Source organism: Phyllobates terribilis, unplaced genomic scaffold (genome assembly GCF_046119375.1).
Source record: "Phyllobates terribilis strain yellow unplaced genomic scaffold, ASM4611937v1 Scaffold_1__5_contigs__length_1240528914, whole genome shotgun sequence".
NCBI lineage: Eukaryota > Metazoa > Chordata > Amphibia > Anura > Dendrobatidae > Phyllobates > Phyllobates terribilis.
Window position 1 is genome coordinate 859368611 of NW_027362761.1, and position 144179 is coordinate 859512789.

The 144179-nt window shown below is 44.6% G+C and overlaps 2 protein-coding genes and 1 long non-coding RNA gene across 3 annotated transcripts; 1 reads left to right on the forward strand and 2 right to left on the reverse strand.

Moving 5' to 3' along the window:
• Positions 1–47003: 47003 nt before the first annotated feature.
• LOC141153795 (uncharacterized) lies at positions 47004–63565 on the forward strand. Its single transcript, XR_012247356.1, has 3 exons — positions 47004–47212; positions 58741–58938; positions 63082–63565. It is a non-coding gene; the product is annotated as an uncharacterized lncRNA (long non-coding RNA).
• On the reverse strand, positions 47739–56350 carry LAMTOR3 (late endosomal/lysosomal adaptor, MAPK and MTOR activator 3). The gene is made up of 7 exons (XM_073638939.1): positions 56266–56350; positions 54749–54783; positions 52322–52356; positions 52002–52060; positions 50590–50723; positions 49567–49630; positions 47739–48109 (listed from the first exon to the last, which is right to left on the reverse strand). The coding sequence occupies exons 2-7, from the start codon at positions 54755–54757 to the stop codon at positions 48036–48038; spliced, it is 375 nt and encodes a 124-aa protein (XP_073495040.1). The 5' UTR covers positions 54758–54783; positions 56266–56350; the 3' UTR covers positions 47739–48035.
• Positions 63566–74261: 10696 nt separating the features above from the next.
• On the reverse strand, positions 74262–118982 carry DNAJB14 (DnaJ heat shock protein family (Hsp40) member B14). The gene is made up of 8 exons (XM_073638969.1): positions 118724–118982; positions 99700–99865; positions 85443–85588; positions 83535–83720; positions 82871–82962; positions 82669–82778; positions 77488–77654; positions 74262–74585 (listed from the first exon to the last, which is right to left on the reverse strand). The coding sequence occupies exons 1-8, from the start codon at positions 118854–118856 to the stop codon at positions 74461–74463; spliced, it is 1125 nt and encodes a 374-aa protein (XP_073495070.1). The 5' UTR covers positions 118857–118982; the 3' UTR covers positions 74262–74460.
• Between the last annotated feature and the right edge of the window lie 25197 nt (positions 118983–144179).

Genomic DNA, 144179 nt, shown 5'->3' on the forward strand with positions numbered 1-144179 from the left:
TCCCCAAGTGCAGTTGCAAAAACCATCAAGCGCTTCAAAGAAACTGGCTCACATGAGGACTGCCCCAGGAAAGGAAGACCAAGAGTCACCTCTGCTTCTGAGGATAAGTTTATCCGAGTCACCAGCCTCAGAAATCGCAGGTTAACAGCAGCTCAGATTAGAGACCAGGTCAATGCCACACAGAGTTCTAGCAGCAGACACATCTCTTCAACAACTGTTAAGAGGAGACTTTGTGCAGCAGGCCTTCATGGTAAAATATCTGCTAGGAAACCACTGCTAAGGACAGGCAACAAGCAGAAGAGACTTGTTTTGGCTAAAGAACACAAGGAATGGACATTAGACCAGTGGAAATCTGTGCTTTGGTCTGATGAGTCCAAATTTGAGATCTTTGATTCCAACCACCGTGTCTTTGTGCGATGCAGAAAAGGTGAACGGATGGACTCTACATGCCTGGTTCCCACCGTGAAGCATGGAGGAGGAGGTGTGATGGTGTGGGGGTGCTTTGCTGGTGACACTGTTGGGGATTTATTCAAAATTGAAGGCATGCTGAACCAGCATGGCTACCACAGCATCTTGCAGCGGCATGCTATTCCATCCGCTTTGCGTTTAGTAGGACCATCATTTATTTTTCAACAGGGCAATGACCCCAAACACACCTCCAGGCTGTGTAAGGACTATTTGACCAAGAAGGAGAGTGATGGGGTGCTACGCCAGATGACCTGAACCCAATCGAGATGGTTTAGGGTGAGCTGGACCGCAGAGTGAAGGCAAAAGGGCCAACAAGTGCTAAGCATCTCTGGGAACTCCTTCAAGATTGTTGGAAGACGATTTCCGGTGACTACCTCTTGAAGCTCATCAAGAGAATGCCAAGAGTGTGCAAAGCAGTCATCAAAGCAAAAGGTGGCTACTTTGAGGAACCTAGAATATAAGACATATTTTCAGTTGTTTCACACTTTTTTGTTAAGTATATTATTCCACATGTGTTAATTCATAGTTTTGATGCCTTCAGTGTGAATGTACAATTTCCATAGTCAAGAAAATACAGAAAAATCTTTAAATGAGAAGGTGTGTCCAAACTTTTGGTCTGTACTGTATTTTAAAGGAATTTTGTTGAATCTACTTTAAGAAAATTGAATTTGCAGTTATCTTTTGATTGTCTATTTATTCTTTGTAGGTTTCCATGGTGTTGATAAAAGCTTAAAATACAGAATTGTCAGCTTATAGAACTTCCCTGGAGGAGTCCTAAATGGAGGCTGTTTATGGAAACCTGTGCTCCATCAATGCGCTGTGGTACAGACTTTCACATTCTGTGCACAGTTTTGACAGCTTGAGTGTTCACTAGTGATGAGCGAGTGTATTCGTTACTATTCGCTATTCGCACGGATAGTACGGTATTCGGGTTACTCGTTATATTGTGAGTATTTGTGTACTCGCCTCGCTATATTCGGATGTCCCGCCCTGCAGTTTTGGCGCCTTCTTTGCCGCCACTAGCCATGCTGGGCTTCTTAAACAATCACAGTAATGCCGCAGACATCTTGGTTGTGGCATTACTGTGATTGGCTGGCTGCCCAGCGTCATAGGGTCTATTTAAGCCCTGCCGCTGCCATTTTGTGCACATTGCATCTAGAGCCTGCATTCTATAAGCATAGGGAGAGATCGCTGAGCTGCTAGGGAGAGTGTTTAGGCCTCTTGATAAAACAAAAGCCATTTAACGGGCAACCAGCAGTGTATACTAGTTCTCTGGTTAAAGGAGCCGCTCACTAGCTCCATAATTCCACCAAAAAATAGCTCTTTTCAGAGATGAAGACACACAACAGAGTACAGGGAGGGAGAGATTGTGTATTAGGTAGGGAGTGTATTAGGTAGTGTTCTTCCAGTGTCCATCTTAAAACAGCTCTTGTCAGAGGCAAAGCAATATTTTTTCCGCACACACAGAAGTAGCATATTGTGCTGCCTTTTTTCTTTAAGCACTGGTGTATTTTCCCTGCTGTTTCAGGGGTCAGAGCCTGGCTTATGCTGTCCACATTAGTCCTCTTAAAAAGGCGTTTGGTGCCCTACACAAAGCAGTAGTCCAAACATTTCCTACTGCCTGCTACCAAGCATGCACCAGCCCATTTTAAACACTATTTTGGGGTGTCAGCCTGCCTTCTGTCCATATTAGTCCACTTAAAAAATCATTGAGTGCCCTGCACAAAGCAGTAGTCCAGACATTTCCTACTGCCTGCTACAAAGCACGCACCAGGCCATTTTAACCACTGTTTTGGAAGCCACCATCCCAAGGGCCACAAATCACAAATAGTAGTTAGGCTGGAGTAGGAATATTGTCCTGGTTTGTCCACTGCACAATTTGCATAGGGTTTGTAAAAATTATCCCTATAAGTTGAGTCATGGTTGACGAAGGAAGGAAAAGGGTTCCTATGGGAAGGGGGTGATGTTAACAGCAGTAGCATGAATCTGCATTTTTGGTGAATTTAGGTTGGCTTGCTGTCATCTGGAGGGATTACAAACTATGGAGATCTCCAGTCCTTGTTGAATTTAATCAGAGTAAGTCTGTCTGCATTTTACATGGAGAGGCGTGTGCGCCTATCAGTGATGATTGCCCCAGCGGAACTGAAAACACTCTCTGACACCACACTAGCAGCCGGGCAGGCCAGCACCTCCAAGGCATATAAGGAGAGGTCGGGCCAAGTATTCAGCTTAGACACCCAATAATTAAAGGGAACTGAAGCGTCAGAAAGGACGCACTTATGGTCACTTAAGTACCCCTTGACCATGTTCTGCAACTTATCCCTCCTTGGCATTGTTACAGGCACAGATAGCCTTTACTGTTGTGCTGGTTTATTGAAAATTTCCCAATTTGTGCACATTTTCCCCCCACCTCTGTTGGAGCTGGTGTTCTTTTCTCTCCCCATTATCCCTTGGTGTTGAAAAGAGCCGGTACCTCTGCCACCAGCATTGTCTGAGGGTGATGTTTTCAGCAACTGATCTACAACGGCCCTCTTGAACAATTCAATTGTAAAACTCTTTCTTGACTCCACAAGGAGAGAAGGGAATTTCTCCTTGTACCATGGATCGAGAAAGGTGGCCAACCAGTATAGGTCGCTCTTGTCACCTGCACCTTAAAAACATCTCCAGAATCCGACCTTTTTTCACCTTTGAAACTGCTAAAACTCTTGCTGTCAGTCTTATTCACTCTCATCTGGGCTACTGCAACTCTCTTCTGATCGGTCTCCCTCTTACCAAACTTTCTTCACTTCAATCCATCCTGAATGCGGCAGCCAGGGTCATATTTCTGTCCAGCCGCTTCACCGATGCCTCCATCTTGTGCCAGTCATTACACTGGTTGCCCATTTGCTACAGGATCCAATATAAACTCATCACTCTCACCCACAAAGCTCTCCACAGTTCTGCACCGCCTTATATCTCCTTTCCCATTTCTGTCTATCGCCCTACACGTGCCCTCCGTTCTACAAATGACCTAAGACTAACATCCCCCATAATCCGAACCTCGCACCTCCATCTCCAAGACTTCTCTCGTGGTGCACCAGTTCTCTGGAATGCTCTACCCCAGACGATCCGACTGATGCCTAGCCACCAGGTCTTCAAGCGCGCTTTAAAAACCCATATTTTTAAACAAGCCTACCACCTCAAATACTCAGTAACCTAACTTTCCTCTGTTCCCTCCTTCTAAATATTATTCTTAATCTGCACCCTACTATTCATCTGTCTCCACACCCTCCATGCACACGATAACTACACTTGATACTTGATTATTGCACTTAAACATACTGGCTGATGACCGGATCATGCAGTCTTATATGAAAATCCCTACTTATTATAATTGCCTGACCTGAAATAACAAGCACTTTTCACCTATTGTGTCCACCCATTTCCTTGTTGAATGTAAGCTTGCGAGCAAAAACCTCAGTCCTAATGTAACTGTTTAAACTGTCTTACCTTGTACTGAATTTATTGTATGTACATGTCTCTGCTTTATTGTAAAGTTCTGCAGAATATGTTTGCACTATGTAAATACAAAATATTATTATTATTATTACTGTTGGATAAAATGTGTATCACGCGAGGGTCTTGCCACAGACACTTATACATGAACGGTGCCATGTGGGCCAGCTGCAAAAAGGCAAATGTTCTGAGTCCCCATCAGTAGAAACAGTACCCATCCTCTCCTCACGCTGACTCGCCTCCTCCTCCTCCACCTCCTCCTCTCCAGCCCATCCAGGCTGGACAGACATGAAGTTTGGGTTGGGGGTCCCCTCTGTAGCATTACAAGTCCCCTCGGTAGCACAGAAAAACAAGTCCCCTCCCTCCTCATCTTATTCCTCATCACCCAATGTTGCCTTAGAATATTGGCTGGGCTGAGTAGTGTCACCCATTGGGAAATCTGGCTCCATACCAACATGCTGGGCACTCAAACCTTCCTCTTTGAGATTATGCAGTGATTATTTAAAGAGACGCAGCAGCGGGATGGTTACGCTGATAATAGCCTGATCACCGCTCACAAGGTTGGTGCAGTACTCAAAGTTCTCAAATGTCAGCGATCCACACCCACTCGACAGTTGTTATGTGTGGTGGCTGACTCTCAGTCTGACCGGCATGCTGAAGCTGGTATTCAGCTACTGCCCTCTGCTGTTCACTAATCCTCGCCAACATATGATAGATGTTGCACCGCGTGGGCAGGTCGCAAATGAGTCGGTGACTTGGCAAATTCAAGCGCTTTTGCAGTGCTGTAAAAGCAGCAAAAGCAGTAGAGGAATGGCGAAAATGGGCGCTAATACGGCGCACCTTGTCAAGTAGGTACGGCAAGTCACGTAAAGTTTTCAGAAATTTCTGAACAACTAGGTTCAGCACGTGAGCCAGGCATGGCACGTGTACCAGCTTGCCGATCTTTAAAGCCGCCACCAGGTTAGGCCCATTATCGCAGACGACCAGACCGGGTTGGAGGTGCAGCTGGGAGAGCCACTGATTGGTCTGTTGTTTTAAAACTTGCCACAGCTCTGTTGCAGTGTGTGCTTTCTGACCTAAACAGATCAGCTTCAGCAGAGCGTCTTGCCACTTTGCCGATGCGCTACTGCATAGGTCCCAGCTTGGCAGTGATAGGGAGGGTAATTCAGCAGAGGATGAGGAGCAAGAGAAGGGGAGAGAGGAAGTGGAATATGAAGAGGTGGAAACCCTGACAGAAGTTGGGCCCGCTATTCGTAGCGTGGGTGGGATGTGTGATGTTCCAGTTTGCGCCTTTGTCCCACCCTCCATCAGGTTACCCCAGTGTGCCATGACAGAAATGTATCGCCCCTGTACACAACAATTTGTCCAGGTGTCTGTTGTTAGGTGGACCTTCTGGGTTACGGAGTTGGTGAGAGCACGGTTCACATTGTTTAACACGTGCTTGTGTAACGCAGGGACAGCACACCGGGCAAAATAGTGGCGGCTGGGAACACTGTATCGTGGGGCAGCCACAGTCAAGAGATCACGGAAGACTGTGTTCCCCCAAGCCCACCAAACAGATCCTCGGAGTGGCCAAGCTTGGGTCATATGTCTCCTGTGGCTGATAATGGCGGGAGGAAGGAGAACCAGCTTCAGGATTAGAAGGGCCAGCCTTCTGTGTATCCACAGTAGACTGTGTGGTCGTGGAAGATTTGTTGCTGCTTGACAAATTTGTAGAGGCCTTGTCTGCTATCCAAGACAGAATCTGCTCTCGCTCTTCTGGCTTCCACACACGTTTACGTTCCAGACCGGGAAATTTTTGCAGGAACATAGTGGATGCATCAAGCTTCTTCTGACCTGACACAGACTGAGTGCCTTCTCACGCACCACTGACACCACCTCCACGTCCCTTAACAACAGGCTTTTTTGGCATTTTGGGTTTTGTTGACAGATTTTCAGATGTTGATAGCACAAGCCAAGCTAGCTGTCACAAGCACAGCCAAAATAGTGAGTCACAGGGCTAATTTTTACAAATCCTATGCACATTGTGCATTGGACAAACCAGGACAGTATTCCTACTCCAACCTAACTACTATTTGTGATTGGAGACCCCTGGGATGGGGGCTACCTGCGTCAACCATGACTCAGCCCATAGGGCTAATTTTCACAAACCCTATGCACATTGTGCAGTGGACAAATCTGGAATGTACAGTAGTCCTACCAAACTAATATTTGTCATTATAGGCCCTTGTCACAGGTTGTGCCACATTGTGATTGAGATAGGGGATACATATTCAATAGAAATTTACACTGACTGTTGATGACCGACTGATGGTGTGGCACCCCAGGGGTCTGGTCTCCACAGTAATAGCAATGTTATGTCTGAGAGCAGGTGGGAGGTCTCTTGGTCAGGAATCCTATGCATGCCACACCTCCTGCCCAGTCCTGGGAGGGGAAGAACTTCCCCTATATAAAGCTGGGGCTGAGGCAGGGTTAGTGAGTAGAGTAGAGAGAAGAAGAGGAGCAGCATAGGAAAGAAAGATCAGGAGCTCAGTGGGAGCAGTGCTAAAAGGAATCAGGGGCTGGCAGCTGAAGAGCTCGCCCTGATTGAAGAGTTACCACCGGACCCGGAGTCCGAGGCTGTGGGGATTAACCCAGACCCAGCAGCAGAAACCGCCCGGCAGGGGATTTCAGGTCCTCTGGCCAAGAAACCCGAAGGCACGGTCACACGCGTGGGACCAGCACCGCCGTCGTGGAGCGGAAGCCACTAGAAGGCCCCGAGTCACCGGCCATACGGGTGAGCACCACACGGTACACTCAGGGACGTGGGCTACCTTTACCCGCCTCTAGCAAGGAAGCCAGAAGAGTACAATTAGTTGGGGAGGCCTACAACTCCGCCTGGCCAAGGGGGATCCCATCTGCTCAAGGACTGACCAGGCCCCGACCGCTAGCCAGTACTCCGGGAGGGTCTATCTTTGTCACCAGTAAAGACCCTGAACTACACCGCATCGTCTCTGAGTGGTTCCTACTACCCCCATCATCCACGTCGGCTGCCCTGAGGCCATACCCCTCCCGTTAGGGGTTATACCATCCACGCTGCACCATCCTTCCACCGGCCTCAGCGGTCTGCCCTGCAGCGGCAGCTCCATAGCTGCATTCAACGGGTGGCGTAGTCGTCCTACATCTACTGTTAATATACCGCCACTTAGTCTGACTCCCTGGGCACGGACCGGGTCATCGCCACGAGACTACTACCCCTATCCGATCCGGCTCCGGGTAGGCTCCCGCGTGCGCAACGCTGCGCGACTCAGGCCCAGGGGCGCGTCAGCTTTTGGCGTAGTCGGCAGGATTCCGTGCCCGCAACCACCGGGTACTGCGTGCCTGAAAAAGAGACTTTTAAACTAACCTGTGGTGAAGATTCCCGCCATCCGGCGCCATCTTCAGCCTTCTTCCCGCCATCCGCGAAGATTCCCGCCATCCGGCGCCATTCTCAGCCTTCTTCCCGCCTTCCGTGGAGTTTTCCCGCCGTTGGACGCCATCTTGAAGACGCCGCGCGGGAAGAAGAGGGGCGTGGACTCCAAAAGCGCGCGAGAACTGAAGCCCCGCCTCACGTCCAGACGTCGCGTAAGGTCCTGGAAGGAGCCCACAGACGCTGACGTCACAGGAGCGCGACGGAAGGTCCTCAACCCTGACGATCCACTGCAGAGCCGCGGCCTACGGAAGAGGATCATCGCAAGGTAGGCCACGGTCCACTAGGGGGGAGGAAGATGTCGGATACGGAGGAGAGCTTCACTGCCTCAACCCCCGCCAGCGCCAGCGCTGCTGCAGTCATGCCTTTTACCATGCCCTATATCCCGGGAGCAGCCTGGCTACCCCAATACTCAGGGGAGTCACATACCCTGAATGACTTTAGAGAAAAGCTGGATAGCCTCTTCCAGGTGTACCCCCTCACAGAAGAGCAAAAAGTGAGCATCCTGGTGGCCCAACTAACCGGGGCAGCCCAAAGGGAGGTAAAGTCCTGGCCACCTGGGAGGAGGACTGTCGCGGGGATACTAACCCGGCTGAGGGACACCTTTGATACCCGCACCTCAGCCGAGATTAAGCTTAAATTCTATGGGTGCAAGCAGCGAGCACATGAGAGTATAAGGGACTATGCACTAAACCTACAAGAGGCCCTGAGAGCCATTAAGCAGACCGACCCCGACAGCGTGGGAAACGAGGACAGGCTGTTGACCGAACAATTTATAGAGGGACTATATTGCAATGTCCACCGAACCCAGTTGCGGGCCATAGCCTTACAGGATCCTCATCTGGACTTTGCACAGTTCAAGGACAGAGCCATCCGGGTGCTCCGAGAACCGGCACCGGGTGGCGTTGTGACCCACAGGCGCCCAGCTATCACTTACCACCAGGAGGCGGCGCCCTTGTCGGCAGGGCCTGTGGGGGCTGATGCGCAGGCTTTGAACAATGACCCGGCTCCAGACCTGCACCATCAGGTCCAAGAGCTAGCTAAAAGCGTTGCTGCGCTAACCCGAACTGTGCAGTCTTTACAGGTTTCCACTCCAGGGAAGATCCAGCTGGCATCCGGACCGGAGGACATCCCGTGGCGTCGACCAAGGAGGACCCCACCGGCCAGAGGAAGACCCAGCGACCGATACAACGAGGACGGACAACCTATCTGCCGCCGCTGCAATCAACCCGGACATATGGCAAGGTACTGTCCTTTAAACTGGCACAACCTGGGGTAGAGGGCCAACCCCCAGGAAAAAGATCACCAGGCCCATCGAGCTGGCGCGACAAATATGTGGGAGGACGTCCAGTCTTGCCTGTGGTACTGGATGGCATTCCTATGAGTGCCCTACTGGACACCGGGTCACAGGTCACCACCATCCCGTACGTGCTCTTCAAGCAGTACTGGAATGACTCGGATATAACCCGCTACCCTGACGACGACTTGAGTATCATTGCCAGCAATGGTCAACCCGTGCCGCAGATCGGATTTAAAGAGATGACAATTAAAATCGGTAGAGTCAAACTGGCAGCACAGGGACTGATCATTGTGGACATTGACAAGCGCGAGAGTCACCCAAAGATAACTCTAGGAACTAATGTGATTGAAAATTGTCTTGCAGAGGTGATTTTCATTTTACAGCAGGTTGCCAAGAACGCCAGCTCCGGCCAGCAGCGAGTGCTCCAGAAAGAGATCCGGGCACTGATGCGACGGCAACAAGTGGAACTCTCCGGCGGTGAGATTGGTAGCGTAAGAATGTGTGACCCTTTCCCTATTGCCATACCCCCGAAAAGTGAAATGATGATTTGGTGCCGGGCAGCTATTGGTCTGAGAGGTAGAGATTACCAGGCCATGGTAGAGCCAGTCTACTCAGACAGTAGGCCCACCATTTTGACAGCCCGGGGGGTAGTTGATGTACGCCATGGGAGGGTACCCGTTCGCATAATAAATATTGGGAAAAGGGAAGTATACCTGCCCCGGTATGCTACGCTAGCCAAATTATATACTATCAACCAAAATTCTATACAGTCTGTGGAACCCTTGCCTCCATCTCATCCGGAGGAAGGTAACGGCTCTGAGAAAATAATGGAGGATTGGTGTCAGCAACTACATTTGGGTACTGACTCCACTCCCTCCCACCAGAAACAGGGAGTCTACCGGGTGGTTCAAGAGTACGAGAGAGTGTTTAGTAAACACCCGTTAGACTTCGGGCGAGTCAAGGGGGTAGAACACCACATCCCCACGGGAGACCATCCTCCCATAAAAGAGAGGTATCGGCCCGTACCCCCTGCACACTACCAACATGCCAAGGGGATGCTTAGAGACATGAAGGAGGCTGGGGTAATCGGGGATAGCTGTAGCCCCTGGGCAGCTCCACTAGTCTTGGTCAAAAAGAAAGACAACACCATGAGAATGTGTGTAGATTACCAGAAAATTAACCGTATCACACACAAGGATGCGTACCCCTTACCAAGAATAGAGGAGTCTTTGGCTGCTTTAAAATCTGCTAACTTCTTCTCCACCTTGGATCTCACTAGCGGGTACTGGCAGGTTCCTGTAGCAGAGGCGGATCGGGAGAAGACCGCATTCACCACCCCGATGGGACTTAGCGAGTTTACCTGCATGCCGTTTGGACTCTGCAACGCACCAGGAACCTTCCAGCGATTGATGGAGTGCTGTCTGGGACACCGGAACTTTGAGACGGTCCTGTTATACCTGGACGATGTCATCGTCTACTCCAAGACCTACGAGGACCACCTGAAGCACCTGGCGGAAGTGTTTGAAGCTCTGGCAAGTTACGGCCTAAAGGTGAAACCTTCCAAGTGTCACCTCCTGAAGCCAAAGGTGCAGTACCTGGGACACGTGGTGAGTGCTGACGGAGTGGCTCCCGACCCTGATAAGATCACCGCAATTAAGGAATGGCCAAGCCCCTCCAGCGTAAAGGAAATGAGGCAGTTCCTCGGGTTGGTAGGCTACTACCGAAGGTTCATTCCCGGTTTCACCAAAAAGGCAGCTCCTATGCAGGACCTCCTGATAGGCCAGTCCAGGAAGGCCAAGAACCAGAAGCCGCCCTTCAGATGGGAGAAGTTGGAAGAAGAGTCCTTCCGCCAGCTGAAGATGGCCCTCACGGGGGATGAAATCCTGGTGTACCCTGATTATAGCCAGCCCTTTATCCTCTACACCGACGCCAGTAACATCGGGCTAGGAGCCGTACTATCCCAGATCCAGCAGGGGAAAGAACGGGTAATTGCTTACGCCAGCCGAAAACTGCGACCCACCGAAAGAAACCCTGAGAATTACAGCTCATTTAAGCTAGAGTTCCTGGCAGTGGTGTGGGCAGTCACCGAACGCTTTAAGCACTACCTCGCTTCTTCCCGGTTCACCGTGTACACGGATAACAACCCGTTGACACACCTGGACACTGCAAGACTCGGTGCCCTAGAGCAGAGATGGATGGCCCGCTTGTCCAACTATGAGTTTACAATCAAATACCGGGCAGGATGCTCCAATACCAACGCAGACGCCCTGTCCAGGATGCCAAACCTACCGGACGTAGGGGAAGATTCAGAGGAACTGGAAGAAGTTGAGCTCCCCGCGTTCCACCGTCATGGGACTATCCAGTATTCCCACCGTGTAAGAAGTAAGCAAACCGCTACGTTCAACCCCTTACCTCATTACAACTGGGTGGAGACGCAAGACAGTGACCCTGCCGTCCGTCTGGTAAAGGAGATGCTGACTCGGCCAGATGCACGCCTTGACCCAGACGCTCCGGAGGAAGCCAAGCAACTGTGGGCTGAGAAGAGTCGACTGTTCCTTTACAAGGGAAAGTTGTGCCGCAGAATGGTTAACTCCCGGACGCATGAACTAATCTGGCAAGTAGTGGTGCCAAGAAGAGACGCAGCTATGGTGATGGAGGCATACCACGACGGAGCTGGGCATTTCGGATGGAAGAAGCTGGAGTTTCTGCTGCGCGGGCGGTTCCATTGGGTAGGCATGAGAGGAACCATCGAGAGGTGGTGCAGAGATTGTGGCCCATGCAACTTAAGAAGGAGGGACCGTGCCAGCCAGAAGACTCCCCTGCGGTCCATCATCACCAGACAGCCGTTGGAACTGGTAGCCTTGGATCATGTAAAACTGACCCCAAGCAGAAGTGGCTACGTCTACGCGTTAACCATCGTGGATCACTACTCCCGGTTCTTGGTTGTCGTCCCCGTCAAGGACTTAACGGCTCACACAGCAGCTAGAGCCTTCCAGCAGCACTTCTGCCGTCCGCATGGATACCCGGAGCAGGTGCTGACGGACCAGGGGCCTGCCTTTGAAGCGGAGGTCTTCCAGGAGTTCTGCACCCTGTATGGATGCCGGAAGATAAGAACAACACCCTATCACCCGCAAACTAATGGACTTTGTGAGAAAATGAACCAGGTGGTGATAGATCTCCTGAAAACATTGCCCCTGGAGGAACGCAGTCTGTGGCCTGAGAAGCTGCCCGACCTGGTGGACCTATACAACCACATCCCTGTAGGTTCCACCAACTGTACCCCGGCTTACCTAATGAGGGCAAGACCTGGTAAGCTTCCTGTTGATCTGGAGATGGGAGTCCTGACACCCGAGGACACTTCACCAGAAGCCAACTGGGACACAGAGAGGCAGCAGCAATACCGAAAAGTACAGGAGAGCGTGGAGCGTAGTCTCTGTCAAGCTAGGGAAAGACAAGAGAAAACTTACAACCAGTATGCTCCCGCTGTTCCCCTGGTGCCCGGAGAGCAGGTCTTGAAGAGGAAAAGACGGCTCCACAAGTTGGACGACCAATGGGAGAAGGACCCGTACACCGTACTGCCCTCAAGCCACGACAACCCGAAGATCTGTACAATCAGTAAAGACGGAGGGGAAACCACAGCCATTGTATCCCGGGATCACCTAAAGAAGTGTCCCGAACAGCTACGGAACCCTGAAGAGGAACAAGAGGACCCTCGACCCGTAGAGGAAAGGGAAGATATGGTTAGTACTGTGCTCGGAGACTTCCCTCGGTCTTGGACTCAAGTCAATGGTGCTGTTGTGGTACCCGTCCTCACGTTCCTCCAACCAGCATCCCAAGTGCCTACGGAGACACAGGTAGAACTGGAAGAACAGCCGGTCCAGGAGGCAGAAGGCCCCACACAAGCAGACCAGGAAAATCAACCCTCTCCTTATAGTGAGCCTGCCATACCCCTAGTGAGTCAAAGAGTCCGTAGACGGCTGCCCAGTTTACCCTTGACAGCTCCTATACCCTGTAGCTCAGGACCAATCAACCAGCTCCGTAGGTCCACTAGGGTCACTAGAGGCCAGCTGCCCATACGGTGGAGGATCTAAATGTTCAAGCTATTTTATTAATGTTTACCTGTTTATTGTTGCTTGTGTATAATTATGTGTTTCTAGTTATTTATAGGAGTCTTTGGTGGATTTACCGGGAATCCTTTGTGCATATAGTTGGAGCGTAACCCAGGACGGACTGAAAGACTGTTAAGGACTCGGGGCAGGACAGACCCCTACCTGGTTACGTCTCCCTGTGTTGGTGAAATGGACACCCTTGTTTTCCTCAAAAGTTACACCCGGTTGCGGACACGTCGTGACCACCTTATGTGTTGTCTCTATTAGAATGTTATTGTTTGCACCTTGTTATGTTTACAAAAGTATGTTTAGTCCCGGAGTACTAACTTTCACTAGGGGGGAATGTGGCACCCCAGGGGTCTGGTCTCCACAGTAATAGCAATGTTATGTCTGAGAGCAGGTGGGAGGTCTCTTGGTCAGGAATCCTATGCATGCCACACCTCCTGCCCAGTCCTGGGAGGGGAAGAACTTCCCCTATATAAAGCTGGGGCTGAGGCAGGGTTAGTGAGTAGAGTAGAGAGAAGAAGAGGAGCAGCATAGGAAAGAAAGATCAGGAGCTCAGTGGGAGCAGTGCTAAAAGGAATCAGGGGCTGGCAGCTGAAGAGCTCGCCCTGATTGAAGAGTTACCACCGGACCCGGAGTCCGAGGCTGTGGGGATTAACCCAGACCCAGCAGCAGAAACCGCCCGGCAGGGGATTTCAGGTCCTCTGGCCAAGAAACCCGAAGGCACGGTCACACGCGTGGGACCAGCACCGCCGTCGTGGAGCGGAAGCCACTAGAAGGCCCCGAGTCACCGGCCATACGGGTGAGTACCACACGGTACACTCAGGGACGTGGGCTACCTTTACCCGCCTCTAGCAAGGAAGCCAGAAGAGTACAATTAGTTGGGGAGGCCTACAACTCCGCCTGGCCAAGGGGGATCCCATCTGCTCAAGGACTGACCAGGCCCCGACCGCTAGCCAGTACTCCGGGAGGGTCTATCTTTGTCACCAGTAAAGACCCTGAACTACACCGCATCGTCTCTGAGTGGTTGCTACTACCCCCATCATCCACGTCGGCTGCCCTGAGGCCATACCCCTCCCGTTGGGGGTTATACCATCCACGCTGCACCATCCTTCCACCGGCCTCAGCGGTCTGCCCTGCAGCGGCAGCTCCATAGCTGCATTCAACGGGTGGCGTAGTCGTCCTACATCTACTGTTAATATACCGCCACTTAGTCTGACTCCCTGGGCACGGACCGGGTCATCGCCACGAGACTACTACCCCTATCCGATCCGGCTCCGGGTAGGCTCCCGCGTGCGCAACGCTGCGCGACTCAGGCCCAGGGGCGCGTCAATGGCCCTCTGAAAACTTGAATTGAGGGCCACAACTACTACAGTACTCGATCGCAGATAATGTTTGTCAAGGGAGGCCCTTGTCATGGAATCTTCCTGCACCTATGACACAACTCCCAGCCCCAAGAGTAATTTTTGGAAATACGATGCACATTCTGCACTGGACCAAGTAGTACAGTATCAAGAAGTCTTCTCTTGCTATATAATCTGTGGAATATTGAAAATCAAAATCTCTAAGCCATTTGGAGAAGCTTCTCCAACCCATCCTAGAAGGGGGGCACCGTATATACTTTGTCCATTGACTTGCACAAGTGATGTATTTGAGTTCGTCATTCAGTTGACTAGTGCAGATTTATTTTTCCGGATCACAGAGTTCAGCCATACCTGAGGTTCGTAGGCCGCACTCACTGCTACCTTCTAGTACGCCATGTCTCTTTGCCATTTTCTCTGTAGTCTCTGCCCTTAAATTAGTTAAGTAATAGTGAGGGCCTACAATATGAATAAGTGAGGGCACTCTCAAATGTACACAAGAGGGACCTCCAAAATTTCTAGAGGAGGGCACTTCAAAATGTATGTTACAGGGCCACACGAGGGCTAACACAAAACTCAGCTTTCCTGCCTACTGCAGGCCCTGTGAACATTTGAATTTAGGGCCGCAGTATCACATGATGGTGGAAGAGGAGGAGGATGGGGTCAAGCCCAATGCTAAAATGGGCACATTGTAAACTGGTATGGAATATGTATTCCACTATCTGAGTGTCAATGATGGAGGGACCGCCCAAATGTCTAAGTAACAGCTGTCCCTCCAAAACGCATGTTACAGAGCTACCTGAGGCCTCTCAAGTCAAAGATCAACATACCTACTGGTGCATTCTATCTGTGCTTGTAAAGTGCTGGGGAATAGCGAATTAAAAATGATGTATGACAGAGGGACCTACAAAATGTATAAGTCAGGGCCCTCCCAATTGTAAAAGGCTAAAAAAAGCCACAACAGTATGTGTGAACAAACGCTAAAAGGGATATTTTTTGGTTTCTCTGTTTATTTGGCCTTATAAACAAGTGATTATGCAGGAGAAACTGTTTCTTAACCTTTTTGGCCTGTTAAATGCAATTTAGGTAAGGTTTGGTAGTTGTTCTTGTGTGTCTGTAAAAGTGGCGTAATACTGCGACAAACTTATTCCCAGAAACCATATGTGAGTCAGAAATGCATGCAGGCATATTCTCCAGGCTCTTCCCATTCTGTTTCATCACTTTCCCATCCATTTCAGCCTTTTCCTCAGGCCCCCAGACCCCTTTGTAGGGTCCAGCAGAAAATTACTCGCATTTCCCATTGACTTACATTGTACTCGCTACTCCGAACGAATACGCGATTATTACAAAGTACTCGTTACGAGTATAGCGATTACGAATATTACGGTACTCGCTCATCACTAGTGTTCACTGTGCAGGATAATCTTTGGAAAAGTAATTATGATTCATAACATTATTGGGGAATTGCTATTGATGTCATTTTTAAGTTGTCATTCAGTAAACCATGGGGCAGATTTATTGTCCGATGAACAAAAGTAGATTTTAATCAAGAGATCATGAAAACTAAAGTAGTTCCACAAATGGATGTGTTTATAAAAAGTGCTGTGATAAATTTATCAAGGTGCCTCTGCTGTATCCTGTGTAACTAGCTAAGCCCGACCCTGTAGAGATGCTACAGCTGATGGCCATGCATACATAACTTCTGGCAAGGGGTAGAGGCATAAGAGAATACATTGTACTGATGCCACATGACTGGGTATGGATAGAAATTACCCCTTCATCTTCCCTCTTCAATACCACTTCACTCCGTCTCCCCAATTAAAACACTGACACTTTTTTCCTTTGGATAATTTTCACCACAGCGGCCACTTATTATAACATTATAACATTATATTAAGAACAATACCATGTAAACCTAAAGAGGTTGTCCACTACTACACTGTGTGCAGAATTATTAGGCAAGTTGTATTTTAGAGGATTATTTTTATTATTGATCAACAACTATGTTCTCAATCAACCCAAAAGACTCATAAATATCCAACCTTAATATTTTTGGAAGTTGGAGTGGGTTTTTTTTTAGATTTGGCTATCTTAGGAGGATATCTGTTTGTGCAGGTAACTATTACTGTGCAGAATTATTAGGCAACTTAATAAAAAACAAATATAATCCCATCTCACTTGTTTATTTTCACCAGGTAAACCAATATCAGTGCACAAAATTTAGAAATAAACATTTCTGACATGCAAAAACAAAAAAAATTAGTGATCAATATAGCCACCTTTCTTTATGATGACACTCAACAGCCTCCATCCATAGATTCTGTCAGTTGCTTGATCTGTTTTCGATCAACATTGCATGCAGCAGCCACCACAGCCTCCCAGACACTGTTCCGAGAGGTGTACTGTTTTCCCTTCCTGTAGATCTCACATTTTATGATGGACCACAGGTTCTCTATGGAGTTCAGATCAGGTGAACAAGGGGGCCATGTCATTATTTTTTCTTCTTTGAGACCTTTACTGGCCAGCCATGCTGTGGAGTAGTTGGATGCATGTGATGGAGCATTGTCCTGCATGAAAATCATGTTTTTCTTGAACGATACCGACTTCTTCCTGTACCACTGCTTGAAGAAGTTGTCTTCCAGAAACTGGCAGTAGGCCTGGGAGTTGAGCTTCACTCCATCCTCAACCCGAAAAGGTCCCACAAGTTCATCTTTGATGACACCAGCCCATACCAGTACCCCACCTCCACCTTGCTGGCGTCTGAGTCGGAGTGGCGCTCTCTGCCCTTTACTGATCCAACCTCTGGCCCATCCATCTGGCCCATCAAGAGTCACTCTCATTTCATCAGTCCATAAAACCTTTGAAAAATCAGTCTTAAGATATTTCTTGGCCCATTCATGACGTTTAATCTTATGTTTCTTGTTCAAAGGTGGTCGTTTTTCAGCCTTCCTTACCTTGGCCATGTCCCCTAGTATCGCACACCTTGTGCTTTTTGATACTCCAGTAACGTTACAGCTCTGAAATATGGCAAAACTGGTGGAGAATGGCATCTTGGCAGCTTCACGCTTGATTTTCCTCAATTCATGGGCAGTTATTTTGCGCCTCTTTTGGCCAACACGCTTCTTGCGACCCTGTTGGCTATTTGCCATGAAATGCTTGATTGTTCGGTGATCACGATTCAAAAGTTTGGAAATTTCACAACTGCTGCATCCCTCTGCAAGACATCTCACAATTTTGGACTTTTCAGAGCCCGTTAAATCTCTCTTCTGACCCATTTTGCCAAAGAAAAGGAAGTTGCCTAATAATTAAGCACACCTTATATAGGGTGTTTGTTACGGATCCAGCTGGTGGAACCTCTGTGCTGCGGTGCAAGGAGGGACCTGAGGGGCGTAACTAGGTATCAACTCGGACCGACCAAGATCGTACGGCGGCTCAATCGACTCTGTAACCAGGGAAGGACCGAGCAGAGGGACCAGGTGCTATTCTGGGGACCGACCTTGTATGAGAGCAGGTGACTCCCACGGGTCAGAAGGCAGGGACTGACCGGTACAGCAGATGAGCACGGCAGGCAGGCTGACGGGTGATTTGGGCAGACGGACTGGCAGACACGGCAGGTAACAAGCAGGAGCCTCCAGGTAGGCTGGCTGGTAGGCACGGCAGGTAACAAGCAGGTGCTTCTAGGTAAGCAGGCGGGCAATCCCATGGACAGACTGGCAGACTGGACTGTAGACAGACTGTCGGGCTGGAGAGTAGACAAGCTGGCAGACTGGACTTGTAGTCTAGCCGGCGGTCTGGACTTGTAGTCTGGCCGGCGGGCTGGACTTGTAGTATGGCCGGCGGGCTGGACTTGTAGTCTGGCCGGCGGGCTGGACTTGTAGTCTGGCCGGCGAGCTGGACTTGTAGTCAGGCCGGCGGGCTGGACTTGTAGTCAGGCCGGCGGGCTGCACTTGTAGTCAGGTCGGCGGGCTGGACTTGTAGTCAGGCCGGCGGGCTGGACTGGTAGTCAGGCCGGCGGGCTGGACTTGTAGTCAGGCCGGCGGGCTGGACTGGTAGTCAGGCTAGCGGGCTGGAATGCTAGTCAGACTAGCAGCGGGACCTGAGGGCTGAAGCAGAGTAAAACGCACAAAGCTACAACCTTGCACGGGCACCTCCATTTTGGAGGAGGTGCCTTTTATATGAAAGGTCCTCCGGCCATTGGCCGGGGACTCCTTAGGACGGCGCGCACGGCCCCTTTAAGAGGGAGGGAGCGAGCGCGCGCCCTAAGAACAGTGCCCGGGAAGCTGCACGTGCTAGCAGCAACAGAAGCAGGAGCGCCGGAGGACGCTGGGCAGGGAGCGAGGCGGTAAGTGGGACAGCGTTCCTGCCTATCAGGGGGCAGAGACGCCGATACTACAGTGTTGATGTCATTAGTCAACACCCCTCCTCATTACAGAGATGCACATCACCAGATTTACTTAATTGGTAGTTGGCTCTCAAGCCTATGCAGCTTGGAGTAGGACAACATGTATAAAAAGTATCATGTGATCAAAATACTCATTTGCCTAATAATTCTGCACACAGTGTATAGAGAATGCCCCCTTCTATTTAAAAGGTGGAAATAAGATTTTTTATAAGTACCTTGTGTTGTGATTCTTGCCTGTGAGCAGCGATATTGCAGACCACTCACCAGGTATCATGTGATCCCGGCTGCAGCCAGGCGTGACCCATTGACGCCCTCCCCCCTGATTGATGGGCTATGGGTGGGGTTTCCCCGCGTGTCACAGCCCAGCATCCACCGCGCTTTCCCTCTCCTCTGCATTCATTGGAAAAGCGCGAGGTGGATGCTGGACTGTGACATGCGGTGAAATCCCGCCCACAGCCCATCAATCAGGGGGGAGCGCGTCACTGGGTCACGCCCAGCTGCAGCCGGAACTTGACTTGACATCAGCGGATGTCAGAGCCGGCTGCAGCCGGGTCACATGATGCCTGGTTAGCAGTCAGCGATAGCGCCATTCACAGGCAAAAATCACAACACAAAGTAATTACAAAAAATCTTATTTCCACCTTTTAAATCGACGGGGGCATTCTCTATAGTAGTGGACAACCTCTTTAAAGAAAGAAGGTGGGAGGGTTTCTTGGAGCTAAAACATCTGGCACCATCTAATAAAATTAGTAACCGACCATTTTACCCTCAGCCGTGAAACCTTAGCTCGAGTGCACCATACTACCACAGTCTGGGATAACTTATCAAACCATAAGCTCCCAGGGTAAAACCCCGTCCAGAGCCCAACAAATGCCAGATCAACCCTTTCTCCATATTATACTGAGAGTGAATTATCCAATATAATTCCTTCCACCACCAATAATACACCAACTCCCAGGACCCCTCCCCCCCTCCCACCAACAACCACTGTGACAATTTTTTTTAATAAATATGTATACATATATAACTATAAGAACATACAGCTCCTACCAATCCCTGCTTCACCTAAGGGAAGGAGGGTGGGTCACTCTCAGCTTCACTGACCCAAGATGGCCCCTCTTTCCTGCATTTTTCCCCTAAATACTGCTCATCCTCCACCCCCTTTTTCTAAACACCAATGACCACCCTATAGACCCCCTGCATTATTTCAAATTGACCCTCTCATTCAATCTCAGTCATGAGGGGCTTTCACCTAATTCCATTTGCCTCCAGCCCCTTTCTGGAAGAGACTGATATAGCTGCTTCTTTGTGAGAATTCACTCCTTTCTCTACCCATTTATTTCACTGAAGGAGGAGGGTATCTGCTGCTTCACCGATCTTGTGAGCTCATCATGAGTCAAACCATTGAAGTACAAGCTCAGTGGTTGGACACCTAATCTGAGCACACAGATTATCATTACAGTGAATGCTGAGACCTCATGCAATGCCTGGGGCTGGCTGGCAAATTTTAGCCTGGGGAGCAAGCACACAGCAGTGGCCTATAAGTAGCGGTCCTTCCTTAACATGTTTATTTCCAGCAGCTTCATAGGCTATATTCACACAACCATATTGTCTGTCTGAGAGCTGCCCATGGAAAAACCGACAGCACATGGACCAGTTCAGATGAGCGTTTGTAGTGGTAAGACACAGTACATATTATGCTTATGCATGACCATTTTTAAATTGGATATACAATATTAGAGATGTAGTAAAACAAGGTATGCTGTGCTTTTCTACACTCCTAAAAATCATATCAGCAGAGTAAAGGTGGCCACACATAAGCCCAGATCTGCCACATAGATACCTGAGAATTATTAATTTGTGTATTTTTTCAAACAAACTTGATCAAGCAAATCATCTTTGTAAAATTCCATTCCATATCATAGTATACTAGCTATTGAACCCGTTCTACGCCCTGGTGGCGAGCATTTTTATTGGTATATGGTCCCCTATCCTAGTCCATGCTCGCCCATTCTGGTCCCCCATGCAGGTATTTGTGCCCCCACCCTGGTCGCCCATCCTGATATATGCTCCCCCATCCTGTTATATGCTGCCCCATCCTGTTATGTGCTACCTCATCCTGGTCCCCCATCCTGGTATATGCTCCCCCATCCTGGTCCCCCATCCTGGTATTTGCGTCCTCATCCTGGTCAATGCTCCCACATCCTGAATCACTTTGGGGAGACAACTACGGTTGGATGCAGAGTTGGATTCCCCCCAAGGTATCTGCGGTGACGTGAAGGGCCATCTGCTAGCCTGTCAGACTGAAACTGCGTTCCTGTGACAAGCCCAGCATTCCCTCCTTGGTCTCGCAGCTAAGTGGCTGATCGGACAATCAGACAGCCTCTTCAGAGATCAGTTAATGGCCGGTAAGTTCTGAGCTGAGGCCCCAAAATAGGGATCCCAGTGGCAACGTGCACGCAGACTATAGAGAGAGTTTGGCACCATAGATTCTCAGTTAGAGACATTGTTTGCTAATAGGGTTGTGTGAACCTTAGCTAGATACTCCCCTCAGTGGGTGAGCTTGTGTATAGATAGTGTAACAGTATTGTAATCGTAGTAAGTTGTTAAGTTTATGAACTTTTGCGCTGCACCCCTGCAGGGGCCGCCTCTTGCACCCATCTAATTACATCCTTGCTTCGGATAACACTTGGTTACCGCATTAGGTGGAACCACCGGTCAGGCAAATTATAGTTCATCTTTTAGTACATCCTGGTCCTGTCAGTTGTGCAGCGCAGGGGTCCTAGCTGTGCTGAGCTAGGTATGTGTGAAGTTTATTTGTGTTCCTTTCTTACGTTGCCAGGGCAACCCAGTTTCTGTTCTTAGTAAAAAGGTGGTTCCCTAACAAATTGTCTGCTAGTATCCTTTGTCCTTGGGCCGCTGTATTCTGAGAGCGACCTCCCCGGTACACGGTCTACACTGGTATGTGTTTCCCCCATCCTGGTATGTGCTTCTCCCAACCTGGTATGTGCTTCTCCCAACCTGGTATGTGCTTCTCCCAACCTGGTATGTGCTCTCCCATCCTGTTCTGCGCAGCCCCCATCCTATTCTGTGCTTCCCCCATCCTGTTCTGTGCTTCCCCGTCCTGCTCTGTGCTTCTCCCATCCTGTTATGTGCTCCCACCATCCTGTTATTTGCTTCCCCCATCCTGTTATGTGCTTCCCCCATCCTGGTATGTGCTTCTCCCATCCTGGTATGTGCTTCCCCCATCCTGGTATGTATTCCCCCATCCTGTTATGTGCTCCCCCATTCTGTTATGTGCTCCCCCCCATCCTGTTATGTGCTTCCCCCCATCCTGTTATGTGCTTCCCCCATCCTGGTATGTGCTTTCCCTATCCTGGTATATGCTCCCCCAATCCTGTTATATGCTCCCCCATACTCCATCAATTAAGTAAAAAAAACACTCCTACTCACCTTTCCATCACTCCCCTGCAGTGCGTCGCCTGTGTTATTTTACTAAAATGGCGCCAGAATCAGCGCCTGCATAGCACGATATCCGGCGCCATTTTAGTGAAGACACATTTGCAGAGTGTATTCAACAAAATGGCGCCGGCGTATGCACATGTGCATACCGTGCTGTCTGGAGCCATTTTGTTGAAGACACACTGCAAATGTGTCTGCACTAAAATGGCGCCGGATATCGCGCTATGTGCAGGCGCCGATTCCGACGCCACACTCCTCCCCGGCCTCCGGCCCGAACAGATGCGCGACACTCTTCCCAGGCAGGTATGTGCTTATGGAGCCAGAGATCGTGGTATGCGTTAAGTGGCTACACATACCGCGATCTCTGGCGCCACACTCCTCCCTGTAACCTGCAACGGCTGGATGCATTCTTCTATCTGTGGCCAGACTGCGCAGGCGTATTGCACAGGCTCAGTCCACATATGCTTCGGACAGACGGACACATCCAACGTTATATTATAGATGATGTCACATTATTGTAGCAGTCACTAATTATCCTGTGTGCACCATCTGATGTCTGTGCACACAGTGTACATATTATACCACATACAGAACAATATACATAGGAGAATATATGGCTGCTATATAGAGACCAGCAACTTAATTTGCAGGACCCTGATCTAGTGGTCAGATGAATATTCAGTGGCTACTCGATAAGAGCCCTATGACCGCCTCCTACCGGACACCATTCTTTTTGTCTTTCTTTGATTTGTAGGCAGGCACAATGTCTTGCATGTGTCACTCCACAAAGATGACACCACTCAAGGTCTACAAATCAAAAGAGGAGTCAGAGATGCCAGCAGGTAGGAGGAGGCTCGCAGGGCCCTGGTCTGGTGGCCATGGACTACTGACATGACTGACCAGTGTCCTGTGAATCAATTTGCACATCTGTACTGGTATATGATATAGCATGACTATACATACGTATCAGATATTATATACAGGATATCATGTGACAGATATATATTACATTATAACTACAGACATCAGATATTACACCATATTATGTTGTGTATATTATGTGATGTTTTATCTGATAGCACTCGGCCCAATGTTATTCTATGGGCCGGCTCAGATCTGTGATTATTTTCCCATGCTGATGCAGCATGCTGCGATTGGCAGCAAGACTTGGCTCACACTCACCCATACAAGTCTATGGATGCGTGTGAAACATCGGACTGCACTTGGATGTCATCCCAATGCAGTGCAATTACCATGGACGCTGGCAATGGAGGAGATGGAGAAATTACTTTCTTCGTCTGCTCTGCACCTACAGAGTATGGAAGCACAGTGCACTGACACTCGGCTCACTCTCGCAGCAGATGCTATACGCTAGTGTGACCCCAGCCTAGCACTGGATGTCTGTATCACAGGATATTACATCCAGTATACAGCATAATATGTGATGGTATATGATATACTGTGATACAGACATCAGATATTATACCAGCCATCAATTATCTTGTATATAATATGGGATGTCTTTGCATATAGTATACCACATACAGGATAATATGTAACTAGTGCATATTACACTATGACTACAGACATCAGATATTACACCACTCACATATTATCCTGTATATACCATCTGATGTCTGTGCACAAAGTATATCACATCCAGTATACAGGATAATATGTGATGGTATTTGACATACTTTGATACAGACATAAGATGGTATATACTGGATAATATATGATGGCATATGTCAGGGGTGGGCAATTAATTTACCCGAATGGCCACATGAGAGAACGTGACTGTTGTGGAGGGTCGAACCAATAGATTGAAGTTAATTCTGCTCAATATTAATATTAACAAAAATTAATATATTTTTATATTATAATTAATAAAATATTAATTATATCACTTAATATTGAGCAGAATTAAGTATGTTGACATCCCCTTAAATACCGTATGAACGCACACACATAGCCCCCTTTGTTTAGTATGAGCCCCACATAGCCCCTTATACACAGTATAAGCCCATTATACACTGTGTGACCCCACATAGCCCTTACATACAATGAGTCCTCACATAACCTCCTAAATACAGTATGAGACCTCACATAACCTCCAATACACATTATGAGCCCTCGCATAGTCCCCTACATACAGTGTGAACCCCACACAGCCTCCTATATACAGTATGCACCCCCACATAGGCTCCTATATACAGCGTGAGGCCCCACAGAGCCTCCTATATACAGTGTGAGGCCCCATATAGCCTCCTATATACAATGTGGAGACCTACATCGCCTCCTATATACAGTGGGACCCCCCACATAGCCTCTCTATATACAGTATGAGCCCCCGCATAGCCTCTGTATACTGTATGCCCTCACATAGCTTCCTATATACAGTATGAGCCCACACATAACCTCCTATATACAGTATGAGCTCTCACACAGCCTTCTTTATGCAGACACACATCCCAAACACATATAAAAGAAAAAAAACAACACCATCTCACTTCGCTGTTGTTCCCCCAGTTTTGATTCTGCACTTAAAAAAGGAAAAGCAGTTTTTTACATGCGTTTTTTTTAGGCTCCACATAGAAGACAAGAGAAAAAAAAAAACACCAAAACTGTACAGTTTAGCAGCGTCTCTAGACCACAGAAGGCGCAGTTCTCATGAAATCACATCCACTTTGCTTGGATAGGTAAACACAGCAGAATGTATGTGCAAAAAAGCAGCAGAAAATATGCAACATTTATGCTACATGGGAACAAGGTCTAAATTTTTAAGTAAATGTGATTGCATGAAATCTCCGCCCTCTGTGCATGTAAATACGCTGCTGTACTCTGCGGTTTTGGTGCATTTTTCTCTATAGGCTTCTTCTGAAAAAAAAAATGCATGAAAAAAAAGCTGATGCATTTTTAAGTGCATAATCAAAGCTTTTCTGTACTATTAAAAAAGTGCTAAAAACTGTGCTTTATATCTGCCACAAAATCGCATGAAATAAGGGGAACACGCATAAAAGAAACGCAGCAAACACACAACAATCAGGGAAGATTGTTATTGCATCGTTTGGTGAGGACACCTGCAGAAAAAAAGCTGTAGAAAGAACGCAGCATTTGCGCTACGTGTAAACACGGACTCAGCACTACAGTTTTATTACATTTTTTATGGGTTTAATAGAGAAATATCAATCACGCCTTTTTTTATGCCATTTACTGATTCCCATAAATAATTTCATGGCTGTGTTGTGCGGGTTATCACAATTACAGGAACACCAAATATGTCAGTGTTATTTGCTGATTTGTGATGTTTTTTATTTAAATTTTAAAAAATGCATTACAAATGACAATATTTTTTTCATTATCAAGTGTTTTTCATTATTTTTTAGTAATTTTATCTCTAGAATACAAATACATACATTGTACTCAGCAGTGTATTTCTATCAGTATAATCTGTCTGTTGAGTCAGAGCCTGCAATAGAGATGAAGTATACTAAATTCTCCTCATGACCTCACCAGAGCTTGTAGCTCAGTAGCTTAGGCTCCTGCCTGTAATGTTAAGGTTATGGGTTCAGGACCTGGGGAGACTCACAAAATTAGAGAAAATTATGTTTTTGTAATTGCTTCTTTTTATTTTTACTACTTTTATAGCAATCTTTTTCTTCACCTTAGTATACAGGGAACATAGAAATACATTATTATATACAGTGCTGGCCAAAAGTATTGGCACCCCTGCAATTCTGTCAGATAATACTCAGTTTCTCTTCATTTAATTTGCTTGCAAGGGAAAAACACAAAAGAGAATGAAGCAAAAATCAAATCATTGATCATTTCACACAAAACTCCAAAAAAGGGCCGGACAAAAGTATTGGCACCCTCATCCTAATACTTGGTTGCACAACCTTTAGCCAAAATAACTGTGAACAACCGCTTCCTGTAACCATCAATGAGTTTGTTACAATGCTCTGCTGGAATTGTAGACCATTCTTCTTTGGCAAACTGCTCCAGGTCCCTGATATTTGAAGGGTGTCTTCTCCAAACTGCCATTTTGAGATCTCTCCACAGGTGTTCTATGGGATTTAGGTCTGGACTCATTGCTGGCCACCTTAGAAGTCTCCAGTGCTTTCTCTAAAACCATTTTATAGTGCTTTTGGAAGTGTGTTTTGGGTCATTGTACTGCTGGAAGACCCATGACCTCTGAAGGAGACCCAGCTTTCTCACACTGGGCCCTACATTATGCTGCAAAATTTGTTGGTAGTCTTCAGACTTCATAATGCCATGCACACGGTCAAGCAGTCCAGTGCCAGAGGCAGCAGAGCAACCCCAAAACATCAGGGAACCTCCGCCATGTTTGACTGTAGGGACCGTGTTCTTTTCTTTGAATGCCTCTTTTTTTTCCTGTACACTCTATGTTGATGCTTTTTCCCAAAAAGCTCTACTTTTGTCTCATCTGACCAGAGAACATTCTTCCAAAACGTTTTAGGCTTTCTCAGGTAAGTTTTGGCAAACTCCAGCCTGGCTTTTTTATGTCTCGGGGTAAGAAGTGGGGTCTTCCTGGGTATCCTACCATACAGTCCCTTTTCATTCAGACGTCGACGGATAGTACGGGTTGACACTGTTGTACCCTCGGACTGCAGGGCAGCTTGAACTTGTTTGAATGTTAGTTGAGGTTCTTTATCCACCATCCGCACAATCTTGCGTTGAAATCTCTCGTCAATTTTTCTTTTCCGTCCACATCTAGGGAGGTTAGCCACAGTGCCATGGGCTTTAAACTTCTTGATGACACTGCGCACGGAAAGCACAGGAACATTCAGGTCTTTGGAGATGGACTTGTAGCCTTGAGATTGCTCATGCTTCCTCACAATTTGGTTTCTCAAGTCCTCAGACAGTTCTTTGGTCTTCTTTCTTTTCTCCATGCTCAATGTGGTACACACAATGACACAGGACAGAGGTTGAGTCAACTTTAATCCATGTTAACTGGCTGCAAATGTGATTTAGTTATTGCCAACACCTGTTAGGTGCCACAGGTAAGTTACAGGTGCTGTTAATTACACGAATTAGAGAAGCATCACATGATTTTTCAAAGGGTGCCAATACTTTTGTCCACCCCCTTTTTTAGATTTGGTGTGGAATTATATCCAATTTGGCTTTAGGACAATTCTTTTTGTGTTTTTTTCATTGAAGACAAATTAAATGAAGAGAATAATACCAAAGAATTTGTGATTGCAATCATTTTCAGGAAGAAACTGAGTATTATCTGACAGAATCGCAGGGGTGCCAATACTTTTGGCCAGCACTGTATACAATGGATCTCTATGGACATGTATAATCTGATTCTGGGTTCACTGCCTGCAATACAGGTCAAGATTGCCAAATTCTCCTATGTGACTCATTATAAGTTGTGGCTCATTGGTAGAGCGGCAGCTTGTGAACATGGAGATGTGAGTGTAAGACCAGATCACTGGAGAAGCAGTGAATATATGTGGCGCTCCTGAGGGTTCAGTTTCCACAGGGGTACTGCACCTCAGCTCGAGGTGTGGTATCTCCTCTTCCAGGTAAGGATGGAGCATTTCTCAGGACCCTACTTCACCACTCAACACTACACCACTCCTGTCCTGTAGGGGGCCTAAATGCACCAGGGTGCTGCCCCGGGCCGGGATAGAGGAGATGGGGGGAACCAAAGATAGGGGGAACCATGTAGTGGGTGAGGGTGGAGGAAACACTTTTAGGAAACACTTATTCTTTCATATTTAATCTACGGCCATCTTAAGTTCAAGGTCTTTGATTGTGGTCTTCTGTCGGGGTCCAGCAAGAGGCTGTAGCTGGCTGAAGATACACGGTCCTCGTACTCTGTCCTTGAGACAAGGAGCGGGTCAGAGTTAACTGCTGTCTCTACCCGGTCAAGGTCCTGACCTAAGAAGGCCTGGAGGGGAGCAGAGGAGATTGGCTCCACGAGCAAAAGGATCCCAGGAGATACGGACGGAGCAGCCTATGCCACATGTACTCTTTATTCTGGCTTAGTCAGAGGGATTCCTGCTGCAAAAGGGGTGACCGGCCCCCGATATCTGACTTTGTTACTTCACGTCTCAGTCGGAAAAGCCCGGAGGCTTAGTGGATCCCAGGGGGATATGGATGGAGCGGCTTACGCCACCTGTATCAATTAAACTGCGTTTATCCAGTGGGACCCGGCCTTACACCACGTTCATACCACGCACAGTCAGGAGAAGACTTAGTGGTAGAACTAACCAAGGAGAGGAACACACACCAGAGGGGTCTCGACAGGTGCTCCTGATCTACCTAGAAAGTGCTGAACCCCCTTCCTGGTGGCCACAGTACGCCGTGTGTAGCACAGGGAAGCTTGGCGACTAAAGTTCATCTGAAAGTGAGTAAAAACCCTGGATGACTTCACACACCGCTTCAGCCTGTTATTTTCTGCGCGGCACTGCACCCATCATCACCTTCATCTCACTGCCCTGAGGCCTGCTCCGCCTGTGGGGAGCCGTCCCATCTTAGCTGCCCGTAACACCGGCCTCAGTGGACCGAAGCAGCGCTGGTGTCCATCACCGGAAACTGCAGGTGGTGTAGTCAAAATACCACTCTCACTTAAAAGCCCAATTTTTTATGAGGCAGCCCTGGGCACGGAACGGGTCTAGGCCACGACTGCATCCCCCTCCCCTACAACCGACCCTGCTCCGAATAACCCCATCTCCCAGGGAGGGCATCTCATATCTAACTTAATTTATGCACTGAGTAGAGAAGTGGCCCTGCCCCAAAAAGGAGGAGTTACGGAGCGATGAAAACATTGGAGAGAGGTGAGTATCAGAAGCCAGGACAAAAGCGCTGACGTTTCGGGAGAGTCCCACTGAATCCGGGATAGTTGTGAGCTACCAGAATATAGGTGGGGAATTCATGACTGGTATATAATATACTGTGACCACAGACATCTGATGGTATATAGCAATGTGTATTTTTTAAAACATCTGATTTCTGTATCACAATAGATCATACACCAATCTGTATACTAGATGTGGTATATTATGTACACAGATATACAATGCAGTGTACTGATCACACCTGGACCGGCCTACAGGACCTAGCATATTACATATTGGGCCATATAGTACAATCTGTCATGTGCTGTAGGTTCAAGTGTGATCAGTCAATACCAGATCCTGTATAGTGATGTCTGTGGGCCTCTCTGCTGGGACTCAGTGTGATTTATTGCTCCAGACTGAACTTTCTACATTGACAGGGCGACCTTAATCTGCATTGAAGTTCAGACTCCTGCAAAAACTAACACTGAGCACCAGCAGAGCGACCACGGACAGGACAAAAAACAAATCCGTGTGGGCTTATGAGGAGATGAGCAGCTTCCTGCTACCTCCTCACTGCAGACCTCTTAATGTCACACTTATCCCCTGAGGTCTCCGATTCACAGGCTCCTCTCCGACAGAATGAATCAGCTGCAGGCGCGCTGTGACGTCACTTCTGCAGACGCTGCACACATACCATGCAGTTGGCATGTCTGTATCACTGTGATGTGGCTAGGACAGCAGCTACAGTGCAGTTCCCCGGCAGCCCCCCTGAGTAGCTTCTTGGGAACCAGAGCGGGGGGACATCCCTCCCCCCCAGCCCAGTGCAGTCTTAGTCTGATGAAGCTAGTAAAAAGTCCAAGTCCAATGCAATAGCATGTATCCTTAGATGAAAGGCCCAAAAGAATAGGGGTATACTATTAGACCAGTGATCACCATGCATAAAAAATCATTAGCTAATATTAATAGAAAAATATATATCAATTTTATTAGGAAAAATACATACACATCAACGACACAAAATCCATTAAAACACAAGTAAAAACTCAGTGGAATCCCTTACTGAGTGAGAGCCCATCCACTACAAAGACCACCCTGCAAAAATAAATCATCATAAATAAGATAGGTAAAAGTTTTATATGAAAGCCGGCTGGAATAAAACTATCTCTGATAATCAATACCCCACCTGGGCAGAAATATAATATGGTAAAAGGAATCCTCTAATCTTGTTGTACATGAATAAAGAGTGTGATATTAACCCCTTAATAACATCTGACGTACTAATACGCGTCTGTGCCCTGGGACTTAAGAGCCAGACCCGTATTAGTACGTCATGGCGATCGCGCGCGCACACAGGCTGTGCGGGCGCGATCGCCGCCGGGTGTCAGCTGATTGTCATAGCTGACACCCGGTACTATGTGCAGGGAGCGGTCACGCACCGCTCCCAGCACATTAACCCCCGCGATGCTGCGATCGAAGTCGATCGAAGTCGATCGCGGCATTGCGGGGGCAAGGGGAGGTGATCGCCGATACTCACCTCCTCTTCCGGCTTCCAGCGCAGTCTGCAAAGGCTTCCCGGGTGTTGCCATGACGACCCGATGTCGTCATGACAACATCCGGGTCACCAGAGAGCAGGAAGATTGCTTGGACATGCGCAGTGCATCTCCAAGCAATCTTCACACTGTGCACTTCTGACAGCCTTCATGGCATAGGGATGGTGCTCCATTCCTGTGCCATGCAGGCGATCAGAAAAAAAAAAGTGAAAGTCCCAGAGTGGGACAAAGTAATAAAGTGTATAAACTGTGTGAAAGTGGAAAAAAAAAAAAAAAAAAAATGTGCAAAAATATTATAAAAAAATAATACACCAAAAATAAAAATATAATGTACCCATCAATAAATATTATTATAAAAAAAATAAAAAAAAAACAATAAAAGTACACATATTTGGTATCGCCGCGTCCGGAACAACCTGACCTATAAAACTGTCCCACTAGTTAACCCCTTCAGTGAACACGGTAAAAAAAAAAAACCAAGCAAAAAACAATGCTTTATCACCATACCGCCAAACAAAAAGTGGAATAACACGCGATCAAAAAGACGCATATAAATAAAAATGATACCGCTGAAAACGTCATCTCGTCCCGCAAAAAACAAGCCGCCATATAGCTCCATCAGCCGAAAAATAAAAAAGTTATAGCTCTCAGAATAAAGCGATACTAAAAAATATTTTTTTCTATAAAATAGCTTTTATTGTGTATAAGCGCCAAAACATAGAAAAATTATACAAATGTGGTACCGCTGTAAACGTACTGACCCGAAGAGTAAAGCTGCCTCATCAATTTTACCACACGCGGAACAGAATAAAAAAAAAAAAAAAAAAACAATTCCTGAATTGTTGGTTTTTGTTTATTCTGCCTCCCAAAAATCGGAATAGAAAGCGATCAAAAAATGTCACGTGCCTGAAAATGGCACCAATAACAACGTCAAGTCATCCCGCAAAAAACGAGCCGTCACATGACTGTCTGCCAAAATTTGGAAAAATTATAGCTCTCAAAATATGGCGATGCAAAAACTAGATTTTACAAAAAATGCGTCTTTTAGTGTGTGACAGCTGTCAGTCATAAAAACCCCATATGATTCTGGCATTGCTGTAATCACACCGACCCGAAGAATAAAGTCGTCTAATCACTTATACCGCACAAGGAACGGCGTCAAAAATAAACTCTTGAGTTAGGATTGGGCTAGGGTTAGGGCTGGGTTTGGGGCTAGGGTTGTGCTGGGGCTAGGGTTGTGCTGGGGCTAGGGTTGTGCTGGGGCTAGGGTTGTGCTGGGGCTAGGGTTGTGCTAGGGTTAGGGCTGGGGTTGGGATTTTTTTCAAAAGTAAGAAAAAAAGATGACGATATGGCGACTAGTGTTGAGAGCAAGTGCTCGCTACTTGAGTTTGCATCGGGTGCTCTGGTATGCATTTAGTATCGTGGGTATTTGAGTGACATGCTCGAGTCTCTGCCCCATATGCTTCGCGGCCAAAAAACTTTACGGGGATTGCCTGCCATGCACGAGCGATCCCCGCATGTTTTTTTTTGGGTGTCTAATAACCGTGAAACATGCGGAGCAGGGACTCGAGCATGTCACTCGAGCACACGCTGTACATGGTGCATACCTGAGTACCCGATGCAAACTCAAGTAGCGAGCACTTGCGCTCAAGAATAATGAAAACTTATTCAATATGATGACCTAATGTAAACAAATAATGTGCCGTACCTCTGGGTTCAAAATGTTCACTATACACCTTAATAAAATCTTTGAGGGGTATAGTTTCCAAAATGGGGACACTTGTGGGGGAGCTCCACTGTTTAGGCACATCACGGGCTCTCCAAACGCGACATGGTGTCCGCTAACAAATTGAATGGAAAATCGGCTCAAATTGTTAGCGGACACCACATTGCGTTTGGAGAGCCCCTCTGTGCCCAAACTTTGGAGCTCCCCCACAAGTGACCCCATTTTGGAAACTAGACCCCCCAAGGCACCTTTCTAGATGCATAGTGAGCACTTGGAACCCCCAGGTGCTTCACAAATTGATTCGTAAAAATGAAAAAGTGAAAAAAAAAACACTTTTTCATTTTTATGAATCAATTTGTGAAGCACCTGGGGTTCCAAGTGCTCACTATGAATCTAGATAGGTGCCTTGGGGGGTCTAGTTTCCAAAATGGGGTCACTTGTGGGGGAGCTCCAATGTTTGGGCACACAGGGACTCTCTAAATGCAACATGGTATCCGCTAACAAATTAAATGGAAAATCGGCTCAAATTGTTAGCGGACACCACATTGCGTTTGGAGAGCCCCTCTGTGCCCAAACTTTGGAGCTCCCCCACAAGTGACCCCATTTTGGAAACTAGACCCCCCAAGGCACCTTTCTAGATGCATAGTGAGCACTTGGAACCCCCAGGTGCTTCACAAATTGATTCGTAAAAATGAAAAAGTGAAAAAAAAAACACTTTTTCATTTTTATGAATCAATTTGTGAAGCACCTGGGGTTCCAAGTGCTCACTATGAATCTAGATAGGTGCCTTGGGGGGTCTAGTTTCCAAAATGGGGTCACTTGTGGGGGAGCTCCAATGTTTGGGCACACAGGGACTCTCCAAATGCAACATGATATCCGCTAACAAATTGTCGGCTCAAATTGTTAGCGGATATCATGTTGCATTTGGAGAGTCCCTGTGTGCCCAAACATTGGAGCTCCTCCACAAGTGACCCCATTTTGGAAACTAGACCCCCCAAGGCACCTATCTAGATGCATAGTGAGCACTTGGAACCCCTAGGTGCTTCACAAATTAATTCGTAAAAATGAAAAAGTGTTTTTTTTTTCACTTTTTCATTATTACGAATCAATTTGTGAAGCACCTGGGGGTTCCAAGTGCTCACTATGCATCTAGAAAGGTGCCTTGGGGGGTCTAGTTTCCAAAATGGGGTCACTTGTGGGGGAGCTCCAAAGTTTGGGCACAGAGGGGCTCTCCAAACGCAATGTGGCGTCCGCTAACAATTTGAGCCGATTTTCCATTCAATTTGTTAGCGGATACCATGTTGCATTTAGAGAGTCCCTGTGTGCCCAAACATTGGAGCTCCCCCACAAGTGACCCCATTTTGGAAACTAGACCCCCCAAGGCACCTATCTAGATGCATAGTGAGCACTTGGAACCCCTAGGTGCTTCACAAATTGATTCGTAAAAATGAAAAAGTGTTTTTTTTTTCACTTTTTCATTATTACGAATCAATTTGTGAAGCACCTGGGGGTTCCAAGTGCTCACTATGCATCTAGAAAGGTGACTTGGGGGGTCTAGTTTCCAAAATGGGGTCACTTGTGGGGGAGCTCCAAAGTTTGGGCACAGAGAAGCTCTCCAAACGCAATGTGGTGTCCGCTAACAATTTGAGCCGATTTTCCATTCAATTTGTTAGCGGATACCATGTTGCATTTAGAGAGTCCCTGTGTGCCCAAACATTGGAGCTCTCCCACAAGTGACCCCATTTTGGAAACTAGACCCCCCAAGGCACCTATCTAGATGCATAGTGAGCAGTTGGAACCCCCAGGTGCTTCACAAATTGATTCATAAAAATGAAAAAGTGTTTTTTTTTTCACTTTTTCATTGTTACGAATCAATTTGTGAAGCACCTGGGGGTTCCAAGTGCTCACTATGCATCTAGATAGGTGCCTTGGGGGGTCTAGTTTCCAAAATGGGGTCACTTGTGGGGGAGCTCCAATGTTTGGGCACACAGCAGCTCTCCAAACGCAACATGGTGTCGCTAACAATTTGAGCCAATTTTGCGTTAAATTTGTTAGCGGACACCATGTTGCATTTAGAGAGCCGCTGTGTGCCCAAATATTGGAGCTCCCCCACAAGTGACCCCATTTTGGAAACTAGACCACCCAAGGCACCTATCTAGATGCATAGTGAGCACTTGGAACCCTCAGGTGCTTCACAAATTGATTCATACAAATGAAAAAGTGTTTTTTTTTTCACTTTTTCATTGTTACGAATCAATTTGTGAAGCACCTGGGGGTTCCAAGTGCTCACTATGCATCTAGATAGGTGCCTTGGGGGGTCTAGTTTCCAAAATGGGGTCACTTGTGGGGGAGCTCCAATGTTTGGGCACACAGGGACTCTCTAAATGCAACATGGTGTCCTCTAACAAATTTAACGGAAAATCGGCTCAAATTGTTAGCGACACCATGTTGCGTTTGGAGATCCGCTGTGTGCCCAAACATTAGAGCTCCCCCACAAGTGACCCCATTTTGGAAACTAGACCCCCCAAGGCACCTATCTAGATGCATTGTGAGCACTTGGAACACTCAGGTGCTTCACAAATTGATTCATAAAAATGAAAAAGTGTTTTTTTTTTCACTTTTTCATTGTTACGAATCAATTTGTGAAGCACCTGGGGGTTCCAAGTGCTCACTATGCATCTAGATAGGTGCCTTGGGGGGTCTAGTTTCCAAAATGGGGTCACTTGTGGGGGAGCTCCAATGTTTGGGCACACAGGGACTCTCTAAATGCAACATGGTGTCCTCTAACAAATTTAACGGAAAATCGGCTCAAATTGTTAGCGACACCATGTTGCGTTTGGAGATCCGCTGTGTGCCCAAACATTGGAGCTCCCCCACAAGTGACCCCATTTTGGAAACTAGACCCCCCAAGGCACCTATCTAGATGCATTGTGAGCACTTGGAACACTCAGGTGCTTCACAAATTGATTCATAAAAATGAAAAAGTGTTTTTTTTTTTCACTTTTTCATTGTTACGAATCAATTTGTGAAGCACCTGGGGGTTCCAAGTGCTCACTATGCATCTAGAAAGGTGCCTTGGGGGGTCTAGTTTCCAAAATGGGGTCACTTGTGGGGGAGCTCCAAAGTTTGGGCACACATGGGCTCTCCAAACACAACATGGCGTCCGCTAATTATTCAAGCAAATTTTACAATCAAAAAGTCAAATAGCGCTCCTTCCCTTCCGAGCCCTGCCGTGCGCCCAAACAGTATTTTTTCCCCAAATATTGGGTATCTGCGTGCCCAGGGGAAATTGCACAACAAATTTTGGGGTCCATTTTTTCTTGTTACCCCTGTGAAAATAAAAAAAATTGGGTCTAAATTAACATTTTTGTGAAAAAAGTTAAATGTTCATTTTTTTCTTCCACATTCAAAAAATTCCTGTGAAGCACCTGAAGGGTTAATAAAGTTCTTGAATGTGGTTTTGAGCACCTTGAGGGGTGCAGTTTTTAGAATGGTGTCACTTTTGGGTATTTTCTGTCATAAAGACCTCTCAAAGTGACTTCAAATGTGATGTGGTCCCTAAAAAAATGGTTTTGTAAATTTTGTTGGAAAAATGAGAAATCGCTGGTCAACTTTTAACCCTTATAGCTCCCTAACAAAAAAAAATTTTGGTTCCAAAATTGTGCTGATGTAAAGTAGACATGTGGGAAATGTTATTTATTAACTCTTTTGTGTGACATATCGCTCTGATTTCAGGGCTTAAAAATTCAAATTTTGAAAATTGCAAAATTTTCAAAATTTTCGCCAAATTTCCGTTTTTTTCACAAATAAACGCAAGTGATATCGAAGAAATTTTTCCACAATCATGAAGTACAATATGTCACGAAAAAACAATCTCAGAATCAGGGGGATCCGTTGAAGCGTTCGAGAGTAATTACCTCATAAAGTGACAGTGGTCAGAATTGTAAAAATTGGCCCGGTCATTAACGTGCAAACCACCCGCGGGGCTTAAGGGGTTAAAGTCACACCCACCACAATTTTTAACAATGATTGCCCAAGAAGAGGATACCAGATGAATGTCAGCAATGACCAGTTGAAGCCTAATAAAGATACAAAAGTTACTAGACAATAGATCATATTTAGGCTTCCTGTTCAGCCATTAGATTTTAATGGTAGATTATCAATTCAAGGAAAATAACACTAGCATATCCTAAATAGGCAAAGACCTATCACCAATACCAGGGACCGGGGTGGTGTGGATGAGCTGTCAATGCCCAACGCATGTCGCCACGCACGGTGGCTTCATCAGGGGCCTATGAGGTAAGTGTTGCAATGCTGTTAGTCCTTGGATGAAAGGAATAAGCAGAGAGAAGACTAACGTCGTTCACTCTAGGGCTGAGTGATAGCTCAGTTTTTTTTGTAACGATAAGGCCACGTTCACACCTTCAGTATTTGGACAGTATTCTACACCAGTATTTGTAAGCCAAAACCAAGAGTGGAACAATCAGAGGAAAAGTATAATAGAAACACGTCACCACTTCTGTATTTTTCTCCCACTCCTGGTTTTGACTTACAAATACTGATGTAAAATACTGGCCAAATACTGAAGGTGGGGACGTGGTCTAAGCTGTGTGCTCAGTTTAGGTGTTCGTCTGCAGAGCTTATACTTTACTGGTTTGATTCATGATGAGCTTACAGGAACACAGCAGATACAGCTGTGTAAAGATACAGTCACTAATTTGATTAAACAAATAGGCAGGGACAGGGGCGTACATTGAAATCATGGGAACCCATGACAGATGTCCTAATTGCTCGCCTCCCCTCCAAACAAATAAAAATTCAGCAGGGTCACAGAAGAGCATATTTTACAACTTTGCAGCCCTTAAAAAGTAATTTTGCCCCTATTGAAGCCCCTTAGTGTTCCCACGCAATAAGATACCCTTTTCATGGCCACCATAAAGTATGATGCCAACAATTGTGCGCCTAAACACAGTAAGATACCCCCACAGTAAATTCCTCTACACACATGGTATGATGACCCCACAGTACCCCACCCCCCAAAGTATGATACCCTCACAATGTCCCCACCACAGTATGATGGCCCACATTGTCCCCTACACATAGTATGATGGCCCCTGACACAGCCCTCCACACATTATGATGACCTGCACACAGTATAGTGGCCCTCCATACAGTATAGTGGCCCCCACAACCCTCCACACAGTCTGATGGTCCCCAAACAACTCTGCACACTATATAATGGCCTGCAAACATTATAATGGCCCCCACTAGCTCTCCAAACAGTATAATGGCCCCACACAGCCATCCAAACAGTATGGTGGCCCCCACTCAGCCCTCCAAACAGTATGATGGCCCCCACATAGTCTCCATAGCATGATAAGCCCCCAAGCAGCCCTCCAAATAATATGATGGCCCCCCCAAATAGTATAATGGCTGCCACATAGCCCTTCAAATTGTATGATCACACCCCACATAGCCCTCCAAATAGTATGGTGGCCCTCACATAGCCCTCAAAATAGTATGCTGGCACCCCACATAGCCCTCCAAGTAGTATGATGCCCCCCAAGTAGCCTTCCATATAGTTTGATGGCCCACACAAAAAATAAATCTCTCTCCCAGTTCCCCTGCTGCTTCGGTCTCTGCAGCGTGTGGTCTGACAGTTCTGCACTGCTCGGCACAGCGCTCGCAATGTAGTGATGTCATTGTGCCTGCTAGGCTGAAACTTAAGACGCACAGGGAGAATGATGGAAGAAAGAGCTCACGGCTCCCTCTTCCATCATTGCTTTCAACTGTATCTGCCTCCAGGATAGTGGCTGCATGGAGGCAGACTACAGGAATAAACATACAAAGAAGCAGCTAGATCCCTGCCAGAAGCTGTGTATGTGCGACCATCAACTGCTGCATCTCTACTACCTCTGTATTTAAGGGTTAACTACATTGCACTTAAATCCTGAGGTGATGACTGTATCAACATCATTGCTGAACCCTATGATTGGCTGCTGCCATAATGTGCGCTGTTGTCATGATGCTTCTGCTATAATCGGCCACCAAAGACCAGGGACAGAGACAGTGGAGAGACATTGCCGAACCTAGGAAGGATGAGGAGGACAGCTTCATTTATCATTTTTATAGCAGCCAAGCATTTGGAATAGAAAAAATAATCTTCTAATATCCTTTAAAGTCTGAGGTGGGTGTCTGCTGGGTCACGCACCCAAGTTTTAGAATAGTAGTTCATTGTCTATTGATGTTTTTCCATCACTTCTCATTGACTGCAATGTAAATCGCAATGCACATGTAGCAAAAGATTCATTGAACCCCCATTCTTACAATCATTGGGGTCTTAGTATCACACATCCACCATTAAAATAGTAATGAATACTGGCAGCATACCACATTAATCGGACTTAATTGACTTTAATGGTTGCAGCAATACCACATGTATACAGTAACAATAAAAAAACATGAAAATTCATATCACCCCATCTTTTCCAATAAAATAAAGACATATATATGTATATACATATATATATGTATATATATATATATATATATATATATATATACGGTGCACACAACTATAAATATTTTTATATATATATATATATATAATTTATTTATTTTTTGTCTTACAACTGTAATGTAATATTTAGCTAAATCACTTTCTCCTATGAACCCCAGCCATTGACTGGGCTTCACAGGGGTACCAATATGGCAGCCATGGGGATAGTGATCTGTCCCCTGGCTGCCATGACATCCCATCAGCACTCCACAACCACATTCTTTGGTGACCAATGGACGCCACTGTCACTGGAAAAATAAAAGACTGTTATTAGTCTTGAAATATGATGGCAGAAAAAAATAATTTTTTAAAGTGTTTGTGTTTTATGCGCAATAACAGTAGAACTTAAATAAACTTTATTAAGTTGGAATCACCATAATTGTCATGACCCAGATAATAAATACACAAGAGTCCAAGGCCTCACCGGACTGATTTTCAATGTTTTATTGTGCACAACATATAAGCAGCCCACCCCCAGACCTCGATTTCCATAGATATCAAGTTGAATACATCATTGACCAGAGATTAACATTATCTTGAGATTTGTAATGTATATTGTAAAGTGAATGATGAAAAAAAAAAGAATAAATGACAGAATTGCAACTTTTTTTTTAGATTTCCCTCAAGAAGTTATTTAAATGTAAATGAAATCAATGCATTAAATATACAGTGTCCCAAATTATGACTTAAAAATACAATTTGTCCCAGAAGAAGTAAGTCTTTTATAACTATGTCAATGAAGATATAAAAAAGTCATGCCTTTTGATGTTCTACAATGAAAAAAAAACAAAACAAAATAAAAATTAGAATAGGGTCCAAAATAGTCTGCTCACTAAATAGTAAAGAAAAACCTCCACAATGGTAGGTATGACTTGTTTTAAAAAACACATAAATGTATGTGTTAATCTACCTGAGCCTCTCTTGAGTCCCTGCTGGTCTTCTGTTTTCAGGACCCCTTTGGCTCTTTTGGGCAGCGGATTTTTTTCTCCTGAAGAGTTTATGGTGTGTTTTCTCTTCTTGGCACTTTTTTTCCTCTCTTCATGCACTTGATTCATCTTCAGATTGGAAGACATCTTCTCAGCTGGCCTTGAGCTTGTCCTTCTCTTCTTCCTCTTTTGGCTGCTGTTCTTCGATGTCTTATTATCTTCATTTGATGAGATCAATGTGGCATTTGTCCTCTTCTTTCCCTTCCTCGGTCGTCCTCTGTCTTCATTCATCTCCATATTTTTGCTACTCAGTTCAGGGTTGGCAGATATCTCCTCCACCGTCGCAAGTCAACTCCAACTGTCACTCTCAACTGTCAACTTCCATTCAAATATTATATACACACTTGGCCTGGCCGCACGGCTGGCCATGTGACCAGTAACTGACCAATAGCTTTCTTTAGTATATTCTATATAAGCATATACAGTACAGACCAAAAGTTTGGACACACCTTCTCATTTAAAGATTTTTCTGTATTTTCATGACTATGAAAATTGTACATTCACACTGAAGGCATCAAAACTATGAATTAACGCATGTGGAATTATATACTTAACAAAAAAGTGTGAAACAACTGAAAATATGTCTTATATTCTAGGTTCTTCAAAGTAGCCACCTTTTGCTTTGATGACTGCTTTGCACACTCTTGGCATTCTCTTGATGAGCTTCAAGAGGTAGTCACCGGAAATGGTCTTCCAACAATCTTGAAGGAGTTCCCAGAGATGCTTAGCACTTGTTGGCCCTTTTGCCTTCACTCTGCGGTCCAGCTCACCCCAAACCATCTCGATTGGGTTCAGGTCTGGTGACTGTGGAGGCCAGGTCATCTGGCGTAGCACCCCATCACTCTCCTTCTTGGTCATATAGCCCTAACACAGCCTGGAGGTGTGTTTGGGGTCATTGTCCTGTTGAAAAATAAATGATGGTCCAACTAAACGCAAACCGGATGAAATAGCATGCCGCTGCAAGATGCTGTGGGAGCCATGCTGGTTCAGTATGCCTTCAATTTTGAATAAATCCCCAACAGTGTCACCAGCAAAGCACCCCCACACCATCACACCTCCTCCTCCATGCTTCACGGTGGGAACCAGGCATGTAGAGTCCATCCGTTCACCTTTTCTGCGTCGCACAAAGACACGGTGGTTAGAACCAAAGATCTCAAATTTGGACTCATCAGACCAAAGCACAGATTTCCACTGGTCTAATGTCTATTCTTTGTGTTCTTTAGCCCAAACAAGTCTCTTCTGCTTGTTGCCTGTCCTTAGCAGTGGTTTCCTAGCAGCTATTTTACCATGAAGGCCTGCTGCACAAAGTCTCCTCTTAACAGTTGTTGTAGAGATGTGTCTGCTGCTAGAACTCTGTGTGGCATTGACCTGGTCTCTAATCTGAGCTGCTGTTAACCTGCGATTTCTGAGGCTGGTGACTCAGATAAACTTATCCTCAGAAGCAGAGGTGACTCTTGGTCTTCCTTTCCTGGGGCGGTCCTCATGTGAGCCAGTTTCTTTGTAGCGCTTGATGGTTTTTGCAACTGCACTTGGGGACACTTTCAAAGTTTTGCCAATTTATCGGACTGACTGACCTTCATTTCTTAAAAGTAATGATGGCCACTCGTTTTTCTTTACTTAGCTGCTTTTTTCTTTCCATAATACAAATTCTAACAGGCTATTCAGTAGGACTGTCAGCTGTGTATCCACCAGACTTCTGCACAACACAACTGATGGTCCCAACCCCATTTATAAGGCAAGAAATCCCACTTATTAAACCTGACAGGGCACACCTGTGAAGTGAAAACCATTTCCGATGACTACCTCTTGAAGCTCATCAAGAGAATGCCAAGAGCGTGCAAAGCAGTCATCAAAGCAAAAGGTGGCTACTTTGAAGAACCTAGAATATAAGACATATTTTCAGTTGTTTCACACTTTTTTGTTAAGTATATAATTCCACATGTGTTAATTCATAGTTTTGATGCCTTCAGTGTGAATGTACAATTTTCATAGTCATGAAAATACAGAAAAATCTTTAAATGAGAAGGTGTGTCCAAACTTTTGGTCTGTACTGTATATGATCATTTTTATACATGGCTTGTATTGAATATGTTCCATATAAATGACAGTCGCTTTTTAATTCACTCTTATGAAGATTTGCAGTATCTGTCAGATGCTCCTTATTACATTGCCCTATTTGTAGCAAAAGGACATGATGAGAAAGTGTCAGTTTGTATTCTGTAAGTGAGAAACACCTGACACAAATCTAAATGCCATATGGTAAATGCCATTGAACTTGTTTCTTAGAGATGAAATCTGTGGTTAAACTAAGTATTTTTAAATAATAAAACTGTGCAATATATAGACCTGTAAACCATCAGACTTTATTAAAGTGGTTTCAAACCATTTTAGAACTTGAGCCAAATTACTACTAGGTCCTTGCTCCTTGTCACATAATATTCACTGCACAGTAGGCCCCAAGAGTTGCATGTATAGCAGCATGCTGCACGATTTTGTCCAGTAAAATATTGAATGTTCCAGTGGACACTAGACAAACCTCAGTGTCCGATATACAGGGGGTCCGGCGCTTCCGTTATCTTCATCTTTTCTTTTTTTTATCATAGAACAAAAATATGGAAATCACAACATAGTGGGCAAAAAAAAGTATTTAGTCAGCCTGGTGCAGGGCTACAATTTTGTTTCTAGTGTACTTCGACAGCTCTTTGGTCTTCACCATAGTGGAGTTTGGAGTGTGACTGTTTGAGGTTGCAGACAGGTGTCTTTTATACTGATAACAAGTTCAAACAGGGGCCAGTACTACAGGTAATGAGTGGAGGGCAGAGAAGCCAGTACTACAGGTAATGAGTGGAGGACAGAGGAGCCAGTACTACAGGTAATGAGTGGAGGACAGAGGAGCCAGTACTACAGGTAATGAGTGGAGGACAGAGGAGCCTCTTAAAGAAGAAGTTACAGGTCTGTGAGAGGCAGAAATCTTGCTTGTTTGTAATTGACCAAATACTTATTTTCCACCAAAATCGAAAAAAAAATTCTTTCCAAATCAGACAATGTGATTTTCAGGATTTGTTTTCTCATTTTGTCTCTCATAGTTGAGTTCTACCTATGATGTCAATTACAGGCCTCTCTCATCTTTTTAAGTGGGAGAACTTGCACAATTGGTGGCTGACTAAATACTTTTTTCCCCACTGTAGTGTAGATGTGAACAGAGCCTAAAAAGCAGTAAAATCTCGCTCAGGCAGATTTGAGCCTGGATACTTACCATAAAGGATGGGGACATGGCAGCTATGGAAACCATAGTGGAAATAAACTTCTCTTGCTTGCCATAATGCTATCATAGTTCATAGATAAAGCCCACACTCAATGTGGACAGATTTATACAGAGGCCATTATAAATACTTGTACAATTCATTTTCATTAGTATCAGCTGCACTCAACCACAATAATATAATTTATCAAATGTGAAAAACAGTGTAGAAATATGTAATCATTCAACGCATTTTAGACCTAAATCCAAATCGTGGTCATTAACTTGAAAAAAGTTGTAGTGTACGTGGCTAAATTCTCTATAATGGTTTAGAGCCCAATGATTTCTATATATACACCTATTGGATGAGGCGTGCACTAGCTAATATTTAAACTGTTAATTCCCCAAATCACAATGTTGTCTCATATTAGTGTACACATATATTTATTTAGTTGTACCAGTATAACTCATGATTAAATCTGAGCTGTTTTGCACTTATTACACCCCAAAATATGTTCCTCCAGGCTGTATTTACCTTCAAATTGCATTTCGATCTGTGCTTCTGTAGTTCTCCTGCTCTGGTCCATCATGCAGAGTGCAGGGTCTCTCAGCTGGTTTTCTTCTATCATAGCTCTGCGGTGCCTCCAGCTCTGACAGAAGATAATCCTCTGCCATATGCATCAACAAAGTGGCATTTGAAGTTTCACTGATTTGTCCGCGTCAGAGAAAGGAGTTGGCAGCAGAGTGTTGCTGGGAATTGTAGTTATAGTAGTGTACGAATAGGATAGAAACATTATATTGAGCTTAGTCTGTATATTAACAATAAGTATGCACTACGATTTGTGAAAAATAATGTGATTGTGAGAATAACCTTTTAATTCAGGCATGCGTTTTGCCCCTTTTACAGCGCCTCCAACATTTTTCTAAGGTAAAGGGGCATGGCCAACTGCCACATTACAAATATACTTTAATGACTAGAAAACTGGCATACTTTGTAGCTAAAATGTAAAACGGCCCACAGCTGGAAAATATTTTATTTTCTGGTGCACAAACAGCCCCAAAAATGTGCCAAATGTGCCAAGAGGCATGAGCCTTTTGATAAATTGGGCTTACTTTACTCCAGCAAGTTTATAGCCGGTCTTGATAAAATCCCCAAACAAGTAACAAATATAAGTCATGTTTTATACTATAAATTGCGTGTCAAACCTATGTGACCAAGACCTTTAGGATCATTCTCAATCCTAAAAATGAAGGTTCCCTAATGCTGATGTAATTCATCCGTTTGTAAGGCAGCCCAGTTCATATGAATGGGGTCCCGCTGCACCCCCTGCTCAGTGTGTACCAGGTAGATGTAATGTAGTTGAGATAAAGATACAATGTAGTGATTATCAAACGACTCCATGAGAATGCCAGAACTGATATACATGTTGGAAAGGTTATATCTCCCACTATTCATAACGATTATATTCATTTGTTATCAGTGATTAAAAAAATGTGTTTTTTGTTTTGTTTTTTTTTACAAGAGATGAAATGAGACTGGGGGTGGATAATAGCAAATGATGATGACTTGAGGGTAAGGGACAGCAAATGATAATGAATTGAGGGTGGGAGAGTAAAGAATTATGTATTGAAGGTGGGGGAGAGCAAATGATGATGAATTGAGAGTGGAGGGTAGGGGACAAGAAATGATGAATTGGGGTCGGTAGCAGCAGATATCGATACATTGAACATGGGGGAGATTAAATGATGAATGTGGGGGAGAGCAAAAGATGCTGTATTGAAGGTGGGGGACAGCGGCTGATAATGAATAGAGGGTGGGGGTGGGAGAGAGAGGACATGACATAATGAATTGGGGCGGAAGGGGGCATGTAAATATAATGAATCGGGGGATCAGGATGTACAGAGTAGGGGGTGTTGAGGATGCAGGAGTGTGACTGGTATTGAATTTGGGAATAGAGTACATGTGCTAATTAATTTATATATTTATTGGGTGGGGGAAAGTGGCTATTAATAGTTAGTGAGGGTACAGTGATAGATTGAAATTTATATTTCGAATGGTGGGTTGCATAATACCTAATTATATGTTAATGGTGGGTTCACGTGTGTATTCAGCTGCGTAGTGTAGAAGTTGGGGAAAAAGTGGGGAATGTGCTCTGGAAGCGGTGCTCTAGATAACTCTTATTATATGCAGAGATCAGTCGTAGCTGGAAGAAGTGATGGCGGTCTGCGCTGGAAGGAAAAAAAGCGAAGATGAAGGACTAGTGTGTTACCTGTACACTGACACTACACACTATGTACAAAGCTCCTGTGTATAATGGCACTGGTGATCCCTGTACACTGACACTATATACAGAGCTCCTGTGTATAATGTCACCGGTGATCACTATATTACCAGTACACTGACACTACTGTGGGGAAAATAAGTATTTGATACACTGCCAATTTTGCAAGTTTTCCCACCTACAAAGAATGGAGAGGTCTGTAATTTTTATTGATTATTACATAATTAATTAGCATTTTATTGCATGGAATAAGTATTTGATACAATAGAAAAACAGAAACCTTTGTTTGCAATTGCAGAGGTCAGACGTTTCCTGTAGTTCTTCACCACATTTGTACACACTGCAGCAGGGATTTTGGCCTACTTCTCCATACAGATCTTCTCCAGATCTTTCAGGTTTCGGGGCTGTCGCTGGACAACGTTGAGTTTCAGCTCCCTCCAAAGATTTTCTATTGGGTTCAGGTTTGGAGACTGGCTAGGAAACTCCAGAACCTTATAATGCTTCTTACGGAGCCACTCCATGGTTGCCCTGGCTGTGTGTTTCAGGTCATTGTCATGATGGAAGACCCAGCCACGACCTATCTTCAGTGCTTTTACTGAGGGAAGGAGGTTGTTGGCCAAAATTTTGCAATACATGACCCCATCCATCCTCTCTTCAATATGGTGCAGTCTTCCTGTCCCCTTTGCAGAAAAGCACCCCCAAAGTATGATGTTTCCCCCACCATGCTTCACGGTTAAGGCTATTTAGTCCCTTATTCACATTGACGTCACTGACACATGGTAAGGTTTTGATACTAGAGGTTAGGACCATCCCGCTTTGGGTACACCTTAACGCTGGTGGGATAGCTTTTACGCTTTTTTAATCAAAAATAGTGTTTACCAAGTACTCCATGTTATTTCTATGCACTATTGCTTTTACTCACAGCAGGGTATATGTGCATTTTGTTTCTGTCTCAGGTTTTGTACATTCTTTAGGAAGTATACTTTTAGGATTTGCCAATTTATTCGTATACAAAATATTAACCAAAGTTGTACAGAAAATTAAATAATCATATACGACTCTGGTTTAATGTAATACTTACTATATGGTGTGCATTAAGATGAATTATAAAATCAATGGTCATTCTTAACCTATTAAAGATAAAGGCCCTGATTCATTAAGACTGGCCTTTTGTACATCAATTTTAATAATGAGCGCCCTGGAGTAAGTTGCTGCTTAATGAATTAGGAGCAGATTTCCGCTGCCGTACGCCACCCCAAGAAATATACAGTAGCCCTGAGCTGGTGTAGATGGCTGTAGTTACTGACACTACTTTGTGGGTCCTTTCATGGTGAATTTGTCGGGTTTGCATGCTCACGACCAGTCCAAGTTCCACCCACTTTGGAAAAAGCTGGTGAAGCTGGCCAGTAATGGTCTAAGAATGCCAAAAGTTGCCAAATTTTTTCACAACTTCAAGTAGCACAAAAACTGCAATCAAGGCATTAGTTTTATTTCTTTTTTACAGTTAAATTGTATTGCAAGATTTAAAAACACTTAATGTGTCAAATGCCGTCGTTTTTATTCCAATGCTTCAGCATCGCTTATTATAACCTTCCATACGAGTCTCAAACTCACTAAGTCCCACAAATTATATGGGGATATGTCAGAAGAAAGTTAAACAGTAGGGTCACTTTAATTATACATTGACCGCAAAAGACCCTAGTTTAACGTGGCACTAACAAATCTGTGATTCTCCTCCCATGAACAGTTAGAAAATCTTGATGCCGCTGACAAAAGAGCAGCTTTCCTCCAAAAGCACCGCCCACACATCACTTTTTATTGGAACGAGCTTACTCCTTTCCACAATCAGGAGCGTCCTCAGACCAGTGTCAGACCTAGTAATGGGAGCTGAAAAACTGCATCATAAGCAGAATGAGTTCCACACACAATTACATCTGGAATATTTTTTCCGTTAATCTTGTACGTAAAATTCTTAAGGCTACAAGCCTCGGTTCCTCAAGAGACAGTGGTAAGTGCCTTATATTATATAGGCAAGCTTAATAGTTGCAGAAAACAACTTTTCACAATGGTCCTATGCTGACATCTAGTGGCGAGAGGTTTATTATTACAGATATCTCACTTTCCCCATTGCCACTGCTCTGTGCACTCTCTGAGTTGAAAGTTCACTGAAGATAGCTAGCTATTATAGTCCTAATGTGTTGGTAAGAATTTGTGGTTTGGAAGGTGGATGGCAGCTTCACTCTGATCAGTCGTCCTCCATAGTGACCATGAGGAGGACTAACCACAGGGAGAGCTAGAGAGCAAACCATTCTAGCAGTATTCTGCTTCTGGATTTTACCTGTCAGTGCAGACCAATGTAATTTTAAGCAGCTATGAAACCAGCTACAAAAATTTGCAGATGTTACTGAGACACTCACACATCATCATTGGCTCTGTGCACACAATGTCCTAGGTTTAATATCAGCTATTTAAAATTTAATGTGGTTCCAGGTAGAAAAGCAACAGAGAATACAACCGATACAAATATACGCCTCTTACTGTGTTAATACAATGTTTATTTGCAAGGAATTTGTTGGTTAATTGCCCAGTGTAACTACAACTGGATCCATCTCTGCAGTGGATAAGCTCTTTCACTTAGGGTGAATGTCAAATGTTAGGGCTGATGCACCCTAGAAATACAGCAGTTCTCCTTCATTTCTTTAGCAGAGAGGAATATTACTCAGTGCACTGGCAGAACTACAAGTAGAAAGTGTTTCATTGCTTTGGAAATGGCAACCTTTTTTTTTTTTCACACACCAAAAGTTCATGACTTAGTTTGAGGACCACGCAGATCAAGAATTCTCCACCACTTGCCGAAGCTCTTCAAACAAGGGGCCAAGTTCTTTTTCCAAACTAAGGATTAGACCTAAAAATAAAAAAAATATATATTAATAAATAGTGAAAATTGAATGCAGAAGTCCATATTTCTATGTATATTCCAGCTGTTGGCAAACTACAAGCTGCTGTAGACAATATGTGTACTCCGATTTCAGGGCAGAAAGTGGGAACCTGAAACTTTCCATCATCCGGCATAAAACTGCATCAAACGGTAGAAATGATAGTAACCTGTTATGGGAACTGCTCTTTGTCCAACTGCTTAAAGGGGATATTGAGTGAAAACAAGTTCTGTAACTTACTGATCGTGGAGGTCGTGCCGCACTGTTTGGAAGCATAAGGAACTTTAATCCTCGTTACAAAATGAAACTAATATTATGCAGATAGAACTAAAACTTGACTATGTTGAGCCAGTTGTGACATTTGTTAGTGGCTGATAACTGGTCAGTGATGACTAGCCCACTGTGTAATCCTAGTTCAGGTGAACAATATGGTAGACATAGTGCTGTATGCGTCAGAGACCAGTTATTGATGGCATTTGTTGTGCAGTGTAATTACTATTGTAGTGGGTTCCATTCAGAGCACACATGAAGCCAATACATTTTGGCTAAAGGGATTCTCCAAAGACGAGTTATCACTTATTGATTAGTGGGGGCAAATCAAGAAATTTTTATCCCCAACAGGGTACTTTTATCCTCATTAAAGTTCATCAGCAGTGCACATGCCTGATTGCAGGACCATTCGTTCTCTATGGGGCTGCCAGAAAAAGCCGAATGCAGCATTCCACAGCCTACAGGGAATGAGTAGAGCGGCGGTCAACCATCTTTCTAATGGGCATGAAAGTGCCCCCTTTTACCAATCGGTGCAGGTTGCAGTGGTCATACCTCCACCGATTAATAAGTTATCAGCTACCTTCTGCATAGGCAGTTACTTGTTTTCACCTGACAGATTTTAAGCAAATGTTTGATGTGAGGGTCAATTTAGATACGTTGCTTCCACTCAGCTGAATGATGGGCGTGCTATCCTCTGAAGAATAGGACACCCGTATTATAGTCCAGGAAAGCGAGCACAAGTTGGAAGTGGATCTGCCAGGACTAGTGTTGAGAATTGGAGACCAGAGCACTTTTTTGACGTTAAGTATAAGTTATATATTTATCTAAACACATCTAAAAATATTTTAAGGACACTTTACTAGTATTTTTTTTGTTGTTATTGCACTGACTGCACATTTTAAATTATCTTTGTGTAAAGACCACATCACACCATTACTGGATACAGAACATCTACAGTATCATTAAGGGATCAGTAGTTGTATCTCATCAACTCTGACAAGATCCAGGAACCATTTCATGTAAATTGGGACAGGGTAGATTGGATTTTCTCCTCTGCTTCCAGTTGAGATATTCTTCTTTCACAACAGACATACACTGCACATTTTATCGGGCTAGACATGTAAATACAATGTAAATAATACAGAAGAACGCCTACCTGTATTGGCATTGCTGCTAGCTATGAAGCTCACAACCAACGGCAATCTGTTAAACTGGACAACCTGAAACACAAATCAATAACTTACAGACAATAGAAATTAAGTGATACTTATAACCTCCATATTTCCATGCTGCTTAAAGGCGTTTTCTATTGTGTAAATTATGCTTTACTGTACAATGAACATGGAAAACACTTCCAATGGATCCCTATGAACCGTAATGTGAGGTATGCATGGAGAAAGTGACTTGTGGACCACAAAGAAAACACAGTGAGATCCGGTTAATATCAGTGCAATGAGGACTGAAACAGCAATTCTAAAAGGAGGATGGGTCTATTAATATGTCTATTAACACCGGCACTTTGCACACAATCCTCATAACAAATGGAATTAAAACAAAGTGTTTCATTAGGGTTTAGCTTGTTCTTGGAGCCCCGGGCACAATTTGTTTCTAATAAAACAAACCACGCTTTACTCCCCCTCCCCAGGTGCAGGGCTCCACCATAGCTCTCGGTAACGGATATGGGCAGCAGCGCTGACGTCATGTCGACAGTACACCAGCAAATCAGAGAGCTCAGTGGCTTGGCGGTGTAGACAAAACACTCCACTCAAAACAACTGAGCTCACTGACTGGCTGCCAAGCTGTTGATGTGACATCGGCACCGCAGGTAATACTGGACACATGGAGCAGCCGGAGAGGCTCAGCACCGGACCACAAGAGGGTGGCTTACACCAGACAATTTTACAATCGTTTTATAACAAACTGCACCCAGGGATCAAGATTTTCTGATTTGGGACAATCCCTTTCAGAACTTTGGAAAATATTTACAATCTACATATCTAAAGCCAACTGTATAGCAGGTCAGACAGACCTGCCCGAAAATACCTGCCCCCAAAAAAATCTAAACTAGAAGATGATACCACTTGAATCTGGTTGGGATGAGCATGTCCATCACCGCCACCGCTTGTGATAATCACACCCGATGCTCACAAAGCCGTACTGGGTCTACAGCCTTACCTACCTGATACGTGTTGTAGTAACATATGATGCTTTTGTTTTTGGAGAGTCCCAGCTTGCTTCCCTGGTCAGTGGCCAGTGCAAATGTGGATAGGAAACATGGCCTCAGAGCATGTTCAGGGGAATTCTCATTTGCAACTGATAAAGAAAACAGCAATAAGTGTTTGAATGTGAACATTTCTATAATCCAGTCTCCTACTTTTGGTTGATGAGGTACAAGCAGCCCAAAATGGCTGTACACAAATAGAGGGTCCTGGTTTGGCTTTATAGCCCAAGTCATGTGGCATGGCTCTTTACCACTCTGGAGCAAATGCATGTACCTGTATGTACATACTGGGGTCTGCATGTGTGGAGGGGGCTCAGCTTGCGCCATATACCGGCGGCTATACAGCCAACATCAGTCATCAACAGCAGCGCTTGTTCGAGTCGCTGATGTTTAACTACCTAGGTGCTGCTGTCAATCACTGGCAGTGGCAGTTAAATAGAGCAATCATAGTTTTGCAGTATATAGAAAAAGCAAAGGATCACAGGTTTTCAAGTCCTCTAAACGGACTAAAAAATAAAGTAAACTAATTGTATTAAGATTCAAATCACCCTCTTTTTCCTTTTAAAAATAATGAAAGTGGTTTCCAACTTCAGATTTTGATGCAGTTTTTGAAGCCAAAACCAAGAGTGGATTAAAAAAAAAAAAAAGAGACATCTACCATTTATTATTCATTTCTGGCTTTAGCTTCAAAAACTGCATAAAAAAAAAAATTTCAACGTGGAAACAAACCCGTCCACTACTTTTACATTGATGCCCCATGCATAGGATAGGGCATCAATGTCTGATCAACTGGGGTCCCACACCCAGCACCCCTGACGATCAGCTGTTATCAGTGCTGCCGGCCGGTAGTGCTTACTTGCAGATCTTGGCTATCTAGTTGTAGTGGCCACCGCGGAGTACTACACATCTGCCTCTTATTAAATTGAACTGAATAGGAGGTGAATGTGAAGTACCCTGCGGTGGCCACTACAACTTGATGGCTAAGCTCCGCAAGTAAGCACTTCCCGCCGGCGGCACCGATAACAGCGGATCGGCGGGAGTGCCGGGTGTGGGACCCCGGCCGACCAGACATTGATGTCCTATCCTATGGAAAGGGCATCAATGTACAAATAGTGGACAATCTATTTAATCTAAATTATCATTATGGCTGAAATTATTAGACTGAGTTCAAATATTGGCAGGAACAAATCTGCTGGTCAGATAGTTCCTTGTGGGCTCACCAGAGGTTCATCATATCCGCATCATTAATTTGGAAGTTTGAGATAACAGTTGAGGTGTGTAACCTAGCTGTAAGAGTGGGTATAAGGGCAGAGAACCACATTACAGCAGAACTGCATGCCGAGACATGCATGTCCATTTTAGTTCCTTACCTTTAATTACAGGTACCCCATCTCTGTCTGACACTACAATGGCATGAAGTCCTTCAACACTAATAAAACAACAATCAAAAGGTTATGTTAGTAACAGACATTACTTACTACACACCTCACATCAGAATGAACATTGTTAATAAGCCAACGCATGGGCATTTGTATCAGAAATAAAGGCCCCAGAGACCAGGCTGTATCGTCAGAGAGAAGGAGGGCAGGAGTTTTGTTATTCAGACCTTGGGAGTTGAGGTCTTAAATTATTAAATATAATTACATAATAGCAATCATTAGTCATACAAAAAACTATGGAAAGAAAGTACCTTGGAAGTTTTTTGTAAAGGAACCTTCTCAAGTCCTAGGAAAAGAAAAGAAAAAGCAGATGAGTATGGGTACCCATATCTAACCAAGAACAGGATGGCGAGCTTCAGAATGTTAGCCAATGCAAAGTGGAACTCCTGTTCTCCTGACAGGCAGAGGCCCTGGAGGTAACACCATCACCTATCAAGCTATTATGGCATATTCTGTGCATATACCATGAATGCTGGAGATTAAAAAACCCTTTGATACGAGAGATGAAACCTAAGCTTTCATCATTTTGGATGTTAAGATAAAAAAATGTAGTAGATAAACCACTTCCCGTTAAAGCACTTCCTAATGGAACATGCCCATTGACATTAGGACTTGCATCTTCACCCAGGAATCATGATCCCGGGGCTCCATCCAACAGTGCTCACTACCCACATCAAGCAGGGACCCAGCAGTGAAAGTGTGCACTGTCAGCACTCTGCAGCTGCTCCGTTAACTCCTTACATGCCATGGTCACTGGAGATATTAGATCCGGCTGGAGACACCATCTAATAGGCTGCCTGCCAATATAACACACACAGGCTGGACAATGAACTGCACTAATGTATTATTTATGCAATTAATGCATTGCATGTTCCCGCTGTGAAACTAATCGTTTACAAAAATGTTAAAAAACAGGATTTGTTTTCCCAATAATTTTTTTTATCAAATAAAAAACAAATTCCAAAAAAAAAAAAAAAAATTTGGCATTTTATCACAAAAATAAGGATGTTCAAGAAGACTTACATATCCCAAAATAGTACCAATAAAACACGTTATGATCCTAAGAATATGAAAACAATAAAACAGAAAAAAAAGATTTGTTTTTACAGAGGGGTGTACTCATTTGTGGGATCCCAATCCATCAGCCAAGTCAGTAGTCTCTGGCCTCTGGATAGGAGGCTCGCAAATCTCTTACTTTGGAGTGGTCCCTAACGTGGCTTTTGATTAGTCTGGCTGGTGCAACGTCATTAATGTGTCATCAGTGATTCTCCTTTCAGGGGCTGGGCTAGTCCCTGCTCTGTCAGTGTGCACAACAGTGCACTCTCGCACCAGTTCAGATCAGTAGTAACAAGCCGGCAACAGAACGCACTGTCTGTGTGTTGAAAGAATAACCGGCGTGCAGAGACCAGCATGTATTGGGATTCTCAAACGCAGCTGTAAAAAAAAAAACAGCTAGATAATGTAGTTAGGGAAGGATAGGGAATTTTTAATTCAAGTATATTAGAAAATAGATCAGATTATGGCATTAAATAGATAGGCATTTAGGATGAAAAATAAGTTGTATTTCGAATCACCACTGCATAGCCTGCCACCGGTTGAGCTATTAACAGTTAATCGGTGGTGCTGCCGGACCACCACTGAGCCAATATTGATGACATATATATCCCAAATGAAAAGTCATCAATTTCATTTGCCCAGAAAACCACTTTAAGGAGATATATATATCTAACAAAGGTTTCCGCTGAGGGGTTTCAATCAAATTTTTGGGACAAGATACGTAAACTACTGTATATGGACCAATTTTGTAAATGACTCATTATAGGGGCATCTATACCAATATGCATTAAAGGGGTTGTCCGGTCAAAACCGATAAGTCTGCAGTCACTCTGTGGGACTGCAGACTAATGAATCCTCCCAGTGCAGGCACTGCGGGGAATTTGCGGCTTCAGGCCCGGTAACAGAGGGCATGTACAAGTTATACATAGCCCCAGCCAGTGGGCGCTCTCTCGCTCCATACACTTATACTGAGCCGAGCCTGCACCCCGACCAGTGACCTGGGCGGCCAGTGGGAGTGTCCAGCTTGAGGGCGCAGCTTCATTCCATACACTCCAACCCATACCCTCCGTTATCAGGCCTGAAATCGGTGAATCCCCGCAGTGCGTGTGCTGGGAGGATTCATAAGTCTACAGTCACACAGAGTGACTGCACACTTAGGCTATGTGCCCACGTTGCGGAAATGAAGCAGAAAATTTCTGCTTCATTTCCGCATGTCCTCTCCCGGAAAAACGCATGCGGAATTCCGCACGCGTTTATCGCGCATTTTTCACGCGTTTGCGACATGCGGAATTGCCTTGCGTTTTTTCATGCATTGAATAAGGCAATTCCGCATGCGGAAACGCAAAATTAATGAACATGCTGCAGATTTTGGAACGCAGCATAAACGCTGCGGAAAAATCCGCAGCATGGGCATAGAACTTGCGGATTCTCATTGGGGACCATGGGGTGCGGATTAACAAGCGTTTTACAAGTGTTTACGCTGCGGAAAATCCGCATCAAAAACGCTTGTAATCCGCAACGTGGGCACGCAGCCTTATCGGTTTTGATCGGGTAACCCCTTTAATATGGAGTTAAGACTACAGGAATGTAAGGCGAGAACACTGCACATTCTGGTTACTTACTTCAGCCATGTTTTCTCTAAACAGTCACCAAGAACCTATAGAAAACAGAAATCACATATCACTGATGATGAAAACTGTACATGCGTTGGAATGATGGAGACTTTACATTGGCGTTCTTGTGTCTTACACACTATACTTTCAAGTACAGAGAGTGAGCATGTTACTTCTTTTAACAGATTCAGTGTTTCTGAAGCAGTTAAAAGAAGTGACATAAGACTAAACACATGCAAAGCAATGTTGTTTTGACACAGCTGCGCATTATGTTCATTTTATGGTGTGCTCTTGCATTGCTTTTATGGGTAGATTGCGCCTGAAAAAAAATGCATTTAAAAAGTTGTTGTTTGGGAGTAAAGAATTAATCACCTATCCATTGGGTAGGAATCCATATGATATTAGAAGAGATCTGACACTGAGCACAGCTACTGATCAGCTGAAATCTATACTGGCAGCAGCCAGGATGTTATCAATGTATGAAGCGGAATACTACAGCCATGTGCCTTGCTTAGCAGTGCGGTCTATTGCCATTCATCTGGAAAGTGCAGTACTCTGCAAAGGGCACTAAGATATATATGTGATTGCAGAGGTCCACCATCTGCATTGCTTATATCCCGAAATCGTCAGAACAGAAATAAGATCAGTGGGGTTGCTGGGTGTCAGATGTCCCCCGATTTCATATTCATAAACTATCCTGGAGATTGGTTATTAACCATTTAATTGCGAACAACCACTTCCAGGTGGGGCAATGTCACTGTATTAAAAGGAACATGTATCATATATAAAAAAAAAGACTAATTACTTGCAGCCATAGTGGTAATCTACAGGTAATTACCATTCTACACATATCTGGTTGGGTTGTCTTAACTGGATACTGAGCTGCAAGGAGAAGATGACGCTCTATTGTCCCTGCAGCTGCTCAGGAGCGCCGGGGCTGTGACAGTCAGCGCTCTATTCACCATCCTGCCCTGCGGGGTGCGCTCCACATATGGGGTCAGTAAAGCGAGTGATTGCGGTGTAATGAGCGCTGCCAACAGATGGCTGCGGGGACATTAGCACTGCACTTCCAGTTAGGCCACGTTCACACGTTCAGTATTTATAAGCCAAAATCAGGAGTGGAACAATCAGAGGAAAAGTATAATAGAAACACATACACCACTTCTGTATTTATCACCCACTCCTGGTTTCTGCTTCCAAATACTGACCGTGTCCTTAGTCGCATGTCTAACACATTATTTACCCGCAGATTAGTGCTCGGGCTGCAGGTAAAGATTTTTATTGTCTTGAATGAGAGCTTCCCTTTAGTGTTGGTCTATGTCCAGGTGTTCGGGGACCTGTGGCCATTGTGGTCACTACTGAATGAGCAGAGAAGAGGCAGCTTCAGCCCTGTACTGTGCAGCCATGGGCGCTGCTCCCGGCACCATTACACGTGTGCACATTACAGGCTGCTGCGGCGACCTGCACGGTACACACAAGTAACGGGCAATAACCGGGGACAGGACAGGCGCTCCCCCATTACTCACCCGCCGCTTCCTAGAGTGTCTGCTGCTCTCAGCTGACAGGAAGCACCGCTCACATGACCTGCTCACGTGACCCGCGTCTTCCAGGAGCTCGGGGCGGCCATGTTAGTTGAGGGCCGGGCTGCGGCTGATTAGTCGGTGTATGGGGGCAGGGAATGTGTGCACGGTCCGGTGTGGGGGAGAAATACGGCATATGTTCCCTCCGTTCTCTGGTACATAACGGAGCTTACATCCACCACACACCGTCTCCATAGCAGCTATTAACCCCTTCAGGAGCTGCCTGCCCCAACTTTGCCAGTGCTGCGAAGAAAGCCCTCATAAAGAAGCGTTACACTGGGTTTCCATTGCTCACCTTCTCATTAAGGATGTTTAACTTACAGGACAGAAAGCTACACACGTCCTTAATTCTAATGTATTGGGATAACTGCATTGGGGCTTATTCACACGACCGTAAAGCGGCCATGCTTTATGACCCGTGTTGTAGCCACAATCCTGGTCTTAGGTAACGGCATACATATGGCTATCAGGCTGTTCTGGGCAGGTGCCCCACAGCCAGACCCGGATTGTGGCCGCTATGCAGCCGTGTAATAAGCCTGATGGTGTACCGGCTACCTAATAGGACAGCGCGGGGCCTAGGCGCTCATACACACAGGTAATATGTCACATTAAGTGCTGCACCTACAAGCGACCCTCCACATCCGGCATTAAAGGATCTCTGTCAGCACAGGATGACTTCTCACCAAGTCCTGCCGCTCGGTGCATCATGGCAGGGCCAATCATTTCTATACACCTTCCCACCTGCTTTTTTTCCCACTATCTCCACTCTTCTGTGGCTCTATGAAGCCAGAGCTGTCAATCAAATAAGAGGGGGGGGGTGAAGATAGAGGGAAAACAAGCAGGTATGAAGGTGTATATAAATGATTGGCCCCGCCATGGACCACCGAGCACCTGTACTTAGTCTGAACAGTCATTCTGTGCTGACAGAGTCCCTTTCAATGTGACTACATTACTAATGTATACTCACTATACCTAACGTCCTCCATCCTGCTGCTGATGTCTCCATCTGTCTGATCAGCTTCCCATTCTCTTATTCACCAAAGAGGCCGCCATAGAGGCTTGCGGAGTGCTGTGGAAAGTCCGAACCGTGCCTTCACTTTCTTTCCCTTGGTGTGGGATGGATCAGTTTTGCTGATGGTGCTGTGTCCATCCTGTGGCAGAGAACAGACGAGGAGGCGTAGTTAACACTTTGCACTGCTCTCCCTGTGCCTCTCCAGCAGCAATCTTAGAGTACAGGGGAACAGGTTGGCGAGTAGATGGTGTTAGGTAAAATATATAGCCATGTTGAGGTTTGGAGGTAAGGGTCCATTTAACCACTTCAGGATGGGCCTCTTTTGAGCCTTTAAAGGGGTTGTACACTACTATGTAAAATATACCAAAGCGTTTTTATGATGAAAAGAAGCTTCTTTGTAATTACCTCCCTCTGCCTTTTCTGCCTGTGAGCGGCGCTATCGCGGGCTGCTCACAGGCATCACGTGACCCCCCCTGACGTCCCGTCTATTGAGGCGTGACTCAGTGCTGGGGTCCCCGCGGTGGCTGCTGGGTTATGGGCGGGGTTACCCCACCGCGTCACACCTAGCATCCACCACGCTTCCCAATGAATGGGGAGAGGGAGAGCGCACGGTGGATGCTGGGTGTGACATGCGGGGATAACCCTGCCCATAACCCAGCAGCCACCGGTGGAACGCAGAAGAGGGACCCTCGGCTGCAGCCTGGACTTGTCGTGACGTCAACGGATGTCAGAGCCGGCTACAGCCGGGGGTCACGTGAGGCCAGTGATGGCGCCGCTCACAGGTAGAGGGGGGTAATTACAAAGGAGCTGCTTTTCATCATAAAAACACTTTGGCATATTTTACATAGTAGTGGACAACCCCTTTTAAGACAATGCCTCAACCCAGACATAACTATTTTGTCTTCAACGTAGCTGCCTATTTTTAGTGAGATCAGTTGTATTTCTCAGTGGCTTTATTTTGTGGTACTTTACATTGAATTCATTAACTAATAAGAGAATATAAAAAAAACTGCAAATCTGCTATATACAGAACTGTGCAAAGTTTTATTATAATGTTTATAATATATGTGCAGTACTGTGCAAAAGTTTTGTTACGCTTCTAAGGCTGCGGACCGCTGTATAAATCAGACCGAAGTCAGAACGCAGTGTTTGGACTGGCCGCGGCTCACTGCATCGGAGCATGACAGCTGCATAGAAATATATGAAGCTGTCATATTCAAGTCGGAAGACCCGCCTGCCAGTCCGAGCATTGTGTTACGATCTTGGGAATGCACCCTAATACTATATATACAGTACTATGCAACAGTTTTTTTTATGGTGCTTCTAATAGTGCTACAAGGTAAGTAAATGCTACAAAGTTAGTAGTACCATCAGGGAAGTATCTGATTGCCTCCAAATTTATTCTACAGCAGGACAAAGACCACATGAAGCCTGTCACTAAGAATAATGTGATGTTATAGCCCCCCCCACCTCCCTGATCTCAACATCGATTCAGAGATTACATGAAGAAATAGAAGAATTTTCACAACCCGACATCCAAAGATCTGTGGTTCGTTTTCCAAGATATTTGGAACAGCCTCGCTGCTGGCTGACTTCAAAAACATTGTGTAAGTTTGTATCTAGAAGAAGTGACACTGTTTTGACAGCAAAGGATAGTCACACAAAATATTGATTTGTTTCAGATCTCTGTCGTTCATTCACTTTGTGTTTTGTTACTGTTATTTGTACAGCACAAATAAAGTGTTAACTGTATTCTGTGGGTGAGTTCAATTGAGGTGAAACCTATTGAGACATCTTTCTTTCATCTGAAGAGCTAATTTACCTGCCTTTTTAGTATGATAGAAATGGAATGAGTGGTACCAAAAATGCAAATTATCACCCATCTACAGAAACTGCCTGAGAGTTGAGAATGTCCATTAATTGTCTATGGACCGTGATGACAGTAAAAGTAGTGTACAGCCCTCAGCTATATATCAGCAATCTTTGGACGTCTACCTTGGCATTATTACTGGAGCCAATGATTGGCTGCAGTGGTCATGTGTTCTATACAGGAGAAATAGGAGTCTTTACTCATCTTAAAAAATTCTATTGAGAATATTTTTAAAAACATTAGAAAAAAGTGAGTAGTTCAAATTTTATATCACTGGTAATATGGTGTGAAAATACCACACGAAAAAAAAGTATACAAAAGCCAGCATGCATATGAATGTTTGAAATAATATTTGCATATCATATCCATCAATTATAAGTTATACACACTGGCTATGTATAGGGTAATCTAACAGGTAGAAGGTAATTACGTACATGCAGAAAGGAGGGTAATTCTATATGATACAATGCATCTATGAAAAGTTTACCTTTCACAAATAAGGCATCTATATATAGCAAGATCATACTTTATGAGCAGTCAAATATCCCTCATCTATAAATTGTACATACAAAAACAATGGACTGGATATGTTCAATGGGGAAAATAAGTATTTGATGCACTGCCGATTTTGCAAGTTTTCCTACCTACAAAGAATGGAGAGGTCTGTAATTTTTATGGAAGGTACACTTCACCTGCGAGAGACGGAATCTCAAAATAAAAAACAGAAAATCATATTGTATTATTTTTAAATAATTAAATTGCATTTTATTGCATGAAATAATTATTTCAGCACCTACCTACCAGCAAGAATTCTGTCTCTCACAGACCTGTTAGTTTTTCTTTAAGAAGCCCTCCTACTCTGCACTCATTACTTTCATTAATTGCACCTGTTTGAACTTGTTACCTGTATAAAAGACACCTGCCCACACACTCATTCATTCAATCACAATCCAACCTCTCCCCCGTGGCCAAGACCAAAGAGCAGTTCAAGGACACCAGGGACAAAATTGTAGACTTGCACAAGGCTGGGATGGGATACAGGACAATAGACAAGACAAGCAGCTTGGTGAGAAGGCAACTGTTGGCGCAATTATTAGAAAATGGAAGAAACACAAGATGACTGTCAATCTTCCTCGGTCTGGAACTCCATACAAGATCTCGCCTTGTGGGGTAAAGATGATTCTGAGAAAGCTCATGAATCAGCCCAGAAGTACACGGGAGGACCTGGTCAATGACCTGAAGAGAGCTGGGACCACAGTCTCAAACATTACCGTTAGTAACACACTATGTCGTCATGGATTAAAATCCTGCAGGGCATGCAAGGTCCCCTTGCTCTAGCCAGCACCTGTCCAGGCCCAATTGAAGTTCACCAATGACCATCTGGATGAGCCACAGGAGGCATGGGAAAGGGTCATGTGGTCAGATGAGACCAAAATAGAACTTTTTGGTATTAACTCCACTCGCTGTGTTTGGAGGAAGAAGAGTACAACCCCAAGAACACCATCCCAACCATGAAGCATGGTGGGGGAAACATCATAATTTGGGGGTGGTTTTCTGCAAAGAGGCCAGGACAACTGCACCATATTGAAATGTGGCTGGATGGGGTCATGAATCGCAAGATTATGGCCAACAACCTCCTTCCCTCAGTAAGAGCATTGAAGATGGGTTGTGACTGGGTCTTCCAGCATGACAATGACCAAAAACACACAGCCAGAGCAACTAAGGAGTGGCTCCGTAAGAAGCATTTCAAGGTCCTAGCCAGTCTCCAGACCTAAACCCCATAGAAAATCTTTGGAGGGAGCTGAAACTCAATGTTGCCCAGCGACAGCTCCAAAACCTGAAAGATCTGGAGAAGATCTGTACGGAGGAGTGGGCCAAAATCCCTGCAGCAGTGTGTGGAAACTTGGCCAAGAACTACAGGAAACGTCTGACCTCTGTAAATGGAAACAAAAGTTTCAATACCAAATATTAAGTTCTGTTTTTCTATTGTATCAAATACTTATTTCATGCAATAAAATGCAAATCAATTTAGTAAAAATCATACAATGTGATTTTCTGGTTTTTATTTTTAGATTCAGTCTCTCACAGTTTATAATTAAAGACCTTTGCATTCTTTGTATGTGGGAAAACGTGCAAAATCGGCAGTGTATTAACTACTTACTTTTCCCCCTGTAAGTATGCATCATAGATAAATCCATTGCAGTATATAGGATAATGTCATTGTTAGAGATCAAGTGATTAAAGCACTTGTGAACAGACAGCATTCATTTATTACAGTTACATCTTTGCAAACACTTGTGAACCAATTGCAAATGACTCTACTTAATGAGTGAATGTACACACTCAGATGTTATAGCTACCATGAACACGATTAGAACCTGTTCTTGAACCTAAATGATAATTAAGACACCTATGAACAACTTGCAAACATTCTCTGCATGGTAAGTGGTTGTACTCAAAATGTAACACCACCTTCCCAATGGGCGTTTCGCGACACTCGCTTCCTCAGAAGAAAAAATGTGATTCAGTGGAAACCTTTGATGAAACCAGTTACTGTCTCTCGGTGGGGTTCCATTTTTTTACACAAGCACAAAAGCACTGTCTACCAGTTTTATACACCTCTAAAAAGTCAGACAATGCCTAACTGAAGCCATGCAGAGTCCAAAGTGTCTCTGTTTGCCTCATCACAATGAATGGTTCTGTCTGAGTCATGTATTACGTAGATTTAGATGGAAACCCTGAAGTGTGAGCAGCGGAGAAATGTGAACTGAGCATTAAAAGCGATCAAAAATTGTGTCCCCTAAAAAAAATAAAATAAAAACTTCAACTCAACCCAAACAAAAAAAGCCAATGCTCAGGTTCATGATTATTCAAAGGAAATATAGGGGATTTTCACATTACTGATAGCATAAAGGCTCTGGAAAACCAACGTGCCTCCACCCAAACGAAATCCAGCAAAATCTGCACTATCAAATCAAAATGGCCCCAGTCTCTTCTGAGTCCCACAGTGTATCTTAACCACTATTAGTGTTCATATATTTGGCATTGTGGTAGTGAGGAGAACCCAGTTAATTTAAGGAGTTCCACATCTCCAGAAGCTGGGCAAAATGTATTTTGCACTAAGCTGGTATATTTGCAATTTTCACTCTGCAACACCAACTACGTTCTTGCTTCTGGAAAACACCTGTGGAGTCAAAATAATTCCTACATCCATACAGGAATTTCCAGGAGTGTAATTCAAGGTCACTTGAGGGGGTCTCTGATGTTCTGGCACTTCGGGGCTCCAAGGGCTTTCTCACACAACCATATAACATGGCCGAGTGCTATCCCATGTTCTCCTGCGCGGCTTACACTCTGATGGATGTTTGATAAAGTTCTGCTTAACATCACTGACTGTTACACTGATTTTGGACCACGTTACTAAAAGGAACTTCTTCACATCAAGCCACTTTGAGTGCCAGATTCTTTTCTATAAATTGAAGGATTGGGACCCTATCCGAGCACCAACCATTTCTAGTAGTGCCATACTTCTTTACTATACCATAAAGTACAATGTGTCAGGGAAAAACAAACAATCTCAGATTCACTGGGATATGTAGAAGAGTTACAGACTTATTACCACATAAAGAGACATGTCAGATTTGAAATATGTGGTGTGGATAGGAAGATGAAAACCGTATTTGACAGGGAGGGTTAATGGTATATGCTGTAGATATGTCAGAAAAGCCTACAAGGTAAAATAAAGGAATCTTAAAAACAATTTAGGTTGAAAATAATTTTATTCAGACGTTACAGAAAGCACATTAAAAAGAAAAAAACTGAAGTCTTTACTGGTACATTTCTACTAATCCCTCTCCGTATATTTCCTAAACATTTCAAGGCTTTTATTACCATGGAGGAACTGCCAGCAAAGAATGGGAAGGTGGTGATCTGCAGATCTACATAGATCGTCTGATGGAAAGCACAGCTACTCGGAAGAGATGCCAATGAGATCTGGGTAATCACATGTGACAAGAGGTACAAGTGGGAAGGACAAAAAAAAATCTATATGGGACTAAAATGTAAAATACATAAACATGTTTATGATATACAGACCAGTGTAACTTACGTGACCGCTTACACCATCTTTCTGTTGAATTTACAAGATTGGAGGAATTCTATTATCAGTAAGAAAAGTAATAGACCCCGCCAGTAAAACTGCTTGTATTTACCGTGTGTGACAAATGGACAATTACTGGGAAGTCATAGAATCATAGAATGGTAGAGTTGGAGGGGACCTCCTGGGTCATCTGGTCCAGCCCCCTGCTCAAAGCAAGATTCACTAAATCATCTCAGACAGATGTCTGTCCAGCCTCTGTTTGAAGACGTCCATTGAAGGGGAACTCACCACCTCTCGTGGCAGCCTGTTCCACTCATTAATCACCCTGTCAAAAAGTTTTTTCTAATATCTAATCTGTGTCTCCTCCCATTTAGTTTCATCCCATTGCTTCCAGTCTTTCCTTGTGCAAATGAGAATAAAGATGATCCTTCTACAATGTGACAGCCCTTGACATATTTGTAGACCGCTATTAAGTCTCCTCTCAGTCTTCTTTTTTGCAAGCTAAACATTCCCAAATCCTGCAACCGTTCCTCATAGGACATGGTTTGCAGACCAGTCACCATTCTGGTCGCTCTTCTCTGAACTTGCTCCAGTTTGTCTATGTCTTTTTTAAAATGTGGTGCCCAAAACTGTACACAGTATTCCAGATGAGGTCTGACCAAAGAGGAGTAAAGACCGATAATGACTTCACGTGATCTAGACTGTATGCTTCTGCTAATACATCCCAGAATTGTATTTGCCTTTTTTGCTGCTGCATCACACTGTTGACTCATGTTCAGTCTATGATCTATTAGTATACCTAAGTCTATACAGCAAACAACCTGTTAGATCATAGTTGATTTTTCTAAAAAAAAAAAGGTAAAGAAAATTACACAGGTTAACAAAAACAGAATTTTTTTTATAGTAAGTAATATGAAGGAGATTATGTACATTGGTGACATTTTGAACTTTGCTTCTTTCTGTGTTTCTTTTTTCCATCTTTACAAAGCCATCCTACTGAAGAGGTCAGCATGAGGGCCCTGCAGTTTGGGTGCTTGATGGTGGTCAGTGAGGCATGAGTGTGGTCTGTATATATATTATATATATATTATACATGCACAAGGTGACCACACATTAGAAGCACCTTACTTGTAGCCTATGTGCCGGAAAGCTCCCGATGTACACATCAAATGTGCCCCAATGGCCAATCTGATGATTTACAAAAATTAATTGAAGACAGAGTAAAGGTGTAAATGAACATTTTATGGCATATGAGATAATGTTTTAGGGTACATAGTATTACTGCAACCTATTCATGGTGTAAATCACAAAAAAAAAACAAGAATTCTTTTTACAATGAGCATATAATTACATGTATAAGAAAGTATATTCAAGCTCTGCAGCAAGAGAATGAATTCGATAAGCCTTCAGTAAGCCTGGCCAACATGTACATGATAACAATGGAAAATGGTCAGTTTGTACTGGATTCTTACAAAAACCACATAGAGAACTTAGCTGTAGCTCCCCTTTAAAAAGAATCTCTCTTCATAAATAAAATATTGATTTTACTGGGTTGGAGTGCGGCCTTTCTACTAATTCTGGCATTGGTTTTTCCTTTTTTCCTGCTCCTCGCCATTCCTTCGTTATGTATGTAAATCTGCAATAGGCAAAAGGTGGATTGATCAACCTCCCAATTTTTGTTGCAAGGAAGAAAATGTATGTAAATCTAGTCTTGTTAGTGGAGTAGGTGTGGTCATTAACTGTTCCTTATGGGGGAATTTTTGAGTCTCATGCCCTCCTTAGCTAAAAAGATTAAAGGCCGTATCTCAGGAATCGAGGGGCGCAGGAAGAAAAAAGCCAGAATTATAAGCACAGTGGCATTTAAGTCTAAAAACAAATTCATATTTGTAGCAAGTGACAGGTCCTCTTTAAATTCAAGTATTTTTTATTAAGATGGATTCCCATACTTTTACTGCATTTTTTGCATATTTTGTTATTCTGAATTGCAGACACTTTAAAACTGCACGCATTTACTGCAAGTTGCCACCATTTTGTAGTGCAGGTTTTTGGCTGCGCAGTTTTTAAAAGTAAACTTTTTTTTTTTTTTTTTTTAACTACTTCCAGACCGCTCTGACTTTAAACGTCTGGGTGGTCCGCATTATACTCTGCAGTGACGTTCTAAAATATCACTGCATTGTAAAGCAGCTTCACGTGATCATGCAGCTACGGGGGCAGGGATCCTGCTGTTAGACATAGCAGAGCTCCCCATAGAGAGGGCACTGATGGTTTATCATCTATGCCTTCTCTATCACTGTACACACAGCACTAGCTGTGTAGACAGTAATAGGAAGTGTTAATAGCGCTTTCTCCAGATCCAGTAGTCATGTTATAGCTGGGTTTAGGGAATGAGCAGGAGCGGCTAGGTCCTGGGAGACCCCATAAGCTCTGATATGCAACCGAGAGGCTGTATTTCCACTGGAACTGGGGCTAATAAACTAGCCCTAGTTACAGGGGAAGTTGAAAAAAAAAAAAGGAATTTCAATTTACCCTAAAGGTCTTTTAAAAGCTCATGGGAGACACAATATGGGAAATAAATGAAGAAAAAAAAAAGCAGGTGAAAAAAAAAAAAAAATTACAAAAATAGCCCCTCCTCCCCCCAAAAGTATCCAATATATGAAATAATTGTTACAGAAAAGGGAACACAAATTTAAATGCATTTCAGTGGTCCTTTGTGATTTAAAAAAAAAAAAAAGTATGACAGACATAAAAATGAAGCTCCATTTATAACGGAAGAAAAAGTGCAATATTGAATACTGGATAGATGAATATCCAACTAATACATTTTTATTTATTTTTTTAAAGCGGTTTAACCCCTTGACGACCAATGAAGTACAAGTGCATCTCACAAAATTAGAATATCATCAAAAAGTTAATTTATTTCAGTTCTTCAATACAAAAAGTGAAACTCCTATATTATATAGAGTCATTACAAACAGTGATCTATTTCAAGTGTTTATTTCTGTTAATGTTGATGATTATGGCTTACAGCCAATGAAAACACAAAAGTCATTATCTCAGTAAATTAGAATAATTAACAAAAAAACACCTGCAAAGACTTCCGATGCGTTTAAAAAGGTCCCTTAGTTTGTTTTTGTAGGCACTACAATCATGGGTAAGACTGCTGACTTGACAGATGTCCAGAAGGCAGTCATTGACACACTCCACAAGGAGGGTAAGCCACAAAAGGTCATTGCTAAAGAAGCTGGCTGTTCACAAGCATATTAATGCAAAGTTGAGTGGAAGGAAAGGTGCACGAGCAGCCGGGATAACCGCAGCCTTGAACGGAAGAAAAGGCCATTTAAAAATTTGGGGGGAGATTCACAAGACGTGGACTGCAACTTGAGTCATTGCTTCAAGAGCCACCACACACAGACGTATCCAGGACATGGGCCCCAAGTGTCGCATTCCTTGTGTCAAGCCACTCATGACCAATAGACAACGCCAGAAGCGTCTTACTCGGCCCAAGGAGAAAATGACCTGGACTGTCGCTCAGTGGTCCAAGTTACTGTTTTCAGATGAAAGTAAATTTTGAATTTCATTTGGAAATCAAGGTCCCAGAGTCTGGAGGAAGAGTGGAGAGGCCACAATCCAAGCTGCTTGAGGTCTAGTGTGAAGTTTCCACAATCAGTGATGGTTTGGGGAGCCATGTCATCTGCTGATGTAGGTCCACTATGTTTTATCAAGACCAAAGTCAGCACAGCCGTCTAACAGGAAATTTTAGAGCACTTCATGCTTCCTTCTGTCGACAAGCTTTTTGGAGATGGAAATTTCATTCTCCAGCAGGTCTTGGCACCTGTCCACACTGCCAAAAGTACCAATACCTGGTTTAAAAACAACAGTATCACTATGCTTGATTGGCCAGCAAACTCGCCTGACCTTAACCCCACAGAGAATCTATGGGGTATTGTCAAGAGGAAGATGAGAGACACCAGACCCAACAATGCAGACGAGCTGGAGGCTGCTATCAAAGCAACTTGGACTTCCATAACACCTCAGCAGTGCCACAGGCTGATCGCCTCCATGCCACACCACATCGATGCAGTAATTGATGCAAAAGGAGCCCCGACCAAGTATTGAGTGCATTTACTAAACATACATTTCAGTAGGCCAACATTTCAGATTTTAAAAACATTATTCAAGCTGGTGTTATAAAGTATTCTAATTTACTGAGATAATGACATTTGTGTTTTCAATGGCTGTAAGCCATAATCATCAACATTAACAGAAATAAACACTAGAAATAAATCACTCTGTAATGACATATTATATATATATATATATATATATATATATATATATATATATATATATATATATATATATATGAGTTTCACTTTTTGTATTGAAGAACTGAAATAAATTTACTTTTTGATGATATTCTAATTTAGTGAGATGTACTTGTGTATACCTTGGTGAAATGTCTACATAAAATCTTTATATATTGCATGATGAGCAGCATATTTTCCCCCAAGTATCAGATAAAATGACAGCTGACCTTTTTCCTCTGCACAAGAATACTAATTCTATGGAAGTGGGACAAAGTAACGTAAAATAGAGGGATGATGGCAGATCACCACATTATGAAGCTCACAACCAATCATAAAGAAAGTTCTAATACTCCTATATTCCAGCGTAACCTCTGCTAGGCCTAAAGCAGACGAGACAGAAGTTTGGAATTAACACATAGGTTTTATTCAAAGACAGTGTTCAAACATATAACCCAAGTTGTTCCTGCCAGTTTTTGTCATGGACCATGAGAGCTCTAACATGGCTGCCATAGTGAGTGCCTTTATTACTGGCTTATACAATTCAGAGTTGACAACGCCCCATATGACTAAGGTTCCTGCTCAGATGGCAATTTTCATACTTGAAAAGTACCGGAAGAATGGGATAGATCCACATATTGAACAGAGTCCATTTAAAGGGCGGTCTTGGTCTGGTTTTGCTGGACAAAATATTTCCTAAAATTTGCCAACCTCATGCAACAGAAGTGACGCCTTACTAGACACCCATTAAAGGGGTTGTCTGGTCCTTTTCTATTCGTGGCCTACCCTTAGAATAGGTCATCAATACTAGATCAGTATTAATACTAGATCAACACCTGGCACCCCCATCAATCAGCTGTTCTCAATGCTGGCGACGGTCAGATGTGATCACTTGCAGAGCTGCACAGCACAGCTCCGTCAACTGTATAGTGGCCGCGACCGGACATTAAACATCCACCACCTATCTGAATGAATAGGAGTGGATTTTCAGTACCTTGTTGTGGCCACTGTACAGATGATGGAGCTGTACCGTTCCGCTTCACAACTGATCACATCCAGCAACCACCGACAGCAGGAGCTGATCGGCAGGGGTGCTGGGTGTCACACCCCACTGATCTGGTATTGAGGACTTATCCTAAGGATAGGCCATGAATATAAAAGTATCAGACAACCCCTTTAATGTAAGGTGTCACTTATGTTGCATAGGGTTGGCAAATTTTAGGAAAATTTTTGTCCAGCAAAAATGATGCTACATGTAAGGATATTGTGCAAATGAGAGCATCCGTCACTTGTGGAATAAATAGTGGGCATGTTTTAGCTGGATGTACAATGATTACATGTGCGGATGAGTGTTGCAAAATATAATCCGAATGCTGTTCCATATTAAGACATTAAAATGCATTCAAAATCTTCAACGGCGAAAATAATGAACAGCGTAATTGGTGTACTTCCGAAATGATCAAAGTGTTGAAAAAAGGCAAAGAAAACAATGGAGCTAAACGTCAGCTCTGTCCCATTAGCTGCATACCCATGGACAGGGGGACAAGGCACAGTGAAGGTAATTAGGAATATTGGGAAGATTTATCAAAACTAGTGCAAAGGAAAAAAAAAGAAGACCATAGCTACTAGATTCCAGCTCTCATTTTCTAATGGCCCATGGCAACCAGTCAGATGCCAGCTCTCATCTGGTTGCCATGGGCCACTAGAATATTCCAGCTCTCATCTGGTTGCCGTGGGCCACTAGAAAATTCCAGCTCTCATCTGGTTACCATGGGCCACTAGAATACTCCAGCTCTCATCTGGTTGCCATGGGCCACTAGAATACTCCAGCTCTCATCTGGTTGCCATGGGCCACTAGAATACTCCAGCTCTCATCTGGTTGCCATGGGCCACTAGAATACTCCAGCTCTCATCTGGTTGCCATGGGCCACTAGAATACTCCAGCTCTCATCTGGTTGCCATGGGCCACTAGAATATTCCAGCTCTCATCTGGTTGCCATGGGCCACTAGAATATTCCAGCTCTCATCTGGTTGCCATGGGCCACTAGAATATTCCAGCTCTCATTTTCTAGTGGTCATTAGCAGCCAGTCAGATCCTAGCTCTCATTTTCTAATAGACCATGACAACCAGATTCCAGCTCTCATTCCCTAGTGGCCCATAGCAACCTATCAGATTCCAGCTCTCATTCCCTAGTGGCCCATAGCAACCTATCAGATTCCAGCTCTCATTCCCTAGTGGCCCATAGCAACCTATCAGATTCCAGCTCTCATTCCCTAGTGGCCCATAGCAACCTATCAGATTTCAGTTCTCACTTTGTAGTGGCAGTTTTGACAATAAAAAATGCAATGCTTCACTTTTCCTTTGCTCCACTTTTGGTAAATCTCCCAACTGTTTCAAGGTGCAAGACAGACCATGGGGAAATATTGCCATTTTGTTAATACACTTCCACAAAGGTCAAGATAAGACGTCAACTTCAATCATGTAATCCTGGGCATATGTAGGGTGGCTAGAAAGGCATGGTGGGACTTCTGCACACATTTATCCTCCAGATGTAATTCAATAGACGTAAATAACAAGCTTGGCACCAAGGTCACATGATTGCGCCATGTTCAGCAAAAATTACTAACCGACTTGGTCACCACCTTATGTTGTATTCCTACAGCTATAGCATTGTGTGTATACATGGTCACGCAGACTAATGGAGCAGGATCACAGATAATATTTCCTTATGGTAAGTGGAAATTACAATTTCATAATAAAACAAACTTATTTTGTATATTCAATTTTGTTAACAGGATTTGTAAAAATTGGGCTAAGCACTGGAAATGTGTTCAATTATATATATAAAAAAAAAGGAAAACATACATAATGCAGACATGTTCAACCCTCCACTGCTCCACACTTGTTTTGGTTTACTTCCCTGCAGTGATGACGTCACCAGCATCCATGTAACCGTCTCAGCCATGGTACCGCACGAGACTGCTGAGCCCTGTGACTGGCTGCAGTGATGACGTCACCTGCATCCATGTAACCGTCTCAGCCATGGTACCGCACGAGACTGCTGAGCCCTGTGACTGGCTGCAGTGATGACGTCACCTGCATCCATGTAACCGTCTCAGCCATGGTACCGCACGAGACTGCTGAGCCCTGTGACTGGCTGCAGTGATGACGTCACCTGCATCCATGTAACCGTCTCAGCCATGGTACCGCACGAGACTGCTGAGCCCTGTGACTGGCTGCAGTGATGACGTCACCTGCATCCATGTAACCGTCTCAGCCATGGTACCGCACGAGACTGCTGAGCCCTGTGACTGGCTGCAGTGATGACGTCACCAGCATCCATGTGACCGTCTCAGCCATGGTACCGCACGAGACTGCTGAGCCCTGTGACTGGCTGCAGTGATGACGTCACCTGCATCCATGTAACCGTCTCAGCCATGGTACAGCACGAGACTGCTGAGCCCTGTGACTGGCTGCAGTGATGACGTCACCTGCATCCATGTGACCGTCGCAGCCATGGTACAGCACGAGACTGCTGAGCCCTGTGACTGGCTGCAGTGATGACGTCACCTGCATCCATGTAACCGTCTCAGCCATGGTACCGCACGAGACTGCTGAGCCCTGTGACTGGCTGCAGTGATGACGTCACCTGCATCCATGTAACCGCACGAGACTGCTGAGCCCTGTGACTGGCTGCAGTGATGACGTCACCTGCATCCATGTAACCGTCTCAGCCATGGTACCGCACGAGACTGCTGAGCCCTGTGACTGGCTGCAGTGATGACGTCACCTGCATCCATGTAACCGTCTCAGCCATGGTACCGCACGAGACTGCTGAGCCCTGTGACTGGCTGCAGTGATGACGTCACCTGCATCCATGTAACCGTCTCAGCCATGGTACCGCACGAGACTGCTGAGCCCTGTGACTGGCTGCAGTGATGACGTCACCAGCATCCATGTGACCGTCTCAGCCATGGTACCGCACGAGACTGCTGAGCCCTGTGACTGGCTGCAGTGATGATGTCACCTGCATCCATGTAACCGTCTCAGCCATGGTACAGCATGAGACTGCTGAGCCCTGTGACTGGCTGCAGTGATGACGTCACCTGCATCCATGTGACCGTCGCAGCCATGGTACAGCACGAGACTGCTGAGCCCTGTGACTGGCTGCAGTGATGACGTCACCTGCATCCATGTAACCGTCTCAGCCATGGTACAGCACGAGACTGCTGAGCCCTGTGACTGGCTGCAGTGATGACGTCACCAGCATCCATGTGACCGTCTCAGCCATGGTACCGCACGAGACTGCTGAGCCCTGTGACTGGCTACAGTGATGACGTCACCTGCATCCATGTAACCGTCTCAGCCATGGTACCGCACGAGACTGCTGAGCCCTGTGACTGGCTGCAGTGATGACGTCACCAGCATCCATGTAACCGTCTCAGCCATGGTACCGCACGAGACTGCTGAGCCCTGTGACTGGCTGCAGTGATGACGTCACCTGCATCCATGTAACCGTCTCAGCCATGGTACCGCACGAGACTGCTGAGCCCTGTGACTGGCTGCAGTGATGACATCACCAGCATCCATGTGACCGTCTCAGCCATGGTACCACACGAGACTGTTGAGCCCTGTGACTGGCTGCAGTGATGACGTCACCTGCATCCATGTGACCGTCGCAGCCATGGTACTGCACGAGACTGCTGAGCCCTGTGACTGGCTGCAGTGAGGACGTCACCTGCATCCATGTAACCGTCGCAGCCAAGGTACCGCACGAGACTGCTGAGCCCTGTGACTGGCTGCAGTGATGACGTCACCAGCATCCATGTGACCGTCTCAGCCATGGTACCGCACGAGACTGCTGAGCCCTGTGACTGGCTGCAGTGATGACATCACCTGCATCCACGTGACCGTCGCAGCCAGGGTACCGCACGAGACTGCTGAGCCCTGTGACTGGCTGCAGTGAGGACGTCACCTGCATCCATGTAACAGTCGCAGCCATGGTACAGCACAAGACTGCTGAGCCCTGTGACTGGCTGCAGTGATGACGTCACCTGCATCCATGTGACCGTCGCAGCCATGGTACCGCACGAGACTGCTGAGCCCTGTGACTGGCTGCAGTGATGACGTCAATGTACCGTAAATGACAATCACTGTGGGGATGTAAAAAGATAAGCGTGGACCACCAGTGTGGAGGAGTTGCAGTGGCAGGGGACAGACTAGGTAAGCAAGGTTATTAGGTACACAGTTATTCCTTAAAAGGAACCTTCACCAGGAAAAAACGCTACTAACCTGCAGGTTAATAGCGTTATTACGCGGGGCGGCACCTGCACTTACCAGAACGCTGTGGGGAGATAGTGAACTGTATTCCCCCTGGCAGCGTTCCCGGTTAAGTCATGGGGGTGGCGCCAGTGCTTATTCAGTCACTGCTCTGAATACTCTTTGCGTATACAGAGTCACCGCTGTAACCGCGCTCCCGACACTCACTGACAGCTGGCACCAATGCATAGCCAGTGTCAGTAAGGGCCAGGTGCACATTTTCAGTCCCGGGGGCGGCGCCGGTTTAGTCACTGCTCTAAGAATAAAGAGCGGCTGTTGTAACTGTGCCCCCGGCATTATGTCCAGCTGTCCGTCAGTATCGGGGAGGCAGTTACGGCCGCCACCCCTGTGAAGGAAACTGGAATGCTGCCAGGTATAATAAAAGTTAATTTTCTCCCCGCAGCATTAAGCTAACTGCCGGCACCGGGCAACATCAGAATGCTATTAACCTGCAGATTAACCCCATATCTGCAGGTTAATAGCGTTTTTTTCAGGTGACAGGTTCCCTTTAAAGTATTATTCTCATCTTACGTTTTACAGCTAAAATAGGAATAACAGATTTCAATCTTGGATCATAATTTCCACTCACAGTGGAGACAACAAAGCAAAGCTTGATTCTCACATGTTAGATATCACTAGCACCAACAGACCCTACTGATTTAGGGTCCATCATTGGATGGGAGGCATAAGGATGCATGCAACAGTATTACTTCCAGTTATGTATGATGGAATTTGCAATGAAGGCTCCAATGCAAATACAAACAAAACCTTAGGCGATGTATCTATAGCAAGTCTGTATCAAATGGTAGAGGTTCTATTCCAAGCTGGTTCGGTACTGTGCAGATGGCATAAAGATGCTTCTCCCTTCTTGTGTTATTCAGAATCTTCAGCCGCAGTATTAAATACGATTTTTATTAAAGAGATAGGAATGTATATTTAGCTGGTTCTCTGCCACCTGTGTTCTTTCTAAAAGTACATTGAGCCCTCTAGTGATTGGAGAAAATACATTCTAGATCTAGAATTGAAGACTCGCACTCCAACTGCAAAATTCAGACATATGGACGATCATCAGGAGAGGAAAAAGCAATAACATAGTAAAAAGGTCCATATATTTGATATCAGCTAGAAGGTTAAAATGGTCTTGGAAGATAAAGAACTAATTACGTCTGAAATAAAAATACTTTTTGGTGTGAAATTCTACAGAGTTACTGGAAATGAGGAATAAAACAAAAACATATTTTACATATAAAGTGATTAACTCTTATATACAAGACAATTAATTACCATATTTACAAGATACCCATGAACACAAGAAAAGTCATGTTCGCGGCACTATATAATTTTTACACTTTAATTAGTTAACAATTAAATGGAACTTAAAAAAAATGGACTCTGTGACCTTCAAGTTGTGTCAGGAAGTTAAAAGATATGCCACATTGATGGCTGGGTGGTAACTCGCTGCTTCTTCATGATAAAATGTATAGATCTTATATTACAGGGAAGAAAGTGTGTATATTAGGCTGATGCCATGATCCATCATCCACCTCGGTAGATTGAGGTTAGTCGCTGCAGTTCTTTACAATTATCCATAGATATCGACTCTGCTTTCACTTTTAGTCTATTATCCCGGTAAACCTTTGCTGCATGTATTAAATCCGCTTCTAAAAGCAAGAACACAAAAATCATACAACGAATAACCAGGTAAGGAAAGTCATTTCAACATCTCAAAACACAAGACATCAATATTAAAAAGAATCTGCAACCAGGTTTCTTAGCATGATGTAAGGGCAGAGACCCTGATTCCAGCGATTGATCACTTACTGGGCTGCTTGCTGCAGTTTTGATAAAATCACTATTATTGGCTGCAGATTTACCAGTTCTCTAAAATGTTCAGCTCTGTATAACCCAGCCTACACCACTGATTTACATTTTTTGATCAATCACCAGTGGGTCAGGGCTATACAGAGCTCATGAATATGGAGAACTACGTAGCAGTAGGTTTACTAGTCTTCTAGTGATAAAATCCCTGTTTTATCAAACAGGAGATTATTAAAATTACAGCTAGCAGCCCAACAAGTGACATACAGCTGGAATTAGGGTCTCTGTTTCTACATTATGCCGCTCTCAGATTATGTGGCAAAAATCTAGTGACAGATTCCCTTTAAAGGGGTTGTCTAGGCAGGGACTAGTGATGACCTACTGTATACTTCGGATAGGTAATCAATATCAGATCGGTGCAGGTTAGAAATGTTGCAAATAGATTTGTAGGACCTGGTCCAGCAGTCATGTCCGTAATCTAGAACCGCTGGACAGAAGCCCTGAGAACTGCCTCCCTACCTGCCAGCATTTGCGGCTCTTCTTTTGATTAGCCAGCCTGGCGCAAAGACACATGTGCATCATGCCGCAATGATGACATCGCACCAGCCCAGCGAATTAAAAGAGGAGCTGAGGATGCCGCAGATAAGAGGTTGTCCGCAAGGCTCCCATCTGTCAGCCGTAGTTTACGGATTTACAGACCAGGTCCTGTGAGGCACTTTGCATTCTCTACTGGGGATTCCCTCATCCAACACCCCCATTCATCACCTATTGTTAGCTTTGTTGTCAGCCAAATGTAAACACTGCATGGGACTGTACAGCACACTTTGTTCAATGTAAAGCGGCCACTGCCGGATACAGCAAATCAGCCCCAATGGTCTTAAATAGGTGCTGATGTCCAGTCCATGGCTGTGGTCACTTAACATTAAACAGATGTGCTAGATAACTGACCCTCAATATGATATTAGTCTATCCAAAGGATAGATCATCAATACTAGATCTGTGAAAGCCAGATCCTGAGTACATGGCCGATGCCAAGGGCCCGTTATTTTACAGCGGGTGATCGGGAAGGAGGCACACTCTTATTTAAAGGATGTGGTGATTATAATAATAGTCAAGATGGAGCTGTAATAACTTCTTATCATTTTCACCAAGAGGAGGGTGGTTTCAATAGTGAAAACTAATATAAACAGTAAAGGAACAATATGGATATCAGGAGGAGACTTGTATTGTTCTTGTTTTTTTTATTATGTATACGCCTCTTTCCACATGTAATGCCCCATGGAATAAATGGCGCTATAATAATAAATAATATCTTCAGTATTTGATGATTTATCATTTCAGGCACTAAATATAACTGTAGATACAAGGACAACCTACCAACCTCATTTAGTCTTTTGACAATTCGGTCCTGTTCACACTGGATTTCTGCAGTGCGTTCAGTGGTTCCATCTGAATCACAAGACATGGACGGACCCCTGATAGAGCCACAGACTGCAATGATACGAGTTCAAACGAACTAAGTTTGTGTTTTTTTTCTGAAGGAGTGCGTTTGTTCAGATGGGCACAGAAACGTAGCAGAACTCTGTTCTCATTGCAGTCTATGGCCCTGTCAGAAGGTCCATCTGTCACTGCAGAAATGCAGTATGAACAGGTCCTAACTAAACAAATCGGTAAGATAAGCCTTAGATGTGCAGATTCCCAAATGTGGGCAGAGCCTGTTTATAAGAGCAACACTACATATTGTCTTGTCCATCCCATGTAAGACACCACAGTGGTCCAGCAACTTATACTGGGGTTCGCCTGGCTCTTTCTGTCAGGAATTATAGTAATGCATGCAGAGCCTTTATTCCATCAAATCTGAATGAAGAATTTCTGTGTTTATTCTGCATCACTATTTCTTTAAACTATACCTAAACTTTCAGGTAACTTTTCAGAACAAGCAGTTATGTGTATATACATGTGGACTTATGCCACTTCTGTCCATTAAATGAATTATATCCTGCATTTTCACCAGCTTTCCCCTCTGCAGGCCCTCTTCCAAATTTCCAGTTATCTTGATAATGGATGGAAACAACATAGTACACAGACAGGGATTTCTGCATTTCTTTCTCAATGTAGCAGATATTCAGAATCAGAATGGAGTCTTATACAATACTACTGAGCAGTGCAGCTGTGAATCTAGCTCTGAGATAAGCTAGAACACTTGACAGAAGCTGCATCACAATCCATTTTCTGTCTGAATCTCCTGTGTCTCTTTCTCTGTTCCTTTCTCCTCTTCTCTCTCCTCTCAATAGAATTTAATAGGAACTGTAACCCAATACTTCAGTGAATTGGTATGCCGTCTGGTCTTGAGAAAGAAAATTTCAACTGTTTTTCAAACTGAATGATGGGCTCGGAAGGCAGTGGGAGAGGAAGAAGTGGCTCATAAGTGGAGAAAGAAGATGGTTTCTTATAATTACTTGTACTATTCATTGATGCCAAGTTTGTTCAAATCACAGTGACTATTTAAAATCAGCGCACTGTCCCCCCCCACAGGGAGATATATTCTGTGTTAGTACAGATAATGGCTGGTAACATGTAGGGTTAGTTATACTTCGCTTTGAAATGACAAGTGGCTGGTCCATTTACAAAGCTCTGTAACACAGCATCCTAGAGAGACTTATCTGTGGTGAATATGTGTTGTGTCACCTATAAATATGTCCCCTTTACATGCTTTAAACAGCAAGCTATAACTGAGTCACTTACTCTGCTGTCTTTCCCGCCAGCAGTTATTCCGGACATTAGCCACATAATCTTCTTCAATGTTCTTCTCCAACTTCTTTAGTAACATCCCACTGTATTCAGACTGAAAGTCTTTGCTGACATAATAAGCTACATGAAGATTTTCTGTCACACGCTTTATGGTTTGACCCCTGTAAGGAGAGAGTCACAAACTTAAAAGACTAAAGTGACAGTGTTATCTGGTAAAGACCAAACAATCTTGTTTTACTTTATAAAGGACAGAAAATTCAAAAACATATGTTGTCTAATAAAAGTTAGTAAGCATCCCAAAATCATAGAATTTCTACACAAAACAGACTGCCAGAGGCCTTCCAGTGGGGTATTGCATTTTCTGCTACTGCAAGAATCCAAATTAAACCAGGTTGGGACAATAACAATATATTCAGTATTTTTTATCTTTTTAGACAAAGAAGTGGATCCCATAGAGAGAAGTAAATATCTACAGATACAAATGCCTTATTGCCCTCTGACATTGTTCATCTGTATAGAATCTAAAGCCCCCAAAATACAATATTAGGACTGTGCGTATATTATAGGGAACCTTATATCACAAGACCCTGCAGTCAATTACAAGGTAACAACCATACTGTGTGGAGCTAAACTATACATTTTGCTCTAATTATAAAAGTTAAAAACTTGCCTCCATGTGTGCAGCAAAACGTTTAAGAAGCACTCCTCCCCCCATCAAAATTTTCATCCTCTAATATATTGCAATCATCATATTATATAGCGCTGTGTACTTACACTTGCTCATTTTGATCTTCTGCCCAGTAAATTCTTCTCTTTCCTCTGCTCTATGTAGAGACAGGAAGTCTCTTTCCCCTGCATGAAATATTCCTCTCCAACTCCTGATCCAGCTACTCCCTCCTGCCCCCCAAACAGGGACTTTTGCAGTGACTGATGACTTATACAGGGAAAACGGACCTCCTGTTTCTACATAGAGCTTAGGAGGATTCAGCTAATCTGTTTTTTAATCACGTGAGGTCATAGACCTAATGGAAAACAGTCGCCGATTAAGGAATCCAGAAATAGTTTAAAGTAATTCAACCACTGTTCCCTAAGAAACTGTGTCTACCAGCTGCAACATGACAACCAGTGCATGACAATAAATGGTTTGATCTCACCCAATTTCCAGGAATAGATCTGTTATATCCAGGAGCATGAGGGGGATCTAGAAGAGCTCTATACATTGCCTAAACCTCCCTGTCCACTATTATGCATTACATATGTCCCACTGTTTTTGGTTTGTGCACAAACCTTATGATTTTCTAATGGATTTAGAATAGTTTGTTAATTCATACTAGCAGTTTCAATTATTTGGCATACCACCGTATATGTAAATCATTGCCACATGGGGAAATATATACCCTCTATATTTCATTACATCTGTTTTATTGCTCTTGACTTGCACTTTACGGAACCTTTATGATCTCCCCTTCAGCGCTGACCAAGATGTATAACAGCATTTGATGCAAATCAGTATGTGAGATCACTCTCTTAATGGATGCGATTCTCCTCCTGGGCTATCTGGTGCCGATCACTGAATGAATGTTTACCATTACTTACAATGGCAGCACCCTATAGGACATACCCCTCTTTTGGTTTCCAAATATAAGGTATGGTGTATTGTTAAAGAATATATGTTAGTTCATGAATCTGTTCCAATAATCCAGTATTTGTCCAGGTCTATGGTATATAACTTGCAGCTGAAATCTGGCTCCATCCTAGTGTTCATTGACTGGGATGACCACCAGGGCTGTGGAGTCGGTAAGCCAAACCTCCAACCCAGACTCCAACTCTGACTCCCCTCATACATGTTTAAGTGATCAATTTACTGTACCACAGATTCATCTCAGCTAAAAGTCTAGACCCTTAGATCAGGAATAGGACAGACATTTATAGGATATTTCATAACTTTCCCAAATTCTTCTGAAAAAATATTCCCCACAAACTGCATTAAACTACTCAATTTATTATATATTTTAGGAGTTCAGTCAGTCCATTTTATACAGACTCCACCAAAATGGACACCGACTCCAACTAAACAGCCCTGATGACCACAACTCACCTATTTAGAGAGGAACGGGCCCTTACTTTCTCCACATGTGTTCTGCTGGGGTCCTGATGACCATCTTTCCCTGGATCTATTCTAAGCCCCGCTCCAGTACATGCCTTGATGAGTCCTTGTTACAGAAACGCCCTGTGAGGTTATTTGAGGTACTAAATAACATTGGTGGCAGTCCTATACTAGGGTAATGGCCTTGTAAGAGCGCGAGCAAACACATGGGGCACGGCAGAGAGGTTTAGCCAATGCATAGACCTCTTCGGGATCCACTTCATGCTCCTGTACATCAGAGTTTTGTTCCTGGAAATTGGGTGAGATCAAACCATTTATTATCATGCACTAGTTTTCATGTTGCAACTGGTAGTCACAGTTTTTTATGGGAACACTGGTTGAATTAACCTTAAACTATTTCGGTATCTCTTAATAGGCCACGGTAGGTTTGTTTTTAATCTTGCTGCAGCTGGTAGCCACAGCACAGTTTGTTACTATGTGAATAAGCCACTGGTTGATTTACTTTGAACCCTTTCACGACATGTGCCGTACATGTATAGCACACAGCGCATCTCCCCCTTTGCTACGGGCTCCGGCGCCGAGCCCGCATCTTTCCTGGCACATGACAGCTGATCTGATCAGCTGTCATGTACCTCTAACAGCCGTGGGTGGAATCGCGATATATAAAAAGAATGAATCCGATAGTTAAACGGCGTAACAAAAAAAAAAAAAAAATCAAAAAGCCAGAATTACGGGGTTTTTTTGGTCGCTGCAATAAAAGGCGATCAAAAGATTGTACCTACCCCAAAATGGTATTAATAAAAATGTCAGCTTGGCGCGCAAAAATAAGCCCTCACCCAGCCCCAGATCCGGAAAAATGGAGACGCTACAGTTCTCAGAAAATGGCGCCATATATTTTTTTTTATTTTTTTTAACAAACAGTGGATTTTTTTTTTTATTTAAATAAGAAATAATCTATACATGTTTGGCATCTACGAACTCGTAATGAACTGGAGAATAATAATGGCAGGTCAGTTTTAGCATTTAGTGAACATGGTAAAAAAAAAAAACCTGAGGAATTGCACTTGTTTTGCAATTTCACCGCACTTGGAATTTTTTTCCCGTTTTCCAGTACACGATAAGGTAAAACCAAATGTGTCGTTCAAAAGTACAACTCGTCCCGCCGCATAAAACAAGCCCTTACATGGCCATATTGACCAAACAAAAAAAAAAGTTATGGCTCGGGGAAGACCGGGAGCATAAAATGAAAGCGCAAAAACAGAAAAGTGCCTATTTCCGTTTCTCTCAAGTAGGTTTCTTTTTTATCCCAGTATAGATTAAAAGTTGTTTTTTTTGTTGTTTTTTAATATTGCTCTCTTTGCCATTTACCTATAGTGCATCAGTACATTTCTTGGATGTTTTTTCAATTATTTGTAATACTAGCAATATTACATATGATGACAGCTTGGCATTTTATAGGACAGAATATTTAGAATTAAATCAAAAAAATAGTCTAGCAGACACAAGGTTATTTCTTAGGTTTGCCCTATATAGAGCTCTTTAATGTATGAGCCTTCATGACACATATCATATGGGTAGGTGACCACCACCAGGTTCCACCGCTATAGCCAAACCAATGTTAAAAGGGAATCTGTCACCCCCGGGCATTTATCAAACCTCTAATATGCACAAAGAGGTGATAGAAATGTGAATCTATACGTACCTGTATGCCTCATATTAGAGGTCTTATTGCTGTGAAATGCCTTTTTATTCATAAAAGTTTCTGATGTGTTCCAGTCGTGGGGACTGGAAGAAATCCTCGCCTCCTGTGTGAATTACAATGTTTCCCCTCTCCCCTGCATGTCACAGTACCCTGTGATGTGCAGTTGCAGCAGCCAAATCCAGGCACTGTGACATGCAGGGGAGGGGGGAAACATTATAATTACCTCTGGAGCCTGCAAGCATCAGAAACTTGATTGAATAAAAACACATTTCACAGCAACAAGACCTCTAATATGAGGAATTCAGGTATGTATAGATTTACATTTCTATCACCCATATTAGAGGTCAGATAAGTGCCAGGGGTGACAGATTCCCTTTAATCCAAAGGCCCCTGGATATACTGGATTAAAAGTCAACTAAAAGGTAAAAATCCAGCTCAATTGAAACATCATCTAATGGTTTGGGGAACGTCCCGACTTTCTCTCGATGTTCGGGAAAATAAGGATTAAGGAGGTTTGAATTTACACTGTAAGATAACCATGGACAAGCGTTGTTAAAAAAAGCCCATTACACAATTATCCTACAGTGTGAACAGGCTGCGGATCACAAGGAACGAGGAAAACACTTGTTCATTGGGTGAAATTATCTTTTATGCAGCATAAAGGATCATCGTTCTTGGCCGTGCATCGTCCTGTGTAAACCAAACTCACACTGCTGAGAACCATGGCAGCCTATGTGCGCTGAGCGATAGAGTGTAGATGACTCAGTGCACATCGTTTACTTTGGTCTGCCTTTGTAAACAGGCATTCAAACGACCGGTGTTCATAACTTGCCACCAGTTGGCCCGGGTAAATTGACCCTAAGGGTATGTGCACACTATCAGTAATCGCTGCGGATTGGAGGCAGCGCACTTGTGCCGTGTACAATCCGCAGCGGCCAGATGTTACAGCATAGTGGATGGGACTTCAAGAAATCCCATATCCACTATGCGTCTGTGCACCTGCGGCTCACCTGCGGACACGGACATGCGGTGCTTCTTCACAGACCGCAGCATGTCAATTTCTCTTGCGGAGACGCTATACAGTGCAAAGTATAGGAAGCGGTGAGTCCGCATGGTTCAATGAACAAATGCGGATTCACCTGTGCTGCAGCGCTTTGGACGCAGCATAGAGTATTCTGTGTTCAAAGCACTGCCAATACCGACCGTGTGCACATACCCTTACTCTACTCTCCCCATAGAAGACACAAACCATGAGCAGAGCAGAGTGGGACAACACAAAGATAAATTACCTTCACTTGGCACTGTAAATTCATATACATCAAGAAGAACAGCATCATGGTTTCTAGGAATCTAACATGTTACTTACGATCTGGGATATAGACTGTAAGGCGGATTGGAGACCAATAACTGGCTAAGCAAGGACACAAGTATTAGTACAATTATAGGCAACAGTTGAATTAGCATGGAGAAACCACCCTGCAAGAGGAAAAACAAAAGACAAGTATTACTAAATGTCATTTAGTATAGACAGTGAAGCCAGAAAGACTTGTATCAGGGAAAATGCTTACATCCCCCCTCTCATCTTCTCTTTCATGACCACTGTGATGCTGATGTTGGTGGTGGTTACATGTCCGTCCATTGGAAAATGTCCGAACATTTCCTGATGAGAGTAAGATGCGTGTGTTTATTTTCTACAGTTTACTTAAAGGAACTAAATGCCTTGTCAGCATTGCATCAATGACATGTTTCAGGGGCAGGTCTGGTCTCTGATTGGCACGGTCTCTCCTTACAATGAGCACCGACAGTGCACTCTGTTGCCGGCTTGTCATTTCTAATCAGCGCCAGTGAGGGAGCGCACTATCACTGTGCATGGAGAAGAATACTGCACAGTGACAAGGAAACTCGCACTGAGCATACATTGGAATTGACAACTGACATGCTCAGTAGAGCAGGGACTAGCCCAGAGCCTGAAATAGATAACGCTTCATTTCAGAGTGGTGCCAGAGGCCGTGACAGTGACCGCAGCCCCTGTCCTCTGATGACATCCCATTTGAGTATCGCAGCATGCACTTGGGATTCTCTAACAAAAGGGTCATCAAAATGGAAATACGTTAAATCGGGAATGGTAGAGACTTTTTAATTAAACCATATTAGAAAAACTATTAAAATAGAGAGACATTTAGGATGAAAAATCAATATTAGTTTCAGATCACCCCTTTAAGTCAAACATACCTGATGGGAAACCTCCCCCAAAGAACATGTTGAACAGATCTTCTGGAGTTATATCTGCTTCGAATCCTCGGTGGTAGTCAAACCCACCATTTCTATGGTTCCTGTGTACATGCTCCTCACTTCCAGTTAGGTCATATTGCTTGCGTTTCTCTGGATTGCTTAGTACTGCATATGCATTTCCAATCTCTGAGAAAAACAGAGCACTAAGTAATCGGAGTAGTCTACTACAAATGCACACGTTACTGTGGAGCACGTAAGAGGCAGTCCGGTACGCACATCAAATCAGAAATGGGTGCAATATAAGCCGAACTGTCAGAGGCTACACATTTACTATTACATTGTATGATTCTAGATTCCTCTGCTACATGATAACTAGACTAAATCACAGTACAACGCACTGAATAAAGGTGGCTATATGCGGCTATTCCTCCTTCCCGATATGCAGTGGTGCATCTCCTGTAAGAACAAAGGTTTCGCGCATGCTGAAGTCGAACATGCCCAATCCTTTTTCACACTTACATCAGCTCTTGAGGAGTCTGGACCCCTCCAATACACATTAAGTCAATTAGTGCGTTTGACCAACATTAATCGAATGTGTATGGCCAGCTTTAAAGGGTTTCTTCCTTTTCATGAAAAGTTAATCCCTGAAACAAACCGTGCTGTACTCCCCTTCCTAGAGTACACTGGCAAGTCTTGACACTGCACCCGGTGTCTGGCATGGACTTCGGCGCTAATGTCAAATCAACAGTGCTCCAGCCAATTGGTGAGCTCTGCGGCTCTGAGCGGGGCATTCTGTCTACACGGTAATGGCCCGGTCAGAAACACTGAGCTCACTGACCGGCTGCCATGCTGTCGACGTAACAGTGGCACAGTCAATGCCAGACACTAGGAGCAGAGGCAGAAACTCAATTCTGTACCCAGGGAGGGTGCTTAAAAATGCAAAATGGTAGATAAAGCAGTTTGTTTACTTAAAGGGCTTGTCCACTCTTCTGACTACATGACTGCAGACTTCTGAATCGTGACAGCGTGCGGTGCTCTTGCTGTCAGGATTCATCGGTATTACAGGCGAGAGAGGATGATCAAGTGACTGATTTACATACATAGGGTCACATGCTGACTAGACATGCTCAGCTTCTCTCAATTCACTTGCATTGAGAGAAGCCAGTCAGAATGTGACTGGAAGTATACAAATCGCATACTTACGGCCACGTGACCACCTGTTCTCACTGTCAGTGCAGGTGAATCCTGAGAGCGCGTGCACCGAATCATTGAGGGACTGCGGACGAACCAGAAACGGTCAACCCATTTAATTCAAACTGCAGCAACGGAAAATGGGTTTCTCAAAACCAGAAAACCCCTTTAAGAGAAGCCACTTTATGCAAATATCAGATGCAGCATCCCTGAGGCTTTATAATGTGACCACAAACCAATATGAAAAATGATCGTATAAAGATTAGTGGGGTCAGTCAATGATCAATTCAATCCCATCCATTCCTAATATAGTCACTACTGTATTCCTTGTACATGGTAAAGAAACATACAGAGCGTATGACGGGAGACAAGGACGATCTTGGCTACAAGATAATAAGCAATAGCTCACAAGATGTAATCAGTGTGTGGCTAGCATGGAAGCGGACATAATCTGCATGGCAGACGCTCGGTAAGATCACAGTGTTAGCATACGTCTATAGAGAAGGCACGAGCTTCAAGAAATACTGTGCTGCTTGATTTCTAGAAGAATGGAAAACACCCAGCTAGCCCATGAAGAACCATTTATTTTCAGATCCTGCTGTGATGGAGAATTTGATGCTTGTATGGCGGCTCTGCATTGCAGGGCTGTCGGAAAACCGATCATGTCATTAGAAGATGATGATGCACTTGCAGGCTGACAAAACCAGCCGCACTTACTCTTAAATGCATCCGTGGCTCCAGGAGCATGATTTTTATCTGGATGAAACTTAAGTGCAAGTTTCCGATACGCTTTCTTCAAGTCCTCCTCTCCTGCATCTTTACTCACTCCCAGCACCTCATAATATGTTTTACAGCACTTTATCCTGCAAAGGAAGCATAAGCAAAACACATGAAGATCCAAAGATTGACCTGCAGGCTTTTCTGATAAAAGATGGCAGCGAGGCAGTTGAAAGAGACCTACAGAACATGCTTCCCGACTCTAAGACTAGATTTACAATCACTCTCTCTAAGCAAACACTTATACCAGATTTGACATCTGCGGCGCAGTCTAAAAAGATGTGCGGTTACCAAAACAGAATGGCTTACAGCATTACAGGGGTATTCCTCAAATAGTCTGTTATTCCCCAACCTTTCCACAGGATAGAATAGGGCATAACTAACCGATCATGGGGGTCTGACCTCTGAGATCAAGACTCTGGAAGCATGGGGGTGTGTACAGCCTGGTTCCCATCCCTAATGGAGCAAAGGTGTGCATGATCGACCTCCACTCCATTAACTGTTTATAGGACTGCCAGACATGGCCAAGTATTGTATTCCATGTTCTCCAGCAATAGACAATGAACGGAGTGGTGGTCGAGTATGCGCATCTGTCCGATGACTGGAACCTGGAGCAGAGATGCACATGCTCGACCTCTGCTCCTTTCACTAGGACTGTCGTACATGTATAAATACTGTAATTCACTTTCTACAGCAGTCCCATAGGAAGTGAATGAAGCGGAGGCTGAGCATGCGCATCTCCACTCCAGTTCCCAGCAATAGGACAATCCGTAACTATCTTCTATCCCATGAGAATAATCCCTTAAAGGGTCATTGAAAATCACTTCTATGTAATCCAACAACATAACCATTGTTCCTGCTGCTCTGCATTTCCCCCTCAAGACCCCTTTTCAGTGTTCCAGTACATTCTTCTCTCCAGGTATTAAAGGGGTCTTCCACTTGTTAGGATGTTCCCTTGTCAATAGGCTGATCCTGCTGGCACACATAGCAATCAAATGTAATCTGTGCACAAATGTGGTAAATTTGTAAATTCTCTGCAGCTCCACCTCAGGAGGACTGTGGCATTACATATAACCCAGTGAAGAGTTTAGGCTATCTGTGTAATGCAGGACAGGCAAGTTCCTCTAGCACAAAAGATGTTCTTTGGACTCCAAAACAGGGAGCCTCTCTGTGCCCTGTAGTGCCCACTAGGGGATCTCAAGCAGAGGATCCTTATACCGAGCACATCATTGGAAAAACAGTCCCATTATAAAAAATATGATAAAGAAATATTATAATTACAGATAATCTTCTTGGGCCCTGATTGTTTGAATGACAAGAGCATAAAAATGTCAATGGAGCTCAAGACATGCAGGGAAACCAACAAGTGCAATGGAATGGAGCACACAATGAAATCTGTGGAGTAAAATGCCCTATTGTGCTCCTTCTTACCCGTCTGGTAATGCAAGTAAAATATGTCCCCCGAAAAAAGGCCCCATAAACTATTACCCATATTATAAATGGTGTTGTATAATAGACTAACAGAATTACATGAAAAATTAATCGAGCATTTGTTTGTGTTGGTCAGTCCACAGTCTAATGGGGCAGCCTTCACAACAGACTGCTTCACTTACATTGACAGAACACAATGTGCTCTATATTCTGGCTACCTGTGTCACTAGAACAATTATAGGAACTTATGGCGTACCACTAAATAGTAAAGGGTTATACCAAGTTTGGAAGTTATTCTCTAACCTGTGGAGAGGCAATAACTTCCCAATCTCTCCAGCATGTGCACCTTAATTCTGTATAGGATTGTCAGAGATAGCCAAGCACAGAGTAAGGTTGCTCTTCAGCACTCCCATTAAGAATAAATGGTGTGCAAATTGAAGTGGTCAGTGGGGCGCTAGAAACTGGATAAGGCGCTGGAAAAGGATAAAACAAACCTCTTTATTGAAGTATTAATGCTCACAACGCGTTTCTGCAGCGGTCTGCTGCCTTCATCAGGTGGAGTTATGGGAAAATGGTAGAAACAGGCACTTTTATACATAAAACAAAGGAACTCAATGGGAGGTGCCAAGGGAGAATTTGGTACTTAACCCCTTAATCACCATAAAAAAGACGATTACAATTTAATAACAAAGGGACTTAAAAAAGCATTACAGGTCAATAACTACACATTATAAACTTACTATGAAGATACAAGATGCAGACATTAACGGCAATGCTTTAAAAATACATGCATATATAAATGAGGGTAAATAAGCATATTACATAAAAATTGGTGAGGCATATTCGGAGTATACCCCTCAACCAGTTTTTATCCCCCCAAAAATATATAAATATTAATAATTCATCTGCACACATTATCAATCGCTAAATTCAAACCTTCCGGATATAATGTACCCAATTTAAAAATCCAAAAATTCTCTCTTCATAAGATAATTAAGCCGATTTGTTACATTATCAGGGACTTGTTCTAAAATCGTGAGTTTCAAGCTAATGGGATCTCTCTAGTGGGCAGTCAGAAAGTGCTTAGAAACACTATGCTGCACATACCCATTCTTAATATTAGAGCGATGTTTATTGAGGCGGGCCTGCATTCTTTGTATAGTTCGGCCCACGTATTGCAAACCACATCCACACTGCAACAAGTAGACCACATAGTCAGAATGACAGTCTACTTTACAGGTGATGGGGAATTGTTCACCAGTGGTTTGCGAGCAGAAGGATACTGCCCCATGATTAATGGTACTACAGCATAAACAGCCAGGAGATCTGCAAGCAAAACAACCTACTCCTTCTTGCCTTTGCCTCCCATATCTCCGTACTGAAGCTGCAGACTTCAATGTCGTGTTACTGGGCGATATGAAGGATCGTAAATTCCGATTCTTCCTATAAACAATCCTGGGTTTACATGGCAAATGTTTGGACAAAAGCGGATCCCCCAACAGGACGCACCAATAACGACTTAATAGTTCCTGTATGTACACTCTAGATTTATTGAAAGTAGTCACTAAACTCCAATCTTTATATCCTGTATTCGTATGCTCACAGTTAGGGCTAGAAAATCGAGCCAGACACTATTCCTGATTGAGCGGCTTAATTCTTTTATGTGCATCCCTAATCAATTTCTTAGGATACCCCTTCCTCAAGAATCTTTTTTCAAGGACATCAGCCTCCTTTTCAAAATCTTCATCCTGCGTACAATTTTTCCGTATACGCCAATACTGGCCATACGGAATGTTCTTAATCCACCTTGGAAGATGGCCACTGTCAAATCTGAGGTAGCTATTCACATGCACGGTTTTGAAATGGGTGGATGTGAGAACCCTCCCCAAATCATCCACTTTCAAAACTAAGTCAAGAAACTGTATGGCGTCACTTGACATGGATACAGTAAACTTAAGACCCCATGGGTTATTATCCAAAATTTCAAAGAAATCCTGGGCTGATTTTTCCATCCCTTCCCAGATAAAGAACAGATCATCGATGTAACGACGATATAATCGTATATGGCCTTGGGTTAGAGGAGAAGACGTGATGAACAAAGATTCAAAGCGTCCCATGAAGATATTTGCGTAGCTGGGAGCTACCCTCGTCCCCATTGCACAGCCCTTTATTTGCTTATAAAAATTATCTTCGAATGAGAACACATTATTATTTAATATGAATTCTATTGATTTCAAAATAAACTCTTTTTGAAAAAGGGGGATACTATCATCTTCCATTAAGTAATGGCGCACCGCTTCTGTACCTAGTTCGTGGGAGATATTACTGTAAAGAGCTGCAACGTCTGCTGTGATAAGGATACAGTTCTTCACAGATGGCAAACTTCTAACTGTGGCAATTAAAGTTGAGGAGTCTTTAAGATAGGACCCCAATTCACATACATATTTCTGAAGAAACAAGTCGATGAAGTGTGATAGATTGGACATAATGGAATTTATCCCGGATATGATGGGGCGCCCAGGCGGATTACAAGGATCCTTGTGTAATTTAGGTAAAAAATAAAAAATGGGGGTCCGGTAACTTGAGATATCCAAGAACCTTTTTTCATTCTTATTCAGAATGCCCTTTTCATAGCCTTCCTTAATCAAATAATTATAATTAACAAAGATGGAGATAGAAGGATCAATGTCCAATTTATGGCAGTATTGGTCGTCACTAAGTATCCGAAGACCCTCACACAAGTACCAAGATCTGTCCATAATCACGACTCCTCCTCCTTTAATCAGCACTTTTTATTATAATGTCATTATTGTTCTTCAAAGTCTGCATTGCTTCCCTTTCACTTTTCATCAAATTGTCTGGTTTCCTGCGCCGCTCAATCGAGCATAGATCTCTGAGGACCAATTGTTGGAAAGATTCTATATGCACACCCTTGTGGTGCATCGGGTAAAACTTAGAGCCTCCCCTGACCGCCATATGCTTATATTGATCAGTAGGGATGGTTACCTCATCAGGTGAATTGGAAAAACCTATGGAAGCATTGGGAGCTGGTAATTTCTTGCCACGTTCCTCTATTAAAAAATGTCGCTTAATAGTCAATTTACAAAAGAATTCGTTCAGATCTAAGAAAAGATCAAAACTATTTAATTCAGCATCTGGACAAAATGATAATCCTTTAGCCAATAAGGAAGTTTCACCTTCTGTAAGCATGTGACTAGAAAGATTAAATATACCACAGGATCTTAAATCACTAGTCTCCGAAATTTGTGAGCTGGATGCTACCTCACCTATAGCTTTGTTTTCTTGGCGATTAGGGATTCCGAGGTCACGGCTATTACCTGAGATCCCTCTACCTCCTCTACCTCCTCTACATCCACGTGTCCTCTTTTTCTTTTTGGGTGGCGCCCTGGTGCCACTTGAAAAAACTGAGTGATTTTTGAATCTTTCATGGTTATTGGTGGCTTAAATGGGCCAAATAATGGTGTAGCTCTCATTGCTATGTTAGCCGTATCTAACATGGGCGCAGTTAGAAACAAGGCAGAATTTTTTACCTCCAATGCTGGCGAGTCCATGGTGCATGTGGTATCCACAATGGGTTCGACCAAATTAGTATTATTAAACTCCTGATTCAAATAATTCCTGACTCATGTCTGGTCCTATTAACCTATTAAAGTCTTGCGAGGTCGGGTGAATTGTGAGACATGAGGAAACATCCACAGTGTTCGTATTACTAAATGAACATTCGTGACCTGATGCCAACCCAGCACCCTGATTTGTTAAAGGTATAATGTTGGGGAAGGAGGTAATGGAACTACTTATACATGACATAATGATGGGTTCCATTGTGTTATGTGCAACTCCATGTGTGGTGTTAAGCATAACCATGGAATTATTAATATCAGAGGCAGTGATTTTTCCTTTGTCACTGACATTACATGCAGCAACAGTGCCCTGTGACTCCGGTATTATTGACCCTATGGGGAGCACGGACACATTGTCCAACCTCATGGAATTCCCCAAACCATCATTACAGCCAAAATCCAAGGGTGGAAAAAACTGATTTGATAATGCTGCAGTCTGCATAATGCCATCACTGCCTTGCATCTTATGCTGATTTAATGGTGCACCTGATGGAATGGAGAATACAGCAGTTTTGGGTACACTTCTATTCTTACCTAGCAAGGTATTCTTATGCTTCTCGTAATTATCCCTTTGCTCTTTAGTTTTTAAGATTCCAGACGGACCAGTAGTGGGTATTTTTTGCCCACTGTGCTACCATTTTACTTGTAGTGTCACCTTCACCTACAGTGTTACGTGTTTGGGAAGAGATCCCTGGCTGAGGAAGCGCGGAGCTTTCCATTTTCTCTCTTAAATATTTATTCCCTTTTTTCTTCACAAGGTCACCTTCAAACCTCAATAATCTACTTTTAAGAACGGGATCAAATTCCTGGAAGTCCCTATGACAGGAGTATAGTTCCAAATTATTCCGTAAATCACCCATCTTGCCCATAGCCTTATCCACCAGGGTTGTTCTTTTCCTAATTAGGAGCTCCATAAGATTCATGGAGCAATCAGTGAGACAATCATCCCAATGTTTAGTGAACTCAAAGTATAAGAATACATTGCTAGGTAAGAATAGAAGTGTACCCAAAACTGCTGTATTCTCCATTCCATCAGGTGCACCATTAAATCAGCATAAGATGCAAGGCAGTGATGGCATTATGCAGACTGCAGCATTATCAAATCAGTTTGTTCCACCCTTGGATTTTGGCTGTAACGATGGTTTGGGGAATTCCATGAGGTTGGACAATGTGTCCGTGCTCCCCATAGGGTCAATAATACCGGAGTCACAGGGCACTATTGCTGCATGTAATGTCAGTGACAAAGGAAAAATCACTGCCTCTGATATTAATAATTCCATGGTTATGCTTAACACCACACCTGAAGTTGCACATAACACAATGGAACCCATCATTATGTCATGTATAAGTAGTTCCATTACCTCCTTCCCCAACATTATACCTTTAACAAATCAGGGTGCTGGGTTGGCATCAGGTCACGAATGTTCATTTAGTAATACGAACACTGTGGATGTTTCCTCATGTCTCACAATTCACCCGACCTCGCAAGACTTTAATAGGTTAATAGGACCAGACATGAGTCAGGAATTATTTGAATCAGGAGTTTAATAATACTAATTTGGTCGAACCCATTGTGGATACCACATGCACCATGGACTCGCCAGCATTGGAGGTAAAAAATTCTGCCTTGTTTCTAACTGCGCCCATGTTAGATACGGCTAACATAGCAATGAGAGCTACACCATTATTTGGCCCATTTAAGCCACCAATAACCATGAAAGATTCAAAAATCACTCAGTTTTTTCAAGTGGCACCAGGGCGCCACCCAAAAAGAAAAAGAGGACACGTGGATGTAGAGGAGGTAGAGGAGGTAGAGGGATCTCAGGTAATAGCCGTGACCTCGGAATCCCTAATCGCCAAGAAAACAAAGCTATAGGTGAGGTAGCATCCAGCTCACAAATTTCGGAGACTAGTGATTTAAGATCCTGTGGTATATTTAATCTTTCTAGTCACATGCTTACAGAAGGTGAAACTTCCTTATTGGCTAAAGGATTATCATTTTGTCCAGATGCTGAATTAAATAGTTTTGATCTTTTCTTAGATCTGAACGAATTCTTTTGTAAATTGACTATTAAGCGACATTTTTTAATAGAGGAACGTGGCAAGAAATTACCAGCTCCCAATGCTTCCATAGGTTTTTCCAATTCACCTGATGAGGTAACCATCCCTACTGATCAATATAAGCATATGGCGGTCAGGGGAGGCTCTAAGTTTTACCCGATGCACCACAAGGGTGTGCATATAGAATCTTTCCAACAATTGGTCCTCAGAGATCTATGCTCGATTGAGCGGCGCAGGAAACTAGACAATTTGATGAAAAGTGAAAGGGAAGCAATGCAGACTTTGAAGAACAATAATGACATTATAATAAAAAGTGCTGATAAAGGAGGAGGAGTCGTGATTATGGACAGATCTTGGTACTTGTGTGAGGGTCTTCGGATACTTAGTGACGACCAATACTGCCATAAATTGGACATTGATCCTTCTATCTCCATCTTTGTTAATTATAATTATTTGATTAAGGAAGGCTATGAAAAGGGCATTCTGAATAAGAATGAAAAAAGGTTCTTAGATATCTCAAGTTACCGGACCCCCATTTTTTATTTTTTACCTAAATTACACAAGGATCCTTGTAATCCGCCTGGGCGCCCCATCATATCCGGGATAAATTCCATTATGTCCAATCTATCACACTTCATCGACTTGTTTCTTCAGAAATATGTATGTGAATTGGGGTCCTATCTTAAAGACTCCTCAACTTTAATTGCCACAGTTAGAAGTTTGCCGTCTGTGAAGAACTGTATCCTTATCACAGCAGACGTTGCAGCTCTTTACAGTAATATCTCCCACGAACTAGGTACAGAAGCGGTGCGCCATTACTTAATGGAAGATGATAGTATCCCCCTTTTTCAAAAAGAGTTTATTTTGAAATCAATAGAATTCATATTAAATAATAATGTGTTCTCATTCAAAGATAATTTTTATAAGCAAATAAAGGGCTGTGCAATGGGGACGAGGGTAGCTCCCAGCTACGCAAATATCTTCATGGGACGCTTTGAATCTTTGTTAATCACGTCTTCTCCTCTAACCCAAGGCCATATACGATTATATCGTCGTTACATCGATGATCTGTTCTTTATCTGGGAAGGGATGGAAAAAAATCAGCCCAGGATTTCTTTGAAATTTTGGATAATAACCCATGGGGTCTTAAGTTTACTGTATCCATGTCAAGTGACGCCATACAGTTTCTTGACTTAGTTTTGAAATTGGATGATTTGGGGAGGGTTCTCACATCCACCCATTTCAAAACCGTGCATGTGAATAGCTACCTCAGATTTGACAGTGGCCATCTTCCAAGGTGGATTAAGAACATTCCGTATGGCCAGTATTGGCGTATACGGAAAAATTGTACGCAGGATGAAGATTTTGAAAAGGAGGCTGATGTCCTTGAAAAAAGATTCTTGAGGAAGGGGTATCCTAAGAAATTGATTAGGGATGCACATAAAAGAATTAAGCCGCTCAATCAGGAATCATGCCTGGCTCGATTTTCTAGCCCTAACTGTGAGCATACGAATACAGGATATAAAGATTGGAGTTTAGGGACTACTTTCAATAAATCTAGAGTGTACATACAGGAACTATTAAGTCGTTATTGGTGCGTCCTGTTGGGGGATCCGCTTTTGTCCAAACATTTGCCATGTAAACCCAGGATTGTTTATAGGAAGAATCGGAATTTACGATCCTTCATATCGCCCAGTAACACGACATTGAAGTCTGCAGCTTCAGTACGGAGATATGGGAGGCAAAGGCAAGAAGGAGTAGGTTGTTTTGCTTGCAGATCTCCTGGCTGTTTATGCTGTAGTACCATTAATCATGGGGCAGTATCCTTCTGCTCGCAAACCACTGGTGAACAATTCCCCATCACCTGTAAAGTAGACTGTCATTCTGACTATGTGGTCTACTTGTTGCAGTGTGGATGTGGTTTGCAATACGTGGGCCGAACTATACAAAGAATGCAGGCCCGCCTCAATAAACATCGCTCTAATATTAAGAATGGGTATGTGCAGCATAGTGTTTCTAAGCACTTTCTGACTGCCCACTAGAGAGATCCCATTAGCTTGAAACTCACGATTTTAGAACAAGTCCCTGATAATGTAACAAATCGGCTTAATTATCTTATGAAGAGAGAATTTTTGGATTTTTAAATTGGGTACATTATATCCGGAAGGTTTGAATTTAGCGATTGATAATGTGTGCAGATGAATTATTAATATTTATATATTTTTGGGGGGATAAAAACTGGTTGAGGGGTATACTCCGAATATGCCTCACCAATTTTTATGTAATATGCTTATTTACCCTCATTTATATATGCATGTATTTTTAAAGCATTGCCGTTAATGTCTGCATCTTGTATCTTCATAGTAAGTTTATAATGTGTAGTTATTGACCTGTAATGCTTTTTTAAGTCCCTTTGTTATTAAATTGTAATCGTCTTTTTTATGGTGATTAAGGGGTTAAGTACCAAATTCTCCCTTGGCACCTCCCATTGAGTTCCTTTGTTTTATGTATAAAAGTGCCTGTTTCTACCATTTTCCCATAACTCCACCTGATGAAGGCAGCAGACCGCTGCAGAAACGCATTGTGAGCATTAATACTTCAATAAAGAGGTTTGTTTTATCCTTTTCCAGCGCCTTATCCAGTTTCTAGCGCCCCACTGACCACTTCAATTTGCACACTGTTCACTTTTCCCTTGGGAGTTGTAGCTGGAGGCTGCAGAGAACTGGATACAATTTCAGCTGCAGGACCTGCGATGATGTCATCACCCATGTGACCCCACCCGGAATCACATGATTGGAAGCTCCATCTGCTAATCCAGAGGAGACACTGAAGGCATCGTGGCAGTGCCATCAGCGCCAGTAGCTGTTTAACCTGGGTTGTGCGGTCTGCACAACCCACTCAGGTGAGCAGACCACTGTATCTGCACGTATATTCTATTTCCATACAGGTTCACACAAGCACTGCGCTTCTCCACCCCACCCCCTTTTTTGTCTTAAGAATAAATGGAGCAGAGGAGTAAATGATGAACCATCACCACATTCATACAGGGGTCTTCAATTTCTCCATTCTCAGGAAGGGTGGGAATCCCAGAGGTCATACTTCCAGCAATCGGAAAGTTATCCCCTATGCTATGGATAGGGAATAACTTCCAAACTCCTTTCAACTCAGTAATACAGAATGTACTTATGCTCTCTAGTGGCAGAGGCAGGGAGTCAGAAGGTTAGGTTTTAGATCTATTGTTTATGTAGCAGGGATCCTGGCTTAAAAGGAATTTGTCAGCAGGATTTCACACCCCAACCTGTTACATACACATCTACTATCAAAAATAGAGGTCCAGTATAAAAGGTTTATGGCACTTCAAACAATATGACAAACAAGGAACTCTGCATACTAATCTGGATACAGAGTAAGAGAAGAGCTCCATAAATATTAAAATAACATTTTTAATAAACAATAAATTAAAATACAATAGTTAAAAAAGTGGAAAAATATAAACAGAGTGCCTACTAGGGTGACACACGTCCAAGCACTGAATTAATAAGTATGATAATCGAGCCTACAACTATAGTGAGAAATACTAACAACTATCCCCAAAAGAAAGTGATCTATATAAAATTGTTCAACCCAGATTATAAATACGAATCAAGAGATACCACATATAAGAATTCATAAGGTGAGCTATAATACGCGCTATCTAATATATGACCATGTGCATTGTTGTTAGTATTCCTCACTATAGTTGTAGATTCGATCATCATACTTATTGATTCAGTGCTTGGACGTGTGTCCCCCTAGTAGGCACTCTGTTTAAAAAAAATGGAAAAATATAAAAACTATTGTACTTTAATATATTTAATAAAAATATTTCATTTTAATATTTATGGATCTCTTCTCTTACTCTGTATCCAGATTAGTATACGGAGTTCCTTGTTGATTGTGATGTTATATACACATGTAGCTCTTTCAAAGACAGGTCCAGCAACACCTTTATATGGTCAGTCCATTCATCAGTTACTGAGAAATCAGCGTATGAATTGATATGCAAATGAAGCTCTATATCTGAGGCCTCTGTCACTACAGTTCTTTTCCCCGCCCAGCACCTCCTCCTCCTCATGCTTGACTAATGGCTTCTTTGCCTTCAGCACAGAGGCTGTCAGAGAAGCAGGAGGTAGAGATGATGGACTGGGAATAGAGCTGGAGTGCTCATATGAATTCAAATGCCGATTTCTCAGTAACAGAGGAAAGGTGGCCATGTAAAGGTGTTGCTGGATTGTCTTTGAAAGAGCTACATGTCCATGAAAATAGGCCAGAGGGTGAAATCCTCCCTTTAAAAATAAATAAAAATACTTGGACAACTTTGCCTCCCAAATCTAAAAATTTAAGATCCAAATTATATTTTTGGTTGCAATTACCAGCATTTTATTCACTATATTTAAGGAGCTGTCCAGTACTTTTTTCAATCGCCCCAGTGTATTTAGCATGTGCCTATAAGTGTCACTATAAGCAGACTCTGACATCCGCTGACGTCACGACAAGTTCTAGCTGCAGCCGAAGGTGACTCAGTGCTGCTTTCCATCGTGAATGATGGGCTGTGGGTGAGGTTACCCCGCTTGTCACACCCGGCATCCACCGCACGCTCTCCCTCTCCTCATTCATTGGGAAAGTGCGCGGTAGATGCTGGGTGTGACGCGCGGGGTACTCCGCCCGCAACCCAGCATAAGTCGCGGGGACCGCGTCACTGATGTCACGCCTCACTTGACGTGACATCAGCGGAAGAAAAAGCCGGCTGCCGCAGGGGGGGGGGGTCACATGATGCCTGTGAGCGGCCAGCTATAGCGCCGCTCACAGGCAAGAAGGACAACTAAAAGGTAATTACAAAAACACTTATAGGCACATGCTAAATACACTGGGCCAATTGAAAAAAGTACTGGACAACTCCTTTAAGCCCTGCTTGGGTACCTACATTTTACAAATTCTTTACATCCTGTTCATTTACTAGGCAGTCACTTGTTCAACTGCTTACCGACATGTGAAATGCATTTCACACATTGGTTGTATGTAGCTAGCTCAGGAACTGAGCCTACCCCATACAGGCCAGGTGTTGGCTATGTTCACACAAGCCAGGGGTGGGGAAACTTATTTCTGTCAAGGGCCATTTGGATATTTAGACCATCCTTCGGGAGACGTACAAATCACGAGCTAACTCCGCTCACAAACTATATCCTGACGCTGGCACTGGTGTCAGGACATAATCTTTCATTGCACGCGCGTCAGCGCTCAGTAGTGATTACTGCTCACAGAGCAAAAAGGATTAAAGGGCTGGCGGCTGTCAAAATACAGCTGCCGGCCTAAGTACTGTAGTCCCCAGGAATGCGCCAAAGGGCCAGATTAAAAGGTCATCAAGGGCTGTAACAGCCTGCGGGTCTGAGGTTCCCCACCCCTGACATAAGCTAACAAAACACTGAAAAGAATGAACATAACCATGTCTATGTAAAAAATAACTTGATGTTCATATGTTCAGGCTTTTAAGTGTCTTTTAACAGCCTCAGGTTTCCAAAGACACCAAGCTGTTAAAAGAAGGGACATGACTATTTTTCAGGCATCTTCCACTCTGAAACTCTATGCTATACAAGTTAATGGAAAGCCTCAAAAGACACCTGAATTACACCCGAGCGTCTTTTTGAGCGTTTTTCAGCCTGCTTCAAAACACGCTCTTAATTGTTGAATGGAATTTAAAAAAGTCCAGAAAACACCAGTACAAAAGACAACTGAAGACCACTGGAAAAACTGTCCAAAATTATCATGAAGCGCTAAAAAAAAAAAAAAAAAAAAAGGAAAAAGGGTTACTGAAGTCTCCCTTTCTTGAAAAACAATGTTTTTGACCACCTGGAAAAACAGCAACAACAAAAAAAAAAACGGTGTGAGAAAATACCTTTGTAGCAACGTTTGGAACTAGATCTGATCGTTGCGCTTTAAAAGGGGTTGTCCACTACTCGGAAACCCCTTCTTAGTCCCTATATCGCCTTCATAAAACACTTATGCTCCGGTGCTGTTCCAGCGGTGTTGGCACTGGCTCTCCCGGGGCTCACGTGACATTATCATGTCATGCAATTCCTGTGGCCAGCACTGGCTTCACTCCCCCTGGCCTCACTCCCCCTGGCCTCAGACTAATAAGACATCTGGAGGAAGTGGCTCAGAGCTGCAGCTGCTCTCTCACTTCCTTTGGATATCAATTACATCCGTATGAGAGGAGAGTGAGGCAGCTTGTGATTGACCACAGGGATCGGGTGACATGTCACATGGGCCATGGGAGAGCCACTTCCGACACCGATGGGACTGCGGCAGCACCGGAGGTCAGTGTTGTGTTATTATTTTATTGAGAGAAAACATAGAAATTGAGAAAGGGTCGTCAGAATAGTGGGCCCTTTTTGACCACTTAACTGCTGCTATCAATCTCTCAAAGCTGAATTTAAATGGTTCTAACAGTTGCGAGCATCTGTTCAAGCACCCATTGCTCACAGCCAAGAATCACAATACAGTCGTGGCGTGCCGAGGGCTTTTCATGGCAGTTGTGGACCTACTGATAGAGGTTGTCAGTGACAGATGCCATTTCTATGAAGCCAAGTCTGCGGTTGTGCTTTTCAGGAGTGTGTTAATTTCCCTACATATTAAATACTCAGCCTGCTCTATACACAGCATTAAAGCTGGTAAACAAGTTTAGATTTGCCATAATTGTACGGGCCTTCATAAAAGATCATGTTTACCGGAACTTGAACACCAAATTAGAAAAGAAAGAAAATGGAATTGTGCTTTTTTTTCTATATATCACCTCAGCTGGATTTCCCTCACCCCTCCAATCTCTCAGTACATTATATGGTAATGTGAATTGTGTCATTCAAAGCTACAATTCAGCTATATGAAGGCTTGATTTCTTTGCCAGATATGTTGACAGATAAATTTAAAAAGAAGGTTATGGTTCTTGAAGAAAGGCAAGAAAAAGAATGAAAAATGGCTCAGATGGGAAGGGGCTAAAAAACAGGGATAAATGGTATTAAACAGCATACCTTTTTACACCATCCACTTGGTCCTTAGTAAAACTTTTGCCACTATCACCAGTGCTACTGTCCTTTTCTGCACTGGTTTTATTTTGATCCACCCCATTCGGCATTTTTGCACATTTTGGTCCATTCTCCGTTGTTCCTTCATGCTTTTCAAGCCTTTCCAGCAGTTCTTAGAAGAAAATAATAGTAAAGGAGGAAAGTGATCACTGTTGAGTAATGAAAGCCATAAAACATATTTCATACTTGCCTTTACCTTGACTATTATAATGCAAAATAATCTAACTATTAGAAATACATTTGTACATCTTCCTTTTCCAGCCCTGTAAATACGGTAAATGGTCATTTGCTTTACAATGGTCATATTCTATACAAATCCTACCAGGCTTTGAAAAGAGCATTTTTGACTAAGCTGCAACACCAAGCAGGATGAGCTGTGAATATTATAAGGGCTCATACACACAGTACATTCAGAGGCTCAGTACAGGCCCTTTGCACTGGGATGAAAGCCCTATTACTGTACTATACAAATAGCCATGTTCAGGAAGTTTTAGAGCCCCCATACATATTGGCCTAATGTTTGCTGAACCCACCAATATCGATGAGTTCGGCCGATGGTCTAAAGTCTATGGGTTCGCCAGCCAACTGATGGTCAGGAGAGATGTCGATCGCGCATGTCCAATTTTGGACTGCCAATCGGAGATAAGCCGCCAGCCAACGTGTTAGTCTTCGGCTTTCTCATAGAGAACACAGGCGTGCTCCTGTTTATGGGAGAGTTGGCTGTCTGCCGAACGAATGGCCGCTGCTTCGTTCGGTTGACAGCCATCTAATGTGCACGGCCAGCTTAAGTCCGATTTCATATTGTGACAGTACTTTATACCAGACAGCTTTATCACACATCTCAGCACTTAAAGGGTTCGTCTGTGCAGCTTCCAGGCTGTATGCTTGGGTCCAGCCTGCTTCAGAGCGGCACAAGCTCATTATCCAAGTAACAGGCCATTGTGAAACTATAGGGTGGCTGGTAACCTCTGCAATGAGTTGTACTATACGTTATAAAGTTAAAAATCCCTCCATTCTTGAGCATGGAGAAGATTTGAAATAAGACGCAAGTTGCACAGTTTCTTGTTTTTACAAGCACTTTGAAGGTTTAACAACATAGAATTACAAACATCTATACTTTACTCTGAAAAACTTAAGTGTTTGAAAGAAAAACCTAGTTATAAAACAGAACCATGGCCAGGGACAAGGTGACAAACCCAAGGGGTATGTCCCTGCCGCATTCACCCGGTGACTGACCAAACACAGACCTGTGCAGCAGGCATAGCATGAGGCGTACTCTCTGTGGTTACCCGGGATCCAGGGCAGTAAAACATTGGGCAAAGGTTACTAAAATAAGTGAAATGACCAAAAACCCCAGCGTGTTTTAATTTACCTGGCCTAAACCCTGATGTCACACTCACAGTGCCAACTTTCATGTCTAGTGGATACTGGAGCATCCTGTACAGTGTTAAGAGATCAATTGCCTTTTCAGTTGCTAACTGATGTGAAAATAACCAGAACGCGTCTGTCAGGATACCCAACTCTCCTATGCCAAACTGCCCCTATGAAGGTTAGAATAAATGATGCTAAAGAAATACTAATCCACGTTTTGGTTTCTGGAAACTGCTCTGTAATTTTGCTAGGAGCTGATGTTCTTGCAGAGAAGCCATAATTCAGTACACACTAGATGGTGTCACTGTGTCCATGCCACTCTCAAACAGTTTCAGACATTCTGTGCCTTCGTAGCATCCCCTGTGTCACTTGCACCTGGTAGGGATCACAAACACTACTCAAATTTGCTTGCCACCTGACCTTACCAGTTGTGGGTGCAGAGCAAGATGGACTTTGGAAAAATGTTATTACCTTCACAAAAAGTCACTGTAAAGCCTGTCAGCCTCCTCCCGTATCCTCTGAGTTTAGCTCAAATTGTTGGTCTGAAGAGAATAAATTGATCAATATCTCCAATTTGGCGTTCTCAGAAAGTAAATACCCTTACAACACTTCCCTTTTTCCTGTCAAAAAGAGGGGCCACAAAGCACAGCTGGAGACCTACTAAATGGTGCATGACCTGAGGGCAATCAATGCGATCACCACCATGGACACCATCATTGTTCTCAATCCACACACTCTTGAGCACAGTTTCACCCAGTGCCACACATTTAACGGTCATTAGGGTTGAGCGAGTATGTTCTGTTCCGAGTATGCTCGGGCAGAGCTCCGAGTATTTACAGCTGCTCGGTGATAAGGTTAAATCGCTCCCGTGTGCATGATTTGCAACTGTTTGACAGCTTTATTACATGTGAGGAATGTGTAAGAAATAGACATTCTTCCCATGTAATAAAGCTGTCAAACAGTTGCAAATCATGCACACGGGAGCGATTTAACCACATCACCGAGCAGCTGTAAATACTCAGAGCTCGGCCCGAGCATACTCGGCGAAAGGGTTAATAGAACATACTCGCTCAACACTAACGGTCATCAATTTAGCTAATGCTTTCCATTCTGTTAGCATGCACCCAGGAATACTGGATTGCTTTCACCTTTGACAGGAAAAAAAGTATTGTTGGGACAGTGTTACCCCCAGGGTGCAGCTAAATCGCCAGGTTAATAGAATGATGAACTGCACAATATCTTACAATGACCCCTGTACCCCACAAAAAGCGCTCTTATGCAGTATATAGAGGACTAATTGCTCTTGCCTCACACAGTGCATGGAAGGGTCATTTTCCCTCATGACTTACCTGGGAAACAAAGATGAAGAATGGCATTCTGCAAGTCACACTCCCTTAGCAATGTCAGGCAGCTATGCACCTTCTTATGTCTTACTAGTTACTGCAGGGAGTGGATACCAGCAACCTCCACCTACGCTCAGCCCCTATATAATGATCTATCCCGTAAACCATTTACCCTCATGAAACCAGAGATTAATGTCTTTATACTTTGAGGGCAAAGACAAATTATTATCAGCCTCAAACTACACTTGTTCTTTTACCTTGTTTTGTCATTGAGTTGCTGGACATGCACAGGTGGTACTGACTTAAGACCATGAAGGAAACCATAAAGCCTTTTGACTAATACTCTGCCCATTTAGATCTAGTGACGGGAGGAGCCCCCTACTGCATAACGGTTGTGACAGCAGCAGAAGCTCTGCTCATTGACATTCTTAGGACTAATCCCTTGTGCTTAAGGTACCCCAATCAGTCATTGTGATCCTCTACCAAACACAAACTAAAGCCCCCGTCTCACATAGCGATATCGCTAGCGATATCGCTGCTGAGTCACGGTTTTGGTGACTCACCAACGACCTCACCAGCGATGTCGCTATGTGTGACACTTTGCAACGATCAGGCCCCTGCTGTGAGGTCGCTGATCGTTGCAAAGTGTCCTGGACCATTTTTTGGTCGTTGGCCTCCCGCTGGCCAGCACACATCGCTGTGTGTGACCAGCGGGACCAACGATCTGGCTGGTAACTATGGTAAACATCGGGTTACTAGGGGCACGCGCTCACTTAGTAACCCGCTGTTTACCACTCTGCTACGGTGCACGGAGGCTCCCGCGCACCGTAACAGAGTGGTATCCATGGTAAACAGCGGGTTACTAGGGGCACACGCGCACTTAGTAACCCGATGTTTACCATAGTTACCAGCCTGCTCCTGCTTGCAGCAGGCTGGTAACGGGAGCAGGACATCGTGGAACGATTCTTTCCACGATATCGCTGCTCCCCTGATCGCTGGTGAGCCTGCCTGTTTGACAGCTCACCAGCGATGTATTAGCGATGCAGCAACGATCCCTGACAGGTCGTATCGTTGTCGGGATCGCTGCTGCATCGCTTAGTGTGACGGAGCCTTAAGGCTATGTTCACACAATGTTTTTTTTCATTTTTTTTTTCTGCAGCAAAACCAGATCTCTTGCCAGGAGGTTGTTTTCTTGATTTTTCTTACTTTTTTGCTGTTTCTTTTTGGTGCATTTTTATCCACTGTCCTTTTGTCTCTTATAAGCATGTACATAAAGTTCAGTGCCAGAAAAAAAAAAAAAAAAAGTTTCTCATTCTGGTTTTGGCACAAAAAATGCTGAAAAACCTGACACCTGCGTTTTTGGTGTGTTTTTTCCCGCCCTTTACTTCCAATGGGTGAAAAAACACTGAAAGAAGTGACATGCTCTATTTTGCAAAAAAAAAAAAAAAAAAAAAAAAAAAAACCATGCAAAGCACAAAATCCTGAACAAAAAAAAAAACAAAAAAAAAAACACGTGATGTGTGCATGAGATTTCTGGAATCTCAGACTTTGCTAGTACTGTAAAATGCAGCTGAAAATTTGCATAAAAAAAAAAAAAACAATGTGTGAACATAGCCTAAACAGGTCTTCAGCTCACCTCACCATGATGTTTCTCTGCTACTATTGCAGAAGGACATCAGATAGAAAAAGCAAGTCAATTGCAAACCTGCTTATTTTCATGCCAACTAATTAAAGCAATTTAAGAACTTAAGTACACGCCTTTAATGTTTAAAATAAATAAAACATTACTACTTTACATTTTTTCAATTGCTAAGAAAACCATTTTTTGATGCCACATTCCCTTTAAATTACTACAATGGTAAATGAACCCTGCTCGGCTGTAAATCTCACAAGGGAAAGGGGTTGATATCAACATTATGTCTGCAGGGGAGACCTGGGTAAAACGAATTGTCTTCTCACACATCTCGGTGGGAAAACACAGGAGTACAAAAAGAACTTACAAATAACTTCTCGCTCTCTTGGCAGTTGTGAAAATACAGGTACATCCATAACTCATTCTGGCTACAGGCTCACAAGTTCAAGGAGATAAACCAGACAGATCTCTGATGAGAAAGCATCCATTTCTCACGATTTTACCCAAACACGTCAATAACCTGTCAAAGACCAGAGGATGCTGGTAGGATAGGAAAATGGAAAGCACTCAGCAGAGCTGGAAGTGCAGTGTCTGCCCGCCCGTCTGCACTTGCAATTAAAACTGCAATGATGAATTTCTCAAAAATGCCTCAAAAAAATACTACAAGAAAAATATGAATGTAATGAGAATTAAAATGGGCTTTACACTCATACCTTGAGTTAGGGGCTCAAATAATCTGCAATAGGTCCTATAAAGAAAGCCCATTTGGAGAAATGGCCCGTTTCTAGAGGACAATGTTTGTCAACCTTCCTCAAACAGGCGAGTTCAGCTCAAGATCATGCGCGCTGCTTGCAAGAACAGATTTAGAAACTTGTGATTGTATTGTGAAGTAAAAGTAAAAAATATATTGTGCTGCTTCCTATTCATTTGGGCATGAGAATCAGTTGCTTTAAAGGGAATCAGTCAGCAGATTTTTGCTATGTAATCTGAGGACAGCATGATGTAGGGGGATGTGTCACATGTCCAGCTGTGTGCTGTTTACGTAACCCTCCGTCACATACAATAGGCCTGACAGGCACATCTCTTTTACTTTCATTTCTCCTTCCTCACCAGATTGTGAGGAAATCCCCTCCCTCCAGATAGTCTCCTGTCTCTAGCAGCTCTGTGAAACCTCATACCACAGTTGGATTGCAGAGCTTCAGGAGGACAGATATAACTGCGCTAATCTCTCAGGCTCATTGTATGTGAACACGTCACACTCAATAAGGTTGGTATTTTATGTTTTTATTCATCACAGTTGTTTATTTAGCTTGTTTTATGAATGTATAGCACAAAGTGTAAGGATATTTTATAGAAATAAGGCAGATTTAAAAAGAAAGTGTGCTGCTCAGGCATATACAGTAGTTCCCTAACACATATTCCTTCTCTTGCTTCAGATTATCTGCTGAAATGGAGAGAAAATGTACAATTTATCAAAAAACCTTGATGTTGAGGAAGTAACAAACATGCTGTTAGATGATGCAGACCCCACACTGAATGAGGATTTAGGAGAGGAAAGTGAGATTGATTCTCATGATGAGGTGGAAGTATGTGAAGTGGATTCTGAAACAGAGCAAGATGGTGACAGTGATGAGGATGAAGATGTAGAATCTTATTATATGGGAAAAGATAAGAAAAAAAAACAATGGAACAAGAAGCCACTCCAGAAAAAACGTAGGGAACCTCAAAACATTATTACTCACCTTCCTGCAGTTATAGGAACTGCAAGTAATGCAAAAACTGCAGTTGAATGCTGGAATAGTTTATTCACAGATGACATTCTGGACTCTATTGTCACATATACCAACCAATATATAGACATTATAAAGGACAAGTTCATCTGCAACAGAACCATCAAGGCCACAGATGAAATAGAACTGCGTGCTTTTTTTGGATTATTATACCTTGCAGGAGCTTATAGGGCAAATAGACAAAGTTTGGAGGAACCTTGGAGTAAAGATGGGGATGGAGTTGAAAAATTTGGCCTTGTTATGTCCATAAACAGATTCAAGCTTCTAATTCGTTGCCTTCGGTTTGACGACAGAACTACCCGAACCGAACGTAAAACACATGACCGACTTGCTCCAATTCGTGATATATTCCAAAAATTTGTTGAAAACTGTAAAAAAAGCTATTGCCCTGGGGAGAATCTCACTATTGACGAAATGCTCCCTGGTTTTCGTGGTAGATGTGCCTTTCGTCAATATATTCCATCAAAGCCTAACAAATATGGAATAAAAATGTATGCCCTTGTTGATGCCAGTAAGACCTACACTTACAACCTGGAAGTTTATGCAGGAAAACAACCAGAAGGTCCTTACTGTGTCAGCAACAAACCCAGTGATGTTGTAAAAAGACTGGCTGAGCCCTTATTTGGATCGGGTCGCAATATAACAGCTGACAATTGGTTTTCAAATTGTGATCTGATTGATTATCTGAAAATGCAGAAGCTTTCATATGTCGGAACTGTAAGAAAAAATAAAAAAAGAATTGCCTACACAGTTTGTAAGTGTGAAAGGGAGACAACAGTACAGCAGTATGTTTTCATTCCATAATGGAAAGGTTTTGGTTTCCTATGTACCACAAGCAAAAAAAATTGTACTTCTTCTATCAACACTTCATGATGATGATGCCATCGATCCTGGGACTGAGGCACAAAAAACCCCGGAGATAATTACATTTTATAATGCAACCAAAGGGAGTGTTGATACAGCTGATCAGATGTGCTCAACTTTCAACGTCAGCAGAAACACCAAACGCTGGCCAATGGTCATATAGTTTGCTATGTTGAATTTGGGTGGTATAAATTCACAAGTCATTTACCTTGAAAACAAGCTTGAACCACTCCGTAAACGATTCTATCTGAAAAAATTGGCCCATGAACTAGTGCTTGGAGAGCTACGCAGGAGAAGTATGAAAACAATCGGTATCCCCTCTCGCCTTCAAGTTCAGCTCAAAAGATTCCGCCCAGAAGATGATAGTGAAAATTCACCACCTGCACCACCTCCCAAAAGAAGGAGATGCACCACCTGCACCACAGAAAGCGGAATCAGAAGGCTTTCTAATTATGAATGTCACAAATGTCATAATGCAATCTGCCTGACACATGCAAAAATGATGTGTAATTCTTGCTCTTTGCTCTGCAAGTGTAATTTTTCTGGGGAAACTTCAGGATCTAATTCTGATTGAATATGTGTTTAATAGTACTTAAGGTACCTTAAAATTAAGTTTGTTTCCATACATTTTCTTTGTAGAGTTTTTGGACAGAGTCGAACTGGGGACTATTTGGCGGGAGTTTTGAAATGTTTGTATTTCAGAGTTATTAGTTATGTTAAGTAAATGTTTTTTTTTTTTGCACCTGATTATGTGTAGTCTCTTTTATTACATCCCTATGAAGGTCACTGATCACTTTTAGAGCACTGAAATTGCAAACATTAGATATTATAGGTATTTTTCTAGCCTGCGCCTGACAGTCACATTGTATGTGAACTCGTTAGAACCGATATTGTATGTGATGGAGGGTTAAAACCTTCAGTCTATCACCTTGTAATTATCATTGTCTGGACTACAGCAGGGCGTGCATGCTTGTCCGACCTCACCCCCTTGTGATAAGCAGCTCATGGTTTATAGAATTTGTACATGTAGAGCCTGGTGTGGGCGGGGTAAGCTTTCTCAGCTCTGCTGCACTGCTAAATCTAAGGACTCTGATTGGGTTATAAACTAAGTGATACATCCTTGGATTCAAGGTCCCTTTGCCTACATCATGCTGCTCTCAGATAAGGTGGCAAAAACCTTCTGACAGATTCACTTTAAAATAATGATATGTATGTTCAAATTTCCAAGTGTCATGCTGATAGCAGATTGGTCAACTTTTTCTATCTCACAAAGCTATTGGTATCAATAAAAATCTGTCATCATTTGGGCAGACCATGTTGTACCCTGATACTTGTATCTGTGTGCTCCTCTGACTCCATCAGCTGATGTCTGTCCAATCAGAAACAGTCTGAATTAACTCTGTGCAGGCTTGCAGATCAACTCAAAACCTACTACTCTGACACCACACCGAAACATTAAAAAACCCTACAACACAGATGATGCAAGGTGGTTTTATTTTGTGGTGAATAGATGATCGCCAAAGCATGTGGAACTGTAGACAGGATCTCAGTAGTGTTAATTAATTAAAGCACAGAGTCCTATTACCAAGTGAGAAGCTAAGACGCTGCATACAGTACAGACACCATCACCTGAGCCAGTCTAAACTGTCAGGAACTTAGGTCACAAACTAGAAAGACTTTGGAATGTCGATGTTTAGATGAAAACACATACGATATGTACAAAACAAAAATGATACACAGATGGGACACCAACGGGCCTCACATATATCCCCCATTGGCTATAACAAGGTTGTCAGTTTTTTGTCATATTGTCAGTCATTTTACCAGAAACAAAAAAAATTAACAGCACAGTGTGCAAAACAGTGCTCCAAACAAAAAGAACTGCAAGATACAACACCTACACAATATAGGCAGAAGTGTTGACATGTCCTCCCATTCTAAAGCCAAAGAAATTAATATGGAGTTGGTTCCCCCTTTGCATCTATAACAGCTTCCACTCTTCTAAGAAGGCTTTCTACGAGTTTTTGGAGTCTACCTGAGATTTTTTTGCTCATTAAATCCATTTGTGAGGTCAGACCCTGATGTTGGACAAGAGGGCCAATCTCGTAATCTCTATCCTAGCTCATCCTAAAGGTGTTTGATGGAGTTGACGTTAGGGCTCTGTGTGGGCCAGTTAAGTTCTTCCACCCCAAACTCATCTTGCTTTCATGGACATTGCTTCAGGCAGTGGGGCATAGTCATGCTGAATCAGAAAAGGCCTTTGCTCTTGAATGAAGCATGAAAAATGTTTTGCGGCCTTAGGGTACAAGTCTGAAGTCACTATGTGAATTCTAACATCACATGCACTGCACTCTGAGGATTCTCCAGGGGCCAAGGTGCATGACTGCCAGTATACTTTCGCATACATGTGGCCACATGCCAACTAGATGTGTGCAGCCTCGCTCAATGAAAGTGTACTGAGTGAGGGCGGACATATCTAGTCAGTATATGACCAGAAGTGCGAAAATCGTATACTAGCCATCACGTTGCCACCTGCTTCCGCCACCAGAAAATCCTCACAGTGGGGACTGCAGACTTCTACTCAAAGGCCAGAAAACCTCTTTAGATTTCATTTCACTTGAACTAAAAGGTCTGTTTGCACAGACTGAGTGGCGGCACTAAATGACCACTGATCGGTAAACATTTCCAGATCGGCAGTGGTTTAATAGTCTGTTTACACAGACAGACTGCAGTAAACGATGCGCAATTAACGATATACACCAGATCGCTCAGGGTGCATAGGCTGCCATAGTTCTCAGTAGTGCGAGTTTTGTTTACACCGGATGATGCGCTATGCAAATGATCATTTCACCTGATGAACGAGTGTTTTGCTCGCTCATTGGGTGATCTACAGCCTGTTTATACTGCTATCGGGTATCATGAAATGTGCATTCTTAAGGAAGCTTGCTCACAAAAATCTTTCAATGCAAATACAGCACGAATCCCCCCCAGCGCACACACACTGTCTGCTGGGGGGATTCGCCGGTTTCTGAGTCATGTAAGGAGCAAGGCCACGCCCACTGAACGGGCTCTGGCCGCCAGTATGCAAACTGGCGAATCCTCCCAGCGCACAGTGACTGCGCTGGAGAGATTCATAAGTCTGAGAGCACACAGAGTGACTGCAGACTTATCGATTTAGACCGGACAACCCCTTTAAGGGACCTAGTCCAACCCCTGAAAAACAACCCAATAGCACTAATCCCTGCACCAAACTTTACAGTTGGCACAAAGCAATCAGGAAGGTAATCTCCTAGCATTCACCAAACCTAGATTTGTCCATCAGACTGCCAGAGAAGCATGATCCATCACTGCGCAGAACAAGTTATCACTGTTCTATACAGCACCCCATCCGAAGCTGGACATTGTGCTGGTGATGTAAGGCTTGCAGCTGCTGGCCATGGAAACCCATGATATGAAGCACTCTGATCAGTGATTGTGTTAATGTCAATGGCAGAAGAGGTTTGGAACTCTGTAGTTATTGAGTCAGTAAGGTATTGGCAATTTTCTGCACTATGTGACTCCGTACTCGGCGATCACACTGTAACTTTATGTGGCTGGCACTTCATGGCAGAGTTCCTGTGGTTTCTAAACACTTCAACTGTGAGTGGTGATATTGGAAAGTGGATCATGGAATATTTAGTAGGGAAGAAATGTCAAGAACTGACTGGTTGCAACAGTGACCTCCTATTACAGTACCACGCTCAAATTCAGTGAGCTCTTAAGAACGAGTCATTCTTTCAGAAATGTTAGTAAAAGTACCTTATACACCTGTGGCAATGGGACTGAATGAAGAATCTGAATTCAAGGATTTGGAAGTGCCCCAATACCTTGGTCTATATAGTGTATCTGAAGACCATTTGGAGACAACACTATGATAACAGGCCTTTCTACTGGACACGTATCGATGGATTAGGACTAATCGGATATTTGGCCTCTAGCATAAAAATAGTCCTACCACTTGTCAGCATTGTCTGTAAAAAGCAAATTAAACAGATTTTTAGAGTAGATATGACAGCAGCGATCTGACACTATGGGATCTGATTTACTTTTACTATAACAATTTACATGCAGAGCAGAATGTAATACACGGCCTCCATTTATATTATAGAAGAACAGGATTTCATTGTTGGTATTCTTTGTTCCCTCAGTCACATCTATTATTCTACGTTACAAAGTTCATCAGTTTTTATAAGAGTACTCCTTTATATGTGAAGTTTCACCACTGCACCACGTTTTAGCTCCCATTGTATTATTTGATCATTTGTACTTCTCTGACTTTGTGCTGAGGGACAACGCCATTAAAAAATAAAAAAAAAAAGCAGACAACAACAAGAAAAAAAAAAAAGAACACAACCTTAAAAAAAAGGTACCGGTCAGCGAAAAAAAGCCAAGCACTAATTACCTCTAACTCCCTACAGCCATAGTGGTAATCTGCAAGTAAACAGCGTTTTACACATGTTTGGCTGACTACCTAGAAGACCAGTGACGAGGAGAAAACGAAGTTATATTCTCCCGAGGAGGTTACAGTCACCCCTCACTATACAGCGCGCCATGTAATCACTCCCCGGCACCATGAGCTGCAGTGTGCGTGTGCAGAGCAGGCTGTCTGGCAAGGAGCTGGGGACATGATAACAGTGTGCTCAGTGTGTAGTGACCGCCTGCTCTCGCAGCTGCAGGGAGAACATAACTTCACTTCCTTCCGCCCCTCCAGTTAGACACCCAAACTAATTTTAAACACTATTTACCTGCAGAATGCTACTATGGCTGCTGAGATAGATAGATAGATAGATAGATAGATAGATAGATAGATAGATATACACACACATATACATATATACACACACCAAAAGTTTGGACACACCTTCTCAATTAAAGATTTTTCTGTATTTTCATGACTATGAAAGTTGTACATTCACACTGAAGGCATCAAAACTATGAATTAACACATGTGGAATTATATACTTAACAAAAAAGTGTGAAACAACTGAAAATATGTCTTATATTCTAGGTTCTTCAAAGTAGCCACCTTTTGCTTTGATGACTGATTTGCACACTCTTGGCATTCTCTTGATGAGCTTCAAGAGGTAGTCACCGGAAATGGTTTTCACAGGTGTGCCCTGTCAGGTTTAATAAGTGGGATTTCTTGCCTTATAAATGGGGTTGGGACCATCAGTTGTGTTGTGCAGAAGTCTGGTGGATATACAGCGGATAGTTCTACTGAATAGACTGTTAGCTGCTTTTTTTCTTGCCATAATACAAATTCTAAGTAAAGAAAAACGAGTGGCCATCATTACTTTAAGAAATGAAGGTCAGTCAGTCCGAAAAATTGGGAAAACTTTGAAAGTGTCCCCAAGTGCAGTTGCAAAAACCATCAAGAGCTACAAAGAAACTGGCTCACATGAGGACCGCCCCAGGAAAGGAAGACCAAGAGTCACCTCTGCTTCTGAGAAGTTTATCAAAGTCACCAGCCTCAGAAATCGCAGGTTAACAGCAGCTCAGATTAGAGACCAGGTCAACGCCACACAGAGTTCTAGCAGTAGACACATCTCTACAACAACTGTTAAGAGGAGACTTTGTGCAGCAGGCCTTCATGGTAAAATAGCTGCTAGGAAACCACGGCTAAGGACAGGCAACAAGCAGAAGAGACTTGTTTGGGCTAAAGAACACAAGGAATGGACATTAGACCAGTGGAAATCTGTGCTTTGGTCTGATGAGTCCAAATTTGAGATCTTTGGTTCCAACCACCGTGTCTTTGTGCGACGCAGAAAAGGTGAACGGATGGACTCTACATGCCTGGTTCTCACCGTGAAGCATGGAGAAGGAGGCGTGATGGTGTGGGGGTGCTTTGCTGGTGACACTGTTGGGGATTTCTCACTGGTCTATTCGGGTGCTCTGAAGAAAAGAGTAATCTCAATTGCAAAAAGAACTTCGGCACTCCATACATGAAAATATAAGAAATATATATATTTCTATTAATCATTTTTGGGATCCCTCTCCTGGAGCATTGCAGCAGGTACATGTTCACACTATTAGAAGTTTGACAGCTTTTTTTCTGACCATGTGTCCCTCCCATTCAGTCACAGGTGGTTTTAACTAGCTCTACCAGCCCATACATTGTAGGTTAAAAGCCCAAGCAAAGACATATTGTCCATACAGGCTTACAGCCCAAGAGTGGCATATCCAGTGGTAGCGTAGAGTAGTTTCCCATCATACGAAGGTGACCTTGTCGTGGTTGATGGGCACACAAATTGGCCAAATTATGCGCAAAAAACCTTCATTTTTCAAAGTGACATTAGTCTAGATACAATATTTCTTATATTTTCATGTATGGAGTGCCGAAGTTCTTTTTGCAACTGTTGGGGATTTATTCAAAATTGAAGGCATACTGAACCAGCATGGCTACCACAGCATCTTGCAGTGGCATGCTATTCCATCCGGTTTGCGCTTAGTTGGACCATCATTTATTTTTCAACAGGACAATGACCCCAAACACACCTCCAGGCTGTGTAAGGGCTATTTGACCAAGAAGGAGAGTGATGGGGTGCTACGCCAGATGACCTGGCCTCCACAGTCACCAGACCTGAACCCAATCGAGATGGTTTGGGGTGAGCTGGACCGCAGAGTGAAGGCAAAAGGGCCAACAAGTGCTAAGCATCTCTGGGAACTCCTTCAAGATGGTTGGAAGACCATTTCCGGTGACTACCACTTGAAGCTCATCAAGAGAATGCCAAGAGTGTGCAAAGCAGTCATCAAAGCAAAAGGTGGCTACTTTGAAGAACCTAGAATATAAGACATATTTTCAGTTGTTTCACACTTTTTTGTTAAGTATATAATTCCACATGTGTTAATTCATAGTTTTGATGCCTTCAGTGTGAATGTACAATTTTCATAGTCATGAAAATACAGAAAAATCTTTAAATGAGAAGGCGTGTCCAAACTTTTGGTCTGTACTAATTATAGATATATATATATATTTTTTGTTTGTTTGTTTTTTAGCTGACCTGATCCCTTTAGTTTTCCAAAAACTGAGCAACAGTGAAATATACTTCAGCCACGCTGTACACTAGACGGGTCCCCGGCAGCTTCTCCCTAAATGGACAGGTCTTTTACTACATGCAGGTATAACCAGAGATCTGTGACCTGTCACTCCAGGACAGCGGGCGGGGAGACTAGTCTGCGGCGCGGTCCCTGGTGGCTTTTAAAAGTATGTTTTTCTGTGAAATGCCGCAGCGGTTCAGCAGCAAACATACTTGGCTGTGTTCATACCGCCAGTGCCTGATACATGCTACTCGTGGTTCACTTTAATTTGTCCATCTATGTGCTGCACCTTTTTCTTCTGCTTTCAAAACAGACACATAACTAGGTATGAGCGGACCCATGGAAGTTCGGGTTCTGATGCCCGATCCGAACTTTAGTCCAAAGTTGGGTTCCGGTACTGAAACTGTACCTGATCTTGAAACAGAACCCCTTTGAAAACAATGGAGACCCGAACTTTGGAACTGGAAAAAACATCCTCTCTCTTTCTCTGCAACAGACTTCCCCCGGAACTAAAAATTTTGCAATGGACTTACAGGAGAAGTCTGTGTTTGGCATTTAGCACCAGACACTGTCTGCTACGAACCCCAAACTTTTAAGTTGGGGTTCGATTATCTCTACACATAACGGAACCCAGACACGCCCCATAATAATCAGTGGGGCCGCTCAGCTGCTTGCATACCTGATGTAATGGATAACTGTTGAAAACAAATTGCATTTGTCGGTTTCTAAAAAGCAATGTGCAAACAGACCTGTGAACAGATCGCAGCCTAGGAGTGGTGTCTTTCAAGCTAAGCATCTTCATCCTCTTTCCACATTCACTCGAGCAGACCTGATGCTCTACCGTCTGTGGACTCTGAAAACAATCACTCATTTTGGAGGTAAAAACCCTTTCATTGAGGAGCTGTCACGTGTGCTGGAAGTCACCCGAACTTCCAGGTATTACTGACTGATCCTAATCATCCTCTCACAACTTCTACAAAATAGGTCACCTTGTTATTTCACACTGGAAATACTCTCTGCTGCCCAGAAATGTACCGATATGAAAGCTGTGGTCTAGCCAATACTTAGGGGCTTGTGTCCCTGTTCCCCATGTCAATAACTATTAAAGGATTCAAAATAAATTATTTTCAGAAGTACCACAAATCATTATCATAATAAAAGTATCCTACGTGAACCGTTTTACTGGAAGGCCCAAACTGCAAGGCGGCTGCGGATAACACATGGAACGTTAGCTGGAGGCATTATGTATTGTCCATTCATCTAGAGGTGCAATGTGATAGGGACAATGTGGAGTTCACAAACTGCGCCCACCTCCGCAACCTGAAAGGCAAGAGTACTAGTAGCCACACATATGGGCACAACGGTACGGTGGTCCCTGAAATAGGTAGGGTTACCCTTTAGCATAAGGTCGCATCTGTTCCTTTGGCGTCAAACACCTTACCCTATCCTGAATCTCCTCATACCTTTCCAACCACACATTTAGCGTCTCCCACACTACCTCCTCATGCCACCCCCTTTCTGTTGGGAGTCCCTCAAGGCTCTGTCCTAGGACCCCTATTCTTCTCAATATATACCCTTGGCCTGGGACAGCTGATAGTCCCACGGCTTCCAGTACCATCTGTACGCCAATGACACACAGACCTACCTCTCTGGCCCAGATGTCACCTCTCTGCTGTCCAGAATCCAAGCGTGTCTATCAGCCATATCCTCCCTCCTTCTCCTCTCGCTTCCTCAAACTCAATGTGGACAAATCTGAACTCCTCATCTTTCCTCTATCTAGTAGTGCTCTATGGCTGGCCTGGCTGCAGGTCCTATATGTGACTGTATAGCCTCCTGTGTACGGTGGTGACAGCACTAATAGTAGTGCCCTATGGCTGGCCTGGCTGCAGGTCCTATATGTGACTGTATATCCTCCTGTGTAAGGTGGTGACAGCGCTAATAGTAGTGCCCTATGGCTGGCCTGGCTGCAGGTCCTATATGTGACTGTATATCCTCCTGTGTATGGTGGTGACTGCGCTAATAGTAGTGCCCTATGGCTGGCCTGGCTGAAGGTCCTATATGTGACTGTATATCCTCCTGTGTACGGTGGTGACAGCGCTAATAGTAGTGCTCTATGGCTGGCCTGGCTGCAGGTCCTATATGTGACTGTATATCCTCCTGTGTATGGTGGTGACTGCGCTAATAGTAGTGCCCTATGGCTGGCCTGGCTGCAGGTCCTATATGTGACTGTATATCCTGTGTATGGTGGTGACAGCGCTAATAGTAGTGCCCTATGGCTGGCCTGGCTGCAGGTCCTATATGTGACTGTATATCCTGTGTATGGTGGTGACTGCGCTAATAGTAGTGCCCTATGGCTGGCCTGGCTGAAGGTCCTATATGTGACTGTATATCCTCCTGTGTACGGTGGTGACTGCGCTAATAGTAGTGCCCTATGGCTGGCCTGGCTGCAGGTCCTATATGTGACTGTATATCCTCCTGTGTACGGTGGTGACTGCGCTAATAGTAGTGCCTTATGGCTGGCCTGGCTGCAGGTCCTATATGTGACTGTATATCCTCCTGTGCATGGTGGTGACAAAGCTAATAGGAGTGCCCTATGGCTGGCCTGGCTGCAGGTCCTATATGTGACTGTATATCCTCCTGTGCATGGTGGTGACAGCGCTAATAGTAGTGCCCTATGGCTGGCCTGGCTGCAGGTCCTATATGTGACTGTATATCCTCCAGTGCATGGAGGTGACAGGGCTAATAGTAGTGCTCTATGGCTGGCCGGGCTGCAGGTCCTATATGTGACTGTATATCCTCCTGTGTATGGAGGTGACAGCGCTAATAGTACTGCTCTATGGCTGGCCTGGCTGCAGGTCCTATATGTGACTATATCCTCCTGTGCATGGTGGTGACAGCGCTAATAGTAGCGCCCTATGGCTGGCCTGGCTGCAGGTCCTATATGTGACTGTATATCCTCCTGTGCATGGTGGTGACAAAGCTAATAGGAGTGCCCTATGGCTGGCCTGGCTGCAGGTCCTATATGTGACTGTATAGCCTCCTGTGTATGGTGGTGACAGCGCTAATAGTAGTGCCCTATGGCTGGCCTGGCTGCAGGTCCTATATGTGACTATATCCTCCTGTGCATGGTGGTGACAGCGCTAATAGTAGTGCCCTATGGCTGGCCTGGTTGCAGGTCCTATATGTGACTGTATATCCTCCTGTGTATGGTGGTGACTGCGCTAATAGTAGTGCCCTATGGCTGGCCTGGCTGCAGGTCCTATATGTGACTGTATATCCTCCTGTGTATGGAGGTGACAGCGCTAATAGTAGTGCTCTATGGCTGGCCTGGCTGCAGGTCCTATATGTGACTGTATAGCCTCCTGTGTACGGTGGTGAGAGCGCTAATAGTAGTGCCCTATGGCTGGCCTGGCTGCAGGTCCTATATGTGACTGTACAGCCTCCTGTGTACGGTGGTGACAGCACTAATAGTAGTGCTCTATGGCTGGCCTGGCTGCAGGTCCTATATGTGACTGTATAGCCTCCTGTGTACGGTGGTGACAGCAATAATAGTAGTGCTCTATGGCTGGCCTGGCTGCAGGTCCTATATGTGACTGTATAGCCTCCTGTGTACGGTGGTGACAGCACTAATAGTAGTGCCCTATGGCTGGCCTGGCTGCAGGTCCTATATGTGACTGTATATCCTCCTGTGTATGGAGGTGACAGCGCTAATAGTAGTGCTCTATGGCTGGCCTGGCTGCAGGTCCTATATGTGACTGTATAGCCTCCTGTGTACGGTGGTGAGAGCGCTAATAGTAGTGCCCTATGGCTGGCCTGGCTGCAGGTCCTATATGTGACTGTACAGCCTCCTGTGTACGGTGGTGACAGCACTAATAGTAGTGCTCTATGGCTGGCCTGGCTGCAGGTCCTATATGTGACTGTATAGCCTCCTGTGTACGGTGGTGACAGCAATAATAGTAGCGCCCTATGGCTGGCCTGGCTGCAGGTCCTATATGTGACTGTATATCCTCCTGTGTACGGTGGTGACAGCAATAATAGTAGTGCTCTATGGCTGGCCTGGCTGCAGGTCCTATATGTGACTGTATAGCCTCCTGTGTACGGTGGTGACAGCACTATTAGTAGTGCCCTATGGCTGGCCTGGCTGCAGGTCCTATATGTGACTGTATATCCTCCTGTGTATGGAGGTGACAGCGCTAATAGTAGTGCTCTATGGCTGGCCTGGCTGCAGGTCCTATATGTGACTGTATAGCCTCCTGTGTACGGTGGTGAGAGCGCTAATAGTAGTGCCCTATGGCTGGCCTGGCTGCAGGTCCTATATGTGACTGTACAGCCTCCTGTGTACGGTGGTGACAGCACTAATAGTAGTGCTCTATGGCTGGCCTGGCTGCAGGTCCTATATGTGACTGTATATCCTCCTGTGTATGGTGGTGACTGCGCTAATAGTAGTGCCCTATGGCTGGCCTGGCTGCAGGTCCTATATGTGACTGTATATCCTCCTGTGTACGGTGGTGACAGCACTAATAGTAGTGCCCTATGGCTGGCCTGGCTGCAGGTCCTATATGTGACTGTACAGCCTCCTGTGTACGGTGGTGACAGCACTAATAGTAGTGCCCTATGGCTGGCCTGGCTGAAGGTCCTATATGTGACTGTATATCCTCCTGTGTATGGTGGTGACTGCGCTAATAGTAGTGCCCTATGGCTGGCCTGGCTGCAGGTCCTATATGTGACTGTATATCCTCCTGTGTATGGAGGTGACAGCGCTAATAGTAGTGCTCTATGGCTGGCCTGGCTGCAGGTCCTATATGTGACTGTATATCCTCCTGTGTATGGAGGTCCCCTATATATGATACATATACATGGAGTGCAGTGCACAGCACAGGCCGCCCGCTCACCTCGGGCTTCAGTGCTCGGGTACAGCCGCTCCGCTTTGCTGAGAAATTTGCGGCCTTTCTCCCGGTCTCCTACCAGCAGCGCTGCCTTCCCTATCTGCAGGCATCGGTCAGCCTCATCCTTATTGCTCTCCATGGTCCCGGGGCTCCTCTCCTCCTCCGGCCCCGGCAGGTCAGTCTGTAGGAGGAAGAGTAGGGAGGAGCTTAGCCGGAAGGAAGCTCCGCCTCTCTGTGGCCATAGTACTCCTCCTGTAGGTTCTGCTCTGTGTGGCCGCAGCTCCTCCTTGCGGGCGCCATCTTTCTACTCCCACAACCTGTGTTCTGTGTGGCTGCTCCTTAAGCCGTCCCTGTGTCACCACACCCACCGTCATGTGTACACGGAAGTGAAGGAACTGGTGCATGAGGGGTTAACTACGCACGGGAAGGGGCTTAGTACACCTGGTCTGGCTCATTGGGGGGTGAAAAATGTACTAAACCCCTTCTCCTGTGTAGTTAACACCTACACCCACCCACCCGCTGTACTGAACCCCGTTCCACCTTGGGAAATTGATGAGTGATGAGCTGACGTTTTTATTGATACCATATGGGGTCACAAAAGTTTTGATCACTTGTTATTGCATTTTGTTTGCAAGTTTGTGGCAACTATAAAACCCAAATTTTGCTGTTTTGAACCAAGCTTTCTACATACACTGCTCAAAAACATAAAGGGAACTCTCAAATAACACATCCTAGATCTGAATGAATGAAATATTCTCATTGAATACTTTGTTCTGTACAAAATCACACAAAAATCATCAATGGAAATCAAATTTATTAACCAATGGAGGCCTGGATTTGGAGTCACCCCCAAAATTAAAGTGGAAAAACACACTACAGGCTGATCCAACTTTGAGGTAATGTCCTTAAAACAAGTCAAAATGAGGCCCAGTATTGTGTTTGGTCTCCACGTCCCTGTATGACCTCCCTACAACGCCTGGGCATGCTCCTGATGAGGTTGTGGATGGTCTCCTGTGGGATCTCCTCCCAGACCTGGACTAAAGCATCCGCCAACTCCTGGACAGTCTGTGGTGCAACGTGACGTTGGTGGATGGAGAGAGACATGATGTCCCAGATGTGCTCAATCGGATTCAGTTCTGGGGAATGGGCGGGCCAGTCCATAGCTGCAATGCCTTCATCTTGCAGGAACTGCTGACACACTCCAGCCACATGAGGTCTGACATTGTCCTGCATTAGGAGGAACCCAGGGGCAAGCGCACCAGCATATGGTCTCACAAGGGGTCTGAGGATCTCATCTCGGTACCTAATGGCAGTCAGGCTACCTCTGGCGAGCACATGGAGGGCTGTGCGGTCCTCCAAAGAAATGCCACCCCACACCATTACTGACCCACTGCCAAACCGGTCATGCTGAAGGATGTTGCAGGTAGAAGATCGCTCCCCACGTCATCTCCAGACTCTGTCACGTCTGTCACATGTGCTCAGTGTGAATCTGCTTTCATCTGTGAAGAGTACAGGGTGCCAGTGGCAACTTTGCCAATCCTGGTGTTCTGTGGCAAATGCCAAGCGTCCTGCATGGTGATGGGCTGTGAGCATAACCCCCATCTGTGGACGTCGGGCCCTCATACCACCCTCATGGAGTCAGTTTTTAACCGTTTGTGCAGACACATGCACATTTGTGGTCTGCTGGTGGTCATTTTGCAGGGCTCTGGCAGTGCTCCTCCTGTTTCTCCTTGCACCAAGTCGGAGGTAGCGGTCCTGCTGCTAGGTTGTTGCCCTCCTACGGCCCCCTCCACATCTCCTGGTGTAATGGCCTGTCTCCTGGTAGCGCCTCCAGCCTCTGGACACTACGCTGACAGACACAGCAAACCTTCTTGCCACAGCTCGCATTGATGTACCATCCTGGATGAGCTGCACTACCTGAGCAACTTCTGTGGGTTGTAGAGTCCGTCTCATGCTACCACGAGTGTGAAAGCACAACCAACATTCAAAAGTGACCAAAACATCAGCCAGAAAGCATTGGTACTGAGATGTGGTCTGTGGTCCCCACCTGCAGAACCACTCCTTTATTGAGTGTGTCTTGATAATTGCCAATAATTTCCATCTATTGTCTATTTGCACAACAGCATGTGAAATTGATTGTCAATCAGTGTTGCTTCCTAAGTGGACAGTTTGATTTCACAGAAGTTTGATTTACTTGGAGTTATATTCTGTTGTTTAAGTGTTCCATCTATTTTTTTGAGCAGTGTATATACAGGAGCAGAACCAAGCTTACTATAGCTTACTATATTGTTACGGGAACGTAACCAAAATTACTACATAGAAGCAGAACAAAGGTTACTATACTTTACACTATATAACATAGGAACAGAACCAAGCTTACTACATAGATATGGGAACAGAACCAAGCTTACTACATAGATATGGGAACGGAACCAAGCTTACTACATAGATATGGGAACGGAACCAAGCTTACTACATAGATATTGGAACGGAACCAAGCTTACTGCATAGATATGGGAACGCAACCAAGCTTACTACATAGATATGGGAACGGAACCAAGCTTACTACATAGTAACATAGTAACAGTTTTTATGGTTGAAGGAAGACTAAGTCCATCTAGTTTAACCCATAGCCTAACATGTTGATTCAGAGGAAAGCAAAAAAAAAACCCATGTGGCAAACACTAAGCTCCACATTGGGGAAAAAAATTCCTTCCTGACTCCATTCGGCAATCAGACTAGTTCCCTGGATCAACGCCCTATCAAGGAATCTAGTATATATGACCTGTAATATTATACTTTACAAGAAAGGCATCCAGGCCCTTCTTAAATTTTTGCAGTGAATCACTCATTACAACATCATGCGGCAGAGAGTTCCATAGTCTCACTGCTCTTACAGTAAATAATCCCCGTCTGTGATTATGATTAAACCTTCTTTCCTCCAGACGTAGAAGATGCCCCCTTGTCCCCGTCTCAGGCCTCAGAGTAAAAAGATCAGTAGAAAGGTCTTTGTACTGTCCCCTCATATACTTGTACATAGTAATAAGATCGCCCCTAAGCCTTTGTTTTTCCACAGTAAATAACCCCAAGTGTAATAACCTTGGTCGCTCTTCTCTGCACCCGCTCCAGTTCAGCTATGTCTTTCTTATACACCGGAGACCAAAACTGTACACAGGCCCGGCGTTAGCACCCAGCGCAACCGGGCAAGTGCCGGGGCCCTGAGTAGGCAGGGGGGCCCACTAGCGGTCGGGCACCCCGCCGGGCTATGGGCAGAGGAGAGCGTTGCCAGCGCCCGCCCTTCTCCTCCGCTTGCTCAGGGCCCCGGCAACCGGATACTTACCTCTCCAGATCCACTGTCTTCCTGCTGTGCGCTCCCTGTGACGTCTCAGGTCAGAGGGTGCGGTGACGTCTTTCCACCGCACCCTCCCCTGAGCCGTCACAGGCAGTGCACAGCGAGAATACGCCGGCCATGCTGGAGTCCGGACCTGAGCAGCGGCAGCAGGTGAGGAGTGAGGTGAGTATTTGATTTTTTTTTTTAATGTATGGAGGCATGGGGCATAATATGGGGGGGTGACATCCTGCATGGGGCATTATATGGGGGGTGACATCCTGCATGGGACATTATAAAGAGGGGGGTGACATCCTGCATGGGGCATTTTAAAGAGAGGGGAGTGATATCGTGCATGGGACATTATAAAGAGGGGGGTGACATCCTGCATGGGGCATTATATGGTGGGGGAAAGGGACATCCTGCATGGGGCATTATATGGTGGGGGAAAGGGACATCCGCATGGGGCATTATATGGGGGGAAAGGGACATTCTGCATGGGGCATTATATGGGGGGAGGGACATCCTGCATGGGGCATTATATGGGGGGGGAGGGACATCCTGCATAGGACATTATATGGGAGGAAGGGATATCCTGCATAGGGCATTATATGGGGGGGGGGAGTGACATCCTGCATGGGGCATTATATGGGGGATGACATCCTGCATGGGGCATTATATGGGGGGGTGACATCCTGCATGGGGCATTATATGGGGGGGGAGTGATATCCTGCATGGGGCATTATATGGGGGGGGGAGTGACATCCTGCATGGGGCATTATATGGGGGGGTGACATCTTGCATGGCTCATTATATGGGAGGGAAAGGGACATCCTGCATAGGGCATTATTTGGGAGGGAGAAGTGACATCCTACATGAGGAATTGTATGGGGGGGACCAAGTGATATCCTGCATGGGGCACTATATGGGGGGTGTGACATCCTGCATGGGGCATTATATGGGGGGTGACATTCTGCATGGGGCATTATATGGGGTGACATCCTGCATGGGGCATTATATGGGGGGTGAAATCCTGCATGGGACATTATAAAGAGGGGGGTGACATCCTGCATGGGGCATTTTAAAGAGAGGGGAGTGATATCGTGCATGGGGCATTATATGGTGGGGGAAAGGGACATCCTGCATGGGGCATTATATGGTGGGGGAAAGGGACATCCGCATGGGCCATTATATGGGAGGGAGGGACATCCTGCATGGGGCATTATATGGCGGGGAAAGGGACATCCTGCATAGGACATTATATGGGAGGAAGGGATATCCTGCATAGGGCATTATATGGGGGGAGAGTGACATCCTGCATGGGGCATTATATGGGGGATGACATCCTGCATGGGGCATTATATGGGGGGGGTGACATCCTGCATGGGGCATTATATGGTAGGGGGGAGTGATATCCTGCATGGGGCATTATATGGGGGGGGGAGTGACATCCTGCATGGGGCATTATATGGGGGGGTGACATCTTGCATGGCTCATTATATGGGAGGGAAAGGGACATCCTGCATAGGGCATTATAGGGGAGGGAGAAGTGACATCCTGCATGAGGAATTATATGGGGGGGACCAAGTGATACCCTGCATGGGGCATTATATGGGGGGTGTGACATCCTGCATGGGGCATTATATGGGGGGTGACATTCTGCATGGGGCATTATATGGGGTGACATCCTGCATGGGGCATTATAAGGGGGGGGATCAGCCTACATAAGGCATAATGTCGGGGAAACAGCCTGCATGGAGCATTATATGGGGGCCAGTATCCTGTATGGAGTGTTATAAGGAGACCAGTATCCTGTACGGGGTGTTATATGGGAGCCAGTATCCTGTATGGGATGTTATATGGGGGCCAGTATCCTGTACGGAGCTTTTTATGGGGGCCAGTATTCTGTATGGAGCATTATATGGGGGGCAGTATTCTGTATGGAGTGTTATATGGGGGCCAGTATTCAGTATGGAGCATTATATGGGGGTCAGTATTCTGTATGGAGCTTTATATGGGGGCCAGTATTCTGTATAGAGCATTTTATGGGAGACTGTATACTGTGTGGAGTGATTCGCCGGTTTCTGAGCTATTGTAGAATTTACAATATATATTACACATGTAATGTAAGAAGTGAAATTTTTGCATTGTACTATACCTATATTTCTCTGCGGTATCTGTGCATCATGAATCGTGGTATGTGTTAAAGGGGCCCACTGAGACTCTTTCGCCCGGGGCCCAGAAAAACCTGGAGCCGGCCCTGACTGCACACAGTATTCTAAGTGTGGTCGCACTAGTGACTTGTATAGACTCAAAATTATGTTCTCCTCGTGAGCATCTATGCCTCTTTTAATGCATCCCATTTGTAGTATCGGCATCTCTACCCCCTGACAGGCAGAGACGCCGTCCCTCTTTCCGCCGCGCTCCCCGTCCGGCGTCCTCCAGCGCTCCTGCTGCTGCCGGAGTGCGCAGCTTCCCGGGCACTGTGCTTAGGGCGCGCGCGCACTCCCTCCCTCTTCAGAGGGCCGCGCGCGCCGTCCTAAGGAGTCCCCGGCCAATGGCCGGAGGACTTCTCATATAAAAGGCACCTCCTCCAAAATGGAGGTGCCCGTGCAAGGTTGTAGCTTTGTGTGCTAAACTCTGCTTCAGCCCTCAGGTTCCGCTGCTAGCCTGACTACCAGTCCAGTCCGCCAGCCTGACTACCAGTCCAGTCCGCCAGCCTGACTACCTGTCCAGTCCGCCAGCCTGACTACCTGTCCAGTCCGCCAGCCTGACTACCTGTCCAGTCCGCCAGCCTGACTACCTGTCCAGTCCGCCATCCTGTCTACCTGTCTTCGTCAGCCAAGTACACTCTCCAGCCCGACGGTCTGCCTACAGTCCAAACCCGTCAGTCTGTCTATGGGCCAGGCTTGCCTGCCTACTCGGAGAACGTACCAGTTACCTGCCGTGCCTACTAGCCAGCCTATCTGGAGGCTCCTGCCAGTTACCTGTGGTGTCTGCTTGTTCGTCTACCTGGATCACCCATCAGCCTGCCTGCCGTGCTCATCTGCTGTACCGGCATAGGCAGATTATAATGAGGAAGATCTGGGCTACCGCCCGGGGCCCCGAACCTCCAGGGGGCCTGGGGCTCCGGGGTGTCTATGGCCAGATTGTCCTCATTATTGTCCGGCAGACAGTGGCGGGGGGGCCCCCGGACCGCTCCCCCAGCAGCGGCGCACGGCCGCTGCTTCTTCTTCGGCCGGGCCAGCACTGCAGCAGTTAACTTCCCTGAGCTGGCCCGGCCGCGTCACTGCTAGGAGACACAGCCCTGTGCGCGGCCGTGACTCCTAGCTGTGACATCACGCAGTGCGCACCCGGTCTGCAGTGCTACTTACCACCGGAGAGGAGCAGGAGCCAGGAGGACTGGAGCCGAGCCGGGGGATGGTGAGTGTGTGTGTGTGTGCGTGCGTGCGTGTGTGTGTGTGTGTGCAGGCTGATATCAGTGTGTGATGTCTGTTTATATGTATTTTTGTGTTTCAAATGTGTTTATGCGTGTATGTATATGTCTGTATATATTTGTGTGAGTGCGTGACTGCGTGCGGCCTGCTGCTGAGTATAGATGGCGCCGTGCAGCCTCTTGCTGTCTCTGGGGGGGGAGGCGCCGTGCGGCCTCCCGCTGTGCATAGATGGCACCGTGCGGCCTCCTGCTGTGTACAGATGGCGCCGTGCGGCCTCCAATGTGTGTACAGATGGCATCGTGCGGCCCCCTGCTGTGTATAGATTGCGCCGTGCAGCCTCCCGCTGTGTATAGATGGCGCCGTGCGGCCTCCCGCTGTGTATAGATGGCGCCGTGCGGCTTCCCGCTGTGTATAGATGGCATCGTGCGGCCCCCTGCTGTGTATAGATGGCATTGTGCGGCCTCCCGCTGTGTATAGATGGCACCGTGCGGCCCCCTGCTGTGTATAGATGGTGCCGTGCGGCCTCCCGCTGTGTATAGATGACATCGTGCGGCCCCCTGCTGTGTATAGATGCATTGAGCGGCCCCCCGCTGTGTATAGATGGCGCTGTGCGGCCTCCCGCTGTGTATAGATGGCACCGTGCGGCCCCCTGCTGTGTATAGATGGCGCCGTGCGGCCTCCCGCTGTGTATAGATGACATCATGCGGCCCCCTGCTGTGTATAGATGGCATTGAGCGGCCTCCCGCTGTGTATAGATGGCGCTGTGCGGCCTCCCGCTGTGTATAGATGGCATCGTGCGGCCCCCTGCTGTGTATAGATGGCGCCGTGCAGCCTCCTGCTGTGTATAGATGACATCTTGCAGCCTCCTGTGTGCATAGAAGGCATCGTGCGGCCCCCTGCTGTGTATAGATGGCGCCGTGCAGCCTCCCGCTGTGTATAGATGGTGCCGTGCGGCCTCCCGCTGTGTATAGATGGCGCCGTGCGGCCTCCCGCTGTGTATAGATGGCGCCGTGCGGCCTCCCGCTGTGTATAGATGGCGCCGTGCGGCCTCCCGCTGTGTATAGATGGCGCCGTGCGGCCTCCCGCTGTGTATAGATGGCGCCGTGCGGCCTCCCGCTGTGTATAGATGGCGCCGTGCGGCCTCCCGCTGTGTATAGATGACATCGTGCGGCCTCCCGCTGTGTATACATGGCATCGTGTGGCCCCCTGCTGTGTATAGATGGCATTGAGCGGCCTCCCGCTGTGTATAGATGGCATCGTGCGGCCCCCTGCTGTGTATAGATGGCGCCATGCAGCCTCCCGCTGTGTATACGTGGCACCGTGCGGCCTCCCGCTGTGTATAGATGGCATTGTGCGGCCTCCCGCTGTGTATAGATGGCACCGTGCGGCCCCCTGCTGTGTATAGATGGCATTGAGCGGCCTCCTGCTGTGTATAGATGGCGCCGTGCGGCCTCCCGCTGTGTATAGATGGCGCCGTGCGGCCTCCCGCTGTGTATAGATGACATCGTGCGGCCTCCCGCTGTGTATAGATGGCATCGTGCGGCCCCCTGCTGTGTATAGATGGCATTGAGCGGCCTCCCGCTGTGTATAGATGGCGCTGTGCGGCCTCCCGCTGTGTATAGATGGCATCGTGCGGCCCCCTGCTGTGTATAGATGGCATTGAGCGGCCTCCCGCTGTGTATAGATGGCATCGTGCGGCCCCCTGCTGTGTATAGATGGCGCCATGCAGCCTCCCGCTGTGTATACGTGGCGCCGTGCGGCCTCCCGCTGTGTATAGATGGCATTGTGCGGCCTCCCGCTGTGTATAGATGGCACCGTGCGGCCCCCTGCTGTGTATAGATGGCATTGAGCGGCCTCCTGCTGTGTATAGATGGCGCCGTGCGGCCTCCCGCTGTGTATAGATGACATCGTGCGGCCTCCCGCTGTGTATAGATGGCATCGTGCGGCCCCCTGCTGTGTATAGATGGCATTGAGCGGCCTCCCGCTGTGTATAGATGGCGCTGTGCGGCCTCCCGCTGTGTATAGATGGCGCTGTGCGGCCTCCCGCTGTGTATAGATGGCATCATGCGGCCCCCTACTGTGTATAGATGGCGCCATGCAGCCTCCCGCTGTGTATACGTGGCGCCGTGCGGCCTCCCGCTGTGTATAGATGACATCGTGCGGCCTCCCGCTGTGTATAGATGGCATCGTGCGGCCCCCTGCTGTGTATAGATGGCATTGTGCAGCCCCCTGCTGTGTATAGATGACATCGTGCGGCCCCCTGCTGTGTATAGATGGCATTGAGCGGCCTCCCACTGTGTATAGATGGTGCTGTGCGGCCTCCCGCTGTGTATAGATGGCATAGTGCGGCCCCCTGCTGTGTATAGATGGCGCCGTGCAGACTCCTGCTGTGTATAGATGACATCTTGCAGCCTCCTGTGTGTATAGAAGGCATTGTGCGTCCCCCTGCTGTGTAGAGATGGCGCCATGCAGCCTCCCGCTGTGTATAGATGGCTACGTGCGGCCTCCTGCTGTGTATAGATGGCAACGTGCGGCCTCCTGCTGTGTATAGATGGCTACGTGCGGCCTCCTGCTGTGTATAGATGGCTACGTGCGGCCTCCCGCTGTGTATAGATGGCTACGTGCGGCCTCCTGCTGTGTATAGATGGCTACGTGTGGCCTCCTGCTGTGTATAGATGGCTACGTGTGCTCAGTATTGAGTCATACAATTAATGTAAGGCTATGGGCCCACGATGCAGAAATGCTCCGGATTTTTTTTGAGCGTTTCTGCATTTCCCTGGCAGAAAAAACGCATGCGGATTGTGCATGCGGATTGTACAGGCGTTTTTCCTGACAGGGACTTGCTGATGTGAAGCGTTCTTCACATGCATTTCCGCATACGGGTGTCAAGCGCTTTCCAAGCGATTTTAGCATCTCTTGGAAAGTGCTTGACAACTTGGTCACACTATATAAATCCATGCAACCGGCAACCGGCATGCATTTATATAGTGTGACCGTAAAAGAATGGTAAAAAATAAATATATAATTACCTTCTAATGGCCTGCCGACGTCAGCGGTCGCGTGACCCGTCACATGACTAAATGACGTCACGGCAGGTCCTTTTCAGACCATCGCGAGCTGCCGGCAAGCCAGGACGCATCGGATAAAGACACCGGGGGCCATCAGAAGGTAAGTATAATATTTATATTTTATTTCATTCTTTTTTTTTACAGGTTCTATGGTACCCGGGTCCGGAGGAGAGTTTCCTGTCCTCCACACCCGGGTGCCATCCGCACATTTAAAATCATGGATTCTGCATGTATAGATGCAGTGATGCGGATTACATGCGGTCCAATGCAAGTCAATGGCGGCGAAAGCGCCGCGCTTCCGCAAAATAATTGGTAGTGCTGTGGATTTTTCCTCAATGATAATCCGCAGTGGAAATTTCCGCAGCATGTGCACAGCACATGCGGATTATCATTGGGGAACATGGCAGGCATTCTACCAAGCGTTTTTAAGAGTTTCTGCAGCGGAATTGCCGCTGCGGAAACGCTTAAAAAATGCAAAGTGGGTACACAGCCTAAAAAAAATTATTATAATTAATATTGTGCCAAATTAATTTCACGTGAACTATCACATGATCTATCACAGGGGATGTGACATGTCATGTGATACATCAGGTGTGTGTGTGTGTGTGTGTGTGGGGGGTGGCCCTTGCTACTCTTAATCCACCCCTGTGTACCGGTCAGTCCCTGCCTTCTGACCCGTGGGAGTCAACTGCTCTCATACAAGGACAGGCCCAGAGTAGCACCTGGTCCCTCTGCTTGGTCCTTCCCTGGTTCACGGAGTCGATTGGGCTGCCGTGCGACCTTGGTCAGTCCGAGTTGATACCTAGTTACGCCCCTCTGGTCCCTCCTTGCACCGCAGCACAGAGGTTCCACCACCTGGATCCGTAACACCATTATTTTATTTGCCTTTGCAGCAGTTGCCTGACACTGGCCACCAAACGTGAGCTTATCATCCACCAATACACCCAGGTCTTTTTCAGTGACAGTTTTGCCCAGTGTTTTACAATTAAGCATATAATTATACATTTTATTTCCTCTTCCCAAGTGCATTACCTTACATTTATCCCCATTAAAGCTCATTTGCCATTTATCAGCCCAAGCTTCTAGTTTACATAGATCCTCCTGTAATATAAAATTGTCCTCTTCTGTATTGATTACCCTGCAGAGTTTAGTGTCATCTGCAAATATTGAAATACTACTCTGTATGCCCCCTCCAAGGTCATTAATAAATATGTTAAAAAGAAGCGGGCCCAATACTGACCCCTGTGGTACCCCACTGTTAACTGAGACCCAGTCTGAGTGTGTTCCATTAATAACCACCCTTTGTTTCCTATCATTGAGCCAGTTCTTAACCCACATACATATATTTTCCCCATCCCCATTGTTCTCATTTTATGTATCAACCTTTTGTGTGGAACCGTATCAAAAGCTTTTGAAAAGTCCATATATACAACATCCACTGCATTTCCTCGGTCCAGTCCGGAACTTACCTCCTCATAAAAGCTGATCAGATTAGTTTGACAGGAACGGTCCCTCGTAAACCCATGTTGATATTGGGTCATGAGGTTATTCTTCTTCAGATACTCTAGTATAGAATCTCTTAGGAAACCCTCCAGGATTTTACCCACAGTAGAGGTTAAGGTTACTGGCCTATAATTTCCATGTTCGGTTTTTGTCCCCTTTTTGAATACTGGCACCACATTTGCTATACGCCAGTCCTGTGGTACAGACCCTGTTATTATGGAATCTTTAAAGATTAAAAATAATGGTCTATCTATGATGTTACTTAATTCCTGCAGTACTCACGGGTGTATCCCATCCGGGCCCGGGGATTTGTCAACTTTAGTGATTTTACTACTGGGTTAAGCATGTGACATTTAATGGAGAATTTTTGTCATCACTAATCATGTTTTCTGTTATGCAATTTTCTTGTGTAAATACTGTTGAAAAAAAATCATTTAGCATATTGGCTTTTTCTTCATCCTCATCCACCATGTCACCCAGACTATTTTTAAGGGGGCCAACACTATAATTTTTTTGTTTTTTACTACTTATTTAGTTAAAGAATATTTTGGGATTATTTTTACTTTCTCTGGCAATGAGTCTGTTAGAACTCTCCTGTTAGGTTTTTTCTATCTTGCTGGTCACATGACCTTGTTTGTGACGCGCCCCCTGGGCCATATTCTTTAGGGGAATACCCGGAGCCGGATCAGATGGGGGTTGTAGTCTCCGAGTGGCTGTGACCCGGTCCGTGCCCAGGGTGTCAAGCTCAGAGTATGTGGCAGTCCTACAGATGTTACAAAGTTCGTTATGTCGACTACGCCACCCGTTGGATTGCGGTCACTACGGCCGCCGCTGCAGCAGGGTCCGCTGAGGCTGATGGTGTTGGTGCAGCTTTAGATAGTATAACCCCCAACGGGAGGGGTATGGCCTCAGGGGGTCAGGTGCAGAGGATGGGGGTTGTGGTGGTGCAGCGTAGATGATAATTAAGGACAGAGTCGGGTTGTGCAGTTCAGGGTGTTTACTTACTGCAGATATTCCGGTCACTCCGGCCTTGAGTGACTACCCGAGCCGTGCTGCGTCCACCAGGTCCTGGATTCAGCCAACCCCCAAGCAAGTCCGGAGCGTGTCCCTGAGCCCTCCTTCTTGTCCTTTCTTCTGGCCGTCCCCACCAGGGATCCACCTAGGTCCAGCTCCCTCGGGCCTTCTGTTGGGAGACCCTTGGCCTTGGGTTCCCTGACCCTACACGTGGTTTGCCTTCAGGGTGGATGTGGTGGGTGGCCGTGGCAGATCCTGCCCACGGCCTCCGGTCTCTGGCTGAGGTATGCTTTAGCCCCCACCAGTTTGGGATCCGGTACCCTGTTGCCAACTCTTCACCCTAGGGTTGTACTTGGGTTCTCAGAGTTCCTTCTGTCTCCCCCTCTGGGTCTTTCTTTCTCTCCTCTCTCACTCTTGCTCTGGGGCTGCTCTGCTCTTCTGCTTTCTTCCTCTGACTCTGCAAAAGACTGACTGACCTCTCACAGACTGACCCTAATCTTAGATGGTGCCCACCTTAAATACTCCCTCTATGTGTGAGCTCAGGTGACCAGCACCCAATGAGCTCCTAACTTTACCCAGGCTGCTCCCCCTATCTGCCCCTACACTACTGGGATGTACCACCCCCCTCCCACTCCAGCCAGGAACAGACTCGGTCGTACCTGCACATTTCTAAGTGGGAGTACCGTTGGTCTGTTCCTCGGAAATGGGATGTGTGTAGTGCATGCAGCTTTCTGAGCTCAGCTCCACACTCCATCCTTACCCGGGAGTGGAATATCACACCTCAGGGTTGAGGTGCAATACCCCTGTAGCAGCCGAATCCTCAGGGTGCTACATTTGCCTATTTAATCCTGCTCCGCCCTCCTGGCCTTGCTGGACTTCATTGTAATTTCTACTCTTAAATTAGGCTGGTGCTTAGTTACCTTTCTCAGTCTGTTTAGCTTGGTCTTCGGACCTTTATGTTCTATGTTGTGTGTTTGTCTTTTACAGCTACTATTTCTGCTAGGAGGTGCCCAACTTTATCCCAGTCCCTAGTTCTTGTAGGGATCCCTCCCATGCATCTATAGGTCTTCGTACAGACTAGCCGAGGACTTTAGCGGGTCTGATCGCAGGATCAGGTTCCCCGTTACATCGTAGGGATCTAGTTTAGTTTTATTGTAGGGACAGATCTCCTGTCTTTCCTTAGTGCTTGTAGCAGATCATAACAGAGTCTCTGTCTCAATCTTTGCTGCCTTGATTTGGTTTTTACAGAATTTATTTAATTTTCTGTATTTATTTAATGCCTCATCACTACCTACTTGCTTTAGTTCTCTAAATGCTTTGTTTTTGTCACTTATTGCGCCCCTTACAGCTCTATTTAGCCATAGTGGTTTCCAACTATTTCAAGCACATTTATTCCCATAGGGTATATATTGTGCACAGGTCCTATTCAGGATGCTAATAAATGTCTCCCATTTGCTTTGTGTAGTTTTATGTTTCAGGATATCGTCCCAGTTTATAGCACTAAGATCATCTCTCAACTGCTGGAAATTTGTCTTCCTGAAGTTTAGTGTCCCTGTAACCCCTCTACTACACATCTTGTTAAAGATACATGAAAACTTATTATTTTGTGATCACTATTACCCAAGTGACCCCCAACTTGTATATTTGATATGCGGTCTGGCCTGTTGGTTAATATTAGGTCTAGCAGTGCCCCCCTTCTTGTTGGGTCCTGAACCAGTTGTGAAAGGTGATTGTCTCTCATAGTTGTCAAAAACCTATTACCTTTGCTTGAACTACAGGTTTCTGTTCCCCAATGTATTTCAGGGTAGTTAAAGTCCCCCATAATAATGACTTCTCCTTGAGTCGCTTCTTCATCTATTTGTTTTATGAGGATATTCTGCTTCCAGAACCAAGCTTACTACATAGATATGGGAACGGAAACAAGCTTACTACATAGATATGGTAACGAAACCAAGCTTATTGCATAGATACGGGAACAGACCCAAGCTTACTACATAGATATAGGAACAGGACGAAGCTTACTACATAAATATGGGAATGGAACCCAGCTTACTACATAGATATGAAGTAGAACATAGCTTACTACATAGATGCGGAACATAACTAAGCTTACTACATAGATACAGTAACAAATCCAAACTTATTACATAGAGTTCGAAACAGAACCAAGCATATTACATATATGGAAACAGAACCAATCTTATTGCATATATATGGTAACAGAACTAAGCTTACTACATTATACTGTATATACACTACGTTCAAAAGTTTGGGGTCATTCAGAAATTTCATTATTTTTGAAAGAAAAGCACATTTTTTTTCAATGAAGCTAACATTAAATGAATCAGAAATACACTCTATACCTTGATAATGTGGTAAATGACTATTCTAGCTGTAAACATCTTGTTTTTATTGCAATATCTACATAGGTGTATAGAGGCCCATTTCCAACAACCATGGCTCCAGTGTTTTAATGGTACATTGTGTTTGCTGTGTAAGAAGGCTAATGGATGTTTAGAAAACCCTTGCACAAGTATGTTAGCCCAGCTGAAAACGGTTTGGCTGATTTGAGAAGCTATAAAATGGACCTTCCTTTGAGCTAGTTGAGAATCTGGAGCATTACATTTGTTTGTTCTATGAAACTCTCAAAATGGCCAGAAAAAGAGAACTTTCATGTGAAACTCGACAGTCTATTCTTGTTCTTAGAAATGAAGGCTATTCCATGCGAGAGAATGCCAAGAAACTGAAGATTTCCTACAACGGTGTGTACTACTATCTTCAGAAGAGAGCACAAACAGGCTCTAACCAGAGTAGAAAGAGAAGTGAGAGGCCCCGCTGCACAACTGAGCAACAAAACAAGTACATTAGAGTCTAGTTTGAGAAATTGATGCCTCGCAGCTCCTCAACTGGCAGCTTCATTAAATAGTACACGCAAAACGCCAGTGTCAGCGTCTACAGTGAAGAGGCGACTCCGGGATGCTGGCCTCCAGGGCAAACTGGCAAAGAAAAAGCCATAAGTGAGACTGGCTAATAAAAGACTAATATGGGCAAAAGAACACAGACATTGGACAGAAGAAGATTGGAAAAAAGTTTTAAGGACAGACGAATCAAAGTTTGAGGTGTTCACACAGAAGAACATTTGTGAGCCGCAGAACAACTGAAAAGATGCTGGAAGACTGCCTGATGCCATCTGTCAAGCATGGTGGAGGTAATGTGATGGTCTGGGTTTGCTTTGGTGCTGGTAAAGTGGGAGACTTGTACAAGGTAAATGGGATTTTGAATAAGGAAGGCTATCACTCCATTTTGCAACGCCATGCCATACCCTGTGGACAGCGCTTGATTGGAACCAATTTCATCCTACAACAGGACAATGACCCAAAGCACACCTCCAAATTATGCATGAACTATTTAGCGAAGAAGCAGACAGCTGGTATTCTATCTGTAATGGAGTGGCCAGTGCAGTCACCAGATCTCAACCCCATTGAGCTGTTGTGGGAGCAGCTTGACCGTATGGTACGCAAAAAGTGCCCATCAAGCCAATCCAACTTGTGGGAAGGGCTTCAGGAAGCATGGGGTGAAACTTCTCAAGATTACCTCAGCAAATTAACAGCTAGAATGCCAAAGGTCTGCAATGCTGTAATTGCTGCAAAGGGAGCATTCTTTGACGAAAGCAAAGTTTGAAGGAGAAAATTGTTCTTTCAAATAAAAATCATTATTTCTAACCTTGTCAATGTCTGGACTATATTTTCTATTCATTTTGATAAATAAAAGTATGAGTTTTCATGGAAAACACAAAATTGTCTGGGTGACCCCAAACTTTTGAACGGTACTGTATACATACATATATATATATATATATATATATATATATATATATATATATATATATATATATATATATATATATATATATATACAGTACAGACCAAAAGTTTGGACACACCTTCTCATTTAAAGATTTTTCTGTATTTTCATGACTATGGAAATTGGACATTCACACTGAAGGCATCAAAACTATGAATTAACACATGTGGAATTATATACTTAACAAAAAAGTGTGAAACAACTAAAAATATGTCTTATATTCTAGGTTCTTCAAAGTAGCCACCTTTTGCTTTGATGACTGCTTTGCACACTCTTGGCATTCTCTTGTTGAGCTTCAAGAGGTAGTCACCGGAAATGGCTTTCACTTCACTGGTGTGCCCTGTCAGGTTTAACAAGTGGGATTTCTTGCCTTATAAATGGGGTTGGGACCATCAGTTGTGTTGTGCAGAAGTCAGGTGGATACACAGCTGATAGTCCTACTGAATAGACTGTTAGAATTTGTATTATGGCAAGAAAAAAGCAGCTAAGTAAAGAAAAACGAGTGCCCATCATTACTTTAAGAAATGAAGGTCAGTCAGTGCGAAAAATTGGGAAAACTTTGAAAATGTCCCCAAGTGCAGTTGCAAAAACCATCAAGCGCTACAAAGAAACTGGTCCCATGAGGACCGCCCCAGGAAAGGAAGACCAAGAGTCACCTCTGCTTCTGAGGATAAGTTTATCCGGGTCACCAGCCTCAGAAATCGCAGGTTAACAGCAGAACAGGTCAATGCCACACAGAGTTCTAGCAGCAGACACATCTCTACAACAACTGTTAAGAGGAGACTTTGTGCAGCAGGCCTTCATGGTAAAATAGCTGCTAGGAAATCACTACTAAGGACAGGCAACAAGCAGAAGAGACTTGTTTGGGCTAAAGAACACAAGGAATGGACATTAGACCAGTGGAAATCTGTGCTTTGGTCTGATGAGTCCAAATTTGAGATCTTTGGTTCCAACCACAGTGTTGGTTCCAACCACAGTGTCTTTGTGCGATGCAGAAAAAGTGAACGGATGGACTCTACATGCTTGGTTCCCACCGTGAAGCATGGAGGAGGAGGTGTGATGGTGTGGGGGTGCTTTGCTGGTGACACTGTTGGGGATTTATTCAAAATTGAAGGCATACTGAACCAGCATGGCTACCACAGCATCTTGCAGCGGCATGCTATTCCATCCGGTTTGCGTTTAGTTGGACCATCATTTATTTTTCAACAGGACAATGACCCCAAACACACCTCCAGGCTGTGAAAGGGCTATTTGACCAAGAAGGAGAGTGATGGGGTGCTATGCCAGATGACCTGGCCTCCACAGTCACCAGACCTGAACCCAATCGAGATGGTTTGGGGTGAGCTGGACTGCAGAGTGAAGGTAAAAGGGCCAACAAGTGCTTAGCATCTCTGGGAACTCCTTCAAGATTGTTGGAAGACCATTTCCGGTGACTACCTCTAGAATCTCATTAAGAGAATGCCAAGAGTGTGCAAAGCAGTTATCAAAGCAAAAGGTGGCTACTTTGAAGAACCTAGAATATAAGACATATTTTCAGTTTTTTGTTAAGAATATAATTCCACATGTGTTAATTCATAGTTTTGATGCCTTCAGTGTGAATGTCCAATTTTCATAGTCATGAAAATACAGAAAAATCTTTAAATGAGAAGGTGTGTCCAAACTTTTGGTCTGTACTGTATATATATACTGTACACTGCTCAAAAAAAATCAAGGAAACACTTAAACAACACAATGCAACTCCAAGTCAATAAAACTTCTGTGAAATCTATCTGTCCAGTTATGAAGCAACACTGATTGTGAATCAATTTCTCCTGCTGTTGTGCAAATGGAACAGACAACTGGTAGAAATGATAGGCAATTAGCAAGATATCCCCTATAAAGGAGTGGTTCTGCAGGTGGTAACCATAGACCATTTCTCTGTTCTCATCCTTTTTGGCTGTTGTTTTGGTCATTCTTTCATTTTGCCATTGCTCCCACCCCTAGAAGTACAGTAGCATGAGGCGGTGTCTACAGTACAACACACAGAAGTTGCTCAGGAAGTGCAGTTCATCCAGGATGGCACATAAGTGCGACCTGTGGCAAGAAGGATAGCTGTGTCTGTCAGCACAGTGTCCAGAGCATGGAGCAGATACCAGGAGATATGGAGGGAGCTATAGGAGGGCAAAAACCCAGCAGCAGGACCATTGTGCAAGGAGGGAGGAACAGGAGGAGCACTGCCAGAGCCCTGCAAAATGACCTCCAGCAGGCCACAAATGTGCATGTGTCTGCACAAACGGTTAGAAACCGACTCCATGAGGGTGGTATGAGGGCCCGACGTCCACAGATGGGGGTTGTGCTCACAGCCCAACACAGTGCAGGACGCTTTGCATTTGCCACAGAACACCAGGATTGGCAAAGTCGCCACTGGCGCCCTGTGCTCTTCACAGATGAAGGCAGGTTCACACTGAGCACATGCGACAGACGTGACAGAGTCTGGAAACACCGTGGAGAGCGATCTGCTGCCTGCAACATCCTTCAGCATGACCGGTTTGGCAGTGGGTCAGTAATGGTGTGGCATTTCTTTGGAGGGCCGCACAGCCCTCCATGTGCTTGCCAGAGGTAGCCTGACTGCCATTAGGTACCGAGATGAGATCCTGAGACCCCTTGTGAGACCATATGCTGTTGCGGTTAGCCCTGGGTTCCTCCTAATGAAGGACATTGCCAGACCTCATGTGGCTGGAGTGTGTCAGCAGTTCCTGCAAGATGAAGGCATTGAAGCTATGGACTGGCCCGCCCGTTCCCCAGACCTGAATCTGATTGAGCACATCAGGGACATCATGTCTCACTCCATCCACCGTCACGTTGCACCACAGACTGTCCAGAAGTTGGCGGATGCTTTAGTCCAGGTCTGAGAGGAGATCCCACAGGAGACCATCCGCAACCTCATCAGGAGCATGCCCAGGCATTGTAGGGAGGTCATACAGGCACGTGGAGGCCACACACAATATTGAGCCTCATTTTGACTTGTTTTAAGGACATTACATCAAAGTTAGATCAGACTGTAGTGTGTTTTTCCACTTTAATTTTGGGGGTGACTCCAAATCCAGGCCTCCATTGGTTAATAAATTTGATTTCCATTCATGATTTTTGTGTGATTTTGATGTCAGCACATTCAACTTTGTACAGAACAAAGTATTCAATGAGAATATTTCATTCATTCAGATCTAGAGATCTAGGATGTGTTATTTGGGTGTTCCCTTTACTTTTTGAGCAGAGTATGTGTGTGTGTGTGTGTATATATATATATATATATATATATATATATATATATATATATATATATATATATATATATATATATATATATATATATATATATATATATACAGTACAGACCAAAAGTTTGGACACACCTTCTCATTTAAAGATTTTTCTGTATTTTCATGACTTTGAAAATTGTACATTCACACTGAAGGCATCAAAACTATAAATTAACACATGTGGAATTATATACTTAACAAAAATGTGTGAAACAACTGAAAATGTGTCTTATATTCTAGGTTTTTCAAAGTAGCCACCTTTTGCTTTGATAACTGCTTTGTACACTCTTGGCATTCTCTTGATGAGCTTCAAGAGGTAGTTACCGGAAATGGATTTCACTTCACAGGTGTGCCCTGTCAGGTTTAATAAGTGGGATTTCTTGCCTTATAAATGGGGTTGGGACCATCAGTTGTGTTCTGCAGAAGTCTGGTGGATACACAGCTGGTAGTCGTACTGAATAGACTGTTAGAATTTGTATTATGGCAAGAAAAAAGCAGCCAAGTAAAGAAAAACGAGTGGCCGTCATTACTTTAAGAAATGAAGGTCAGTCAGTCTGAAAAATTGGGAAAATTTTGAAAGTGTCCCCAAGTGCAGTTGCAAAAACCATCAAGGGCTACAAAGAAACTGGCTCACATGAGGACCGCCCCAGGAAAGGAAGACCAAGAGTCACCTCTGCTTCTGAGGATAAGTTTATCCGGGTCACCAGCCTCAGAAATCGCAGGTTAACAGCAGACCAGGTCAATGCCACACAGAGTTCTAGCAGCAGACACATCTCTTCAACAACTGTTAAGAGGAGACTTTGTGCAGCAGGCCTTCATGGTAAAATAGCTGCTAGGAAACCACTGCTAAGGACAGGCAACAAGCAGAAGATAATTGTTTGGGATAAAGAACACAAGGAATGGACATTAGACCAGTGGAAATCTGTGCTTTGGTCTGATGAATCCAAATTTGAGATCTTTGATTCCAACCACCGTGTCTTTGTGCAACACAGAAAAGGTGAACGGATGGACTATACATGCCTGGTTCCCACCATGCAGCATGGAGGAGGAGGTGTGATGGTGTGGGGGAGTTTTGCTGGTGACACTGTTGGGGATTTATTCAAAATTGAAGGCATACTGAACCAGCATGGCTACCACAGCATCTTGCAGCGGCATGCTATTTCATCCGGTTTGCGTTTAGTTGGACCATCATTTATTTTTCAACAGAACAATGACCCCAAACACACCTCCAGGCAGTGTAAGGGCTATTTGACCAAAAGGGAGAGTGATGGGGTGCAACGCCAGATGACCTGGCCTTCACAGTCACCAGACCTGAACCCAATCGAGATGGTTTGGGGTGAGCTGGACCGCAGAGTGAAGGCAAAAGAGCCAACAAGTGCTAAGCATCTCTGGGAACTCCTTCAAGATTGTTGGAAGACCATTTCCGGTGACTACCACTTGAAGCTCATCAAGAGAATGCCAAGAGTGTGCAAAGCAGTCATCAAAGAAAATGGTGGCTACTTTGAAGAACCTAGAATATAAGACATATTTTCAGTTGTTTCACACTTTTTTGTTTAGTATATAATTCCACATGTGTTAATTCATAGTTTTGATGCCTTCAGTGTGAATGTACAATTTTCATAGTCATGAAAATACAGAAAAATCCTTAAATGAGAAGGTGTGTCCAAACTTTTGGTCTGTACTGTATATATACCAAGATTACTACATATATGTAGGAACTCAATTAAGCTTGCTACATAGATCCTGGAACAGAACCAAGCTTTTTACACAGATACAGCAATAGAACACAGTTTATTACATAAATATGTGAAATGAAACTTACTACTTGGATATGGGAACAGAACAAAGCTTACTACATAAATGCAGGAATAGAACCAAGCTTACTATATGACTTCAAAAGCAGGGCGAAGCTTACTGTTTAACCCCTTAGTGACCGAGCCAATTTTGCCTTTAATGACCAGGCCAAATTTTTGAAATCTGATCTCTGTCACTTTATGGAGGTAATAACTCTGGAGCGCTTCAGTGGATCCCACTAATTCTCAGACTGTTTTTTGTGACATATTGTAATTTGTTTGATATGACTTGTGTCTATTTTCAAACTTTTAATACTTATGCCCTTAAACCAGAGAGTTATGTCACATAAAATAGTTAATAATTAACATTTACTACATGTCTACTTTACGTCTGCATCATTTTTCAAACATCATTTTTTTTGTTAGGAAGTTTGAAGGGTTAAAATTTTATCAGCAATTTCTCATGTATCCAAGAAAATTTACAAAACTATTTTTTTTAGGGACCACATCACATTTGAAGTGACTTTGGGGGGTCTATATGACAGAAAATACCGAAAAAGTTACACCGTTCTAAAAACTGCACCTCTCAAAACCACATTCAGGAAGTTTATTAACTCTTCAGGTGCTTCACAGGAACTAAAGCAATGTGGAAGGAAAAAATGAACACTGTACTTTTGTCACAAAAATTTTACTTAGGCCTCAAATGTTTTATTTTCACAAGGGTAACAGGAGAAAATGGAACCCAAAATTTGTTATGCAATTTCTCCAAAGCACGCCAAAACCCCATATGTGGAGGAAAACTACTGTTTGAGAATACGGCAGGGCTCTGAAGGGAAGGAGCACTGTTTTGACTTTTTGAACGCAAAAAATGGCTGGAATCTAGAGCGGACGCCATGTCACGTTTGGAGAGCCCCTTATGTGCCTAAACAGTGGAAACCCTCCCCCCACAATTGACTCCATTTTGGAAACTAGACCCCCTCCAGGAAAGGATCTAGATGTGTGGTGAGCACATTGAATCCCCAGGTGCTTCACAGAATTTTATAACATAGAGCCGTGAAAATAAAAAAAAAAATCAAATTTTTCCCACAAAAATGTACTTTTAGTTCCAAATTTTTGTTGTGCAATTTCTCCTGAGTTCACCAATACCCCTTATGTGGAGGAGAACTACTGTTTGGGCGCACGGCAGGGCTTGGAAAGAAAGGAGTGACATTTTGGAACACAGACTTTGATAGAATGGTCTGCGGATGCCATGTCACGTTTGGAGAGCCCCTGATGTGTCTGAACAGTGGAAACCCTCCAGATACACCATTTTGGAAACTACACCTGTCAGGGACGGCACCGGCAGGATCACACAATAACCCACCGCTGCCACCAATTTGTCAGGAATTTCCAACACACACAGAGGGACGACACAGGGGAGATCACGCAATATCTCACCGTGCCGTCACGCTGTCCGTATTTCATCCGAAGTCGCGAGCACGCGATCCAGACTACTCTCTACGGAGGTATCGGTAAGCGACCAGTGAGCGTATGGCGCAGCACCCTGGGTTCCACAGACTGGAATCCGTGTTTAACGCCCTCTGTACGGTCACTGTCAGCTTCACGATAGTCCAATTATTAATACTCTCTGCCACCACCGGCCAAGTTTGAAGTATAATACAGGCATGGCCGCACGCCTGCGTTTTGGTAGCGTATATGGCTTCGGGCAAGGGATCGATTACAGAACAAAAGAAACAGAACTATTAAATTTTATATTTAATCCAAAAGGGAGGCAGTGTTTAGGAAAAATATATACAAGGATGTTACAAAGGGGACATTAAAATACATACGCAGTTACATAAAATAAACAGGGTAAAAAGAAGACAACTTACACTATACGATTGTGGAGACGATTCAATATAGGTGGAGGAGGGGCTCTCCAGATGAAATATGCTGTTATTGAACAGGACCCGTTGCTTATAATTCTTATTCACCCCTGGCAATGAGTGCTCCTGTCTTCTCCATAGATTCTTTTATACCTAGGGGGAGATCTGCCCACATGCCCCTTGTGGTGACATCATGTGGGCCGGTCTTCAGCCTGTACATTTTTATTAGAAACGCTAACTTCTGCGATAACTCATTGCTCGTTGATCGCAGAAGCTTGCAAACTACGCCATTTTTTCCCTTATGATTTTATCTTTACTTTGATATCACACTTCACATAGCTGCAGTCTGCCATTCTGGTGTTTTTGCGCTACAGCTCCCTGATTTTGGTTACAGCCCTGGAAAACTACCTACACATTCCTGGGCTGATTTGGTCACTACCCATTCGGGTCTCGTTATTGCCGGACGTATGGAACTCATACTATTTCATATCTAATATCGGAGCCGATCTGGCTATGGCTGGTGGCCAGGAATTGTCTGTGGGTCTCTTTGAACTTAACGAACCATTTCCTCTTTCATCCAAACTCATTGCTTGGGAGAAGGTGTCAATCTATCTCAGGTCTGTGTTAAGAGGAAATACATTTGAATTTTAGCTTGTGACACTTCATGTGTAAAGCCTTTTGGCGGTGTGTGATAATTTGCAGGAAGACACAGTATAATTGTCATCTCTGGACAAACACTACAGGAGAGGGCATGGGAGACGGGCTAATATTCGGTTAATCTGTCCCTGATATTAATATTTTCCTGACAACACCCCTCAGGGATTTTATCCCACAGGTATGACACAGAATTTGATAACATTAAGTCGTCATATTGAAAATTTTCATTTTTTTCACAAAATTGTTGTTTTAGCCCCATATTTGAAATTTTCACAATGGATAATAGGAGAAAACGGACCCCATAATTTGTTATGCAATTTCTCCTAACGTGATAACACCCCATATGTGGTCAAAAACTTCTGGAAAGGAAAGAGCACTATTTGTCTGTAATAGATTGTGAATGCTGTAGTGTCAGCGTCTCTGTCTCCTGCCGGGCAGAGACGCCGTTCCCCTCACCGCCACGGTCCCGGTCCGGCGTCCTCCAGATCCCCTGCTCCTGCTGCTGCTGTTGCACACACTGCGCGCAGCTTCACGGGCACTGTGCTTAGGGCGCGCGCGCTCCCTCCCTCTTAAAGGGACCACGCGCGCCATCCTAAAGAGTCCCCGGCCAATGGCCGGATGACCACTCCTATATAAAGCACCTCCTCCAAAATGGAGGTGCCTGTGCAAGGTTGTTGTTTGTGTGCTTACACTCTCCTCAGCCCTCAGGTTCCAGTGCCTGCCGTACCCGCCAGCCTGTCTGTCAGCCGTGCCAGTCAGCCTGTCTGTCAGCCTGTCTGTCAGCCGTGCCAGTCAGCCTGTCTGTCAGCCGTGCCAGCCAGCCTGTCTGTCAGCCGTGCCAGCCTGCCTGTCTACCCGGATCACCTGTCAGACCACCTGCCGTGTCTGCCTGCTTGCCTACCCGGATCACCCGTCTGGCTACCTGCCGTGCCCGCCTGCTTGCCAACCCATATCACCCGTCAGGCTACCTGCCGTGCTCTCCCTCTGTACCTGTCAGCTTCAGCCATCTGACCCGAGGGAGTCGCCTGCTCTCACACAAGGTCGGTCCCAGAGTGACACCTGGTTCACCTGCCCGGTCCCTCCTTGATTCACGAAGTCGACTAAGCCGCCATGCGACCAGGGTCGGTCCGAGTGGGCACTTAGTTACTCCCCTCTGGTCCCTCTTTGCATCCCTGCACAGAGGTTCCACCACCCGGATTCGTAATAGTTTGCAGAGGCCATAGAACCCGGTGGCTCCCAGGCTCCTTCACTCTCTGACCTGTACCAAGAGGTCTCTCGCCAGAGATCCCAGCAGGATACTATCTTGTCCTATCTGCGGACAGTCAACCTGGACATTCTGTCCACCCCGAATGTGTCCGCTTCCAACCGAGCGGCACCTCAACCCAGTGGCGCTGTGGCATCCGGCTTTGGACCCCGGCTCTCTGTGCCTCCACGTTTTGGTGGTGACCCCGTCCTATGTCGGGGCTTCATAAATCAGTACACGCTGCACTTTGAACTCCTGGCACACCAGTTCACCTCCGACCGGGCCAAGGTGGCGTTCATCATGTCTCACCTCACCGGAGAGGCGTTGGCGTGGCTTAACCCTCTGTGGGAGAGAGTCGATCCTCTGGTGTCCGATCTCCAGGCTTTCCTCG

What these genes read in the sequence shown, in the direction of transcription:
- DNAJB14 (XM_073638969.1), bottom strand. Translation starts at nt 118,856, where the DNA reads ATGGAGAGCAATAAGGATGAGGCTGACCGATGCCTGCAGATAGGGAAG. An exon ending in CCCGAGCACTGAAGCCCGAG is followed by an intron (nt 99,866 to 118,723) that starts GTGAGCGGGCGG and finishes TTTTCTTCTAAG; the next exon opens with AACTGCTGGAAAGGCTTGAA. An exon ending in CTGGCGGGAAAGACAGCAGA is followed by an intron (nt 74,586 to 77,487) that starts GTAAGTGACTCA and finishes TCTTGCTTTTAG; the next exon opens with AAGCGGATTTAATACATGCA.
- LAMTOR3 (XM_073638939.1), bottom strand. An exon ending in CTTTACAAAAAACTTCCAAG is followed by an intron (nt 52,061 to 52,321) that starts GTACTTTCTTTC and finishes TTGTTTTATTAG; the next exon opens with TGTTGAAGGACTTCATGCCA. An exon ending in TAGCAGCAATGCCAATACAG is followed by an intron (nt 48,110 to 49,566) that starts GTAGGCGTTCTT and finishes TTTTATTTTTAG; the next exon opens with GTCTAATCCTTAGTTTGGAA.